This window comes from Mercenaria mercenaria, chromosome 11, assembly GCF_021730395.1.
Source record: "Mercenaria mercenaria strain notata chromosome 11, MADL_Memer_1, whole genome shotgun sequence".
In the NCBI taxonomy this organism is placed as follows: domain Eukaryota; kingdom Metazoa; phylum Mollusca; class Bivalvia; order Venerida; family Veneridae; genus Mercenaria; species Mercenaria mercenaria.
Window position 1 is genome coordinate 6,035,822 of NC_069371.1, and position 104,219 is coordinate 6,140,040.

The 104,219-nt window shown below is 34.5% G+C and overlaps 6 protein-coding genes across 6 annotated transcripts; 1 reads left to right on the top strand and 5 right to left on the bottom strand.

The window, feature by feature from the left end:
* Positions 1–2,108: 2,108 nt before the first annotated feature.
* LOC123532289 (uncharacterized) lies at positions 2,109–24,853 on the bottom strand. The gene is made up of 7 exons (XM_045313696.2): positions 24,656–24,853; positions 19,900–19,999; positions 18,145–18,588; positions 11,266–11,408; positions 7,093–7,285; positions 6,105–6,445; positions 2,109–2,673 (listed from the first exon to the last, which is right to left on the bottom strand). Exons 1-7 carry the CDS (start codon positions 24,683–24,685, stop codon positions 2,644–2,646), a joined length of 1,281 nt encoding a protein of 426 aa, XP_045169631.2. The 5' UTR covers positions 24,686–24,853; the 3' UTR covers positions 2,109–2,643.
* Positions 24,854–30,615: 5,762 nt separating this feature from the next.
* On the bottom strand, positions 30,616–34,712 carry LOC123532288 (uncharacterized). The gene is made up of 3 exons (XM_053518373.1): positions 34,547–34,712; positions 33,549–33,847; positions 30,616–31,101 (listed from the first exon to the last, which is right to left on the bottom strand). The coding sequence occupies exons 1-3, from the start codon at positions 34,710–34,712 to the stop codon at positions 30,616–30,618; spliced, it is 951 nt and encodes a 316-aa protein (XP_053374348.1).
* A 3,038-nt stretch (positions 34,713–37,750) lies between these two features.
* On the bottom strand, positions 37,751–45,142 carry LOC128546991 (uncharacterized). The gene is made up of 8 exons (XM_053518464.1): positions 45,040–45,142; positions 44,582–44,778; positions 43,740–43,908; positions 42,409–42,580; positions 41,640–41,737; positions 40,567–40,711; positions 38,371–38,619; positions 37,751–37,986 (listed from the first exon to the last, which is right to left on the bottom strand). The coding sequence occupies exons 2-8, from the start codon at positions 44,662–44,664 to the stop codon at positions 37,859–37,861; spliced, it is 1,044 nt and encodes a 347-aa protein (XP_053374439.1). The 5' UTR covers positions 44,665–44,778; positions 45,040–45,142; the 3' UTR covers positions 37,751–37,858.
* A 203-nt stretch (positions 45,143–45,345) lies between these two features.
* LOC128546945 (uncharacterized) lies at positions 45,346–46,325 on the bottom strand. Its single transcript, XM_053518374.1, has 2 exons — positions 46,000–46,325; positions 45,346–45,594 (listed from the first exon to the last, which is right to left on the bottom strand). The coding sequence occupies exons 1-2, from the start codon at positions 46,102–46,104 to the stop codon at positions 45,346–45,348; spliced, it is 354 nt and encodes a 117-aa protein (XP_053374349.1). The 5' UTR covers positions 46,105–46,325.
* An 865-nt stretch (positions 46,326–47,190) lies between these two features.
* LOC123524796 (uncharacterized protein K02A2.6-like) lies at positions 47,191–50,622 on the top strand. Its single transcript, XM_045303273.2, has one exon. It carries the CDS (start codon positions 47,191–47,193, stop codon positions 50,620–50,622), a length of 3,432 nt encoding a protein of 1,143 aa, XP_045159208.2.
* A 24,310-nt stretch (positions 50,623–74,932) lies between these two features.
* Positions 74,933–76,272, bottom strand: LOC128546946 (luciferin 4-monooxygenase-like). Its single transcript, XM_053518375.1, has 3 exons — positions 76,145–76,272; positions 75,808–76,013; positions 74,933–75,415 (listed from the first exon to the last, which is right to left on the bottom strand). The coding sequence occupies exons 1-3, from the start codon at positions 76,270–76,272 to the stop codon at positions 75,288–75,290; spliced, it is 462 nt and encodes a 153-aa protein (XP_053374350.1). The 3' UTR covers positions 74,933–75,287.
* Between the last annotated feature and the right edge of the window lie 27,947 nt (positions 76,273–104,219).

Genomic DNA, 104,219 nt, shown 5'->3' on the forward strand with positions numbered 1-104,219 from the left:
TTCTGTCTAAGAATGTTTGATTTTATGCGCCGTTTTAATTTTTATAAAATTTATAAGCATTGCAATTAATAGAACACCAGGCTTGTATGATATTTGATTAGCAGGCCTACACAATTACCTTTTGTCTAATGTCGTCCAGAAAATTATTTACTGCGAACTCGGCGTGTTTGACAATATCGTATAGTAAAAAGAGCTTATCTGGGGAAGCTATAGTCCAGCTCGCTTTTGTTTTATTTCAGGCAGAGAAAGTAACTATAGGTCAAAGATTGGGACTAAGAAATCTAGAACTATTACTGGAGTGAGTATTATACCCAAATACTGCTTTTCACAGGAAAGAAAACTTTTCAAGTGTGGAGTTTCTGAATGGACATGTTTTCCAACCCAAACTGTCATATAGATCAACACTTCACGGACCTTGTCATAAAAGACGTGGGTGATCATTTTGAACAACTACAGTAACTGTAATTTTGAATCAAATCATTTAGTAATAACAGAGATAGAATGAAAGTGCATCAAGAAATTAACCTGATATTCTAAGTTAATAGGCGGCATAATTCATGGAAAGTTTGAGCCAGAGATATGGACCTTGTGTCATATGGCAGAAGTGGCGATGTGGAACAATTGTTTTAAGTATGAGTCAATCCATTTGTAGCAGATATAGAGTGAATGTACATCGAATTCTGAGCATAAAGGACTCGCCTGCTAAAGAAAATATAGGTGCCTTCAAAAGTACGCTTTCATTTTGTTTTATGATACAATTTTCTGAATTGACAGATCAGACTGTGCATGGAGCTTTATTTAAAGTTTACACTGTATAAAGTGCTAACTGCAACTAGCAATCTTTTTTTCTAAACATTTGTCATGTTTTACATATAACGCCGTGATCTGGGTGAATAATTTTCAATATGGAACGTTACCTTGCGCTTCATTACATTAAATGCTATCAAAGTATGAGAATAAATACATCTTATGTTCCACGAGTCTTAATAAATCATACCCTTGTCTTTTTACCCCTGTTTATAGACACACACTTCTTCCAGTGGACTTCGTGAATTCCATTTCTTCTGAACCGAGAGGCAACCGCGGTCTGTACTCCGGGCCTAGGTAAAATGCGCTACGAGGTATTCTTTATAGATTGACACCTATTCATACAATGTTAGTTAAAAGAACAGTTGATTAAAGTAAAGAAGTAGTTACAGAACTAGAAACAAACTGGTCACTATCAATAGATATACATTTAATAAGAGCTGTCACTATTAGTGATTAGTGACAAAGGTCCCCGAAGTGTGCCCAAGAATGCCGAAGTTGTCTGTGCAATTATGCCAGAATAGTTTAGGTATCAATCATTTTGTGGCCTTGACCTTGACTGAGAGACACCAGTCATCAGCGCGACACACCTTCTCAATAATGGTTAACATTTGTGTCAAATTATTTTCAAACCCCTTGATAAATGGCAGAGTTATAGACCAGACAAGAAACAGACCATGTTAATCTTTGACTTCTAAGTGTGACCTTGAAGCTTGGGGTCTAGGTCTTGCGCATGGCACGACGTCATATCATTATAGGGAACATTTATGCCGTTATTTCAAAATTCCTTTATCGATGGCAGCGTTATGGACATGACATGAAACAGACCCGGTTAACCTTTGACCTCTAAGTGTGACTTTGACCTTGGAGATAGGGGTCTGGGTCTTCTTGCACATGACACATTGTCTCATTATGGTGAACACAGTTATAGCCCGCAAAAGAATTTACACGGACGCATACAAGGACGGATGCACGCACGGACGGACAGTGCGATTTAAATATGCCCACCTTCGGGGGCATGAAAATGGAATTTAATAGGTCATATGACGACTCTTTCAGTTTTTACGGTGTAGAAGATCCAATGTGTCCCTTAGGGCATTATTTCAGGGACGTGCTAACACCCAAGTAGAACCCCCAACCTTCCATAAGCCAGCGAGATGACTTCCTCGCATCATTTCTACACCCAAAGAGGATTTGAGCCCACAGCGGTGAGAGGCAAGTGACTTAAATCAGCAATCTTAACCACTCGCCCACAGAGTCCAAGTAAACATAGATTTATGAAAGAATTAATGACATTAAGGCACTGGTTGCACTATATATTGAATGACCTTCACATAAATATCTGCACTACTAAAATCCGAACACAAACTTATTTTCTGAAACAAGAGTTCTCAATAAGACAGCATGCTCAACTATTCAACAGCTTCTGAGCCAAACAAGGGCTATAACTTTGCAAGACACGTAACTTAGCCATTTTATTACCATTTATTATTATAAATAACAATTAAAACTTGCATGTGAAACTGCAACCAAAATTTCTTAGTCGGATAAGGACTACAGTTTAATTATATTTAATCAAGACTTTTCTAACTTGGTTATTTCAGTAGGTTTAATAGAAGCCTATCCAGTAAATACAATAGTTACTGAACTATGATCTTTAACCAAGGTGTGACGCTGACGCCGATGCTGGTGCCAAGATGAGTACAACAGTTCTCACTATTCTTTGCATAGTCCAGCTAAAAATCTTCCTGATTTAATTCAACAGTCCCATATTCATTATGTTTATGGTTGTATCAAGAGTTTCTAGCAGTTTCCCAAGAAGTCTCGATCCTTCCTTTAGAAATCATTCTCTGTAAAAAGCTTAACCTGAAAATATAAAAAGAAAACTAGTGTTGAAAATGTAGGTGTTGCATTTCCTAAACCCTATTCTGTGTCTCTGTACGGCTTATATAGATGTAACAACAGCGTTAATGAAAAAGTTTAAAACAACAATAATTTTTAAAACGTCACAATGATACAATTATATGTCATATGGAAACTGTCCAGCTTTTCTGTGGGAAGTGAGACTGGACTGTATGTTTGAGTGGAATATATTGTATGTGTAACTACAAGTGGACTGTATTGTATGTGTAACTGTAAGTGAGACTGGACTGTATATTTGAGTGAACTGTATTGAATGTGTAACTGTAAGTGAGACGGGACTGTATGTTTGAGTGGACTGTATTGTATGTGTAACTGTAAGTAAGACTGAACTGTATGTTTGAGTGAACTGTATTGAATGTGTAACTGTAGGTGAGACTGGACTGTATGTTTGAGTGGACTGTATTGTATGTGTAGCTGTAAGTGAGACTGGACTGTATGTTTGAGTGGACTGTATTGAATGTGTAACTGTAAGTGAGACTGGACTGTATGTTTGAGTGAACTTTATTGTATGTGAAGCTGTGAGACTGAACTGTATGTTTGAATGGACTGTATTGTATGTGTAGCTGTAAGTGAGACTGGACTGTATGTTTGAGTGAACTGTATTGAAGGTGTAACTGTAGGTGTGACAGGACTGTATGTTTGAGTGAACTGTATTGAATGTGTAACTGTAGGTGTGACGGGACTGTATGTTTGAGTGGACTGTACTGTATGTGTTACTGTAAGTGTGACTGGACTGTATGTTTGAGTGGACTGTATTGAATGTGTAACTGTAGGTGTGACGGGACTGTATGTTTGAGTGGACAGTATTGTACACTGACGAAATATGAAAACACAACACACATAATTTTTCTGTTAATTTTATGGTCTGTTGTGATGATTAAATTTGAACACAATTGGTATAGAGTATCGAGATGTGTATTTGTTGAACATTTCAAGGTGGTTCTCTTTGTAGCAAAAAATATATTCAAGCATAAAGTCCCTCACAGTCACACATACAGTACAACCAACTCACACTTACACCCCAGTCACACTTACAGTTACACAAACAATGTTGCGTTTTCATATCTTGTCAGTGTATGTGTAACTGTAAGTGAGACTGGGCTGTATGTTTGAGTGGACTGTACTATTTGTGGAACTGTAAGTGTGACTGGGATGTAAGTGTAAGTAGGTTATACTGTATGTGTGACTGTAAGGGACTTTAAGGGTGACTGTGCTGTATGCGTGATCAACTGTACTGTATGTGTGACTGGGCTGTTTGTGTGAGTGGACTGTATTGTATGTGTGACTGTTAGTGTGGTTCGGCTGCATGTGTCAGTGAGCTGTACTGTATGTGCGACTGTAAGTGACTTAAAGTGTGACTGGGCTGTATGCATGAGTGGACTGTACTGTATGTGTGACTGTGAGACTTTGCTGTATATGTGAGTGGAATGTACTGTATATATGACTGTAAGTGAGACCTGACTGTATGAGTGAGCGGACTGTACTGTATATGTGACTGTAAGTTAGACCTGGATGTATGAGTGGGTGGACTGTACTGTATATGTGACTGTAAGTTAGAGCTGGATGTATGAGTGAGTGGACTGTACTGTACATGTGACTGTAAGTTAGACCTGGATGTATGAGTGAGTGGACTGTACTGTACATGTGACTGTAAGTTAGACCTGGATGTATGAGTGAGTGGACTGTACTGTACATGTGACTGTAAATGAGACCTGCCTGTATGAGTTAGTGGACTGTACTGTATATGTGACTGTAAGTTAGACCTGGATGTATGAGTGAGTGGACTGTACTGTATATGTGACTGTAAGTTAGACCTGGATGTATGAGTGAGTGGACTGTACTGTATGTGTGACTGTAAGTTAGACCTGGATGTATGAGTGAGTGGACTGTACTGTATGTGTGACTGTAAGTTAGACCTGGATGTATGAGTGAGTGAACTGTACTGTATGTGTGACTGTAAGTTAGACCTGGATGTATGAGTGAGTGGACTGTACTGTATGTGTGACTTTAAGCGAGACCTGGCTGTATGAGTGAGTGGACTGTACTGTATATGCGACTGTAAGTTAGACCTGGATGTATGAGTGACTGGACTGTACTGTATATGTGACTGTAAGTTAGACCTGGATGTATGAGTGGACTGTACTGTATGTGTGACTTTAAGTGAGACCTGATTTTATGTGTGAGTGGAATGTACTGTATGTGTGACCGTATGTATGACTGGACTGTATGTGTGACTGAAAGTGTGACTGGACATATCTGCGGCTCTCTGTTTGACTGGACAGTATGTACGACTGGATTATATGTGTGACTGGACTATCTGTGACTGGACGGTATGTGTGTCTGGAGTGTATGTGTGACTGTATGCATGACTGTTATGTGTGACTGTATGTGTAACTTAAAGGTATGTGGCTATAAGTGTCACTGTATGAGTGACTGGATTGTACTGACTATGCTGTATGTGTGGCTCGCTGTAATTGTGATTGTATGTGAATCACAGAAATGTTCAATGTAAAATGTAACATCAATACTTCTTAACAATATGTTACATGTTTTTTACTCACATACTGCTAGATTTTACATTTACAGAATTAGTCTGCACTGCTAGTCAGTAGTCACTTCCTTTTATAAATTGTGAGCACTATGCAAGAATATAAATTAGCAGGGGCCCAGTAGCCCACGGCCCCTAGATTTTGGGCTGGGCCCCTAAATTGTTGGAGAAAATGCCCATATACCTAATGTTAAACATTTATTTTTGACAGTCTGGGCCCCTAAATAAAAATAGCTAGTTTATATCTCTGCTATGAAATCATTTCATGACATTTTATGACTGTAGCTCTGATGCAACTGAAGTTTTGACCTACTGACCCACAAGCATTAAGCATTTTCATTCTCTTTTTACCAAATCAAGGAGAAAAACTCTGCTTTTACTGAGTTAGGGGGGAATAACATAAGCTAATTAATAATTATGTGAGGTTTTGTTATTCTAGCAGAAATATTTTAGAATTATAAGCAAATTTTCAATTTTCTTCAATTTTTTGAAAGAAATCATAAGGAAAAACTCAGCTTTTACTGGGTCAAGGGAGATTATACTACATGTGGGCAAAATGCATGTTCATTTGATAATAATGAAAGGTTTGGTGATTCTAGCTTAAATACTTTTTGAATTATAAACACTTTTCAATTTCAGAGGGATGGATGCACAGATGGACGGATGCATGGATGAATGGACAACACCAAAACTATATCCCTCTGCCAATAATAAGGAAATATGACTTACATTAATACCATAAATTCAGGTTTCCAGTTTATTGCTAAAAAGTAATATAATTCAATGTAGGAATGAAAATGGATATTAGTAATGGAATGATTTATACCTTTTCAATTTGTTGCTCAACAGATGTTAGAGAATCTTGCACAAGTACCAGCCTATTCTTCTCCTGTTTAACCTCAATTTCAAGTGTGTAACAATTTTTCTCATATTCCACTCTGTGCTCAGTTAATTCCTTTAGCTTCCTTTGTAACTCTTCAATTTCCAATTCTACTTCCTCCTCTTTCTTCTGTATGTTAGAGACTTGGTGCTGGTCTTGGTTCAGTTTTCTGGTAAGTTTGTGAACACTTTTGGAAATATTTCTAGATTCCTCTTGTAAGATCTCCTGCCTGGTTAACAGATTCTGGTACTCTTCTTGATAATTATTTTTGTGAACTGAATTCGAAACTGAAAAAAAATTGTTTTGCATTAGGAAATGAGGAAAATAGTCAGGAAAAGCCACAATCAAAAAATGAAATCAACCACACATAGGCTTGCCAACAGATATAATATCTGTCAAAATATTGAAAAGAACAAATGAATAGGTATATAACATGTAAGGAATACATGAACTTTGCGAACAAAAGTCTAGTTATATGTTTAAATTATAAAAGTTATGGCATAATCATTTTAGACAGCATTTTTTCAACAACTTTATATAAGTTAAATCAAGAATTCATATTCATTTCAAAATATACTTTTACTGTTTTTGTATATGGGTTTCAAACCAAACCCCATGCAAAGTTCACATGGTAACATTTCAGCCACAATGAAGGATTATCCTAGATGCTACTCCAACATTACTTCAGCAAGACTGCCTGAAAGTTTTATCAGAGGAAAGGAATGATGCTGGCAGATTTCTATCCAACAACGAAATGTTGACGCAAGATGATGGATGACAGACCATCCACCTATACTAATAACTCACCCTGAACAAAGTTTAGGTGAGCTGAAAAAGTGATTGGCCAAAAATCTGAAGACATGACACATCACTGGTGAAATAAAAAATGCATCTATTAGCTGAATTCTTTTTCTAGAAAATATCTTCTACATACTTGATTTCTGTACTGCCTGTCTATGTGTTTGTTTTGTATGAAAGTTTGTAATAATCTGCTGCAACATGATATTCAATGTACTTGACTGGACAACACAACCACACATTGCACAATACTTGGTTTTCTTGCTGCACGTGTTACAGAGGGTGTGACCACATGGAATTAACAACATAGGACTTGCATTTGGTGGCATCTGAAAGAAAAGCACTTATAGTCACAATAAAATGGTGAATCTTTGTCAATTTGTATAAATACTTGTACACATTACCTGTGTTCTACTCACTATAATGTTTATGACACCTAAGTTAGATATAAGAGGGCTATAATGGCACCAATTCTCTCCCTGGAGTACAAAGACAGGAAACTTTTCATAAAGATCAGAAAAAATGAGATTTCTAGAGTGCTAATCATGATTTTCTATGGTTTGATGCAGTGACATGCAGTGACATAGTTTTATACCTACTAATGTACTAACCCAGTTTTAAAAACTGAAATAAATTTCATAAAGATACTTATTTTGACCACATCTCATAAAGATAAAAAATTTAAGTGACCTCTAGAGCATAAATGAGGCTTTTCTATTACTTGGCATAGTGACCTACTTTTTAATCCTAGATGAATCAGTTTGCCATGGTCTAGCTTAAAAGAAAAAACAACCATTCTGATAAGGTTTCATGAAGATCAGATAGAAAATGCTGCCTCTTGAGTGTTAAAATGGTTTATCTACCATTTGACCAGTGACAAAGGTTTTTCATTCAAGGCAATCCAGTTTTGGAATTAGCCTAGCTTACATAAAAACTTTCTGAGCAGGTTTCATGCATTTCTGGTTGAGCATGTGGCCTTTGCCTGGAATGTTAAGTTTTTTCTATGCCTGGGCCTAGTGACCTTGCTTTTCACCCTAGATAACTCAGCTTTGGACATGATATAGATTCTATATTGAAGTTAAACATTCTGAGCAGGTGTCATGCAGTTGAGACAGAACACTTTGCCTCTGGAGTGTGAATAATGTTTTTATGATGCAACCTGGTAACCAAGGTTTTGATTCCAGATGACCCTATAGCAAATCTGTCCGAGATTTTAGTGATGTTATCTTTCTTACCAAATTTTGTAAGACTGTGCAAAAATTGTGACATCAAATGTGTTAACAGTATAACTGTGGACAACTTTACAATGAATGAAGGAACTCCACCTGTAGTTATGACTCATTCTGAACAAGTAAGTTAAAACACTAAGCAACATACTAACATCAACATTTTGGTCACGTGAGTATGTTATGTCAATGGATAGCTAAGTAAAATGTTCTCAATAACAATATATATTTTGGCATTTAACCCTTACCACCATCCTCTCCTATCTACTTGCCATAAACAAGATTGAAGTCAATATTAGTAAGGAAACAGACAACATAAACAAGGCAGTCTGAAATACAGCTAAATCCCCCACCACTGGTATGGATAGTGAAAGGGAAAACCTTTGACCTTGAGCTGTGACCTTGACCTTGAACTGACATGGTTGACCCATGAATTCTGCATAACGTCTAGATGAGGTGATCATCTGACCAAAGTTTCATGAAAATCCTAAAAGGGGTTTAGCAGATACAGAGCTCAAACCTTTGACCTTGAGTTGTGACCTTGACCTTGAGTTGACATGGCTGACTCATGAGTTCTTGTTGAGGTGATCATTTGACCCAAGTTTAATGTAAATCCTTCAAGGGGTTTAGGTGATACAGAATGAACACAAAATGGAAGGCTCAAACCTTTGACTCTAAGTTGTGACCTTGACCTTGAGCCAGCACGGCTGACACATCAATTCTGCACATCATCTTGATGAGGCATTCATTTGACCCAAGTTTAATGAAAATCCTTCAAGGGGTTTAAGAGATACACAGCGGACACAAAATGGAAGGCTCAAACCTTTGACCTTGAGTTGTGACCTTGACCTTGAGCCGACATGGCTGACTCATGGGTTCTGCAAATTGTCTTAATGAGGTGATCATTTAATCCAAGTTTCATAATCATCCTTCAAGAGGTTTAAGAGATACAGAGCGGACACAAAATGGTAGCCTCAAACCTTTGACCTTGAGTTGTGATCTTGACCTTGACCTTGAGCCAACATGGCTAACTCATGGGTTCTGCACATCGTCTTGATGAGGTGATCATTTGATTCAAGTTTCATGATTATCCTTCAAGGGGTTTAGGAGATACAGAGCGGACACGAAATGGGAGGCTCAAACCTTTGACCTTGAGTTATGACCTTGACATTGAACCAACATGGCTGACTCATGGGTTCTGCACATCGTCTTGATGAGGTGATCATTTGACCCAAGTTTCATGAAAATCCTTCAAAGGGTTTAGGAGATACAGAGCGGACACAAAATGTTACGGAAGGACAGAAGGACAGACAGAGACCATTCCTATAACCCGCCACCACTTGTGGCGGGGGATTAATAACAAGAGCTGTCTGATGACAGCGCGCTCGACTATTCGAAGAATTGATTGAAGAATGGGGTCAAAATATTAACATAGATATTCAGACAAAAGAAAAAAATAGATTAGAATAACAATTTTCCAGTATTTGTGGATTTTAATAAGTCTTGCACTAAATGGCAAAGTGTGAACCAATTTCAAAGTCCAAAAAGGGCCATAATTCAGCCAAAATAGTTGTCAGAGTTATGTACTGTTGCCTACAGATGGAAATCATAATGATAAACAAGTGTTCAAAGTTTAAAAGCTATATGTCAAGTAGTTTTGACAAAACATAGACTTATATGAAAAGAGAACAGATTTCCAAGTCCAAAAAGGGCCGTAATTCAGCCAAAATAGATGATAGAGTTATGTACTCTTTCCTACAGATAAAGACTATTATAATAAATAAGTGATAAAAGTTTCAAAGCCATATGTCAAACACTACACAAAATATGAACTGGTACGAAGAACTTAACCAAGATTTCTAAGTAGAAAGAGGCCATAATTCAGCCAAAATCCTTGATGGAGTTATGTACTCTTGCCTATAACTGGTCATAGTGATGGTAAACAATTGATGAAGTTTCAAAGCTTATTCAAAGACTTGCCAAAATATGAACTGGTACGAAAAACTTAACCAAGATTTCTAAGTCAAAAAGGGCCATAATTCAGCCAAAATCCTTGATGGAGTTATGTACTCTTGCCTATAACTGGACATGGTGATGGTAAACAAGTGATGAAAGTTTCAAAGCTTTATCTCAAAAGACTTTGCCAAAATATGAACTGGTACGAAAAACTTAACCAAGATTTCTAAGTCAAAAAGGGCCATAATTCAGCCAAAATTCTTGATGGAGTTATGTGCTCTTGCCTATAACTTGACATGGTGATGGTAAACAAGTGCTGAAAGTTTCAAAGCTTTATCTCAAAAGACTTTGTCAAAATATGAACTGGTACGAAAAACTTAACCAAGATTTCAAAGTCAAAAGGGGCCATAATTCAGCCAAAATCCTTGATCGTGTTATATACTCTTGCCTATAACTAGACACGGTGATGATAAACAAGTGTTGAAAGTTTCAAAGCTTTATCTCAAAAGACTTTGCCAAAATATGAACTGGTACAAAAAACTTAACCATGATTTCTAAGTCAAATGGGGCCATAATTCAGCCAAAATCCTTGATAGAGTTATGTGCTCTTGCCTACAACTGGCCATGGTGATGGTAAACAAGTGTTGAAAGTTTCAATGCTTTATCTCAAAAGACTTTGTCAAAAAGTGGACTGGTACGAAAAACTTAACCAAGGTGTGACGCCGACGCCGTGGCGAGTAGGATAACTCTACTTATTCTTCGAATAGTCGAGCTAAAAATCTGATAAAAACTGTGGAAAATCACATTGATATAACTCCAACCATAGAAACAAGAGGATTTATAACGATGGCTCTAAGTTGCTCACTAGATGCAAAATACATGTCTTAAAATCACTGTATCACGAAAAGTGCACCATCAAGCAATTCATAAGTTGTTTCATATATATTCCATTTTTTTGCTCTGTGTTTGATCAAGCAAAACCATTTGAACAAACTTGAAAGAAAAAAGTCCTTCAAGTGATGCTACGAGGTTTGGTTGAGGATCCTTCAAGTGATTCATGAAAAGAAGTTGTTTAATGATTTTTTTATCATAATTATGTTCCATACAAGAGAGTCTGTTTACATTACCATTAATTTTTCACATGTTGGACAGACATGACTTGACAATTCTTGTTCCTCGGGTTTGGCAGTGGTGCTTGTATAACTGTACTCTGCATGTGGTTTCATGCTGTAGTCATTGCTTGGTTTTACCAAATCACCTTTCACTCTTGCTGGAAAGATAAATATTAGCTACAAACATTAACTAGAGCTATGCTTGACTTTTTTTAAGGGCTTCCTCCTAATACTAGCTTACATAACAAAGCTTTAGCAACATTTTCTAGGTTGAAAATTTTAGGGGCATAATTTTTGTGATTATGAAACTTGCCAAGTGAGGTCATCCAATGATGCCAAAAGACGTATGGAGAATCTGAAAACATCTGGTCTAGTAATTCCTCAGAAACATGCTTACATGCAAAACTTCAAGTAAAATTTCTATGATAAAAAGGGGCATAATTTTCTCAAAATAAAAGCTAGAGTTGTGTAACTTGTCCCATGAAATAAACTTGTGAGGCAAAAGATATGTAGAGAATCTGAAAACATTTGGTCATGTAATTCCAAAGGAACATGTTTGCATGCAAAACTGTCACAACATTTCTATGTTTAAAAGGGGTATAATTTTATGAGGTCATCTCATGATACCAAAGGCATGTGTGAAGTTTAAAAGCAGTTGGCCCAGTAGTTTCTGAGAACTCTGCTTACATATGCAAAACTTTAAGCTGAAATTCATAGTTAATAAAGGGGCATAATTTTGACAAAATAAAAGCTATAGTTACCGGTATGTAAATTGTCCTGGGAGGTCATTATCATATGATGCCAAAGACATGTGTGAAGTTTCAATGCATTTGAACTTGTAGTTTCTGAGAAACCTGCCTTCATACAAAGCTTTAACCTTTTGTGACACATTCGCGGATGCCAATGTCAACACCAACAGACGAGTGATTACAAAAGCTCTACTATTTGAAAAACTTTAAAAAGTAGAGCTAAAATTGTTCAGGACATATCAAACTGGATCTATGCCTAGCATCCTCATCATTTTTCAAAACTTACCTACCAGGTAAGAAACAAGAGCTGTCACAACAGACAGCATGCTCGACTATTTCGATGCTGGATATTGACACTGGGCACATCTGAGGAAGCTGGAGCTGTCACTGGATATTGGACATTACTTTGGGTCTGTGTCAAAAGTATTAAGTAATAAAAGGGATAAAGATAAAGTTATCAAAATATTAAATAAGTATAAAAGGGACATCAATTGTGACATAGTGAAAAAGCATCAAAATTAAACTGAAATTCGTAGCATAAGGGGGCATAATTTATGAAATATAAGTGCAAGAGCGATGGTCCTTGTGTCAAATGATGTGGGTGAGAATTAGTTTAAGTATAAATTATTTTTATTATTATACCCGATTTATATAGCACCCTTTTCATGATAAACACATTCAAATGCGCTTTACATATAGCAAATGCAGCCACACAGGGTGCAAATTTCATCTACTAGTTCATACACAGAGCGATCTGACCAGAGAGACAGAGTGAGATAAAGCCCCCAGAACAGATAGAGAAATACTTTCTAGAAACAGACTTGTTCAGTCTACATGTAGCTTGTTTGCGAATAGACAGTCTGGTTCTTTAACGTGCCCGGTGTATGGTAGCAATACACGTGAAGCCGTCTTTCCTGGGAAGAACCAGCACAGGCCTCTTAGTCAGGTGGGAGACACTCAAGACCATCTCAAAATTTCCAGTGCCTGCACCGGCATTCGAACCCCGGACCTCTGGATTGACAATCAAGTGTGTTACCACTAGACCACCTGCCCACCTTAAAATCAATCCATTTACCAATAACTGAGATAGAGTAAAAGTGCACCAAAACTTGAACCTGAGTGTGTGTTCGGGTTTAACATGTTTTTCAACAATTTTTCAGTCATATAAATGACGGTGTCTACTTGTAGCAATGAGCACAATGCCCAACTTTATAGTGCTGCCTCACTGGAATATCACGCCGTAGACACGTGGCATGATACCCCACCCAGTCACATTATACTGACACCGGGCTGACCAGTCCTAGCACTATCCTCTTAATGCTGAGCGGCAAGCGAGGAAGCTACTAGTACCATTTTTTTACATCTTTGGTATGACGCTGTCGGGGATTGAACCCATGACCTCCCGCACTCGAAGCGGATGCTCTACCACCAGGCTACCGAGGCGGTTAAACTTGAACCTGAAATTCTAAGTAGAAAGGGGGGACAATTCAAGAAATACTGGTGCAAGAGTTATGGTCCCTTTGTCATACGATATTAGTGATGATGCTGAACAACTATTTTAAGTTTGAATAAAATCCTCTCAGTAATAACAGAGATATAGTGAAAATGAATCGAATTAACCTTAAATTCTAAGTAAAAGGGGACATAATTCATGTAAAATTGGTGCCAGAGTTATGGACCTTGTGTCATATGATGTGGTTGATGATGTGGAACAAGTATTTTAAGTTTGAATCAAATCCATTTAGTAAAAACTGAGATAACCTGAAATTTTAAGTAAAAAGGGGGGGGATAATTCTTGAAATACTGGTGTGAGAGTTATGGCCTTTGTGCCATATGATGTGGGTGATGATGGGTAATAACTATGTTTGAAACAAATCCATCAAGTGATTACAAAGATAAAGAGAAAGTGCATCAAAACTTTAATAACGGTGCGGACGCGGAAGGACGCAGACGCAGGGTCGGGTAGGACAGCTCTCAATATTTCATATAATCAAGCTAAAAACAAATGAAGTGTTATGAAAATCAAAATAAATCCTTACTCCTTGACAGCTTTTACAGTCATGAAAGATATACCAACTAATATAATGTATCAGATTTCAGATTTATTTATAATCCATGGCATATAATATGCATGTGGATAAAACAAAGTGAAATAATGAAACAGTCACAAATCAATATTGTACAAGATATTGTGCAAAATGTTGGTCAAAATGCGGTACAATGTCTGACTAAGAAAAAATTAATTGGACGAACCACACTAAAATAGCCCAAAAGATGAAAGGGAGACAACTCAAAAACTACTTATGCAGAAATAATGACAGAGTATATTCCCCCAAATATTGCCTATTAATTGACCTGAATACTTAATGTTCTCCCTTATACTATATATAAACCTCAATAATGGGGGATCCAAAACATTTACACCAGAGATCGAAAAAGCATATTTTACATTAAGTAATTATAAAGCTGACATAACAAAAAGATCTTTACAAAAAAAAAGTTTCTAAATTAACAAAATTATTAAACATTAGAACAGTACTCTTAGTTTAAAACACTGCACCTTGTTTTCAAGGCATTACTATCATATCTACAGAAAATCCTTCAAAAGCAAAGGGCACAACGAAGCAAAATGTTAGCAGACTTAGTCTGACCGAGTCTGTTCATGAGAGGTAATAAAATGCGCAACCTAAAATGCTCACTACATCCTAGTTTTACTGTCAAAAGGCAGCACACCTATATTTTTGTTTAGTTTATAAATTTTTTATATTATTTTTAATTTCTTCTTGAGTTTAGAGTCACACTGACATAACTTACCAGGGTAGTTAGTTATAGCGATGTTTCCAGTTTTTGATGGTGGAGGAAGATCCCAGGTGCCCCTTAAGGCATTGTTTCAGGTATGGGAGGACACATGGGTAGAGCCAAAACCATTCTGTAAGTCAGCTGGATAACTTCCTCACATGGAGAATTCTACACCCCAAGCTAGGTTTAATGTGTCATGTTAGATAATTCAACATACAGCATTTCCACTTGGAATCAGTAAACCAAGATTCAATTGAACACCACTGGTTTAAGCTATTGCACAGATCAAATGCTGATGCATGGTTCAAATTTAGCTGACTAGTTCCTAACACGAGTTGTCAGAGTGGACAGTCTGCTTGAATGTTTCAATGCCTGATAGAGAAATATGGCATAATTGAGGAAACTTGAGCTATCACTTGAGTGATTAATACCCATGGTGTTGATGGCAATGCTGCGCAACAGTTGAAGTTTGAGTCAAACCTAATTAGTAATAATAGAGATAGAGTGAAAGTAAATAAAAATATTAACCAGAATTCTTTTGGATGAAAGGTAGATAAATCATGTAATATTTCTGCCCTAGCACCTTTTGTCATATGATATGGGTGGTGATGCAAAACAAGTATTTTTTATCTCAATCAAATCCATAACAGTGATAATCGAAATAAAGTTAAAGTGCATGAAAATTAAACCTGAATTTCAAAGTAAAAATAGCCTTATTTCATAAAAATTTGTTTGTTTGTTTATTTGTTTGGGTTTAACTCCATTTTTCAACAGTATTTCAGTCATGTAACGGTGGACAGTAACCTAACCAGTGTTCCTAGATTCTGTACCAGTACAAACCTGTTCTCTGCAAGTAACTGCCAACTTCCCCACATGATTCAGAGGTGGAGGACGAATGATTTCAGACACAATGTCTTTTATCAAATTGTCACGGAGAACATACACCCCGCCCAGGGATCGAACTCACGACCCTGCGATCTGTAGACCAACGCTCTCCCTAATGAGCTAAGCGGGTGGGCTTTTTTCATAAAAATATCAGTGATGATATATCATAACTATTTAAGTTTAAATGAAAGCCATTTAGTAATATCAGAGACATAGTGAAATTGCACCAAAACTTTAACCTATTGTTCTAAGTAAAAAGAGGGCATAACTCATAATATATTGTTGCCAAAATTATGGACCTTGTGTCATGTGATGTGGGTGATGACTCAGGTACAACTATATTCAGTTAGAATCAAATCTGTTCAGTAATTGCAGAGTGAAAATGCACCAAAAGTTTAACCTGTAATTCTAAGTAAAAAGACAAGGAGTGGGGAGATAATTCATGAAATATTAATGCGAGTGATATGACCCTGTGTCATATGATGTGGGTAATGAGGAGCAACTATTTTATGTTTGAAGCAAATCCATCAAGTAATAATAAAGATAAAGTGAAAGTGCATCAAAACTTTAAACAAGCTGTCTTCTTAAGTACATCAAAATATGATCCTTGTATTGGATGAAGAAAATCCTCAACTGTCAAAAATGTGAGATTTATTTTTGTTATTTGCACACACATTGACACGCAAGATTCCTCAACCTTTCCTTTAACCAGTTTGCTTCAGCGATGTGTTTTAATATGGTTAAATGACAATTTATACATATTAATGAATGATAAGATGGAGAGTAAATTATCCGGATTTCAGTCTATTAGCATGTTAATCAAAATGCGAAGATTAATTTAGAAATTGACAGTTTCATATCGGGATTTTTATTTCAATCAGATGTAATAGATATAAATAATTAATTGTTGAGTAAGCTCTAACAGATACTTAATTAGATAGCCCCTTGCTTGTTACTTTTATTACCTTTTCACTGTAATAAAATTTTAACACCATGCATGGATAATTATGGGGGTGATAGTGGATATTTCGCACTTTTATAGCACATGTCTCTTTGAAAAAAGGAGGCATTTAATAACGGCAATAAAATGGGAATTAATAAAAAGACAATGCTTATGTTTTATTCTTTATTAAAGTAAACAAGACATTACGAATGATTATGTTTTTTTTTCGACTGTTTCATTGTATTGCTTGTTCAAGATCATTATCTGTTCTGTTTATTGCTTATTCAAGCGACACTTAAAAACATTTGATTTTTAAATGTAATGTTACAAATTCTGAAGTGTGCAGGCTTCTGTCCATGAAAACAGGGTACATCGCTCCGTGGGCATCAGTCTCTGAATAACTTTGTCACCTTCTCTCAAGTACATATTTCGCACGTGCAACTTGGGTGTTAGGTGCATAGGAAACTACAAATTTTGCCGTAAGGCCAGTAAAGAAATGGACAAATTACACAGTGTTACATTTCCTTTTTAGTTAAATTTCTTCAGTTAGTTCCCGAGTTTAGTATACTTAACAAGTTATAAATTATAACTAACATTTGACTTGACTGTCATTAAGCGATTCAATTTCATACCAATATATAGAAAAGAGAAAAGTTGTTAACATGCGACAATTTATATTTGCATATTAGGTTTTCAGTATTCTACGGTGATACATGAAACTGAAGTTATTCATGTGGTTATTATATACGTACAGTGTTATAGTTTGTGTTGATGTAAACACGTTTATTGCTAAACAAATTTTGAAATATTACAATGCTGACTTACACACTTAAATGATAAAATGCTTTCACGTGTAAAAAGACATTTAAGTACTACCTGGAACGACTACAGACCTTTCTGGTACTACCAGCTAAATATGTAAATAAAGATGCAAGGAAAAGATATGATATGCCCTTTAAGTACTTATTTTCTTTATTATTTTACTTAAATTTTATTATATCTCGAACTTCACTCTTCCTTCGCTCATGTCACATCACTCTCTACAAGTGTCTTTAATCCGCTTAAAACATAAATGCTAGGTAGAGTAAAGACTAAGTTACTTATTACCTGAAGGCAATAAATATCGATTTTGTAGATAAGGTGATTTATGACCCCCGCTTAATCTCGGAAGTTTACGTAAAATTCACGGACGATAACAATCATACCTGTCGCATTATCGATTTTTCTCCAGCTAGGCTTAAGCTGTCCCGCATAGTACAGAAAGTTCGATATGTGTGGCAGATACAGATGCAGTGTTGAGTAGGATAGCTCTCCATATAGTTTATATAGACCAGCTAAAAACCAATGAAATGTACGAACACAGTTAAGTAGTAATAATCACTGGTGGATTTGATTGGATATCTAGCTTAATGTTTTTAATCTGCACATTCAGCCTCACCCAAATATACATTTTTGTACTCCAACTATAGATCCAAGTGAAAAATCCCCATACACATTATATATATAATTATATTATACCTATAATATCATCAGCTCTTGCATCAAAGTCATCAGGGGAAAGAAGTTGTGCTGCACTTATTTCTCCAGTTTCATCATCACTGTTCCAACTAGGGTCAGGGGTCGCGAATTCTGGTGACCTTGTACTCGGTACCCGTAACACATTCACACTGCCCGATCCTTTGTGGTCCCTGTATGGTTCATCATTGTAATAATTATCTGCATATCGTTCACTATTATAAACATCGTTATTCTGATTTCTGTCCCTTTGTGAAGCATCTTGTACCCCAGTGTCTTCATTTGTTTCTTTAGTCTTTAACCAGCTTTGAAACTTTGCCTTTGATCTGTTGGAAGAGATCAAGCTTTGGGCCAGAGACTGTGAGCTGGTTCCCAATGGTTTATGATAATCAGGAGTGCTTTGTGCATTTGTAACCTTCCTTGGTTGTGTCCGGGATCCAGCATTTCCTGACAAATATGAGAAAATTTCAACATACAATTTCTATGAATAAAATTACAGTAAACCTGACTATGATGAAATCAAACTAATGTTTAACAATAAAAGAAAGCTCTATAGATATTTTAAAGAAATTGACCTTTAAAATTATTGGCTGTTCTGCAAAATGTTTGCATAAGGAAAAGAAAATAGTACCAAAGCTTAAAACAACATGAAACAAAGAGTCTAAATGAACCTGATCTAAATCAGCAACAATATAACATATCATGTATACACACTTTATATGGTTTAAACTTATCTAACTTCTGAAAACTTTGCACTGATCACTTGTGTGAGGTTTCATTAAATTGTGTACAAGATGCAATATGCAGAATGTATGTATATAGTATATTAACAAAAATCAAAGTCCCATAATTGTGCAGATTTTTTTTTCTGAAAGAACCTTACATGAACCATGCACAACTAGGGTTACTACTGATCACTTGTGTGAAGTTTCATTAAATTGTGTGCATGGGTTCTGTAGATTAAGCAAGCACAAGATTGCATATGCAGACTCTATGTACTTTATAGTCTAGTAACAAAAAACAAAGTCCCGTAACTCTGCAAAATGTTTTACTGAAAGAACCTAACATGCACAATTAGGGTTATTTAACTGATCACTTGTGTGAAGTTCCATTAAATTGTGTCAAGGGGATGAGGAGAGTTGGTGTGCACAAGATTGTGTCTACAGCCAGACGGACAGACAACCTGAAACCTGTATACTCCATTTACAACTTCATTGTTTGGGGGGTATAAATACACTTTGTTTCATATACAGGGGACACAAGGTATTTTATTTTCAAAGATGGACTTCTGGAGTCCTATGGATAGAATTTCAGACACATGTCTTTAAAGAGTGAACACCCTTTTCATGTTCTCACTTGTATACATAAGCTCTAAAGCATTATACTACAGGGCCTCCATCACAGCAGATTGGATAATATCACTGACTTCAAATCTCTTGCCCCTCACAACTGTGAACTCAAAAACCAACACTGGTGGTTCAAGCAAAATGTCTATCAATGCCAGAAATAATGACTGGAGTGACACCCCCTCCACCATTAGAAGCTGGAAAGTCACCGTAAGATTTAATATATATGATACATACTGGTACCTGCAGCCTTTTTTTTCATCAAGTAAGTGCAATAAAGGATCGATTCCCTATTGCCAAAACCTACTGTGTCCCAATTTGTATGTTTTCTTGAATAATTTTTATTTCTAAAACTGCATTTTTATCAAGTTTACAATATTACCTTTAAAGCCCATAAGCTTAAAATACTGACCTAATTTATTTGTGTGTAATGTATCTTTGTCTGGGCTTGGCTGCTGACTCTCAGCTCTCTGTTTCATCCAATTATGTTGACGTTGTTTTATTTCCTTCACCTTGAACAAATAAGGCATAGAGCTTATGAGTACAATAAGCAACATTACAACCCTGATTCCTTAATTTCTGTAACTTCAGCACAGAGATATTGGAAGTGTAATGACAGCTTGAGGAATTTCTAAGTTTTATCAGTTGCTTTCTGTGTACAAGATCTATATATCAATACCATTAAATATCATTGAAATTTCATTTTTTTAAAGAGAGCTCATTTGCATATTACGACCCATTTCAATGGTAATTCAATGGCCGGTGTTTCGATGGTTTTTCAATGATTGCACTATAATGTATATGTGAATAAAAATGGTATTTCAATGGTCCCCAAAAAATAAATGGTTATTCAATGATGTTTCAATATCCTTTACAGAACAAGCCTTCTCCGGTGAATGAAAAGTTAACAGAAAGTTAATAGAAAGTTAATAGAGCTATTCACCACAGCAGTTCGCTGTTCATTCACCGCATCCGGTTAATGATTGGCGATCAAACTTCATTTTAACATTCTATTCGCCGCAGACTCCAGTGTTCACTTCTTATTCACCGCAGGACTTGGTATTTTAAATATTGTATCATTAATTCACTTTCTATTCACTGGAGAAAGTTGAATTTCATGATTTGTGAATAAAGTAGCTGCACCCGTTTTGGTGGCAAAATGGTTTGTAGAGTTTGAAATTCTGGACCATACAGAGCACAGCAGATTTATGTGAATAGCATGGTATCAGCTACAGTAAGTGCTTTTTGTCTATGATATACACAAGGCATGTCAAAAGTAAAATGTGATATTTTTTCAATTTATTTGATTCATATAATTCTAAACAGATGTAGACTTATTTTTGTCACCAGTTTCCATGACTTTGATTTTTTGTGCATGTAAATGTATAGAGGTTTCCAGCTAATTCCCTAGCTTATTGTTGGCCCATTTGCATTGAGCTCGATATAGTTGCCACTTTTGACAGTTCGGTGTATGTGCTTCCGTGCGTCTGTCCGTCCGATTTTGTCCGGACCATAACTTTGACATGCGTGGACCAATCTTGTTTATATTTTGCATGAATTTTTACCTCAATGAGAAGGTGTGTCATGTGCAGACCCCATGTTCCTATCTCAAAGGTCAAGGTCACAGTTGGAGGTCAAAGGTCAAATTGAAGTTTGTCCGGAGCATTTCTTCTTCATGCATGGTGGGATTTTGATGTATTTTGGAATGAATGTTCACCATTATGAGACGGAGTATCATGCGAAAGAATTAGGCCCTTAGGTTCAAGGTCAAGGTCACACCTGACAGTCTGCTGGCGGACTCGACATTCTGCCCTACAAGATGAAAGCTAGCTTTCTGCAGACATGCAGCTCACAGCTCATTCACCACAGACTGTTCACAGTTCATTCACCGCAGACTTCGCAGTTCATTCACTTCAGACTGTTCGCAGCTCATTCACCGCAGACAGATTGCAGATCATTCACCACAGAATTTCGCAGCTCATTCACCGCAGACTGTTTGCAGCTCATTCACTGCAGTCATTCACCACAGACCTCATTTGCATATGAAAAGTTAATGATCCCAACTTCATTCACTTTCTATTAACCGATCATTCGCCACATCCATTCACCACAGACCATTTTTTCCTGTAACCTTGATGCATTTGCATTTCGCTAAGGGTCATGCTGTCCCGAAATGTCCTATTATTTGGACTAACACAAGACCAATAACTTAACATGACTGTGAAGTGTCATTTAGCCTCCATTATTTTCGTCTTTCAAAGTTTTGACAATTATATTACCTGTCACAAATAAACAATCTGACTGTCAAATTATATTGACTAATTTTCATAAACAAACTGATTACTATGATAGTCCAAATAATAGGACGTTTCAGGACAGCATGATAACTTTGACTGTCGCTGTCTCGTCACGTCCAAACTTATTCTGCATAACTTCTGTTAGGAAATCCCCAATAGAAATCGGTTCGGAACATTTTCTGGTACATGTACAAAGTATGTATTTGTAATGATTACATCCCTGATAATGAATCTATGTTAACATTAAAGCATAAACTAACCTTGCTGACAATATATGAATGTATATTTTGTGTTTTGTTTCTGCAATTTAGTGTTATCGGCAGTCTGATGTGTACTGAAATCGGTGTCAAAGTAGATATCTCCTCACACCTAGCAGTCACTTCATATTTTTGAAGATTTAAGTCTCTTATTTCAAATTATAAGTTATATTGAACTCATTTGAAGTTTCTACATGTATATTAATGTTTAATTTATGAGAGCAAGTAAGTCTGACCAGTATAATTATGACTTTTTTGGACTTTTTTTAATGTCTTCGTTTTCCTAACAGTAAAATGCAGATACAGGTAAGGCTTAGAGGGATGACAACTAAAAAAATCAGATCATAAAATAAGTCATCCCTGATAAGCCAAATGAGTAAGGCTAACTGATAACCAGACACCTAGAAGAAGAAAAAGGAAGTAGTATTTCTTACGGTCCCGTAGGAATAGCCTCGCAGGCTAGCTATTCTTACGGCTCTCGCGTAAGAATAGTGAAAAGCCCGCAGGTGGCTATTCCTATGGCTCTACCATACGAATTATGAAAAGCCCGCACTGGTGGTTATTCCTAAGGCAGTTTTGTGTTACACATCGTACTGAATTCATTTGACTGATATAATTTCAATCACCCAACTTCTTTACTTTCAGTTGAATGACTTCAGTACAATGTATTGTAATACAAAACTGCCGTAGGAATAACCAGCTGTGGGCTTTTCACTATTCTTACGGTACGGGACCGTAAGAATATAGCCACTTCCAAAAAAAAAAAAAGAAAAAAAGTATCTTGGCTAGATCTACAGTTACCGGACAGCTAGAATGCTGAATAGGCATCTGGTTACCAATGGGCTAAACACATAATTCCCTTGATTTATGGAAGGAAGTAACTTCAAAGTCCGACCAGTATTTTGACTTTTTTTTATTTTTGAATGTCTTCGTTTTCCTTATAATATTTAAATACTGTTAAGACTTACAGGAACGGCATCATGCTATAAAATATCATATCATAAAATAAGCCATCCTATAACAGTATATGCCGAACGAGTAAGACCTGAAGACAGCCAAGTTTAGGGTAAACCAATCAGTCCAATGACTATGTCAACTGAACCTCCTATCTGAGTTTCTGCCCAAGGCATCAACTGAACCGCCTATCAGTTTCTAGCCCGAGGCATCAACTGAACCTCCTCTCAGTTTCTCAGCCAGAACCTATACTCAACATCACTTATCTCGCGTCATCACTAATTTTGCGGTATTTGAGTTACGCCACCTACATGGTGTTTACCGGTGAAGTTCGTGACCTATTTTACTCATGCTGGTAAAAAATGTTCCTACCTGCAGTTACATTGCTAAATATCTGTCAATATTTATTAAAATCGTATTTTTCACATATCTATTGCAAAAATCCATGAATTAAGCAAATATTTGCAATGTTTATAAGTTCGTCTACCAGCTGATCGGCATTTGTCCTCATTAATTATGCAAATTTAGTCCTGCCTATAGGTTAGAGGACACAAAGTTTTACGTAACATCCCCTAGCTACACCAAAATGAATGAAATATCAGTATCAGGCGAAACATCAAAACGTCTTAACTGAAGTTAACTCGACGGATTTTAAGGGGGAGGAAGGGATGGGGGCCCCGTGACCATCTCCTCAAAATACACCCATTATACTGAGCAGTGAATTTGAACATGTTAGATAACTATCAAATAGAAAAGATGATGTAATAATACGATTCTTAGGCTCCGCTACATTATGACCACGCCTGCGACCTTGTGATTTACTTGCAAAATATCTGGTGTGTCCGCTGCCCAGAGGAGAATATTTTTGATAGTGCCAATGTGAACAGATAATATAAAACGTTTAAATTGGCGTTTAATGACTTTTGAGTGTTCCTGTTAGTTTGACTTAGATGGCTTAATTTTCAATGTTTGAATTATATTTAGTGTTTTTTAACCTGTGATAGTTTGACTGACACAATTGTTGACCTATACCGCCACATAGTGATGTGACGTCACATGATAACAATGGCTGACTATTGTTGTTGGAAGTTCACATGGATGTTTCTTGAATGATATCTTATTCATTTTCACACAGTTATTGATGCATATGACATGAAATATTGTGGTAAAGACAAGAAATACACTGCTGTGTTGTTTCTTGTTTAATGTCGTTACGTCGAATGTCAAGTACCGCGACATTACAGATGAACGGTATACTATCAATTTCTATCCTTATCCAAATGCATGAATCCGTCAAACATCTTCGACGCCATTGTAGTAAAGTACCACAGACTCTACCGAGGATCGAACCCCGGACCTCATGATCTGAAGGGGGACACTAACCACGTCGCTAAAGGGTTATCCCAACAGCAAAGCTGTTGGAAGTGGCCTTATATGCCTACAACCACTACACTACCTTAGTCCTAAATATAAGACCTGACATAACTTCTATCACTTTATAGGTTCATTTAATTGATTTTTTTTCCATTTTTTATTTTCCATGTTATAAGCTTGATCCTATAGTCTTTGATAGCAAAAATGAAAAATATCACAAAACATGAATTGTTGAAGGTAGAATAACTTTTTTCACGTCTAAAGATTTGGACTAGAGTAATGATACCTTTTCTCTCAATTCCTGCTTTTTGTTCATTGTTTAGATTATTGCTTGAAACAATGAGATAAAACGTTCTTTTCCCTCTCTTTTAAATCAGATTATGTTTATACGAAGCTTTAACTGCTTTGGGATAATAAATATTAATGTAAATTTTAAAAATGTGGAATGTGTCACTAATGTAAATAAAAGGTAGACAACTCTGTTGGTATTTCCTATCTTTGTTCTGTACTGACCGTACTTCTAGTAATACGGTAACGGAACTTCCAGAGGACGTTATGTGGAAATTCATAAATTACTGATCTAATCCTTCCACCATAAAAAAGAGAGACTTGTCCCGCGAGCCGGGCAGATTAAATAGCCCTATATTATCTGTCATCTCTAATTTAGACATTTTCATCAGTAAAGTTAGGCCCGGATCCAGAAATACTTGATTTGGGGTGGAGGCGCCAGTTATGAACGAAGGCGTCACCTGCGGGGCGCATAGCACCTAGTGGGGCAAGGTACGGGATAGGGCATCCCCTTGCATTATGTGGGTAGCGGGTCTCCCCTGGAAATTTTTTTAAATATAGGTATGAAATGGTGGTTTCTGCTGATTTTTTTGGTCTAAATTTTGAGGTAAGAGAAGGGGTACGCATTGGTCGAGAGGGCTAAGGCGCTTTCCTACGGAGGTGAAGGCCACTCAGACCTGTACGAAATTTTACAGCTGTAAAAGACCTGTTGTTTTGTTCAAAATTACAGTCATGATTATTTCAAATTTACACCTGTAGATTTTATAGAACAACATTGATTTTACAGCTGTAGATTTCAATGTACAGCTGTAAAACGACTGTAAAATAGGTCGAAATATGCAACCTCATCAGCTTCAAGTATAGTGTAAATAGTTAATACATGTCCTTTTACAACTATATTAGATAATTAAACATTTGCACTTACTCCATAACGGTTAAAATTCCAATATTTTAGATGATGTGATGTCTTTTTGAATTTCAGTTATATCCCGCCAAAATGCATTAAAGATGGCTGACAATACTCATGTTTCCCTCCAAAAAAGTTACAGCTGTATTTTTTTAGACATGACCATTTTAAAGCTTTAACTTTCAAGTATTTTTTACAGCTGTATTTTTAAGACCTGCATGTTTTACACCTGTAAATTTCAACTGTATTTCTGGTCATAATTTCAACTTACATGTCTTTTACAGCTGTACTTCAAAATACAGGTCTTTTACAGACGTTTTACAGCTGTAAAACAGGACTGCACCTGGCTACTCCCACTGCTGTGTGTCCTTGGGCAAGGCACTTTAGCACGATATTGCCTCAGTCGACCCAGTTTTAAATGGGTACCAGCAAATTGCTGGGGGTAAGGTATAAATGGTTTTAACTGTTCTTAAAATAGGGTTGCTCAAAAGCTCTACAGAGCTTATGTTAATTGTTTCACAAAGCGACGGTAAATAAAATTTACCTTTACCTTTACTCTTTTTATTAAGGAAAATTTCCACTGAAAACGAATGGTAACCTTGTTACGGATTCCAAAAGTAAAGCAAATACTGATGTAGAACAGTTTCAGTCAGTTTTTGTAAAATAGCCAAAAAAATATTCCTGTATTCTGCGGATAATTACCTTCAGGTTGGAGAAATGCAGAAAAGTACCTACCTAACAGCAGTTTTGTGTAAATCATTAGAACAAATTATTACATGTGGTCATAAACTAAACCACATTACTCACAGATAGAAATCATGGACTTAGATCAGGATATTCAAAAGAAACACAGTTATTAGTAACTATGAACGACGTATTAGAATCCTATGATAAAAAGAGCTGTCCGTAAGACAGCGCGCTCCACTATTCGGGGATTTGACAGTAAAATGAATATATGTCTGAATAAGAGACCTCTACTTTAAAAGGAAGATACACCAAGGGGCATAATTCCATCAAATACACAAATCTGAGTTATTAGGATTGCTACAACACATGCAGATGATGATAATAAAGATATGTTTTGAGTTTCAAGTCATTATCTTATATAGTACCAAAGTTATGTCCAGAAAACGAAGTTTGTAAAAAATTTAAGTATAAAAGGGGCATAATTCGGTCAAAAATACAAATCAGAGTTATGGGGATTGTTACCACACATGCAGATGATGATGATAAAGATACATTTTAAGTTTCAAGTCTTTATCTTATATTGCATTAAAGTAATATCCAGAAAGCGAAGATTGCAAAAAAAAAGTTTAAGTACAAAAAGAGCATAATTCTGTCAAAAATACAATTAGAGTTATGGGGTATGTAGCCACACATCCAGATGATTATAAACAAATACTTTTAATTTCAAGTCATTAGCTTTTTAAGTACCAAAGATATGTCTATAAACGAAGCTTTCGAAAAAATTTAACATGAAAATAATTCCAAGTATAACTCCTTGGTGACCTTGACCTTGAGTATAATGGGCCCAGCCCCTGCACATACTTTGTTTGTATGCTGGACAATGTTTATATGAACTTACAGTGTGATATAAGCAAAAGTAACAAAGATATGACAGAAAAACAAAGGTTGCCGAAAACTTTAACCTTAAAAATAACCTAAGTATAACAGCTTGGTGACCCTGACCTTGGGTATAATAGGCTCAGCCCCTAAACATACATTGTTTGCATACTGGACAATGTTTATGTGAATTTGCGAAGGTACAGTAAGATATAAGCAATAGTAACACAGATATGACAGAAGGGTCACGCCGACGCCGACGCCGGGGCGAGTAGTATAGCCCCCCCCCCCCACCCCATTCTCCGAATAGTGGAGCTAAAAATGTCAAATTGACATAGCAATACTAAATTTTTCGAAGGCATCCGGATCCGACACCGTCCCACATGATAAATTACTACAAAATCTAGAAAACAACGGTGTCCGAGGAAATTTACTTCATTGGCTATCATCCTTTCTCAAAGATAGAGACATGAACGTTGTTGTGGAAGGTAAACTTTTGATCAGTATTGAAGTTGAATCTGGTGTACCTCAAGGAACAGGCCTAGATCCTCTCATGTTTTTATGTCATAAACGATCTTCCGGATTCGGTAAAATCTTCAGTACGTTTGTTTGCTGATGACTGTTTAATATACAGATCCATTCGTTCAAATGTAGACCGTCTTCTACTACAGAAAGATCTACATGAACTCGAAAAGTGGAATAATTTATGAGGCATGAAATTCAATGCCAAGAAAAGTTTTATATATTTCAAGTGTTCGCCAGAAGTCAAATTTCTTCTATGAACTAGACAAAATCATTTACAACAAGAGGGCTCAAACCCTTACCTTGGTTTAACATTATTAGAGGATCTTACATGGGAAACACACATTACCAATATTTGTAAAAAAGCTAAAACAAAATCTTTTTTTAGTGGAATCTTGGGAATAGTACCCAAGACTATAGGAAACTTGCATATATTTCACTTAGTCATTCTTCACGTGAATATGTATCAGTATTTCTGGGATCCCTATTATGTTACTTACTTATCTTACTTTCAAACATTATGACACAATATTGTAATAATGACATGCTAATACTGTACCAGCATGGCTTTCGAACTAAATAGCTGTGAAGCTCAACACATCAGCAACACACAAGAGGTCATTGACAAATTTGAAAATGGTAAGTAAACAGATATTATTTTAATGGAATCTATTAAGACTTTGACAAGAAAAGATCGCAATAAACTAATACACAACCTTGAACAGCTTACAGCCCACCCTATGGAATCATGATGTATCAAGTCATTCTTAAAAGGCACTCAGGACGGCTGCGCATCAGATACTGTAACTGTCCTATCTCGTGTTCCACTAGGCTCCGTTCTCGGCCTTTGTCTCTTTATTTCCTAATAAAAGATCTTCCTGAATCCATAAAAAGTAAAGCAAGACTATTTGCAGACAATATAACAGTATATCTGATGGTAAAATACTCATCAGACTACCAAACCTAACAAAATGATTTTCATGCTCTTGAACAGTGGAAACAGGACTGGTCCATAGAATTCAAGTGTGAGGTGTTGCAAATAACTAGGAAAAAGAACTTTTATGTTTCATGTTTTTCCCTATATTGTACATGACACTGAATTAGAGCATCTGCAATGGTCAGCCCATATCAACAATATTATATCCAAAGCAAATAACACTCTCCGTTTCATTAGGAGAAATGCCAAGACAAACAATCAGTGAATTAAAATAAAGGCTTATAACACCTATGTCCACCTATCTGAATATTTTAACTAACAAAATTGAAATGATTAACAGGGCAACATCACCCCATGTCTCTTACAACTATGACTATACAAGCAGTGTTTCCAACAAGATAAATACCGTAAACTCGCAAACCCTAGAACAAATCCGTGATCAAACCTCTCTGATTGTATTTTACTCATCAAACTACCTAATTCCACATTCACGCACATAATACTACTTAAGTTATTCCTTTCAAAGAATAGTTTGTCTATGGAATTCTCTCCCAAGAAATGTACAGTCCAGCTCCAACACCTCAATCTATTTGCTGATAGGGCGGCAACTGTACCCCTTATTTAAGGCATTTCTAAATTGCTTTAACTATAGCACGATAGTCCTTTACGCTTTTAATCTTGCACTTCGGGAGATCTTTCTCACTTTTAACATATTTCACATGACTTGCGCCTCTGCCATATTGTATTAGTGTTGATTGTGCAGAGTATTCTGTAGATGTAAATGTAGATACAACGTGCGATTAGTTCTCAATCTTGGACATGCTCGCAAAGAGAAAAAAATCACCTTTTTAAGTTATGAACGTTATAATCAAATACTTACATGTTTGTCGTTGTTCTTGTTCTTCTTTTCCCTATTTAGTTTATCACTTAATATTTTGAATATTAACACACAAACATGAAGGCTAGAGACTAATGATAGGTCTCATTATGTTGCTAAACAATAGTAGATTCTATAAATTGTCTGTCTTTGTTGTCTCTTGGCCTGATTTATTGTCGCATGCAAGGGCTCAAACTAGGACGTTCGATCTTTTTACAGATTTTATTCCTTAACAGTATATATCATTAGAATGAGCTCACATATTTCACTATATATTTTTCATTTTTGGCAAGTGTTTGGGATAACAACAGGGTTTGTCCTGTAGACACTAGCGGAATATAAATATAAGACGTTGAGTAATTTCTTACAGTTCACTTCTGTTGCTTTTGTTTGACTGCCGAAGTACATCATATAAACAAGTGACGTCAAAGACGTCATACATTATTTAACAAATAATCAAGGCCTTCGAGTTGTTTATCGTCTGATTTACCACGGTTCAGAGTTCAGATGCGTAGGAATTGAACCACGAGGGCGTTAGCCCGAGTGGTTAAATACTGAAGCATCTGAACTCTGAACCGTGGTAAATTAGACGATAAATAACAAGAAGGCCTTGATTGTTTTCATTCTGACATGCTCATTGATATATTTTAATAGATATTATACTGGACTTCGTTTACCTGAGGAGTCATGTATCGAACGTCATGCGGCAATATGACGTCATAATTGACGTCATAATGCTCTCTTACCGGTCCGCGCGTCAACCGTTGTTTATCGCAGAATATATAGAGCTTGATTTTCTTCTTTGTTTAACTGGAAAACAAATCGAACCATGTTAGAATATACAATAAACCGCACCACATAAAAGTGACTCCAAGATTGGCGCGTCAACATGATAACATGTATACTTACATGATACTCCGGGGCCGGAAAGAAAAATATCAGTGTGAATAACAAGTACATGTAATACATTATGTAACAAATTGCACACTTGAATGAAAATTACTAAATCTTGTAAAATGAATCACGCGTTTAAAACCATTCTACTGAATGACATTATAATGTATCTCTTTTGAAAACTGATAGTATTAAATTGTCTCTATTATCATTTAATTCTAAACACAGACTCTCTTATCACTGAAATCTGAACACAGTCTATTCAATCAGCTCAAGCGGATAAAGTTTTGCTATAGGTCTGGTAATGATGCCCTTTCTAGATTTGACTCGTGCTGCACGTGTTCGTCCGTCTGCTCCAATAACAACGTCATCAATAACACCTAAGGACCACCTGCTTCTGGGTAATGTATCATCGTGAATCTGGACTACGTCGCCAATTCGAATCGGATCGCCTTCGCCTCCCAAACGTTTGTGGAACTCTCTTAACAACGTAAGGTACTCGTGCTTCCACCGGGACCAAAAATGCTCAATTGTAGCAGACTTAAAACGGTATAGCTTGTCTGCTTTATCACGTGACATGTCGTCTGCTTCCGGTTCTTCTCGGTCATCTGGATAGATAGGTGAGGTGATTCTTCGCCCGTATAGTAAGTGTGAAGGCGTCAGGGGTTCGTCGTCTGCTGGATTTGTTGATGAATGTGTCAGCGGTCGATCGTTAATTATACACTCGACTTCGGTTATGAGCGTCTGAAGTTGATTAAGGATTTTCCAAGGACTTTCTTCAGACTGGTCTTGGTGACTCCAATGAGTCTCTCCCACTAACCGCCATACCACGGAGCGCGTTGAGGGATGAACTTACAGGTAATGCCATGTGGGGTCAAAACTTCTTCTTTCATAATTTTGGCCGTAGCTATAAATGTCAATGCGTTGTCGGACATGAACACTTTTGGTGTGGATTGCCTGCTGATAAATCTGCAAACAGCTAGTATTAAAGATTCTGTCCTCATATCCGCGACTATTTCCAGGTGCACGGCTCGAATGTTTGCGCAGGTAAACAGGGAGATGTATACTTTCAGCAAACTTCCGTCTGTAGCTTTCACGGTAGGTGCTCCGGTGAAATCAATACCGGTTACGGTAAACGGGGGGTGCGTGTCTGAGTCTGTCACTGGGTAGAGGTGGTGGATCTGGTACTCGGTAAGGCTGTGCCGTCACTTTACGGCACGTGACGCACGTGCGGATGATGGTTCTCATACGTTGACGTATACTGGGGATCCAAAAACGTTGACGTAAGTATGCGACTGTACTCTCTAAGCCTGTGTGAAATTGTGTTTCGTGAGCGTCAGCAACGATCCCCACAGAACTTGGTGTATAATCCTTATGACCATCAATTTCTAACAGGATTCAGTTGAAATTATACAAGTGCAATAAATAAAGAGCAACCAGTATGGCCGAACTTGGAGACGTCCTTTGTTTATTACAGCAACAAAACGTTCTGCTTGACTACTTCTTTTCTACCAGGGCCGTGGCTGTCATATTTCTTATACATAACATATATATACTTAGGCTATACGTGTCATACTAGATAGAATTACTGCATTTCATGATACAGTGTGCTGCGACCAAAATATATTTAAGGTCGGAAGGTCATGGTCATGTGAGCATATTTAGTGACATCCTAACCCTCTTGTTCTTTTCTTGGTTGATTTTGTCACGTTAGATGTTTCAATTGAATATAGTTTGTTCCATTCAATACTCATCTCTATATAATATACAGCAAGAGACCTGGACTTTGTGTTTTAACTTCTTTTGGTCGTTCTACACGTTTTATAAACCGAAAGTAATAACGTAACGCCATTTACCCAGATAACGTACATTCTAACATGACTCGATTTGATTTCAAGTTAAACAAAGAAGAAAATCAAGCTCTGTATATTCTGCGATAAACAAAGGTTGACGCGCGGACCGGTAAGAGAGCATTATGACGTCAATTATGACGTCAAATTGCCGCATGACGTCCGATACATTACTCCCCGCGTAAATGAAGTCCGGCATAATATTTATGAAAATATATCAATGAGCATGTCAGAATGAAAACAATCAATGCCTTCTTGTGATTTATCGTCTAATTTACCACGGTTCATCGTTCAGATGCTTCAGTATTTAACCACTCGGGCTAACGCCCTCGTGGTTCAATTCCTATGCATATGAACTCTGAACCGTGGTAAATTAGACGATAAACCACTCGAAGACCTTGATTATTTGTTAATTAAAGCCTGGACTCGGTCATGATACGAAAATGAAAATCGTTTTATGAATGAATGGCAACGCGTGAGTAAATTTATTAAAACCGCAACTTTACTATCTTTCTAAAGATAAAATGTGATATAAAAACTTTCACCCATTAAATAATTCCAAATAATCTCTTGAAATAAGCGTTTACTGTGCGGATGTCTCTAATCATGAGCAAATATCTCATTTTATTACAGCATATGTTTATTTAAGACTGTGAGAAGTTTCATTGAAATCTACATTGTAGAAAAAAATTATGTTAGCGAAACTTTTATGATTTCCCTATTCCTATTATAAAAACCTATGCAAGGTCAAAATATTTCAAATCAGTCTACCAAATAATCAAATTCACGACCCTATCTTTTTCATTTACCGAATTTTCTAAATATATTCTGAAGTTTTAAACAATCAGGGTTTAATCAAATTCTACATTGTAGAAAATATTTGGTGTACACATATTTCCTAACCCATAAGGCGAATTGTTGTATAAAAAATCTTTTTCGACATACTTATCTGCTTCACGTTACCATGGTAACGTTGATATTAAAAATAAAAAGTAACTTAGGCTCTGTGCAATACTGTGTCATGCAAATGGTATAAATTTACATTATAACTTCGAAATAAATAACACAATTATTATACATGTAAAACATTATTCTTTGTATTCAGATTTCACACGAAATGTAAGGATTTTATTTTGCGAGAATGTCACATAATTTAAAACTACTGTTTACAGTTTTATGTTCAAAAACATTTAAATTAAGGTGTTAATTATTTTAAACATCCTGAACTGGTTGAATACAGACACCAGAGAAAATGTTCCAGTAATATGAAGGACTCTCAGATAAGACATTGCCAGAACGTGGCGACCTTATCTTTATCTTTACACTGTCGTTCTTACTTACAGTGGTCAGGGCATCAAAATTATCACATACAACACCAACTTTACGATAAGCAGACGACTTTTTGAAGGGAACTTCATTTGCTACGAAGTCAAAATTAAATCCTTTATTGCTAGGTATACACCACTGCACAGTGAACATGTAGATGCCAGTATAAGGAACTGTAAACACCCCGTCCTCTTTGTTGTAACCATCGCCCTTGTTCAAGATGATCTCGGTGAAAACCATTGTTTGGCCATTTGTCAGTGAGGTTTCTCTTGAATTTCTTGCAGAAAAAACAACCTCTGGTCTTTTCAATGACTCTGTGAATATGGAATTACATTAACCATCTAATATGCAATAGATACTGTTTAAAGATGATAAACAAATCATATTAAAGAAATGTTTACAAATGAATACGAATTCTATAACGGGCAGTTTATTTATTTATTTTTTTTTTTATTTGCTTTCTCTGCAAATAATACGATTGAATATAATTCAAACTATCCTCGACACTTATAATAATCGGAATATAATAATCTTAAAGCATGAACACGTCTGTGATGTTTACGATAATAAACAGTGATCTGATAAAACCTGCCTCTAAGTCTTACAGATAAATTGCCGGGCGCTTCTAAGTTGGTCTACTGGATCTGGACATTTCACATTTTGGACTAGAGGCAAGCCAGGATTTGGTCGGAAGTTTGATTGTTTCCCAGGTAATTCTGCAGCCTGTTCAAGTATTAATTATAAAAAATAATAACCTATTTCTGCGTATACGGGAACAGTGGTTAATCATATGCCTAAGTGTCATATACGAAAATATATTTTCTGCAGCAGTTCAATATAATTTAAAGTGTTTTTTGAAGTTTTAGCTCTGTTGTTTTGGTCACCCATCCAAATGTTCTGGTGCTACACGCATTTTAAAAACACTCGTGCAATCTGTTGCTTTGTTGCGCTGGATTCGCACTGACACAATACATGTCTATGGCGTCAAGCTTTTAATGATGTCGGAGAACCACCTCCCGGCATTATTTCACGCACTTGCGGGGACGTCATGTGGGTATAACCACCGAACATCCAAAGGCCAGCTGGATTGCTTACGCCAATGACGACAAGTGTAGAGTACAAACTAACAGAGTTCAGGGGCAAGTGATTCAAAGCCGACAACCTGAACCACTCGGCCATGAGGCGCCCCCACCACCGCGATCAGTTCTTTTCAATGTACTAATATATATATATATATATATCGGTATCACAACAAATTATTAATATCTGTCGGCACACACTTCGAACGTTTACATCTGAAAATAAGAAAAATGCATACGTAAATGAAATTCACATCTAACAATGACTTTGTAAAATATTATTATTTTCCTAGTTAACAAGTTTTAAGAAGAATGGTAATGTCACATTGTACGGTGCATACCCCCTCCACTCCCCACAGCCCACTCCCTTCTCTGGTAATGCTTGATAGACTATCATTAAACATTTAAAAAGGGGCATAGAAATAAACAAAATCGGCCTAGGGGTAGGGGTGGGGCTCTTGGGGGAAACTGTAGAAGTTGTGTGCACACGGTACAGTTGAAGTTGTAATATTGTAAAAGTATAACTAAGTAAATAATCGGACTAAAAAGCTCCGATAATATGCATGTTCGATTAATGTTGATGTATATCAAGTTTCATTTGTACTGGATGAAAACTGCAGGAAAAATTGAGTAGAGACGCTAATGTGATGGACCATTCACACACTATTATGCCTCACGGGTCGTCGGAACTTGGGACATAGGAGTATCGTATTAAAATGATCAGTCGGAAGCAAAACTAATTTTGGCCTCACTTTTAAAGTGTATTTTTAAATTTCATTATGCCATATATATTTTAATTTATTGCTTTTTGTATGGAAATTCTCAAAGTAGTCCTTGCCTTTGCAAACAGCTTTTGATGTCTGCATTTAATATTTCATTACAAAAGGTAGAACAAATTATCTTTCAAAGTTTATTTTTAGATTAATAGTCCTGTAAAAATTTCGCTGTCAAATCAATACTTTTAGGCATTACTGGATTTATTTCAGACTGTTATTACTTCTTTACTGAAACAAGGATCATGACAAGACCACAACTACCGTGACACCCAACAAATGATGGTTATTAATCTCTTTTAAATTCCTGTGATACTGATCATGAGCTTACCGTGCCAGCTCTCAAAATATTTTATTTAAAGTAAAAGCTTTCAGACGATCATTTGAAAGCATAGACAACAAAGCGAAATTAACGTTTTGTTTGATTGAGTATTTTCATGACGGTTAATGAGCGGACTAGAAAACATAAAATATGAAAACTGAGTATAATATTAGTACGGGCAGAACTTTTAAGTTTCAGTCCTGGACTGCGATTTCTACCTCTAGATAGGGAAGGTAATACTTAAAATATGATATTTGTCAGAGACAATGAATGTTTAAAGGAACTAAGGAAAATGTTTGAATTCATTTGAGAACCAATCACTAATTTACTGTTTAATAGAAAATATTAAGTATGCAGACAAAACAATTCATGACGACACAAACTCACTGTTTTCTCTAGCCCATACCGAAAAGTAGATAGGCAATACAAGTAACGACGGTGCTTTATCAATAAGCAAAAAAATATTGTTAAGAGATCCTTAAGAAGATTAGAACGCTAGCATGTAGACTCGGTTTGATTTAGTTTGTTTATTAGATGTAATGAAATGTGCAAAATTACTAACGTTCCCTAGCGTAACTCATTTACATAGATAGAAGATATCACATGAGTCTTTTCATATTGAATTTATTAAACGAATGTCGAGCATTCTGTCTTTTTATTCAACGGGTGTAATAAATTCAGTGTGGATCATGAGACATAAATGTAATATTCTTTTTATCAAAATGTTAGAATTTTCTGCTCAAGCATCAAAATTCCCTTTTTCATTACCTATTATAGATCGAGTCAGTTCGTTCGACGTCTTTTGTACATGAAACGACGTCAGTTGCACTACTGTAATACCAAATTTATGTAATGGCTTTATTTTACAAACGTGATAAATTGATGTACGTTGAATAAACTGTATGATCTCAAAAGAACAAGAAAAATAGCATTACCAAATCTGTATCTTTGTAGATTCATAAATCACAACGACTAAATGTTTTTGCAAGAATGGAATATTTCGAAGTTATATTCGAGGTAATCAAGATAGCAAGGGAATTTATGTTTCTGACGTGGGAGCCAAATGCGAGTACGGCAAACCACAGATGTCCTTAGAAAGTCCGCTGTTGACGTAGAGAAATGCTAAACAGTGTTGAAATGTATTAAAATGTTGTATATGCAATCGCGGCTGTAACAATAATTTAACTGGATTATGCAGTAAGTTATTTTTACAAAGGTTATCCGTGAAAACATGTTAGAATCGAAATAATATATCTCAAAAAGTCATTTGATCTTGAATAAAATTATTTGGGGCGTATCATTATATCACTTGGTCTGCGTCCCTTGCGCAATTATACACAAAACAATGATTTTAATCAACTACAATTCGCTGTTTGAGATATATTATTATTATTTCTTAAAAAATACTTATCAGAACCACAATGATTATTAATGTTACATTGTAACACAATATCAAGGATTATTGTGTAAAGCCTTTGCGGGACCCATCAATTATATTTGCCTGCTTTGTATGGTTTTCGTTTCCGGCGTCCCGCAATGACGTTTGACGATATGACGTAATAATTATGGCGTACAAACAATGATTTTGTTGCCGAATAACACTCAGTTTCAGTCTTCTTTGTTTAATGGAAAACAATCGGATCAGTGTATTCATTTTCAGCTTTTTACACGTTTTGTGCTAGAATAGCGTTAGGACATGTTCATTTCGTGTTATAACATCTGCAAAATCCCGAAGGATTGATTGCGTTCAGACAGGGAAACAAACATAAACAACACATTTTATCAAAATAACCTTTATTTCATTATATTATATAGAAGAAAAAAATGGACACGGCTTTGAACAGTTGGTCGTAAAATAAGTAAATGTATACAAAACATATCGTGTTGGAAGTAGTCCGATCCTTCATGTCACTCAATTCTCAAAACCTTCATAAAGTTTGGACGAATTTTATGCCGTCATTCTCAAAGCCTAACCAAAGCTTTAGCCAACATTTTCAAAGTTTTCACCAAACTTTAACCTACATTTTCAATGTTTTGATAAAGTTTTTTATTCATATTCGAAGTTTTATTAAAGATTTTAAATTTGTCTTAAAGTTTTGACCAAACTTCCGGTTTAATTTTCAAAGTTTTAACAAAACTTTCGCCTTAGTTTCAAAGTTTTGACAAAGCTTTTGCTTTCAGTCTCAAAGTTTTACGGAGAATTTTCCCCGATAGGGTTCTTGGTATTTCACTGACAAACTCTACACCACCTCTAAGCTTCATGTGAGGTGAAACCTTACCTGAAAGAAAAAGAATTAAATTAGTTGTTTCAAACAGATGAATAAGAAAAATGACGTCTCCATGTGCTATGGTCATGCTTATAGTAAATAATAAAATCAGAACGTTAATGGCATATGAAGTAGTCGGATTTCTTTTATCGGGCAATGTCTAAAATGTATACGTTAGAAAAATAAAAGAAAAAAATTATACGGAAAATCTGACGTGAATGTATTTGTACAAAAAAACTAAGGCTGAAAATTTTAATAAAAATTATGAAGCCTATCAACAAATTATTGTGGTGTGTAACTGCAATTTTAGACAATAATATAAAGCAACAAGCAATGTTATTATAAGACACAAAAGGTCTAATATGAACTTCTGTGACGTAAATAATATTAACATACTGTCAACATATCGAATAATTTCTGCTTCCGTTATTTTCTTTCCCGCCTTTTTCACGACATAAGCTCTTGGCAGTTCTCCCGCGTCTTCATCCGGAACTCCTATCACACCGACGTCGGCTATAGCGTCATGTGTTAGCAATATATCCTCTAGTGTAGCAGGGGCAACTTGAAGCCCCTTATATTTGATCAACTCTTTCAGCCTGTCAACAACGAACAAGTACCCATCATCATCTTCCTTACCAATGTCACCTACGAGAAATTGTACATGTACATCATTTTGTTCAAAAACAAAACAAGAGTACGTGTCCGCTGAAGAAAACATAGATCATTACAGGTATTGCCCCTTAAATTTTGTAACAAATGCAACCAATAGAACAACATTTGTAGGAGAATAGCAACGCTCGAAAATTCAAAATCCTTGTCAATAACTTTATAAATAAATGAACAAAACAAAACAAGTGGGAAAAAGCTCAGTTGTTCACAGCAAACATGTGGGTGAAGTTCCAATCCATTCCCAATAGTGGTTACCGATGATACAAGCTTACATATAAAATCTTAACCAAAAATTGCCTTGTCGTTTCAATCCATTGCCACCAGTGTTTACTGATATTTTAACATACAAACAAATACCCAAATCGGGACGCGGATGCAGACACCGGCGAACGGATTAGTGTACTACCTTTTCTTCGAATGGACAAACTGAAACTCTCTATGACGGCAATATGAAACACACACACTAACAATAGTTTTTACTTATTAGTATTGATCATTTAGGAGCATGTAACACATCCAAGAAAATACTGTAAAATCATTTAATTTCGTGGTCATGAAATTTCGTGGTTTTGGTCCAAATGGCAATTTCGTGGGGATAAGAATTCGTGGATTTTAACTTCTGAACAAAAAAAATGAATGGGAATTTTACTTGTTCGTTGGGATTAAATTTCGTGGATTGACTCAACCACGAAATCCACGAAAATTAGTCCACAACGATTATTAATGATTTCACAGTAATAATAGACTAGATTCTATTCATGGGAGGAAATAAAATGTGCACCCATCATTCATGCCTAAGCATAACTATTAACAAAATATAATTAAATGTACTCCATGATGCCAAAGGACCAAAAATAAAAAAACAACGTGTCCAAATACTGGAGACAGTCTTTGGGTGCCACACTGCGGCTGCGCATATTAATCAAAACGTTGCTTCTCCAAACAATCCTAATAGTTCTAATATTATCCTACATTATATTATATCAGACACACATTCATGATAAGCAAGTTAACAGGTGCTTTAATACAAACAAAAGCAGCCACTTGGGGTGCCAAATTCATACTCTGCCAGTACGGACACCAAGCACGATCTGACTAGAGGGACAGAGCGAGAAAAAGCCCACGGACAGAGAGAGAGGGAATGAGAGGCATGTACCGCTAACTTAGCTTAGCTCTTTTTGATAGACATACTGGTTTTTTAACGTCTGAATCTGCTAATTTCAATTTGTTCATGCCGGTTCGATAGCGGGAGTCATATGCAACATTGTTTAAAATCTAAGCATATCAAAAGCTTTATGAATGTGTCATGTCTATTTATGAAAGTTCCGTTTTTAGGTGAACAACGACGTTTTGGTGCTGTGAAATAAGCTCTAAGACCCTGCCGTTTAAATTCGGTTTAGATCAGACACTAATTGGCTCATAATCTGACTTGCTTTTGAAGTCGTTACAATTGCAATAAAATCTGTAAAAAAAGATCCTTTGGAAGCAAAGAATTCAACCAAGAAGAATAACAGCAGACTCGGTTTGATTGAGTCTGTTCATGAGAGGTAATGAAATGTGCAACACCTCTCACACCCCCTAGCACCGGCTTAAGTGGAACTCTATCACACATATGTTGAATGGACTTCACGATCTCAAAGGACCAGAAAATATAACAACACTGAATCCAAGTACGGGGAGACTTTTTACAGCCGCCACACGGCACTTAAAGATTGCTGTTGCGATAGTTAATAAAATCTGTAAAAAGACTTCTAGTAAAATAGAATGCAGAAGCTGTGTCGGAACACAAGTTACCAAAATAACAAAGACATTGAAACAACGGTTCAGGTTTTCAGTACATCCAATGTGTATACTTTTATCTTTTTAGCGTTGGTGTACTCTGATGAGCCCTTGTTATCTAAATTTATATTACCATTTACATACCTGTTCGAGCCCATCCATCATCAGTGAAAAACCTTTTGTTCTCCTCAGGTAAATTAAGGTAGCCAAGACTAATTTGAGGACCCTTGATCCAAATTTCACCCTCCTCGTTCAAGCCACATGTCTTTCCGGTTTCTACATCAACTATCTATTATCAGATGAAAGTTTCACAGTTAGAAGCAATGATCATGTAGTTTACTCGTATGTAAGAACTATCAATAGGAATCAAATATTACTAGGAAAATTAAAATCATCACAAGATGGGTTACACGAATATAGGACTCAGTTATTACAAACAAATAAAAAGTAAGGGTAGGCTTCCCGGAAGCACAGAGCTCCCCAAAACACACACAAAAACATAAGTTTATCCGAATTTACGAGATCTCAATAGATTCAATTATTACTTTACTCAAATATAAGAAATATCGATAGAAATCAATCGGCAAGGAATTCAATGTCAGTAGAACTGAATCTATTACAGGACATGGAAAGAACAGGTGAGAGTTTACTCGAGTGTAAAAAGTCTCTATAGGACTCGATTAAAACTAAAAACATAGCTTGCTCGAATGTAAGAAATGTCAACAGAACCCAGTTAAAAACCCAACAAGGCTTGCTTGAATGTAAGAAATGTCTCGATAGAAACACGACAGAATTTACTGAGATATAAGAAAGTCAGCAAAACAGAGTCTTCTCGAACGTACAAAATGTAAACAGGGCTCAGTTAAAAACAAAACAGAGCTTACAGTTAATGGGACTCAATTACTAGACTGGAATGAAGACAATTATGACTCGCTACATTTGACATTAATCCTTCCTAAATCAATCTCGCGGTCGAATTGGAGGATTAATGTTCTTGCTCTCATATTAAATAAATCAAAGCAATCATAATGCTTTTCCATAATTATAATCAATATTTACAATATTCTACATTTCAGTCAATTACACGGTCAGCTTTGTTTTCTAACATTTTTTCACTTATTAAGTACAAAAACCATCAATATCATGTATTCTATATATCGTTTGATACAGTTATAATTACTTTGAGATACTAAATGCAGACATTGTCCATTACAAACCTTCATTTCAACTAAGGGTAAAATTTTCCCCACAGATTTATATCTAAAGTCTTCCCTTCCATTCGCGTGTGTAACACCGACTTCAGTCATTCCATAACCTTCAAAGAAGCGGAAGATATTTAGTTTGGACCATGAAATAGCATAAGTCTGTCACACTTTGTGTAACCCTATCATTCTAATTTCTTACAAACAACGCGTCCTTTCAGTCAGCTTTCTTTTTATATTCTGCTCTCTCTTTCTTTTACTTTGGAAGTTTCTATATACAAGCTACTTTCAAAATTATTTATACAAGATCGTAACACACATTGAAATAGAGATCGCCTACAGTTTGAATAGATTTTTGTTAAATATTGTACAGTAACATTTTATTTTAAGGCATATCTCTTTGGCCGGTTATTGTTTTATTAACATTTTGAATGTAACTGTTTTCAATACAATAATACAATTTCATATTCAGTACATTAACCTTTTAGATCGTCTGAGAAAATTTCTAGATGTGTAGCATGGGTAATAATTTGTGTGAAAAAAGTATCTAGCATTACTTTTTCTTTACATACTAACCACATTGCTCTTTTTTTGGTCATAAAACAAAATACTTACTGCATGATGATATCGGTATATACCCAAGTCTAGGGACCTGACAAAGGTGATATTCGCCTTGTAGGCCGCTAATAAATTTGGGTATTCCACTTAACATCATACAAGCACTCTTTTAATAGAAACTGCTCATATACGTTTTAAAATGAAAAAAAAAAAATTATATTCTTACCTTGTATTACACAAGGAAGTTTAAGCTTTGTTTTTACAACCTCTTCAATTTCCTGACTTAGCGGTGCAGCTCCGCAAATAACAGTTTTAATGGACGACAAGTCGTATTCGGATACTCTCGGGTATTTGGAAAACATTACCATTACCGGCGGCACAACCTGAAGCATGTTCGGCTGCAAAGAGAGGTATAATAATCACATAAATAAAGAAATCTTCATTTCAAAAACCTTTCAAGAAAGTTAAAGGAAAGTAAACAGCATTTAAGGTAGAAGATCGGCAATTGTCGTATGTCTCCTGTCCTGTATACTTCCATCGTAAATGTTGTACGGCGAAGTTCAAACGGCAAGCGATTCGACCACCACCCCACTTGAGTCGTAAATATAGCTAATACCAACACCGTAACAGCCTTTCCGTTCTTTTCTACGCAAACATAATGAGAAATTGAGTGGAAACTGCACTGTCATTACGGATTCACTACATTGAAGGTCAATGCTGACTTTATTTTTCTTTTCCTTCTGGTTGCTACTTTCTGTCTAGATTTCCCTTCTTTATGTTAAAAGGAAATACTGTGCCGTTATTTAACAATGTTGAGTACAATACTACATTCTATTGGGAAAGTACACAGCAGTAATTAACCGTATTCGGACGAGGCGAATGCCAAACTCAAATACGAGTTATTACTACTGTGGACGAGTCGAATTGAATTCAGTATTGTACTCACCAGTGTTTATTTACCTCTTTATTTCATACCATAATAAAGACGATTTGACAAAAAAAATATTCAAACATTTCTAAATGACGATTGGAAACATTTCCAAATACTTTAGAACAAAGATTAGAAGTAAATATTCTTCTTTTAAATTCAACTTTAGATCCGCGTGTTATCATGTTTTACCAACAGCACCAAAACCACAGACATGCACTTGGGGTCAAGATCCCCTGCCTTCTATCCTGCCAACTGTTAGTCAGTACTTCTAGCATTATTACATTATTACACGTAATGAGCCTAGGAGACGATCATAAAACCTGTTTCATTACAATTTGTTACACGAGTTCTCACACTTACATGCAGACATGCAGATTTTTTAATTATACAGTGGAAGTAATCATGAATGGCTCTGCATTAAGGAATAGGAAGAGTTGTCCCATCCAATACGAAAAATATATTGATAGTAGTATGAAGAGATTGTGGTCTGTTTGGACTGTAGGTTTCGGATATTGTTATATACTTAAAAAGACCGTGCATATAGTACAATACTGTTTTTATTGTATTGTCCCGTCACAGAAAGAAAAGATTTCAATTCTGCATGTAATGAAATAAACGTAAATTACCTTATGTTTTTGTATAAGTCTTAAATACTCGTCCGGCTGGAATCGTGACATGATGACAATTTTTGCTCCAATCACGTGACAGAGTAACGTGACGAGGTACAACCCGTACACATGGAACAGTGGTAGAAACATGATGTAACAGTCTTCTGGTGTTGCTAAGCCTACGGATCTGCAAGATTAATGATTATTATATGAATTCTTATATTAACCAACGGCCCATAGTTTGTGCTATTGACGGACTATGGTTTAACAGTAAGTTTTACTGTGCTAAAGTCATAAATCTAAAGTTAAAATGTAATTACACACTTTTTAAATGACTTGACGGTCAGTTGTCAAAACTATTGACCACTGGTCCTACGGATTTCGGGCAACAGTTTTGACTACAGACCGGCAAGCCATCCTATGAATGTATAATATCAGGGTCAAATTCGTTAGTCTAATCAAAGCGTAATTCACCAACATGAAGTTCATTTCTTTTATTCCTTTTAAGTCAACAATTACTTGTTTTTTAAGATGTACCTAATGTCCAGATATTTCAATGATCACACGTAGATGGCGCATAGCTGGATAAAAACAATGTCAGAAAATTATGGCAACATAACTACTATAAGTATAAGAAATTTGGATGATAATTATGGTTGTGTCTTGGCTGTTGTAATTATTACAACAAAGTGGATGTAAAGGCCATTTTAGAATTTGGTTGAAGGCCATATCATTTTCGGACCTAGCCATGTTCCGTATTCAGTGTAAGAATAATGCTGGTTCAACTAATCATCCTAAATCGGTTATAGTGTCTAGTTATTTTACTTGCTCTTATGTTTCTATAGGAAATATGAAATTACAGTTGCTGCAGTGAGTTTGCTATAATAGCAAAGTGTGTGATCATGACGGCTTTTGGAAACCCAGTAGTACCAGAGGACGACATAAGGGCCACAATATCCTTTTTAGGGTCACCAGCCGGGGTTGTGTATCTTCCATCACTGGAGTCAATAAGGGACTGAAACGTCACATGGCCTTTAGCCTCTCCAAATACAATCACCTGAAAAAGGAAGTTGCGTTTTATCTTTATAAAAAAACTAAACTGAGAACCACAAATCGTCTGCAGTTAAGGTCGTCATTATTCAAAAGTTAAAATGTTGCAGATGGTTAAAATGGAAATGAAAAATGTGGTCTTTGTTCAAAGATGGTCTTTTGTTTGGTTGAACAGTTTATTCGATTCTATCACACTGTTGCTAAAATAATAGACGAAAAATTAATCCTTATTACACACTAGCAAAGTAATTATAAACTATAGGTCTACCTTTACACTAGTACCTGCCAGGGCCTCTTCCACTTTGGACAAATGCTCTGGGACCGTCAAAACAAATTTAGTTTTGCACTCTTTTACCACTCCTTTTATATTATCTAGAAAAAAGAAGAAACTCGTAAAACGGTTACAGATTGAAAATACAGTTTTCGAAACTCGGTATCTCGATTATAATGTCAGAGAATTACTTGCAGGTAGACAACGAAATTGATTAAACAACGTATTTTTAATATTCACGCCGACGCCGCTTCGAAAACTTCGATTTACATTATTTCGTGTATAGATAGATAAGTGTATTCTTCAATGCTGCAATACAGTTTGAAAATTTAAACTAGCAATACCTCGAGTATACAGTGGATTTACAGGTTGGAATGTAGCCGTTAAAAGTGCAGTAGCATAGAAAGCCACCATGTAGTCTGTATGGTTTGGTGAGACTACACATATGACGTCATCTTTTCGGACACCGAACGTCTGCAATCCCGACGCCGCGCGTTCTGTCCGATATATAAGGTCCTCATAAGTTATATTTCTGTCAGTATCAGCATCAACCTATACATAAACAAAGAGAACATTTATGTTGAAGGATTTTATATTTTTCCTCTTGATTGTTAAACCTCTAGTCCTTATGATAAACTCGAGATTATTTAGTATTGGTCTTAATCCCGGCTGTATACTGTGTCAAACGTTATCATATTGAATCAGCGGAAAACGTTATAGTATATGACATTTAAAAATCTCCAGAGAGAGAGAGAGAGAGGGGGAGAGAGAGAGAGAGAGAGAGAGAGAGAGAGAGAGAGATTATGGCGTCCTAGGGTGAGTTTGACGTCACGGAAGAGAGAATTTTCATTTTTGTATTATCCGCGTCGCTTTGTGCGGCACAACAGGTAAAGAATACAGCCCCGGATCGGGACCTGGTGTGAATATCTATAACAAACATAGATAGAAGTAACTTACCATTGCAATAGATTGCCTGTTGTGTCTCCTCATGTGATCTAACACAAATTGTCCTAGATTCATGCATGGTATGTCCTCTAACTTTAACTTTGAACGTTCACCCATGTTGGCCGCCTGTATCGTAAGTCTGTCCTTCGCTAGCAACTACAAACAATTTATCCGTTCAGTTTTTTTAATCCTCAATGAATCTCTGTTCACAAATAGACAATGTCAACCCGCTTAAACTGATGCATTGGGTTCAATATAACTAACGATATAAAGATACCTGACACAGTTTCTTGCATATCTAGACTACATACTTGCATGAGATAGACCTAATGTTTGCTTTAGCTGAACTCTTGTTCTAGTTTTAAGCCCGTTATATGTTACGTTTAATTTGCCTTTCATATCTTGTTCATCTTTGTTGTGTAACTGGATTACATACATACTAAGGGACACAACAACGCTGTATCAGCAACACTATTAGGACATTGAGTTATTGTTACTGTGTTATATAATAGGCATGTTTTATTGTCAAGTATTGAGTATTGTAGTTGCACTTGTATCATGCAGATTAAAATGTATTAACCTTTAAGAGTGTTATTCATATTGGGTCTCGAACCCTAACTTGGTTTATCCTGACAAGTAAATGACATAACATGGTGTCAGAAGTTAAAAACTGACACAAAGTGGACTTACATTAAATTGTAAATTAATATGGATTAACATTAAATTGTTTATAACAGAGTGCAACATTAAATTGTTGGAATAATGGCGAAATTATCACCTCCAGAAAATTTCGATTTTACGAATCCGAGCAAATGGAATGAGTGGAAACAAAGATTTTCATTCTATCGAACTGCATCAAAACTGCATAAGGATGATGGAGAGATCCAGGTGGCTACATTAATTTATACAATGGGTCAAAATGCAGACAATCTGTTGAAATCCTTCAATCTATCAGCTGATGATAGCAAGAAATTTGAAAAAGTCTTGGACGAATTTGATAAACATTTCAATCCAAAGAAAAATGTTATACATGAACGTGCAAAATTTCATTCAAGACGACAAAATCAAGGAGAGACCGTTGAGTCATTCATACGAACACTTTACGAATTGTCTGAAAATTGTGCATTTCCAGGAGACACCAAAAATGAGCAAATAAGGGACAAAATTGTGATTGGAATATTAGATACAAATTTATCTGAGAAAATGCAATTAGAATCAGAACTCACACTTGAAAAGGCAGTTCAAATGGCTAGACAAAGTGAAATCGTAAAACGACAGGTCAAAGATCAGCACGATAAAGAGCGAGGGTCAGCGGACGAGGTCAGCCGCGGAGCCAGACCAAAACAGTCTTTGGGAGAATATCGGGCGCCGAAGCAAAATCCAACAAAAAAGAAACAACATAGGACACCAATGCCTAAAGGACAAAAACAATGTACTAGGTGTAACCGGACGCATATTCAGGGAAACTGCCCCGCAAAAGGGAAAAACTGTCTCAAATGTGGAAAGATGGATCATTTCTCTGTGTGCTGCAGAACTAAAACACTAAATGAACTCGCAGAAAAAAGTGATTATCTGGGAACAATAGAAACAGGAGATGGTCAATGGAGAGCCAAACTAAAGGTGAGACATTTGTTAGTCTGTTTTAAGATAGACACTGGGGCTGATGTTACGGTGATACCTGAAACTGTATACTTATCTCTAGGAAGTCCAAAATTAAAGAAAACAAACAAAAACCTATTTGGCCCTGGAAATAAGAAATTGAATGTCTTAGGTTCTTTTACCGAAACGTTATCAAGCCAAAACAAGTACTCAGTAGAAGAAATATATGTCGTGCGTGGCATTGATCGTAGTCTATTGGGCAGACCTGCAATTATCGGTTTAAATTTGGTCAAGCTTAACATCGATGAAGTTACTTCGGTAGATTCTGTTAAGCGCACCCATCCTAGATTGTTTAGGGAGCTAGGACAGTTAGATGGAGAATACCGTATTTCCCTTAATGAAGGAGCGAAACCGTTTGCTCTAGCAGTACCGCGACGTGTACCTATTCCATTGCTTCCAAAAGTAAAAGCTGAACTTGAAAGAATGGAAAAGTCGGGCGTCATTTTCAAGGTCGATCAAAGCACTGACTGGTGTGCAGGCATAGTCTGTGTACCAAAAAGCGATTCTAACGTTAGAATATGTGTTGACCTTACACAGTTGAATAAAAATGTACGCCGTGAAAATTATCCCTTGCCCATTATTGATCAAAGTTTGGGGCGGATGGCGGGTGCAAAGTATTTCAGCAAGCTGGACGCCAATAGCGGGTTTTGGCAAATAAATCTTGCACCAGAGAGTCAGTTACTCACAACATTCATAACGCCGTTTGGTAGGTTCGCATTTAAACGACTGCCTATGGGGCTTAGCAGCAGTTCTGAATATTTTCAGAAGCGAATGTCGCAAATCCTTGAAGGCATAGACGGTGTTTTATGCCAGACTGACGATATTCTAGTTTATGGACGGACAAGTGAAGAGCATGACTCGAGACTAGAGACTGTCTTAACTAGGCTAGAAAAAGCAAACTTGACTCTTAACCAAGACAAATGTGTGTTCAAGAAAACTCAGGTAAAGTTTGTTGGACATATGGTTGGCCAAGATGGCATAGCTGTAGACCCTGACAAAGTCAAGGCTATTAGGGACTTGGCACCTCCTAAGGATGTGCACAGTGTTCGAAGTTTCATGGGCATGGTCACACAGCTAGGAAAGTTTTCCCCACTTCTAGCTGAGTATTCAAAGCCAATTAGAGATTTGCTGAGTAGTAAAAATCAATTTTACTGGGGTAGTGACCAACAGGAAGCATTTGATAAGATCAAGTGTATTTTGACAGAAACACCTGTTCTTGCACTGTATGACCCAAACAGAGAGACTACTCTTATGACGGACAGCTCCAATTATGCAATTGGTTGTGTAGTGCTCCAGAAACAAGACAATGGGGAATTCAAGCCAGTTTCATATGCTTCAAGGGCTTTAACTCCAACAGAACAAAGGTATTCAACCATAGAGAAAGAAGCTCTAGGGGTCACATATGGATGTGAAAAGCATAAGGACTTCTTAATAGGGAAATCCTTTACTATAGTTACTGACCATAAACCATTAGTACCACTTCTGGGACAAAAGGACTTGAGTGAATTACCAGTACGAATACAACGTTTCAGACTGAGACTCGTGCAATTTTCGTACACAATTTCACATATGCCTGGTAAAGAGTTAATCATACCTGACCTACTTAGTAGACATCCAACGTGTGACAGTTTGACATTTGAGGATAGGCAAAACTGCACTGAAACTCAAATGTATGTTGATTTAGTACTTAAAAGTTTGCCAGCCACAGACAAACGACTGCAGGAAATAAGGTCAAAGCAAATGTCAGACTATGTCTGTCAAAAATTAATTGAATTTACTCAAAATGGGTGGCCTGAATCAGAGTCATGTGAAGTTTCAAAATTATATTGGAAATTTCAAGGTGAAATTACTGTAAACAATGGGTTGTTAATGAGAAATGACAGGCTTATTATTCCATCTGAATTGAAAACAGATATTTTGGCTAGGTTACATGAGGCCCACCAAGGGATCAATAAATGTAGATCAAGGGCAAAAGAATCTGTTTGGTGGCTAGGAATAAGCAAAGACATTGAAAATCTTGTTAAAGGGTGTGATACTTGCGCTAAAATGCAAAACGAAAAAAGAGAGCCATTGATTGCTACACCTTTTCCAGACAGGTGTTGGTCTAAGTTAGGTTCAGATTTGTTTCAATGGCGCGGTTGCACATATTTGCTGGTGATAGATTATTATTCTCGCTACATTGAGATAGCTAAACTCAGTTCACTGTCGTCTGCGACTGTTGTTGCGCATCTTAAATCAATCTTGTCACGTCATGGACTATGCGACACTATAGTCACAGACGGAGGTCCGCAATATGTTTCGGATACTTTCAAACAGTTTTGTGCTGATTACGGTATTGAGCACATAACCTCAAGTCCGAGGTATCCTATGGGTAATTCAGAAGCTGAACGTGCCGTACAGACTGTCAAACGTCTGCTGAACGCGTGTGATGATCCGTATCTCGCTTTGTTGACATATCGGGCTACTCCGTTGCAAAATGGGCTTTCGCCAAGTCAGTTGTTATTCGGGCGTCAGATTAAAACTACACTCCCTCAAGCGCCACAAAAGCTTGATCCGAAACCGGTAAATTCTAGAGAGATACAGCAGAAAGAAAAGAATTACCGTAATTACTCCAAAGAAAATTACGACAGGTCTAGACGCGCTCAGTACCTTCCTCCACTGAAGCAAGGGGATGGGGTATTTGTGAAAGACATGAATATTGAGGGTAAAATAATAAAAGAAGATTCACGACCGAGATCATTTGTTGTAGAAACTCCTAAAAGTATTATTTCCAGAAATCGTAGACATTTAATTAAACTGAACAAAACAGTAAGCTTTGATAAAGAAATTGATATCCCATTCCAGTCACCAGTGTCTAACGAACAATCAGACTCGCAACTGTCTCCTAATCAAAACACATCAAATGCTGAAAGTTCAAACAGTGTTGTTACAAGGTCTGGGAGAATTTCCAAACCGCCAGATCGTTTAAACTTGTAATTGTTTTAGGCAGTTTACAATTATTGATTTAATTTAGCTTAGGTTAGCAATAACAGTGGAATGTACGATGTGACATTTCAATTATGTTTTTACATATTTTATTTCTATTAGTGCATAACACCACCATGATATTACAGACAAACCTCGAGTTAAAGATCAACAGTAACTTTCATACTTTGGAAAAGGGGTGTTGTGTAACTGGATTACATACATACTAAGGGACACAACAACGCTGTATCAGCAACACTATTAGGACATTGAGTTATTGTTACTGTGTTATATAATAGGCATGTTTTATTGTCAAGTATTGAGTATTGTAGTTGCACTTGTATCATGCAGATTAAAATGTATTAACCTTTAAGAGTGTTATTCATATTGGGTCTCGAACCCTAACTTGGTTTATCCTGACAAGTAAATGACATAACACTTTAAACGGAATAAGAAAAAGAACAAACGATTTATCACGTTAAAACTGAAAACAAAATCATAAACTATATTTCTTTCTAATAATATGACATTGCCCGTTATAATATACCTGAAGTGGGGATGATAAGGATCGACGGAATTAACCTCGCATTTGTACAGTTGATTTATCTATTTCCATTTACAAAAATAAATAATGATTTAAAAAGAAAAACTAAAACATGGAACATAAATCTGTAAAGACGTCTTAATGTGTGTGTTATATCATTGTTTTATTTTATCTGAGTAATTGTGTGAGGTTGAATGTTTACCGATGTTACCTGCATGATTTAAAGATATCAAAATTGAAGGTGTTGGTTTTCCTGTTACAAGTGTTAGCAATAATTTAATCTAGGCAAATTTAATCGGCGTTTTTTAATTTCAATACATTTACCTACTAGTATTTTACAAGTATTTTCGTTTTGTATCAATTTCGCCAGCTGATTGACGCTGTACTCATTGGTTTTACTTTTGCCAGTTCAGCCTTTTTTTTTTAAATGTGTACCAATTTTGCCAGCGTCTTTTTTTTTTAATTTGTAACAATTTTACCAGTGTGTTTTCTTAGTTCCGTTGACCGGGTTCGAACTCGTACCTTTCAATTACTACGACATGGGCTACGTATTTCATGCAGGCTATAGGTAAAGAAACATAATGATAATCCAGTATAATATAAGGTATACATTGGAATGTAAACACAATATGGTCACTGTCAGGTATCCCTGGTCGGATAGTAACGCTAAGAGTTATAATACTTCAAAAACCAGTTAAGATCAGGTAGAGAATACTATGAAGGCATTAACAATGATTTACAGTTTCATCTGCTGTCCTATTTCTTTTTATCTAATATGACCCACTTTCGAACCCATGTCTGAGCCCAAATAACCAAGCATTCAATTTCATTCAGATTTTTTTAAAAAATGTAAATCTCAATGTCACGTATCAGTCGTAAATTAAAAGATCAATATATGGTATGATTTTCAGTAAAACGCAGGGAGTCGCATTATGATGTCAATTTCGTACAGAATTTTCTAAAACTGACGAAAATGCTCAAACTGCTTGAGGAATCGTAGACTTACAAAGTCTGTTGAGATCAAATTATCTGTAATAATATTAATTTCTTCTCACTGACATTGATATTTCTCAGAAAAACATTTTCTCTCTAGGCTCATCTCGTTAGAGACAGAGGCAAGAGATATGGTAAATTTTTTCAGAAAGTGGTATCAGAGAGGATTGATTTTATGGGTAGTGCATTTATGACTCTAACGACTGATGCCAGTCTAGAGAAATCGTCTAGAGAAATCGCTGCATTCAGAATTTCCGGCGACAAAATTTTTCCAGTTCTTCCTATAAACCGAAAAGAGCTATTTACATTAAATTTGTTGGAATGTGCTACATAAAGAACAACGTACAAGTCCTACATATAAAGTAAGAAGGGAAAAGTCCAATATCTGACCTATCGTGACAGCTGATGATAAAAGTTGACAGGTAAAGAATACCTATGAACGATGGCAAAGAAAAGACATGGATTTTTTTTTCACATGCGCATGCGGTAGCCCGGTACCATTTACGTTCGCAGGTGGTAGTCTTTACGTTCGCCCGCGGTAGCTTTTACATGAGGTAGTCTAAAGTGCTCACGCGGTAGTCTTTACGTATACCCGGTACCATTTTACGTGCGCATCCGGTAGTCTTTACGTTCGCCCGCGGTAGCTTTTACATGAGGTAGTCTAAAGTGCTCATGCGGTAGTCTTTACGTATGTACCCGGTACCATTTACGTGCGCATCCGGTAGTCTTTATGTTCGCCCGCGATAGCTTTTACATGAGGTAGTCTAAAGTGCTCACGTGGTAGTCTTTACGTATGTACCTGGTACCACTTACAAGCGCATCCGGTAGTCTTTACATTCGCACATGGTAGTCTTTACGTTCGTACAAGGCCTAGTCTTTACGTCCGCATGCGGTAGCTTTGACGTGCACATGCGGTAGTCTAGATTTAGTAACTAAAATGGCGAAGGCGCGGGGCGAAAACACGATAATTAGCACTCTTCAAACGTCGAGTTTTCGCACCGCGCCCTCGCCATTGGAATTACTAACTGTCGACTTTTCGCCCAGCGGCCCCGCTTATTATCGTGATTTCGCTCCACTCCCCCGCTAAATAGCGAGTTTTCGCGCCGCGTCCCCGCCATTTTAACTTGTTAATTCTCGTCTTTATTCAAGACAATCTCTGGGAAAACTATGTTTGTCCATTTGTCAGTTCCGTTTCAAATGTACTTCTTGCAGAAAACACAATAGCTGGTGTCTTCAAAGACTCTGTAAACATGTAATTGCATGGACAACTAAAACAACAATACGAGACTAGCATTAGGAGTAATATAAAATACGAACAGGTATTGAAAATAAACATCAAAATCTAGAACGGCTGTACAAAGAAAAGGTGTACAGCTCGCAGTTAAAGCTTTTTCCTGTGCATGATTGTTTGCAGATTCTTAGTTTTTTTATGGCGTGTACTGTAAAAAATTCAAATGGTCACGACTGACATAAGTAATAATATTTCTTTTTGAAAACTGAAATATATAGACGTAAGTGAACATAAAATATTCTTTTCTTTCATGATCTCCAAGTAACTTGTTTTGTATCAACGAAAATAGAAATCAAAGACAAATACCTGTTATATCTTTGAATAAAGCTTCCTTTGTGTCAGCCAGTTTGTTCAGTTCATATTGAACGTCATTTTTTTGTCTCCTGTTAGCGTTGTTTAAGCGTTCTTCGTGGTCATCAACTCGTTTTCCTACGCTTTTCCTTTCTGATTTCAGATTTCCAAGAGCTGCCGTTGCTTCATTCTTTATAATCTTCATTTCTTTCTTTATATTTGCAACTATGAATTCAAGTCGATCCATTTTTTTTTCAAGTAGTTTCTCTTCGTAATGGAATTTAGAACAATGTGGTTCCGAATCTTAGCCATGCAATGACAACAAAATGAAAATTATCATTTTTATAATTTGTTTGAAAAACATTTTGACTTAGAAATATGTTATTTTTGTAACAGCCTATTTCTTCTGTCACGTGTCAATAAATGGGAGTTTTGCATTATGCTGTAGGGATAATACACGTTTTTGTGTATTAACGTCTGCAGAAGCCCGCGGGATTGTTTGTGACCGAGACCGAAGGTCTTCTGCAGACGTTAATATACAAAACAAACGTGTATTGTCGCTATTCTTGCATAAAAAAAATACACGATGACTTTATGTATTGTTTTCATATGCGATATCTTGACGATTCCGGTACATTTTTAGCTCGACTTTTCGAAGAAAAAGTAGAGCTATTGCACTCGCCCCGGCGTCGGCGTCGGCGTCGCCATTGGTTAAAGTTTTTGATAAAGTCAAATATCTCTGTTACTATCAAAGCTTTTGACTTGAAACTTAAAATAGTTATTCACTATCAAAGTCTACACCAGGAGAAACAATCCCCATAACTCTGATTTTGAATTTTGACAGAATTATGCCCCTTTTTAACTTAGAATTTTTGGTTAAAGTTTTTGATAAAGTCAAATTTCTCTGTTACTATCAAAACCTTTGATTTGAAACTTAAAATGCTTATTTATCATCAACATCTACACCAGGAGAAACAATCCCCATAACTCTGATTTGAATTTTGACAGAATTATGCCCCCTTTTAACTTAGAATTTTTTGTTAAAATTTTTGATAAAGTCAATTATCTCTGTTACTATTAAAGCTTTTGACTTGAAACTCAAAATAGGTATTTACTATCAAAGTCTACACCAGGAGATATAATTCCCATAACTCAGATTTGAATTTTGACAGAGTTATGCCCCTTTTTAACTTAGAATTTTGGTTAAAGTTTTTGATAAAGTCAAATATCTCTGTTACTATCAAAGCTTTTGACTTGAAACTTAAAATACTTATTTACCATCAAAGTCTACACCAGGAGAAACAATCCCCATAACTCTGATTTGAATTTTGACAGAATTATGTCCCTTTTTAACTCAGAATTTTTTGTTAATTTTTTTTAGAAAGTCAAATATCTCTGATACTGTTAAAGCTTTTGACTTGAAACTCAAAGTAGTTATTTGCTATCAAAGTCTACACCAGGAGACACAATTCTCATAACTCTGATTTGAATTTTGACAGAGTTATGTCCCTTTTTAAGTTGGATATTTTTAATTCAGAGTCAAGCACTGAGAAAAGTCGAGCGCGCTGTCGTACGGACAGCTCTTGTTCATTTACCATTCTGTTGTTCTTAGAAACGGTAAACATGTTTTAAATACCCGTATCCAGGGCCCAGAAATAAACAACACTATCAAAAGCATATCCTGAAGTTTTTTAAACGATTTTTTTATCTCTCGTTATTACAAACATAAAATTACCAATAATTGTTCATATCAATTCACAATTTGCTGCACTCGAGCACAATTTCAAGAATAATAACTTTACATTCGAGTTATATTGAGTACGGACACAGTTGGAGTACGGATGAGTACGAACGTAGTGTCAAGCTTCCAAGCTGTTTATATAAATTCTTCGAGAAATTAGATAAAAACATACCGACTGATACTTACCAAAATCATAAATATGATTCCTAAAAAAAAGAATCGCACAGGTTACACGCGATAGGTTACACGCGATTCTTTAACATTCACGGCTGTCTACAAAATCTGAGTCGACGCCGAGTTCTAAAAGGGGAGTAAACAAGGGAAGAAACGAGTACGAACATTGTTGGGGGCAGCGCATTTGGCGTTAGTTACTGATACAGCAAAACATTCTTTGGTTTAGATTGCATCTTTTTTTGCTTCGAGGAGAGGTTTTTGTGAAAGAAACAAAACGCAGATACCACATGTCAATCTGCGCAGAAATACATATACGTCCCTGGGAAAGCATTTCAAAAATAAAAATCGGGTATTAACAGCACTGGCACCAGAACAGAAAGAAAATACCTCTGTACATGTTACACCCTACCCCTAGGTATTCTATAAGAACCATGGTCATGAACGGGAAAATGCACTAACCCATTTCAATCGTACATTTCTCACCTAAAACGCACAGTTCGGTGAATGGATACCTGGCATATTAAACAAGCGGTAATTTATCTTCCATCGTGCACCAGTCACATTGTCTCAATATTTCATATTGCAGAGATAATCCAATATATTTTATGCTGTCGTCAGCGTTTCAGAAAAATCTTGCATGAACTCCCCTAATGAACATCCGGTCTAGAGGTCACAGCAGTGTGCACATATTAGGCGAAATGTAAACAAACATAAAAAGAATGCAAAATATTCACATTTTACATTCATATTTTACAGTAAAACTCGAAATGATGAAAGAAATTCGTCTCAGATATGATTTTGAATTTGAAGTCGTACATTGGTATATATATCTATACTGTTTATATAATTCATATTGCACATTTATGCTGCACATACATATTTTAGCGTACACGTGTAGTTAAACGACGACTGACATACATTTTCACTTCAGCCAATAAGAATGGTTTTGTAATCTAGACCGGAACTTCACTAGGGAAGTTCAACCAAGCTTTTTGCGCAACGCTGAAAAAACTATAAACTGTGCGTTGTTTCTCTAAGATAAGAAATATTGAAGAAACGTGACCGGTACACAATGGAAGATAAATTACCACTTGTTCAATATCCATAGTACACATTTACCGAACTGCGCGTTTAAGGTATGAAATGCGCGATTGAAATGGGTTAGTCTATTTTCCCGTTCATGACCATGGTTCTTATAGAATACCTAGGGGTCGGGTATAACATGTACAGAGGCATTTTCTTTCTGTTCTGATTAACAGCACGTGAATTGCCTTGTTTGCACACGATTTTTCTCCCGTTAATATATGGGCGGATCCAGTGAAAAAAGTAGTTTTTATGCAAAAATGTGTATATACACAAATACATCTTGCGAAAAAAGGCCCGTCGTACTTGTATTAGACAGTTTTTTAAAAGTTGAAACTTTTAAAACGTCAACACATTACTACATGTATTCGCATAATGCTGTTGTATTGAAAAAAAATGTAGAAAGGTCAATGATTTATTTTTATTGACTTCAAATTATTGCAATTAGTGAAAAATCAGTTTGTTCGGTGTTAAATACAATTGTAATTGTAAACGTACTTATGTTAGTCTATTAGATCTGGACATGTCACATTTTAGACTAGTGTCAAGCCATGTTTTGGTCGGAAGTTTGATTATTTCCCAAGTAATCTTGCGGCCCGTACAGGTAGTTTTAATGAAACATAATAATCTATTTCTACGTATACACTGCAGGAACAGTGGTTAATCATATGCCTAAGAGTCACATACGGAAATATATTTTCTGCCGCAGTAAAAACTGTTCGGTATAATTAAAAGTGGTTTTGAAGTTATAGCTCTTTATTCTGTTGTTGTGGTCACCCATTCAAATGCTCTGGTGCTATACGCATTTAAAATGCTCATGCAATCTGTTGCTTTGTTCCGCTGGATTTGCACTAACACAATACATGTCTATGGCGCCAAGCAAATGGTGCTGGATAACCATCTCCTGGCATTATTTCAGGCACTGGCAGGGACGTGGTGTGGATACAGCCACCGAATCTCCAAAGGCACGCTAGATAGCTTACTCCAATGACGACAAGTGTAGAGTACAAACTAACAGAGCTCATGGACAAGTGAATCAAAACCAACAATCTGAACCACTCGGCCGTGAGGCGCCCCATCCCCCACCCCCACCCCACTACGATCAGTAAATTTCAGTTTTCCAATTTATATCGGTATCACAACAAATTATTAATATCTGTCGGCACAAACTTCAAACTTCATCTGAAAATAAGAAAATGAATACGTAAATGAAATTCATATGGACTTTGTGAAATATTATTATTTTCTTAGGTTTTAAGAAGAATGGTAGTGTCACATTGTACCCCCCCCTACCCACTCCCCATCCCTCCTCTGGTAATGCTTGATAGAATATCATTAAAAATTTAAAGAGTGGCATAAAATCAAGTATGAAACTCTCGGCAATATGCTTATGTCCGCTTGATGTTGATGATGTACACCAAGTTTTATTTGAATTAGGTTACTGTTTTTTTGTGCTCACCTCCCACACACACACCCCATGAGTGGTGGAGGCATATAGATTTGCTCTTATCCGTCCGTCCGTCCGTCCTTCCGAGAATGTTGTGTAACGCCTAGCTCCAAAAGTATTTGACGTAGAGTCACAAAACTTTACAGGAATGTTGGTCAGCATATGCAGTTGTGCACCCGGGGTTTCGCGTCCGGACTCATTCAGTCTTGTAGGAGTTATGGCCCCTGACTTAGTTAAAAATTGGTCATTTTAATGTTGTGTCGCGCGTAGCTCCAAAAGTATTTGACCTAGAGTCACCAAAGTTTACAGGAATGTTGGTCAGCATATGCAGTTGTGCACATGGTGATTCGCGTCCGGATTAATTCAGTCGTGTAGGAGTTATGACCCCTGACTTGGTTAAAAATTGGTCATTTTAATGTTGTGTCGCGCGTAGCTCCAAAAGTATTTGACCTAGAGTCACCAAAGTTTACAGGAATGTTGGTCAGCATGTGCAGTTGTGCACCTGGGGTTTCGCGTCCGGATTCATTCAGTATTGTAGGAGTTATGGCCCCTGACCTAGGATTTTTTTTAATGTTTTGTCGTGCGTAGCTCCGAAAATATTTTACCTACAGTCATTATTTCACTACACAAGACCAGACTTCTTGTCCAGACTTACTCAAAAAAAAAGTTTGTGAAACATGTATGTTAAAATGTACTTGACCTAGAATCATAAAACATTAGAGGATTGTTTTATAGCCTATGAAGTGTTCTCTTTAGGAATTTACTCAGCCAGGCCAGAGTTATGGCCAACTAAGTGAAAAATACACATACGGTTCTTAAAAGTTTGTGTTGCAAACATCTTAAAAGTGTTTAACCTGAGTCATTAAACCATGTTACAGTGGCAGGAGTGGGGAGCACCTGTGTCTCATCTAGTTTATTTTGTTTTTGTCAGGTCAAGGAATACAATGACACACTTTAGGCCACGTGGCGACTTTTGCAACATTTTATGGTAGATGAAGATTTTGAGGCTGCCAAATTGTCAGCAGTATCTTTTTAAAAGCAACAAAATCAGTACAAATGTATATCATGTTGTGGTTTATCAAATTATATATACATATGATATATGTATAAGAATGGTGTGGCGGTGGGAATTTTGTGTCTATTACACCAGCTGATCTGGAATTTTGAAAGAAATGCTCTTGTTATAATATATTTTTACATCTTACAAAAATAAACGCATTATAAAAGATGTTAAAATTTTATTTACTATTCTTGTGTTTTATATTGTCTAAACGTTTTCCTAATAGTATCATCCTAAATCTGTCCAGAAGTAGCACCCCACAACTGTAACATATCCAGCTTTACTGTAACTCACAGTAAATTTGCTACCTCGTATTATAAGTACATGCCTGAGAGGGTTTTTTATCATGCAAATGAGCGAGCATAAAATATGGTTTGAAATATCTTTTAATCAATTCCTTTTTGATAATTTTATATCAAAATTTCGAATTCTGAATAAAACGCTTGATAGACTTCAATATACTGTGTTTCCCATGTTAAACCGTGTCCCAAATGACGGACATTGATCTAAAAATTCAATTTATATTTTTGCAAAAAAGAGATAAATCTTTACCATTTCTTTGGTCAGCAAACCTAATCCAGCGATTATTATCCTTCACGTTATCCGGGAAAACTGTAGCAGCAGCATTCTAAATCTGTATCATGATATCCTCCATAACCGAGTCTCGTGTAACAGTTCCTGCCCGGTGAATAAACACGATTTTATTTCTATACAGAAATAATCGATACTAAAGGATATAATTAAAGGGGTATATTTATTTCTGAAAAAAAAAAAGTTTGGCTCTGTGAGTGATATAGCGAAATATCTCGCTAATAATTTTCAGTATTTCACCAGTTAGCATAAAATAAATAACTTTACCAGGTCTGTTTCTGTGTAGATCCATAAGGTTATAATGCAGTAATTCGGTCAAAAATGTGCTTCCGTGGTGTAGTCGAAAGAAGTCCCTAATAAACAGATCCTAATTTTTCCATTTTTCGCGCATTTGCGCGTAAATCGGGGGCCAAATGGGCATTATTTCACTCGTGGAATGAATTTTACATGAAATAGGACACTTTTCATGCTAATATTCGCATGTCTTCGAGTTGTTTACTTGAAAACGAAAGCATGGTGTTTATTCTGCGGACCGCTTTCTGAAATGCGGCAATATGAGGGTACCTGACTTCAGTTGACTTGCATTTCACTGCATACTATTCAACACCCCTTTTTCATTTCGTTTTCTTGAAGCAAAGTTATGGATATCTTGTGAAAAATAGGTCAACGACGGAGTGAAAATCTAGAAACTGTAACAAAATTGTTCTGAAGTAGCTGAATTTTATATGAGTAGTATAAGAAAGGATGGTGCGAGGACATATCTGACCCCACTTGACATATGACCCTTGACCTAAACCGACCAATGCTGACCAATTTCAACAAATTTAAAACAAATTTTAACAAATTATTGTTAAAACCTATAGTAAAATATGATTAAACACTTCCACCAAATATTTGCCAAAATCCTGCCAAGTGGCAACAATGTGGCAGTCGCTGCCAACTTGACAAACTTTTGGCAGAACGTTGGCAAACACAAATTCAACCAATCAAAAGCCTGCCATTTTTCTGCCAAGTGGCAGCAATGTGACAATGTCTGCCAACTTGGCAAACTTTTGGCAAACTTTTGGCAGATTATTTTTATTGATAAAATGTAAAGGTATTTGATTTTATTTTCAATTAGTAAGTATATTATTAGGGTACACATAGTAATTAAAACTTTAATTAAACTTTTAATCCAAAAGTCTGTTTCCATCATAAGATACAGGTTCATCCGATATGTAGAATCTAATGTAACTACCCATCAAAAGCATAAATGTTACTTCTGTAGATGCTGAATCCTCATAAGGATGAATATCAAACATTGTTCCTTGTTTTAGATAAACTTTAATTTTTTTCTTATACATAGATATTAACTTATCAGTGTCAAAGTCCTCAGCTGCCTCAGCTGTTATATTTACATTATCAAATATATCAAAAAATAAAACATCATCCTGAGGTCTATAATTCCGCCACCTAAATATAAAATGTGATATTGGGCTTTTAGTCGGTTTATCCGGTTCACCTAAAGAGCTCGTACCCTTTAATAAAATCTTAATATCTATTATATAAGTTCCGGTTTTTCTGACTATAAACACACCACTCAAAAGCATATCTAGTACATCTATTTTATATTTTTGGTCTATGAGTATAAAATCTTTATAATCTACGATAATTCCAGGTCTTACTTCAAATTCATTTAAATAATTTAAACCGGCCATATTTTCATATGTTGAATGTATCCAGGCACCACGACGGTCAAAATACTTTTTCATTTGTATGTAATCAAAAGTATGATTATAATAGTATTCAAAGAGAAACACTTCATGTCTCACTTCCTCTACCCTTTTTTCTATTTTCCTGTCTTTCTTTTTAAGTTTAAGAATTATTTCAGCTAAATCATCAAGTCGTTTTGTTGTAGCAACTTTAGAAGCAGATAAACTATCAACAGTATTCTTTGTTCTAGCTAATTGTGTTTCTTGTTTTAAGAAAGCATCTTTTACTTCTATAATTTTTTCCCAATTATTAGAAATTTTTTCATCATTAGTAGCAATTTCTTCGACATTAGCGGTTATTGCTTTAGTATTAGCAGTAATTACTTGGGTATTAGCAGTGATTGATTCTCCTTGTTTAGCTGATATTTTAACTGCAGAGTTAAGATCATTTATTATTTTTTTAATTTTATCATTAAATTTATCATTAAATTCATTAATATCTTCTTGTAATAAACCTTTAAGTTTACTTAACTCTTTGTACTTGCTATTGTGACGTGCATCAACATTATTAATCAGATCTACAAGTTGTTTCTTCAAATTTTCTAGCTGATTATTAACTGTGTTAATTGCTTCAGTATTAGCAGTAATTGCTTCAGTATTAGCAGTAATTAACTCTCCTTGTTTAACTGATTTTTCAACTACAAAGTCCAGTTCATTTTTATGTTCTTCAACTTTAGCATTAAGCTGCGTCATATCTGCTTGTAATTTTTTTGTAATATTACTTAAGTCTGCATACTTTAAATTATGACGGTTGTCAACAATACTAATCCAATTTCGAATTTGTTTTTTAAAGTCATCTATTTTAGAATTGAGCTCTTTTTTAAAATCCTCTAATGCTGTATCATGATCATCCCCTCTTTGTGAAGCTGCCTTTTCCAATTCAGATTTATATTCTGCAAGTTTATTTGAAATTAATTCTAATAAATCTTTATGCTTATTTTCAGTTTCAGTATTTAGTTTATTTATTTCTGTTCTGATTTCTAACTGATACATATTTTGTAACTTTTTCTCAGCTTCAATAATCTTGTCTTTTAGTTCTTCATGTTTAATCATACTATCTTTTAATTCTTGAATTTGGGTGAATAAAATGTTTAAATTAACTCAAAATACTTCTTTTATGTTATCATCTGTCAAATCTGATTTCTCTTCAAGTTCTTTAATAGAATCAACCATAGCTTTCATTTCTTCTTCAATTTTACCTTGTAATTCAACTATTAATAATGAATTCTTTTTAAAATCTTTTGTTAGTTCTTCAATATTCTTTACTTCTGCTTCTAGTGTTTGTTTTATACTTTTGACATCTTCAAGTTTATAGTTATCTATTACACTTTGAACTTTTTTAAACATAAATCGTCTTGAAACTACATCGGTGGATTTATCTGGATTTCCTAAGTTGATTATTTTATTACCTCCCATATCTAATGCTCTGTTCATTGTGTTATCAAGTTCCTTATTTCTGTGAAGATATGATTCCATGTCCTTTCTAAGCTTTTTATATTGTTTTTTAGTAGCATAATCACTTAAATCAATATCAAATTTAACTTTACTTACACTTTCAGTTTCACTTATTTGTTTTGTATCATTAAAAACACCCATCTATATATTACCAGTAAAGTTTTTTCTTAAAAACTTCCTTGGTTTGTCAATATATAAGAAATCATATTTTTGATTTGTTGCATTAGCAAAAGTATCACGATCTATATTTTGTTCATCACAAATCATATTATTTTCTCGTTTACCTGGACTTTCAAATAAAATATAATGTGAACAGTTAATTCGAATATCTTTTGGTGTTTTATAGTAAGACTGACTTAAATAAATAACACAACAGTTTTTGTGACGTCCTTGAATAAAGTATTTTGTTATTTCATTTTGAACTTTTTTATCTTCACATACAAAATCATCAAATATTACTACTTTTTGTTTTTCTGATTCAAGATTCTCACAAGGTTCAATTTGGTTGGGATCAGCTGAATATTCAAGTATTTCATTTGGATCTACTTTAATTTTTTTTGCAATTTGACTTAAGTGGTTAATTAAATCTTGATATTTAGATTGTTCTAAGTTTTTAGCATATAAGTATAATTTATCATAATATATAAGAGGTTTTCGAAGTATATGCATTAATGTATTTGTTTTTCCAGATCCAGAAGATCCACATATTAACATTCTAAAACATGAATCTGGCATAAAAGGATAAAATTGTTTAAAGTTATTGGATTTATCACTTTTTGTATCATAATTTGGAATTTCCATTTATATAATATTACATTATTTTACATTATTTTACATTATTTTACAATATCTTACATTATTATATAAATGCAATCAAAACTTAATGAAATAAGAATAAGAAAAAAATTAGTCGGACAAAAGATGAGAGCTCTTAGAGAAGAAATAATGAGAGAAAAAATTAAGAAAGCTACAAATCGGGATATGTACACTGAAATTTATAAGCCAATTACTGAAAAAATAGAAAGTCAAAAAGAACAATTATCAAGTCAGTTAAAAGCATTACCTGGAATTAAGGAGCAATTAGCGTTACTTCCAAAAAGTTTTGTTGATAAAATAAAAGAAGTAGAACAACAACAAAAATTGGCAGAGATAACGGAAGAACAACCACCTCCGGGACTACAACAACCATTACAACCATTACCGCCGGAAGATACTATGGGTTTGGAAGAGCTATTCCGAGAACCAATGCGATTAATACCGCCGAAAGATCATATGGGTTTGGATGATGAAGATGATGTGTTTGAATACACTAGAGAATTTCCTGAAGAATCAGAAGAAGAATTTGTGGCAAATTTAGATGTAAATATTGATAAAGATATAATATCAAAATATGAATTGCCCACATTATCAGAGTTAGTAATAAACAAAAATAAAGATGATTGGATAAAAACAAAAAAAGAGGTTACCAAGAAATTAAAGGGCTTTACTTATGATATAAATAAATATAGTAAAGAAAACCCAGATGAAATAATTGAATTTACAAATGCAGAACCTACGACTGCAGGTGAGTATGTTTCGGAGTTAGAATTACATAGAGAAAATTTTAGAAGATATGGTAAACGCTTATCAAAAATGATTAATGACTCAGAGGTATTTAGTGGAAAAGGAATAAGATATCATAACCCATATAAAGTTTCACCGAATGGACAATATGGTAATTTAATTATTAACTTAAATAAACTTTATAGTCAAAACAAATTAATTGCTAAGGATAGAATAACTGGAAAAGAAGTCATTAACACTAAAGTAGATGATGATTTGATTGATTTGATTAATAAAAGATATAACAATAAGAAAAAGCATTCAATTCATTCAATAAAAATAATTAAAGAATTAACAGAAAAGTCAGGATTACCTATCAATAAAAGATCTATGAAATTTAAAAAAGTAATTAGGGGACAAGGTTATGACGTTTGTCCATGTAATCCAGAAGAATTGGTTAATGAGTTGGAGTTAATTTGTGGTTCAATTAATGCTGGAAATAATAATGAAGAACTAAAAAATGAAGGTATTAGAATAATTGATGAACTATTAAAAATGAAAACATTGTTACCAGAACAACATGAAATGTTATATAAAAATTATTTTTCTTGAATATATAAATGGAACAAAAAATAGTATTAAGTTCTGAAACAGTTAAAGATAATAAAAATAAACCGAGTGATTTTACAATCAGATTTAGTCGTTCTTTAATTTTAGATAAAAATAAAACTTATGTTGTTGGTTTGGATAGTATTAACACTATGACCTACTCTTGGCATAATATTAGTGATGAATATGACAATAAAATAATTCGTTATCATAATGGTAAGGATTGGAAAGATATTATATTTACAAATGGTTCTTACAGTTACACAGATATTAATAATTATATTAGGGAAACTTTATAAGTAATGATGATTTTGAATTTAATAAATCAGAAATTGCTCCAATAAGTTTGGAATTTGATTTAAGTAGTTTTAAGATTTTGATTTCAATTACAGATAATTTTGGATTGGATTTGGAAGTATCAAATTTTCATACATTGCTTGGATTTGAGAAAAAAAAATTGAGAAATACTGAATGGGGAACTACAACACCAAATATAACTAACTCTGTGGATACAATTTACATTCATTGTGATCTTATTGATAATTCACTTGTTGATGGTAATTTCAGTGATATTATCTATGCTTTAAGTACTGCAGATTTAACAAGAGCTTATCCTTTTACAAAAGAACCACAAAGAGTTGGATATTCTGAAATTAATAAATATATTATAAATTCAATAAGAATATATATTACAGATGTATTTGGTAGAATAATTAATTTTAATGAGGTTGAAACAAGTTTTACACTAATTTTAAAAGAAATTAATTAAAACTAAAGTTTTAAAACTTTAATTATGAAATTATAAATTTTAGTTTTATATAATGTACAAAAAAGTTTATGATAAAAATAAAGGAATATTTATTTATGTTGATGCTCACACAGGAAAAAAAATCATACATGGAACAGGTATCTTTGATACTTTAACGAAATTGTTTTCAAGCGGAGTTGCATCTTCAATTGGCACAGCTGGAAAAAAAGCTTTGGAAACAGCAGGAAAAGCAGCACTTGAAAGTGGAACAAAAAAGGTTGGCACAGAAGTTGGAAATTTAGCTGCTGATAAAATTGTTGAAAAACTTAAAAAGAAACCTGCTCCGGCAGTTGGTAATTTAATTGCTAAGGAATTACAAGAAAAGAATAACAGTAAAAATAGTAAGGAGGAGGAGGATATTAATATAAGATTAAATAGATTATTGTCAGGATCTGGGGCTTTAGCTCGACAAAAACGTATTAACAGATTAATTTATAAAAACTAAAGTTTTAACTTTAATAAAAACTAAAATAAAAAATAAAATAATATATAATATATACATGTTTAGAACGAAACAATATTGCGAAAGATATGAATTAACTCCTATTCAATTAGATACAGCTTTAATATCTGTCCTGGGAAATAATGTTAAGCAACAAAAAAACGGATATCACTTTACAATTAATGATAGAAGCTCATATTTTGATTGGTTTAATGGTTATTTTGAAGTAAGTTTTAAAGTAAATAAGCTTGCTAACGGTAATAATTATGGTGACGATGGAGATGCTAATCAAATTGCTCTAATTAATAATGCAGCTTCATTAATTGATCAGTTAGTGGTTAAACAAAATGGAAAAATTGTTTATGACTGTAATAATTTATACAAAGTAATAAATGTAAAGAGTTTGGTTGAATTGTCTAAGGATTATGCAAAATCAACTGGAACAAATGAATATATTTATTTAGATGAATCTGCTACTGCTGAAAGCAGGAATGATCAAGTTGGATATAATAAAGGTTTTGCTTTTAGAAAAGGATTAATCGAAGGTGGTAAAGAGGTAAATGCTAAAATTCCACTAAATAATTATTCATTTTTTCAGGGTTTAGAAACTAATATTATACCTCCAAGTCAAATTCAAATAACACTACAGCTGACAGATGATGATGAATTAATTTTTAGAGCTAATGCTGCTGATGATGGTAGGGTAATTGTAACAAAATTAATTCTATGGGTTCCACGTTTAATTTTTAATGAATTTGGGTTTGATCTAATTACTACTGAAAGATTTAAAAAAGCAAAACTGGAAAGTGTGATTACTTTGGGTTGAATTAAACAAAGTATCTTTGTAATTTTTATGAACTATTGTTTTCTTAACAACAAGTTTTTTAATTCCTTTACATTTTTTAACATTTACTTCGTTTTCTAATAAATATGAATACATTTTACTTCTTAATCCGACAAATTCAACAATGGGAATGCCAGCAGCTTCATCTTTAAATTTTCCAATTACTTTTTTATTATTATCAAAATAAAATTTTGAATTACTATCGTAATCACTATTATCAAATAAATCTTTGTCCTTATAAAAATCCTCATATGCATCTTTGGTTTTTATTTCATAACATAATGAATCAGTGTCAGTGAATAGTAATTTACAATTATCCTCGTACTTTTCCTTAATATAATTATAATGAAAATCATACATTAAATATTTTGATAAATCTAGAATGCACATTCCAACATAACAAGGTCTGTTTAATAACAAACTTTCTTTTATTCTATGAATACCAAACAAATTCTTGTTAAACATCGTTGAACTAACAAATGAAGTTTTGGCTATGTATTTTAATAAAATATTTTCATCATGAGTTAATTTAATATTAACCCTCTTGCGTAAATTCTCCATCGTTTTACCGAATACAGAATTGTTCATTAACTTAAAAAAAGTCCTTTTCAAATGAATTTTTTGCTTTAGATCTTTTTTGAGTATTAAAAATCAATATACTTTTTAAACCAAGGACTTTCGTCAAAAGTTAATACTTTATGTATTTTTGTTACTTTTAACCCTAATTGTGTATATAGTTCAAGATTTTTATAATGAACTACATAATTTTGTTTTTTCATTAAAGTTGGAACCAACTTCTTTACATTACTTTTTCCTATTTCAAATTCTGTTTAATATTTTTACTATAATCAGAAAGCCATTGATCTGGTATAATAATTTTTCAGGAGCTAAAGGATAATCATTATGTACAGTATGTAATTCTTTTGGATATTCAAGATCACATTCAACTATAAAGTTAGTTTTACCTTTTGCAATTAATTTCTTAAATTGTTTTTCGGATATAAATTTAAAGTTTCCAGAGGGTAAAGGTTGACACATAGCCCAACCGTAAAGGTTATTGGCGTCGAGGTACATAATGTATTTAGATTCTAATTTAGGATTATAATCTTTCATATATTTATTGTTTGCTTTACTGTATCTGTTTGAAATATAACTTATTCCTCCTCTCAGTCCCTTTTCAATAAAAAGATACATATCAATATCAGTTATTAAATCTAACTTAATTCCAGTCATTTTTAACATTGCATCCCAAGCTAAACCAGGACTACTAAAATAATGACAAGGATCTAATTTGTAGTACTCTAAACATAGTTTTCTAAAATTTTCAAATACATCAGCTAAAAGTAATATGTCAGTTTTTAAATATAAATCATGATATTCTCCCATTGTTTTAATTTTAAATTTTTTCCAGATATTTTTAGCATGTTCGTATTCATTATCAGATATGTGTGTTTCATTTAAAATTGAATAAAACTCTTCTTTAGAAGGTAATTCTGTTTCTTTGAATTTTTTAAATGAATCCATGTAATCATATGGATAAACACCTTTTGTCTTTAATAAATTAATGCTTTCACAATCAAATTCTTGAGATAAATATTTAAATTCTGGAATATTTTTTACTAAGTTATCCAATGATTGAGACATAAATTGGAATGAATCAATAAAGACCAAGTCGGAAATCATAAATGCCATATATCTTTCCATATTGTTAGGAATAACATTAATTTCTTTTTTAAATTTTCCTATTTGTTGCATAATAAAATGACCGTCATAACCTCTTAAATTATGAAAAATAACAGGAATTTTATGTGTTAGTTTAAAATTAATATTACATTCTGAGTGAGCACTTCCTCTAAATTTCCTGTTATATGACAGTGATCTCTTACTTTGATTGAATCTTCTATATATTCTTTTTCACAAATATGACAAAACTTTGTTTTTTAAATTCACTTCATCTTTTTTAGACATTCTTAGTTCTTTGTTAAAGTGCTCTTTAAATATCTTTAAAATATTCCTCTTCCTCAAGCAATTTTTTCAATAAACTTATAAACTGCATTAGGGCCTCTATAAATCTGGGTTGGTTTAGTATATTTATCGTCATAACAACAAACAACTTTATAGCCGTAACTACAATCTATATGATTTTGATATGGTTCAGTAAATGAAGATTCAGTTGATGGTAAAGCAGTTAAAACTTTCTTAGTTATTGATTCAAAATCAGCATAAATTACAAAAGGTATTGCTAAACCTTTATGATAATTTTTAAATTGTACTTTACTTCCCTCTTTTGGCATTTTAACACCTTGGATACCATTAATAGCTAAACAATTTGGTATGTGTTCATTTAATATTCTTTCTTGAGAAAAATGTTGCAGACAGCTTTTACAGAAGTGTTTTTTATTTGCATGTTTTGTTTTGTTAAACATTAATTTATTAAAGTCTTTTATCCAAACATAATGTTGGACTACAGTTCTTGAGGGCTTACAGTCATCATCAGTTATTTTATCATTTATTTTATCATTTATTTTATCATTATTAATTAGCAACATGTCACAGTGTTCTTGGTATTGATATTTTGATATGTACAATGGATAAATACTATTTTCTTCATAACCAAATATATTAAATGATATTTCATTTAAAACTTCAATTTTAGGTATTTGATTTAATGTAACAGGAAACTCTATTCCAGTATAATCAAGATCGTTTATATGTTTTTTATAATTTGAAACTCTTTCAGAATGTTTTGTTACGGGAAAAATTTGGGTAAGCTAAATGACACCATCTAAAACATTCGTTATCATCATTCTTTATATTTATTAATCCTTTCATTGAATTTTGTAATGGTTTTGGTAATTCTAAATAACTTGAAGCAGCCAATGGGCTATACTTATATCTGTTTATATAATGAGCATCAACTGACTCTATTCTCCAGCCACTTCCTTCAGAAATCCAATTACCAATTCTATTTATTATTTCATCAAAAGCTTGACGTAAAGTTTTTTTTATTTCGTTTGTGTTAATAATTTCTAAAGCCTTTGATTGTAAATAAGCTGATTTATATATTGTATCAGTTTTATCCATTTTTGCAAAAGTTATTTTTAAAACAACGTTTATTTTTATACCTTTTAAAGTTTTAAGTTCAGATTTAAGTATTTCATAAGAGTCGTTTATAGTTAAATATAATTGATTCTTTGGATCTTGTCTATATGTAATTTTAATTTCAAATTTCTTATAATATTGTTTTGAAGATCTCTCGATTTCCATCTATATATTATATTTAGAAAAAAAATCACTAAGGAAAAAAGGATTAAAAAATAATAAAATAAATAAAGTTTTAAATTATCTTTAAGAAGAATTAAAATATTTAAATTTATATCTTTTTCCGCTGGTTTTTGATATTCCACTTTTAACTTGGTTTTTTCCTTTGCAGCACATTGTTATTAACCCTGAATTAATATTAAGGTCTTTGGATGCTGCATAAGTGCTTTTATATGTTTTTTCTTCATTAGTGTCACAATCGGTTGCAATAACTTTTTTAGGATTGTTTCGAATATTATTTGGTCTGGGACAATCACATAACTTTTTAAAACTAGAGGTTTTAGTACTCGAGGGTACAGCATTTTCTTCTTCAGTTAATAGACAACCACAGTCCCATTCAAATAAAGTTCTTTTACGAAGATAAGGATCTATAACATTTTGTAATTTATCAATGACATGGTTTTTATATTCATCGCTAACTATTTGATCAAGTTTTGATTTAATAACATTCTTCTTTTAAGAACTTTCTTATATGAAATTTTTATCTGGATTCATTATTTCTCCTAAAGTGCTAGATAATTTTGACATAATCATTCTATCTACCTTTCTATTAACCATCTATATATAATATACTTATAGAAAAAAATCTCTAAAAAACGCACCTAAAGAACATTTAAAAAATAGGTAATATTATCTATATCTTTTGAATAAGATTTTAAAGTCATTTTTTCTAAATTGTTATCAACTGTTAAAATTTTAATACCTTCTTGAGACATTCTGTTTAACCATTCTTCGTGTAATTTGTGTAGTTTTCTAAATAATCTAAACCAACTTTGTTTTCTTCCGTTCTGTTTCTTTTTTTAAGTCTTTTAAAACATATTTGTGGTTGGTTTTAACAAAAAACAAATCCGTCAATTGGGTTTTTTTCCGTAGGGTTTTTTATAATATGATCAGTTAAAAAAATTGTATACTGCCCACTCGGGGTCATTTATAACACCATTGTCGTGATGTTGTTTTGTAAAAACGTTACTGTTAGTTAAATAACAACGTTCAAGGACAGAACACCATCAAACTGTTTAGCAGAAGATAACATTTTTATATGACTGTTTAAAGTTGTTAGTTTGAAAAGGAAATAAATATTTGGAAGGTTCTTGAGCAGCAAGTTCAAAAAGGTTATATGAATTATAACTTGGGTCCATAACATTTTGCCATTCGTGAATTGGTTCTGGAATTATATTAAAATTAGGATTATATTCTTTAATAATATCTAAAAACGTACTTTTTCCTGATGCAATATTACCTTCAACTGATATAATTTTTCTCATTTATATAAAATACTTATAAGAAAAAATCTTTTAAATTAAAGTTTAATATAACTCTCTTCTTTTTTACTTTTATATCCGTTAAGTTTAAATTCCTTCATATACGTTTCAAAGGCATTGAATATTTTTTTTCTTTCTGCATTTCTAATAGTATTGTAAAAATATCCTGAATAACTTTTTTCTCTTCTTCTTTATTTACTTTTCCAATCCGTGCTTTTGTTATTAGATGTTTTATTTTGTGATGATGTGCTTTTAAAATAAATTCTTGTCGTCAAGTTTTAGTCTGTTAGTAAATATGGTAATTACTGATGGAACAGCGCCAGCAACTGCTACAAATATAGGAATAGCTGGAATAAGTGCTAATGCAGCTGAGCAACCAAAAACACCTGCTGTAATATATAATCCGGTACTTACTCTCCCACAAAATTTATAACTTTTCTGTAAGCAGCAGCTAGTTTGGTTAAGTGAATGATTAACTGATCTAATGTTTCTATTCCATTATTAGAAATTAAATTTTTATGGACCATTTATATAATATATATTTTAAATTAAATTTCTTCAATTCACTAAATGGTACCCAACTATTAAATTTTTCATTGTAACCTTTCCATTTTACTAAAGCTTGTTTTTTCTTATAGTCTCGTCTAATAACTTTTTCTATTCTAAAAACTTCTTGTGTAGTAGGTAAAAGTTCTTGTTCATAAAATGAACCTTGAATTATTTCATTATTTAAATCTTTAATAGTGTACGTTCTGGATTTGTATTATTAATTTTATAAAATTATAAATATTTCCTCTGTCCAGTTTGGTGTATATCCTTTTCAAAATGTTTTTAAGTTTGCTTAAACGAACTCGATCACCAATTTTAAATTTTGTTTTACTTTTTGGTATTTTTAAATCACCATATAAATTAAAGTAAACAGTACCTTTATTTAAGTTTTTACTAGCTTCGGTTGGTGTCATTTTTATACTAGAATGTTTTGTTTTGTTATATTTATCAACCATATCCTGCAAAATATCTAAATAAGTATAAGTATTATTTGCTGTAAAATATTTCCACATTATTCTTTTTAAACTTCTATTAAATCTTTCAATAACTACAGCCTTTCCTTCATTAAATGTATGATACATATTAATTTTATTTTTATTCAAAAATAGATTCAAACTTTTTATTATAAAATTCTTTTCCTTCATCTACCCATAAATTTACTGGTAATCGTCCTTCTAAAATTATTTTTTCAAATGCTTCAGTAACAATTCTCCAGTTTTATTCTTTAATGGAATAACCCAAGCATATTTACTAAATATATCAATAACGGTTAACAAGTACTTTACTCCTTTATTATATTTTGAAAAAGCTTGCATGTCAACTAAATCAGCTGACCAAGTATCATCAATATCATTAACAATCACTCTTCGTTTCTTAAATTTTCTTTTAATTGGTTTGTGTAATTCTTCTGCTAATTCATCGCTCCATGTGATTCCGGGTATACTCTACCCCCTTTTCCCGTTTTTTGACTTTTGTTTTTGTCCCAACCCAAGTGTGTATTTCGTTTTAATTATAGTTTCACAACTAAATGTTTTGCAATCTTTTCTCCAAATGTTTTTGATTTAGTTTTATTTAAATTGGAAAGCATTTGCTTATCACATGTACCCTTTTTTACACCACTGTCATAGCAAAAGTCATGGTCCATACATACTGCATCCAGTTCATTGACAGGGGGTCCATTATCTAGGGGATTTCCTGGCCCACAATAATTATATCCTGGAAGTGTTAAACCTTTCTTAGGTAATAAAGGTAACATTGCTTTGTGAATATCTAAATTACCCCCTGTACTTTTAACAAACTTTGATTTCATTTTTCCACAAGATGAACAAGTAGCCTTTATCATTTTTTCCCGTTTTTTGTTATAACATAATGAGGATTTATATTATCAGTTAATCTTCTTTCTTTCAAACAATATATTTTATTTTGTAAACTCATCTATATCAAATGTATTTAAAATTATTTAAAGACTAATAATGTAGTTATTAATTGAAAATAAAATCAAATACCTTTACATTTTATCAATAAAAATAATCTGCCAAAGTTTGCCAAAAGTTTGCCAAGTTGGGAGACATTGTCACATTGCTGCCACTTGGCAGAAAAATGGCAGGCTTTTGATTGGTTGAATTTGTGTTTGCCAACGTTCTGCCAAAAGTTTGTCAAGTTGGCAGCGACTGCCACATTGTTGCCACTTGGCAGGATTTTGGCAAATATTTGGTGGAAGTGTTTAATCATATTTTACTATAGGTTTTAACAATAATTTGTTAAAATTTGTTTTAAATTTGTTGAAATTGGTCAGCATTGGTCGGTTTAGGTCAAGGGTCATATGTCAAGTGGGGTCAGATATGTCCTCGCACCATCCTTTCTTATACTACTTATATGAAACAAAGAACAATTTCTTTTATTGGGTTTATAGCCATAAATCACAATGAAGTACATCGACTAAATGTTGTTGGTTTTTTGTTGTTGTTGTTTTTTTTGTCCAGTTTTTTTGTGTTGTTGTTGTTGTTTGTTTTGCAAAAAAAATTGAATATTTCAAAGCTATATGCGCGGTAATCAAGATATCAGACTTATTCAGAGGAATCCATGCTTCTGACGAGGGGGCACATGGCAAACCACAGACGTCCTTACAAAGTAAGGACTAGGACGATGTAGCAGTTCCTGTACTCCATTGTTGGCGTACAGAAATGCTAAACAGGGTAAAAATGATTATTGAAATGTTGTATAATATATCGAACTTAATGTCCAATTGCTGTTAATGTAACTGGAGTGTGCAGTCAAGTATTATTTTAAAAAAACAACTCATGACCTCTCGTGACCGTTTGAGCCATTGTTTGGAGTCCAGATGCGAAGGAATTATATGATATATTCTAACACGTTCCGATTTATTTCCGTTCACTTCTAAACAAAGAAGACTGAAATTGGAAGTTATTATGCAACACATGTACTGTTTGTACATCACAATTATGACGTCATAGCGTCAAACGATAGGCTGGGCGCTGGAAAAGAAAGCCACACAAAACGGGGAAATATTTGGTGAATGTCTTCAAAGATATAGATAATAATTCGTGATAACATATTAGAATCGAAATAATATATCTCAAAAAGTGATTTGCTCTTGGACAAAATTAGTTGTTCAGACCCTTCATATCACTCAATTCTAAAAACTTTGATGAAGTTTTGACGAACTTTTTGCCGTCATTGTCAAAGTCTAAACAAAGCTTTTGTCAAAATTTTCACAGTTTTAACCAAGCTTTCACCTACATTTTCAACGTTTTAATAAAGTTTCTTTCTTCATATTCGAAGTTTTATTAAAGTTTTTACTTTCGTCTTAAAGTTTTAACCAAACTTCCGGTTTCATAATAAAACCTTCGCTTTAGTTTTCAAAGTTTTGACAAAGCTTTTGCCTTCAGTTTCAAAGTTTTACGAAGAATTTTCCCCGATAGGGTTCTTGGTATTTCACTGACAAACTCTACACCACCTCTAAGCTTCATGTGGGGTGAAACCTTACCTGAAAGAAAAAGAATTAATTTAGTTGTTTCAAACAGATGAATAAGAAAAATGATGTCTCCATGTGCTATGGTCATATTTATAGTAAATAATAAAATCAGAACGCTAACGGCATATGAAAGTAGTCGGGTTTCTTTTATCGGGCAATGTCTAAAATTAAACCTAATGAAGTACAAAAGTTAGGGAAAAAAATTTTACGGGAGAATCTGAGGTGGATGTATTTGTACAAAGAAACTCAAACTGAAAATTTTAATAAAAAATATATGAAGCCTATCAACAAATTATTGTGGTGTGTAACTGCAATTTTAGACAATAATATAAAGCAACACGCAATGTTATAAGACACAAAAGGTCTACACCTGAACTTCTGTGACATGTAAATGATTAACATACTGTCAACATATCTAATAATTTCTGCTTCCGTTATAGCCTTTCCCGCCTTTTTCACGACATAAGCTCTCGGCAGTTCTCCTGCTTCTTCATCCGGAACTCCTATCACACCGACGTCGGCTATATCGTCATGTGTTAGCAATATATCCTCTAGTGTAGCAGGGGCCACTTGAAACCCCTTATATAAGATCAACTCTTTCAGCCTGAGACTTTAACCTTGAAAAACAACAAAGGACCTAGAATAGAGCCCTGGGGTACACCGCATGAAAAAGTTGCACGAGAAGAGTGACTGCCACTGATATCCACCAACTAATGTCTGTCAGACAAATATGAAGTAAACCATTGAACAGCAACCTCTGAGAGAACAACTATTGCCTTCAGCTGTATCAACAGAATGCTATGATCCACTGTTTCAAAGGCTTTCTGTAAATCCAACAACACCATACCAACAAGATTACCTTTATCCATTTGGAACCTAGTTCAATCTGAAGATGGCTGAGACATGTGTCAGTGCAGAAGCCTTGCCTGAAGCAGGACTGGAAACCATACAGAAGATTATTAGAAGAAAGATATTCCTCAACCTGATCCTAAATAACCTTTTCCTAAGCTTTAGACAAACACTTAACACTGAAACAGGGCGGTAATTGTTAACTTCCGATACTACTGAGATACCAACCTACAAACAAATACCGCTGAACGGATTAGTGCACTACTTTTTCTTCGAATAGACGAACTAAAACTCTCTATGAAGGCAATATGAAACACGCGCACTAACAATAGTTTTTACCATTTAGGAGCATGTAACGCAACCAAGGAAATAACAAGAGACTTGAGTCTATTCATGGGAGGAAATGAAATGTGCGCCCATCATTCACGCCACATAGAACATGCTCAAGCATAACTATTAACAAAATAGAATTAAATGTATTCCACGATGCCAAAGGACCAAAAATAATAAAACACCGTGTCAAAATACTTGTTGACAGTCTTTTGGCGCCACACTGCTGCTGTGTATATTTATGTCTCCCCCAGGAGACATATTGTTTTTGCCCTGTCCGTCCGTCTGTCTGTCCGTCCGTCCTTCCGTCCGTCCGTCCGTACGTCACACTTCATTTCCGAGCAATAACTGGAGAACCATTTGACCTAGAACCTTCAAACTTCATAGAGTTGTAGGGCTGCTGGAGTAGACGACTCCTATTGTTTTTGGGGTCACTCCATCAAAGGTCAAGGTCACAGGGGCCTGAACATTGAAAACCATTTCCGATCAATAACTAGAGAACCACTTGACCCAGAATGTTGAAACTTCATAGGATGATTGGTCATAAAGAGTAGATGACCCCTATTGATTTTGGGGTCACTTTATCAAAGGTCAAGGTCACAGGGGCCTGAACATTGAAAACCATTTCCGATCAATAACTAGAAAACCACTTGACTCAGAATGTTGAAACTTCATAGGATGATTAGTCATGAAGAGTAGATGACCCTTATTGATTTTGGGATCGTTCCGTCAAAGGTCAAGGTCACAGGGGCCTGAACATTGAAAACCATTTTCAATCAATAACTAGAGAACCACCTGACCCAGAATGTTGAAACTTCACAGGATGATTGGTCATAAAGGGTAGACGACCCCTATTGTTTTTGGGGTCACTCCGTCGAAGGTCAAGGTCACAGGAGCCTGAACATTGAAAACCATTTCTGATCAATAACTAGAGAACCACTTGACCCAGAATGTTGAAACTTCATAGAATGATTGTACATGCAAAGTAGATGACCCCTATCGATTTTGGGGTTACTCCATTAAAAGTCAAGGTCAAAGGGGCCTGAACATTGAAAACCATTTCCGGTCAGTAACTTGAGAACCACTTGACCCAGAATGTTGAAACTTAATAGGATGATTGATCATAAAGAGTAGATGACCCCTAACGATTTTGGGGTCACTCTGTGAAAGGTCAAGGTCACAGGGGCCCGAACATTGAAAACCATTTCCGGTCAGTAACTTGAAAACCACTTGACCCAGAATGATGAAACTTCGTAGGATTATTGGTTATGCAGAGTAGATGAACCCCAACGATTTTAGGGTCACTCTGTTAAAGGTCAAGGCCACAGGGGCCTGAACATGGAAAACCATTTCCAATCAATAACTTGAGAACCTCTCGACCCAGAATGTTGAAACTTCATAGGATGATTGTTCATGCAGAGTAAATGACCCTTATTGTTTTTGGGGTCACTCCGTTAAAGGTCCAGGTCACAGGGGCCTGAACATTGATAACCAGTTCCGATCAATAACTTGAGAACCACTTGACCCAGAATGTTGAAACTTCATAGGATGATTGAACATGCAGGGTAGATAACCCCTATTGATTTTGGAGTCAGTCTAATAAAGGTCAAGGTCACAGTGGCCTGTTCATGTAAAATCATTTTTTGGAAATAACTTGAGAACCACTTGACCTACAATGTTGAAACTTAATAGGATGATTGGACATGCAGAGTAGATGACCCCTATTTATTTTGTGGTCATTTGATCAAAGGTCAAGGTCACAGGAGCCTGAACAGTGACTTGAGAACCACTAGGCCACTAGTGTTGAAATTTAGCATGATGACTGGACATGCCAAGTAGATGATCCCTATTGCAGCCAACCATCAGTGTCTCTTTGACTTTCGCTCCTGACCCCTATTGACTTCGTGCCTATAGGACTTTGCATTGGGGGAGACATGCGCTTTTTTACAAAAGCATTTTCTAGTATTCAAAACGTTGTTCTCCAAACAATCCTAATAGTTCTACTACATTATATTATATCAGATTTATATATCACACATTCATGGTAAACACGTTCACGCGTGCTTTCCATACAAAAGCAACCACTCGTGGTGCCAAATTCATACTCTGCCAGTACAGACACCAAACACGATCCGACAAGAGGGGCAGAGCGAGAGAAAAACCACGAACAGAGAGAGAGAGAGGGGGGGGGGAAACGAGAGGCATGTACTGCTAACTTAGCATAGCTCTTTTATTGATAGGCATACTGGTTTTTAACGTCAGCATCTGCTCTTTCCAATGTGTTTATGCTGGTTCAATGGCGGGGGGAAGGGGGGCGGGGGCAACATTTTTTAAAATCTAAGCATATAAATAGCTCTAACTGTGTCATATCTATTTATGAAAGCTCCGTTCTTAGATGGACAATGATGTTTTGGTGCTGTGAAATAAGCTCTAAAGACTTGCTGATATAAACTAAGACTCTGTCGTTTAAATTCGGTTTCGATCAGGTATTAACTGGCTCATAATTTGACTTGCTTTTGAACTCGTTACATTTGCAAGACTTTTAGTAAAAAAGAGTGCAGAAGCTGTGTCGGAACATATGTTATGAAAATACTAAAGAAATTGAAACAACTGTTCAGGTTTCCATTACATCTAATGTGTTACTATTGTATTTCAACTGTTCAGGTTTCCAGTACATCTAATGTGTATACAATTGTATTTTTAGCTTTGGGGCGTACTCGAACGACCCTTGTTATCTAAATTCATAAAACCAATTTACAACCTGTTTACCCCGCCCTTTCATCATAAATTTTTTTTAAACCATTTTAATACCTGTTCAAAGCCCATCCATCATCAGTAAAAAACCCTTTTTGTTTTCCTAGGAAAAAATTAAGGTAGCCAAGAAAATTTGGGAGGCCCTTGATAAAAATTTTTTACCCCCTCTTTTAAAAGCCACTTGTTTTTTTCCCGGGTTTCTACATCAACAAACTATTATCAGTTTAAAATTTTTCACATATAAAAAGGAAAAGATCATGTACCAGATTTTTATCGTATGTAAGAACACCCAATAGGAATCAAATTTACTGGGGAAAATTAAAATCAAAAAGGGGGGTTACACGAAAATGGGCCCACAGTTTTTTACAAAAAGGTAAGGGGGGGGCCTTTCCCGGGAAAAGCACGGGAGCCCCCCAAAACAGCACAAAAACATAAACGGGTTTATCCAAGTACAAGAAAACCGTTACTCAACTAAAAACAAAAAAATATTGATAGGAATAAATGGGCAAGAAATAAAAATTCCCTTTTGGAAAACCTACTTGTATGTAAAAATAATATAAAAATTTTCAGTAGGACTAAATTTTAATTACAGGACATTCAAAGAAAAATAAGATTTCATCAAATTGTAAAAAAAATCTTTTAAAGGGACTCAATCAAAATAAAACAGTTTGGGCTCGAAGGGTAAAAAATGTTTAAAGACCCCTTTTTTAAAAAAAAAAAACGGGAACTTGCTCGAATTTTAAAAAATTTTCTTTTTATAGAAACACAACAGAATTACCCCAAAATAAAAAAATTTATGTCGGTCCAGTTAAAATTTTTGGGCAGGGGCCTTCTCGAATGCACAAACAATGTCAACATGACTCAAACCAGAGCTTTCTCGAATGTTAGAAAATTTAATTGGACTCAATTACTAGACTGGAATGAAGACAACAATTCCACTAGCACTCAATAAATTGAGACTCGATACATTTGACATTAATTCCTCCTGTATTAATCTTGCGGTCAAACCCTTTGGCTTGACTGTCGATTTTTACTCATAAATAAACGAGATCATAATGTTTTTTTCGCTTTTCGTTGGATCTTTGGTATCTCGAATTTCAAGGGTTTCCCATTTTTTAAACTTCCGGGGAAAAATCGGGAATTCGATTTTAAAATTTTGTATTTTTCACGTTTTTTTTCGGGGAGGGAAACCTTAAAATGTTTTCGAGATGGGTGGAATGTTTTTTGATAACCCGAGTTCAGGATAAAAAATTTAAATTTGGGTACCCCAAATTTTTTCCGTTAATTACCCCTTTCATTTTTATTTTCTGTTTTTTTTCATTAATTTTTGTACAAAAAACCAAAAATTATATTTTTTGGGTTGTTGTCTTTTGTCTTCAATCTGGTTTGATAAAAGTTAAAATTAGTGTAAACATAAGTGCAAAAAATGTTCATTGAAAACCCCTTCATTTAAACCCAAAGGGGTAAAATTTTCCCCACAAAATTTAAAATCAAATTTTTCCCCTTCCCCCATGTTATGTTTTAATCCCGGGACTTCAGCCCATTCCATAACCTCATAGAAGTAAGTTATTTATTTTTGGAGCCAAAAAAAGATACTTTGCCGTCACAGTTTGGGGTTAAACTTATCTTTTTCTGTTTTTTTTTAGAAAATCATCCTTTCGGGAAAAGCTTTTTTTTTTATATTTTTGCTCTCTCTTTTTTATACTTTGGAAGTTTACTTTATACAAGCGGGTTTTCAAAATTACTTATACAAATCGAAAGGACACTTTGAAACAGAGACATTTTAAAAATTGATTATAGGGGCCCTGCCCAAATTGTTTTTCCCAGGGGGTTACTGGGCCAAAAATATATTTGTTTTGTACATTACAATTTTAAAATCCCCCCTTTTTTCAAATATCTACTTTAGGGTTTGTTTAAATTGGGAAATTGTTTCCTGAATTTTTTATAACTGTCTTTTCCTGGTTTTTTCCCGTTTGGGAAAAGGTGCAGATATATATTATAAAAGGCTCGGTATTAAATAAATTATAAAGTGAAACCCTCCCTAAAAAACCTCGTTTTTTTTGGCTTTTGGCCATTTAAAAAATGTGTTTTATATCCAAACCAAACCAGCATTCCCATGCCCTTGCATTACAAAAAAACAAAAAAATAGACCAAAATAAAACTCGGGACTTAAGGGCCTATTAAACCCGTTTTTAACATTCGGAAACATTTTCACCTTTTGGGCTTTACCGTTTGTTTAAAACATTGGTTTGGGTTAAAAACCCGCCCAAAACCCCAGAAAAAATTTTTTTTTTTTTTGTACCCGGGGGGGCCCAAATCCCTTTTAAATTTATTGAACGGTTTCCCCCGTGTTGCAAATAAACGTTAAACGTTTGGAAATAAAAAAAATTTAATATAGAATAATTTCAGTAACTCAGTTTTTTTTTATGGTTTTAAAAAATTCCGCTTTATCTTTTTGGGGGCGGTTTTTTGTTACATGGGGGTCCATAGAAAGGGGGATACTCATTGAAAAAAGTGATGTTATAGAAAAACAATTTTGTTTTCCTTTGTAAAAAAAATTTGTTAATTAAAAATTTTAAATGTAAAAATTTAAATACTGTTTTAAATTTTATATTCATTTACATTATATGTTTAGATGGGCTGAAAAAATTTTAAAGATTGTAGTAATTTTGATGGGTTTTATGTTTTAAAAAAAGTATCTAGCTTTACTTTTTCCATTTTAAACCACATTGCTTTTTTTTTCATTATAGAAAAAAATTTTACGATTATGATGACATCGGTAAACTAAACCCCTTTCAGACCAAACCCGGGGGTTTATATTCACCTCGTATGCCTCGATGAATATTTTCTTGAAAAGGTCCAAAAATTTTGAATTTCCCTTTTAGGGAACATACAAAAACCCCCGGGAAAACTGCACAAAAACTGAAATTAAATTCCCGGGCATGGGGGCCGGAAAAACGCCAAAAGACCCAAATAAAAATTGCGGATTTTGCTTAAATATGTAAAACAAAACATTTATATTCTTACCCTGTATTATATAAGGAAGTTTAAGTTTAGTTTTTACAACCCCTTAAATTTTTCCTTGCTTAGGGTTTGCGGCTCCACAAAAAAAACAGTTTTAAGGATGACAAGTCTTTATTCGGATCCTTTCAGATATTTGGAAAACTTAACCTTTTCCCGGCGGTAAAAAACGGAGCTTTGTTCGGCTGAAAAGAGGGGAAAAAAATTTTCGCATACATTTGAAATCCTAGAAAAAAAATTTTTAATAAAGGGAAAATAAAAAAAATTTAAAGTACAATACGGAAATAGCCGTAAAAAATTCTTTTCCTTTTAAAATTTTTCCGTCTTTAATGGGGACAAACGATTCGAACCCCCCAAACCCCGGGGTTTCTTTTAAAAATGTAGCTAAAACAACCCCAACGTATGACCCTTTATGTTCTGTTTTCCACAAAAGGAAAGAAAAAAAAAATTTGGTGGAAACGCATTGCCCCATTACAGATACTGAATTCTACCTTAAAGTTAAATTTGCCAAATTTTTTTTTAAATTTTTTCTTTCGTTGCTTTTTTCTGTTAGCTTTTTCTTCTTTATTTTAAAAAAAAATTTTTGAGGTTATTTAACATTTTTTTCCCCCTGCCCAAAAGGGGGGTATTACGTTTGGGGAACACCAAAAATTGAGGGGGCCCTACTTTTCTAAACCCCTTTTGTTTAATTACTTCTTTAGCCTACAATTTTTTCATTCATGAAAAAAAAAAGATTCGACAAAAAAAAAAAAAACATTAAAAAACATTTTTAAATGAAAATTGGAACATTTCAAAAATACTTTACAACAAACTTTTAGAAGTGGATATTTTTCTCTCATAATTTTCCTGTTAATGTTGGGTTGTGTTTATCATGCTTTACAAAACTGCGCCAAAACTTGATAACTTTTCTTTCCCTTTTTTAAAGCAAAAACCATGATAAATCAATGGGAAAATGATCAAAACTAAAAAACTGAGTGCTCACAATTTATTTTTTCATTCAGCATGTTCAAAATAAAAAATTTATCACAGTTTTTTTTTTTTTTTTTTTTTTTTTTTTGGTAATATGGTTTTAAAAAAACGAAATGCATTATCCCAAGGGGTGCAACCCGAACGACTCTTTGCATTAAAAGGAAACAAAAAAAAATTTTGCCCCTTTCATGGATTTTTTAACTTCGTCCAATAGGGAAAAATAGGGCCTTTTTTGGATGAAAGGTTTCGAAAATTTGTTATATTTTAAAAAGCCCCGTGAAAAACTTTTTAACACACAGTAAAATCTATTTTAAAAAGGGTTGGGTCACGTAAGAGAAAAAAAAGGTATCGCTTAGCGTAAAAAAGTTTAAACGTAAGATTTTGGGTCATATACAACGTTTCCGAAAAAAATACAAATTTCCCCCCTTTGGGCCGGGTTTTCTACTCCGTTTCGTATTTTCATTGTAAATTTTATTCCCAAACACGTATAATTTTTTTTTTTTAAATTTTTGTATCTTTTTATTTTTTTTCCCAATCGAATGAAGTTCCCCGTGATTTTCAAAGCACAATGGTTATTTTATAAAATTTATGTTATCCGTAAATTAAAAATACCCCAAGTTATTTTTTTTAAAAAGATACAGTGGGTTTTTTAAACGAAAATAAGAAAAAAACCCCCAAAATAAACAAGCTTTCCCCAATGTATTTTAAAGTAAAAAAAAAAACAGAACGGATAAAAGTTTTGAACCAAAAAAATTTATCATTATAAAATCCCGGATTAAAAATTGTTTTTTTTACATACTGCTAAAAATTAAAACCCCCCCAAAATTAATACTGTAAAATACATTTTTTAAAATTAAGGTACGAAATAAACGAAAATATCCCTTTTGTTTTTTGTATAAGTCGAAAGGGACTCTTCCGGTGGAATCGTGACTTTGAATGAAAAAAATTTTTGCCCCAAATCACGTGAAGAGAAACGTGCCGAGGTAAAAACCCGTAAATATGAAAAAATGGTAGAAAAAATAAATTGTAAAAGTCGTCTGGGTTGCAAACCCCACGGATCTGCAAGTTTTAATTATTATTAATGGCCCTTTTTTTTTAAACCCCACCAACCCAGGTAAATTTTGTGCTATCGAGGGGGACTATGGTTTAACATTTAAATTTTTTAGGGGCTTAATTCAAACTAAAAATTTCCAAAAATTCATTACACACTTTTGGGGAATAACTTGTGGGGGTTAGTTGTAAAAAAACTTTTTGCCTACTGGCCCCTAGGGATTTCGGGCAACAGTTCTGACTACTGACCGGAAACCATCCAAAGGTTGTTTAATATCACACAAATTCTTTGGGTCTGATAAAAGGGTTTAATTTCACCAAAAAGGAAGAAAGGACTGACCGATGGGGGCCCGTTAAAAATTTTTTTTTAAATTAATTTAAATACGTATATTTTTAAAAAAAATATCAATATTTTTAGTTTTATAGCCAAAAATTTTATCGAGAATATCTTGCAGATGATTTCTGAAAAAGCTTAAAAAGGAATGTTCTTGACTTCGGGTTGTGTCATATTCTTTTTAATTGTGGGAAGGGCTCAAAAATTTTGCCCCATTTCTTTATTCCTTTTTAGTCAAAAATTTAAACTTTTTTTTTTAAGTTGTACTAATGTCCAGAAAATTTCAAAAATTTAAACACGTAGAGGGGCGCATAGCTGGTTTAAAAAAAAGTCTAAAAATTTATGGAAATAGCAATTTTAATAAAAAAAGGATGAAATTATGAAGGGTGTTTGTCTGTTTAATTATTACAAAAAAAGGGGTTTTCAAAAAGGAAAATTTTTAAATTTTTGGTTGGAGGTCATATTGTTATCGGACCTGGCCATGTGCCGTGCACCTGTGTACAATGTAAAAAAAATGCTGGTTCAACCAATCATAAATCGGTTATATTGTCTAGTTATTCTACTTTGCTCTTGTTTTCCCTGTAGGAAATAAAAAATTACTTTTTCCCTGCAGTTTTTTTTGTTTAATGCAAAGTGGGGGATCAAAAGGCTTTTTGGAAACCCCAAGTCCCGGGAGGAAAAAAAATTTTGGGCCCAAAAACCCAAATTTAGGGTCACCCCCGGGGTTGTGTATCTTCCACACTTGGAGTCAATAAGGGCCCTGAAACGCCCACGGGGCCTTTAGCCCTCCCAAATACAATCACCTAAAAACAAAAAGAGTTTGCTATCCTTTTTAAAAAAAAGACCATAGTGAAAAACCAAAAAAAAAGGTCGGGCATTTAAAGGGGGTTTCTTTATTAAAAAAATAAAATGTTGCAGAGGGAAAAATTGGGAAATTGGCCCTTTATCAGGGGTTTTTTTTGGGTTTGAGTAGTTTATTCGATTCTGTCACATTGGTGCTCAAAAATAAAAGGAAAAAGCAACCCTTTTTAAAAACCCCAAAAGCAAGGAAAATTTTAAAATTTATTTATAAACTATAGGTCAAACCTTCAAAACCGGGCCCCAGTAGGGCCTTTTCCCCTTTGGAAAAATTTGTCTGGGACCGTCAAAACAAATTTTTTTGGGCACTTTTTTAAACCACCCCTTTTATATTATCTAAAAAAAAGAAGAAATCGGGGAAATGGCGACTATTAAAAAAATACAGTACTCAAAACCCCTTTTCCGTTTAAAAGTACCGAAAATTTACTTGAAACTTTGAAATGTAGATTCATAAAATTTGAGAAAAAAGCCCCTTTTTATATTCCGAAGACGTCCCCGGGGGGAAAATTTTGGGGAATTCCCTTTAAAATTCTTTAATGTGTTAGATTGAAAAGGGGGCCTGGAAATTTTAAACCGGGAAATTTTACTAACCTCGAGTTACAATTTTAACAGTTGGGAATGTCGCCTTTTTATGATTGCAGTAGCAAGAAAGCCCCCTTTTTAATTGAAATGGTTTGGTGAGACCACCATATGACGTCATTTTTAAAAAACCCCGAACTTCGCAATCCCGACCCCGGCGCTTTGGGGCCCGATATAAAATTTCCTCATAAGTTTTTTTCGGGCGTATCACTTTAACCTAAAACATAAAAAAAAGGATAACTTTTATTTTTAAACCCTTTTTTTAGAGTTTTTTTCTCTTGATTTTTAAAAACCTCTAGTGGGTTATGATAAATTTAAGTTTTATTTACTTTTGGGCCCGTAATAAAATCCCGGTGTTACTGTGCAAACTTAAAAAATTTTTTTATCTTTGGGAAAAGGGAAAGTAAATGCATTTAAAAGTGTCCAGGGGAGAGAGAGAGAGAGATAAAACAGACAGACAGAGACAGACAAGACAGAGCTCGGAGATCTTGCCCCTGGAATGAGGGGGGGGTTTTGAAATTTGGGTTCCCCCCGGGTCTTTATCCCTTGTTAGCCCTATGGAAAGAAAGTGCAGTCGCCCCCTTTTTGGGACAGCACAAGGGGTTAGAATAGTTTTTGATAGATAGATAAAATGTTAGATGGGATAGATAAAATTTTATTCGTAAAAAGTATATGTCAAAAATTTACAAACATTAAAAATTTCCACATTATGAACGGCCCCAATTACAAGAAAAACCTTCACAAAATAGCTACTTGTTATACTCGGATTTTTTTTAAAATAAAAAAAAACTAACACTTTTTACAAAATTAAAAATTTTTAAGGGACATATATATCACGGGAAAAAAAAAACCCATAAAGTATTTCTATTTTTTTTCCCAAGGGGGTCCTTGTAAAAAATTATCAAGGTACAAAATATGGCTTTTTATATGGGGAACCCCAAAAAAGAAAACTCTTATAGATCTGAAAGAAAAAACCTATACAAGATTAATGTAATTGTGACAATACATCCCCGATTTTGCACACCAATAATAAAATGAAATTATACAAATAAAAAATAAAATTGATTGTTTAGGGCCCATGTCAAACGTTGCTAAATTATATATTAGGTTATTTTATTGTTTTTTTGGGGTTATTGTTATTCAATGTCTTTGCCCATTCATATCAGGGGGAAAACGCGCAACCCATTTCCCCGCTGGGAATACGCAAAAAATTTGGTTGCGCAACGCCCCGGTGCGGTGCTGCGCGTAAAAAAGGACAAAAATTTGGGCATGTAATTTTCTGTTTTTTGCTTAGTTTTTGAGCCCAAATTTAAATTTTTTCTCGAAAAAGCAAAATGCTATTCGACACAAATATGAAAAAATACATCATAATAAAAATATCGGGTTGGGGAATTTTATGATTGGGCCCCCATTATCACAAAAAACCTGGCACATAAAAACTTTGAAAAAAGTATAAAAACCCAAAATATGGAAGTTTTGCCCTCATACCCAAATCTGGGACATTTATTTTTTTTTATGAAAAACCCCAACTTTACAAACTAACGAATACCCAAAATTTTTTGCTTCAAATCCTGCTTACGGGGTCATAATTGAAAAAAAAAAAATGGGGAAGGGGGTTGCGCAACCGGGAATGGATTTTTGCCGTATACATCATAATGAAAATATAATGTATACGCGAAAACCCCAAATTGGGGGGGCGAAACCCCATTCCCGATTTTTTTTTTCCCAATTTTTCCCCCCAAAACAACTTTCATTAAAGGGGTTGTAATATTCAGGGATTTGTTTTAACGTTTTTTGTCATTACAAGCGTCACTTTCCGAAAGAAGGGACAAGAGTTTTTGAATAATTGCATTTTTCATGATTCCAGCTTTTTTGACAGTTCGAGCCAGCAAAGGTTTTTGTGAAACAAGTTTATTCTTAAAATTTAAAAAGTTGGTTTTTACACAAAATGATCGTTATTCATTTTTTTTGTGAAAACGCATTTTTTCTTTTTTTCGAAAGCACCGTAAATGTTCATTTTTTACAAAAACAAAAAACCCCCCTTCCTCGATTTTGTATTATTGATGCCAAAAACCAGCCCCGGAAGTTGCGCAAAAAATTTTTAGCTTTTTCCCCCCTGGGAAATTTGGGTTGCGCGTTTACCACCCGTGCCCTTTTTCTAAAATCGCTAATTTTTATTGTATATGTCCCTTAATTTTTATTGTATGTTCGATAAACTTATGGTAAAAGCCATTTTTGTTATTTATATTTCTTTATTGTTATGTAAAAAAATTTATATTGTTTTTTCAATGTCGTGTCATTCATATTCTAAGGGCTTACCATTGTTATTGTAAAATGTCGTTATTCTTATTTTATGGGTTTGTTATTCTTTTGGGAAAAGTCATTATTGTTTTTCAAAATTTCGTTTTGTTAAATTTTATCTTTGATATTTTTATTCAATGTCTTGTCATTTAAAATTCTAATGGTTCCATTGTTATTTTTATAGTCGTTTTTCTTTTTGTAAAAATTCGATATTCTTTTTGTAAAAAACGTTATTGTTGTTTTTAATTTTTTATTATTGTTTTTTTAAGCTTGATATTTTTTTATGTGCGATTTCCCCCCGATATAAATAGCACAGGGCGCTATACAAATACAATTTTAATGCCCTAGAAAAGAATGGGCACGTTTTTTTTTAAAAAGAATCGTCAGATAATTTAACAACAATGATGCTTTTACCCTAAGAATATATTCGAACATACCAAAAAAAAATAAAGAATAAAACAACATCAAAGGTTTAAAACTTAGAAGAATTAATGACACGACATTGAAAACAATTCAAAAATACAAAAAATAAAAAAACAAAAACGAAAAATAGAAAAAACAATTTAAAGACCCTTTTTTCCCCTAAGAATATCGAAATACAATAAGAATTCGAAAATAAAAAAAACAATAGCAAATTTTAGAATAGAAAGACAAAGGGGCATTTAATTAAAAATAAAAAAACTACAAAAATAATTTAAAGAAATATAGAATAACAAAAATGACTTTTAGAATATGAATGCAAAAAATTTAATAACAATAAAAACATCAAAATAAAAAACATACCCAAAAAATAATTTTTGCAACGTTTGATATGCCATTTTTTGTTCAACCCTTTTCATACAATTTAAGAGCTCCATTTTTAAATGTTTTTGTTTAAAAATATCCTTGTTTTAATTTTTTGTTTATGTTAAAAAAAAGGCTTTTCCAAACCATTAATAAACTAAGTAATAAAAATATAGACATGGAAACTGTCAACCTGAGGTACATGGGAAATTCTTAAAACTAAGTCCCAAACTAAAGAATGTTTCTTGGAAAGAAGGGGAAAATTTTTATGCAAATAAACTGGGAAAAAAATGATTAAAAATTTTTTTGAAATAATTTTAGTCTTAATTTTTTAACTCCCGTTTTAATAAAAGGCCAGCCAATAATTTCAAAAAAAATGGGCAATTCAAAAAACCTCTTATAACATAAACCCCAGATAAACTTGGGCAAATTTGTTTTAATTTACTTTTATTGGGAAATTTTTTAAAATGTTTTTTAAAAACTACTGTACCAAAATGAGCAAGCATAGTCAAAAAAACATTGTAATTTAAAAAATTAAAATAAATTTTTTTCTCATATTCATGTTTGAATAATTGTTTTTGGGCCTAACAAAAAAAAATCTTTTTGAATTGACTTTTTTTAAAAATAATTTTTAATTTTGGGGGTAACCGGGAAAAATCGTTAATTAAAAACACTTCCAAGAAATTTAACAGACTTTTTTAGATTCTTTTTGGTATGATTAAAATACGGACCCGGATCGGGGCCTTAGTGGATATCTATAAAAAAACTTTAATAAAGTAAAATTACCCCTTTCAAAAGATTTGGCCCGTTTGTCTTCCCCATGTTTATCTAACACAAAATTTTCCTTAAATTTATGCATGGTATGTCCTCTAAATTTTTAAATTTGAAAAGTTCCCCATTTTGGGGCCCCCCTGTATCGGGAAGTCTTTCCTTCGCTACAACTACAAACAATTTTTTCCGTTCATTTTTTAAATCCATAAAGAATCCCCCTTTTTTACAAAAAAACAATTTTCAACCCGCTCATTATAATAGGTTTTTTTTTAAAAAGTAGCCCGATTTTGGATGCTGTATTTGGTCGAGTGGAAATTTTTTCTAGATAGGATATCAGGGGGCGCGCATGCGCCAATTTTGTTTCCCCCCCTTGCCAAAAACCACGAAAAGCCGAATACAAAAATCCAAGATCTATAACCAAATGTTGTAAAAACCCTTTTTTTTTTTATACCTTCCCCCTTTTTTTTTTGTTTATTTGGGAAATAAAGAAAACTTAATTTTTGTTGAAGTTTTAAAAAGAAATGATGATGTTTTTGTGTGCACAAATTTTTATATCTTTTCGCTCATGCATATTTTAGTGAAAGTAATCCGGGAAAAACAAAACGGGGTTTTTTTTAGCCTGTTCCCTATTTTCCTTTTGAAATGCAAGCGTACTTTTTACAAAAATATATTTTAAATTTTCCCAAAAAGTCATTACACTTTATTTATCTGTTTCGGTTTAAACAAAAAAATTATAATTTAAATTCAAGTTGGTTATCAGAAAAACAAAAAATGCAAAATAAATCTGTGATGACCCTTAATTTTTCATGTTTAAAGTCTTGTTTTATTTTATTTAGTTAAAAGGGGAGGTTGAAAGTTTTTCCGAAGTTTTCCAGAATTTTTTAAAAAAAAATCAAAAAGAAGGTGTTTGGGGGTTTTCCCGTTTTCCAGTGTTTGTAATATTTAATCTGTGCAAAATTTTAAAGGGGTTTTTTTAAATTTGGGGAAAACATTTTAAATTTTTTATAAAGCACTTTTGTTTTCCCGCCCAAAATTATTTTTCACCCCCTTTTTAACTTGTAACATTGATGGGTTTCTTTTTTCAATCAGCGTTTTTTAAAAAGTTTTACCAATTTTCCACCCCCTTTTTTTTTTTTAAATTTTTAAATTTTTACTTCATTTTGATAAGTACTGTTAAAAATAACAAAGGGCGTAATGAAACTTTAAAGCACGGTTTAGAAAACACGTAGTGAATACTATTAAAGCATTTAACTTTATCTGCTGTCCTAGTTTTTAATGTAATAATATTCACTTTCGAACTTGAATGCCTTGTCTGGTTCACCTGACCTACCTACTCATTAGCCCAAATAACCTAGCATTCAATTCCATGCAAAGTTAAAACAAAAAACAAAAAATAAAAATATTCTGACGATGTTCTATGTAAATCTTGACCTATATCTAAGAAAGACAAGCATCATGGCAAAGTTACATGAAAATCAGGTATAATATATGACCTAGTAAGAAAACAATGTTCTTCTGATTTGACCCAATGATCAAGTTGTTTTTTTTTTTTTTTACCTCAAATGACCCCCTTTAGAACATTACCTCCATTTTTTAAAAACAAAATTTCAGGAAGGTTAAATACCAGCAAAAAAAGACGTCTTTTTTTTGGGTTGGGTTTTGATCTTTTGAGAAGTCCCCTTTTAAATTTTGACGTTTTTTTTGGGGGCGTTTTTGAAGGTGCCCTTTAGTCTTTTTGAGACTTTTTAAGGGGTGTTTCGAGCGAATTTTTTTTTAAAGTTTAAAAAATTTTTTTTTACCCGTGAGCGGGAAAAACCCCTTTTGTTTTTAAGACAAACAAGGGGCAGGAAAAAAAAATAGGTCACCGGGAATCGTTTTTAAATTTTTTTACGGGGATTTTCTTCACCCACGGTTTTCGCTTTTTGAAAAATTTTTTAAAAATTTAAAAAATGTTGGGACTTTTAAAACAAAAAATATCCTACCTTTAAACTTATAGGGGTTTAAAGGGCTTAAAAGGTTTTAAAATGAATATATAGTTTATGTCCCGTTTTAATAAGCATAAACGTCACTTTAACAAATCTCTTTAATTTTTTCATGTTGGGCTTTAAATTTCCCCCCCCACTTTTTTTTCAATTTGGAAAAAAAGTTTTTTTAGATTACAAAAAAAAAACTGACGTTTAAAATTTTCAAAATATTTTGCAGTATTAATGCACCCAAAAAATTTTAAAAAAAATTATAAAATTTTTAAAGTATTGCAATCAAAAATTTTCTGCATAACCCCTTTTTTTACATGATATAAAAACTTATTGGTTTGTTAAAAGGTAAATTTTAATGAATAAGTGTAGATACAGAGGTGCTAAAAAAAAAAAACATGTGAAAAGAGGGGACGATCCCTTTTTTACCATGGTTTTTCAAAAAATGTGTTATAAATGTTCCCCAAAGGAAAACTCACTTTTTAAAACATTATACTTCGCTTTCCAATATTTTAAAATATTTTAAAAGTTTTTATTAAAAGTAAATTTCACTATTTTTTAAAATTTTGAAAACAACAAAGGGCCCAAATTTTTATAATTAATAGGGAAAATTTTCAGAAGTGCAAAAATTTATCATTTTCAAGTCCAAATTTTCATGAATTTTGGGGCCTTAGTAAATACATTGTAATTTGAAAAAAAAAAATTTAAAAAGCTAAATACGTCAGTTCTATTAGGCCCGAAAGGGAAAATTTTTGAACTTTCGATCCAAAAATATATCTAGCCTCAAAAGAATTTTCCCAAAAGTTTAAAAATATAGATGGTTTTTGCCCTCTTAAGGGGAACAAAAACTTGCACTTTTACATAGATAAAACGTTTTTATGACGGCTTTTTAAAAATCCTTTTTTAAAAACGGTTAATTTTTAGTTAAAACTACCTAAAAAGACGTTTGACGTCGGACCCAAAGAAAACCGCCACATGAAAAACGTTTGTTTGGGTGGGAATGCAACAAATAAGCCTCAACAAGGGTTTCCTTTCAATTTGACCCCGAAAACCCAGGAATTTGGGCCCCTTTGATGACCCGCTTTGAAAAAATTTGCCCCAAAATTTTTTTTACATTTGTTACCCTGAAAAATCAGGGGAAAATGTGGGGAAACTAGACTGTTAAAAAAAGGATTTTCTTACAAAAGGTTAAAAATTTAAAACCCATAGTAAAATTTTTTTAGCATAGGATGCCCCAGCACGATAAATTTTTTAAACTTTACCCCAGAGAAAATTTTTTGACATTTTTTTGGGAAAATTTGGGATAAAATGGGTCTCAAGTGTGAAGAAGGCTGTCCTTTTATTTGACATAGTTACCTAATGCTTGGCCTCTGGTAACAAAGTTTCACAGAGAACTGGATTTCAAAGAAGCAAAAAATTCTAAAAAGGTTTTAAAAAAGATCAGGGTGGGGAAACCCAAATTTTTTTTTTAAAATTAAAACCTAGTTACCTATTTTAAGACCCAAGGGGGGGCAAATTTTTAAAAAATTACCTAGATTTTATCATGGCGACAGGGAGGGAAAGTGGCTTCTATAAAAGTTTTGTTTTTTAGGTTTACCTTTTTTATGTCAAATAACCCATTTTGAGTATTTCACCCACACATACTAACAAACGTTCATGAGGATCACATAACATAAGTGGCCTTCAGAACAAGCTTTCTTCCCTAATATTTGACCTTGTTAAACCCAGTTCTAGGGTTTGAGATAACCCGTATCGAAATTGTCCCAAAATTTTTTTTAAGGGGAAAAAATTCGACCAAGTTTTATAAGGTTTGGGCCCGGTGACCGCAGAAGGTGGTTTAAAACCCAAAAAAAAGAAATTCAAGGGAATCATAAAGGCCCCCCCCCATTTTTTAAAGCACTTTTTGGGGGGGTTTTTTTCCCCCAAAAGAGGTTTTTTAATTTATAAAACCATATCATAAAAGACTGACAAAAGTTTTTTTTAAATTTAAACCCGGGGAAAAATATGGACCCCCATGAGTGTTAAAAAAAGTGTTTTTTTAAGGTTTTTGGGCCTTGTTTCTGACATCAGAAAACCAAGATTCAAAAATTTTAATTTGGGGGTTTTTTAAAAACAAATTATTCTGACCAGGTTTCAAGAAAATTATTTTAAAAAAATTTTATTATTTTACCTAGTTTTTGACCCGAGGGTGATCCAGCATTCAATTCATCCCAAAATTTTATTTGGGGATGCCCTTCAGACCCAAATTTCAAAACTTCTGACCCCGTAGTGTTTTTTTTAAAAGAAAAAATTTTTTGACGTCGGAAACCCACCACAGGGAAAACCTCTTCCTGACCCTTTGGTTCAGGGGAGCTAAAGCAGTATTTCAATAAGATTAGTGTTCGAGAAGAATTAACATGGATAAAGAACATTGCAGTTTACAAGACGACTGGCACATTTACTAAAGGATCTAATTTCAATCTTTTGAAAACATTCAATTTTTTCTGTTTGAACGGCAAAAATACCCGAAAAATACTTTATGTCAATAAAAAGTTTTTTTTGTTTTTTGTTGTTGTTGTTGTATTTTTTCAAATTTATTATTATTTTTAAATTTTTTTATTTAAGTATTTTTATTTTTTTTGGCCCCAACGATTGTTTTTTAAATGATTTGTTTACATTAAAAACTCAATGTCAGTATCTTCCCCAAATTTAAAAAAATCAATAAAATGATTTGATTTTCAGTAAAACGCAGGGAAAACGCATTTTTGGGCAAATTTTAGAATTTTCTAAAACTGACGAAAATGCCCAAAATGTTTGAGGAATCGTGCATCGAATTTTCCAAAAAAAAAATTTTCCCGTTATTCCTAAATCCGCTAAATTTCATTAAATTTGTTGGAATGTGATACAATTAAAAAAAAATTTTTACAAGCGTAAATATGAAGAAAGGAGGAAAAAGTCAAATTTCGACAAATCGTGACCACCAAGATTAAAAATTTTACAGGTAATACTTTTTGAACGGGTGGGGACAGAAAAGGGCATGGGGGAAATTTTTTCACGTGCCTTTCGGTAGCCTTTACAAGTGGGGCTCGGTACCCTTTACGGGACGAAACCCGGGGTCTTTTTCGTGCGCACGCGGGTCTTTACGTAAGCACATGGGGATTTTTTATGGCGCGGTAGTAGCTTTTCCCCCGCAAAGCAGTAGTCAACTTTCAAAGCTGTAGTCTTTTCGTTCGCACGCGATATCTTTTCTGACACACGGTATCTTTTTTTGAGCACCCGGGAGTTTTTTTACGTTTGCACGTTTATTTTTTACATGAGCACACGGTTTGTCTTTACTTTGAAAAGTGGTAGTCTTTTTCGTTTGCACGTTAGTCTTTTCGTTCGCACGTGGTAGTCTTTACGTTCGCACGCGGTAGTCTTTACGTTCGCACGTGGAGGTCTTTACGTGAGCCCCGGAAAACTTTAAATTTTACGGGTAGTTGAGCTCTTTTTTAAATTGATACATAAAATTTGGGAAATTTAAAAAAAACATTGTAAATACACCAAAAAACACAAAGAATTAATCGGCAGAAACCCAAAAAATTAGTGACATTTTGTTTAATTTTTAAAATAGTTTTTTTTTTTAATTTGTGGCCCCACTAGGCTTTTAAAATAGAAATATCTTTAAAATGCCCTTACCCCCTGAAAACCCCGGTTTTAACTTATCAAATTTTTGGGCTATAGCTTTATTTTACCTTTTTTCCAAAAGAAGCATTGGCTTTTTTTTCAGTGGATGTAGAGGTGAAAATAAACCAAAAAAAGGAGACCTTCCAAAAACACCATTAAACTTGCTCCAATAGTCTGTTGGTGTTTTTTCCCTTCCATTTTAAAGACAAATAAAAAACATATAGTTTTGGACTGTTTTTTATTTTTCAAACTTAAATTTTTGTAACTCGGAACTTTTCCCCACCGGGGCCATAATTTTAAGGCCCTTTTTAAGCTGCACAATTGTAGATGTTAAAGGGTCTGAAAAATCAGGGGAGCGATCTGACCCCCTCATTTTTATAATTAAGATGCCCTGTTACTGAATTTAGTCAAATACATAGTAAAAAAAGAAAAAATTTGGATTTTTAAAACATTTCCCAATTTTTTTCTGCATGTACAATATTTTTTACATAAAACCCCCCTTTTCCTGCAACGAACTATTTTTGCCCTTTCGATTCCCAGAAATAGTAGAGGGCGGAATTTCTCCCTTTTGTATTTTTAAAATAATACTTTTGTATATCCCCCCCCTTTAAAAAGGGGCAAGTTTCCCGGGATTCTGTTCCGGGCCATACAGTTTTATTGTAAAGGGTTTTTGTACAGTGCACATTAAAATGTATGGTTAAGGGTGACTATTTAAATATAGGTGGGGGGGTAAACATCCGTTTTTCCCGTTTTTTTTTAAAACATTTTTTTTCCCTGGAAACCCCCCAACCCCGGTAAAAATTAAAACCCCCAAATTGGGTCACTAGAAAGTTAAAAAATATAAGAAAAAAAAAAAATTTTAAAAAAACCCTTTACTTATGAACCCCCTTGGAAAGTTTTCTTTAAAAATGGGCCCGTAGCATTGTGAAGTTCTCTCTCCAATTGTTCAAAAGCAAATCAATTTTTTGAATGCAGGAGAAAAAAAAAAATACCTTTAAATGACTTCTAATGAACTGGTTGATTGATATTCAATAAGCTTTGTCTGTAGAATCATTGTAGGGACCTCTCTGAAATTTATTAAAATTTGGGCATCTAGAGGTAAACATAGAAAAAACATCAACATTCTTTTCATGAACCGTTCGTTGGATCCTCATCAAACTTGGTCTGTAGCATCATTATAAGGTCCTCTATTACGGTTGATCAAGTGGGGGCACTTGACTCCTTTAATTGCCGCTAGAGCTTAAAAGCAAAATACCTTTAATGACTTTTGCTTATGAACTGTTTGCTAGATCTTCTTCAAACTTGGTCTGTAATATCATTGCATGGCCCTCTCTCAATTCTGTTCAAATTGGGGCACCCAGTCCCTTTTAGGGGTCACAAGAGCTACAAATAGAAATACCTTTCAACATATTCTTTTTGGCTTGATGGATAATAACAAATTTGGTCTGTAGCATCATTGTAAGGTCCTTTCCTACATTTGTTCAAATGGGGGCGCTGACCCCTAGAGCTTAAATAGAAATACCTTTAAATGTCTTTTTAGCACTAAACGTTTGATGGATCCTTTTCAAACATTGTCTTTAGCATCAATATAACGTTCTCTCCAAATGTTTATCAACTGAGGGTGCTTGGTCCGTTTGGGGAATGCTAGAGCTAACAAGGGAATATCTTTTAACGACTTCTTCTTATGAACTGCTTGATGGATCTTCACTATAGTTGATCTGGAGCATCATAGTAAGGTCTGCTTCCAAATTTAGAAATATCTTTTAACAACTTCTCGTTAAGAACTGCTGGATGCCGATAATCATTAAGAAGAGACCTTCCAATACATATTCGGACTGCTCCAGTTGTCTGTGTGTATTTTTTCCTCCCAGACTATAAGGCCTAAGAAGCATATAGTGTTTGAACTGTTTGTCATCAGTAACACTAATTTATGTTATCAACTAATACTGCCTCTGGAACATTGAACACTTGGAGACCAGATTTTGTTCCTGTTTTAACGGTGCACACTCTCTTATTATTATTATTATTATTATACCAGATTTATATAGCGCCCTTTTCACGATAAACACGTTCAAAGGCGCTTTACATATAGCAAACGCAGCCACACAGGGCGCGAAATTCATCCTCTACTAGTACAAACACAGAGCGATCTGACCAGAGGGACAGAGTGAGATAAAGCCCGCAGAACAGACAGAGAGAACGTTTTAGATACAGACGTGTCCGGCTAACTTAGCCTAGCTCTTTGCGAATAGACAGTCTGGTTCTTTAACATGCCCGGTGTATAGTACCGATACACGAGAAGCCGTCTTTCCTGGGAAGAACCAGTACAGGCCTTTAGTTAGGTGGGAGACACTCAAGAGTATCTCAGAAATTTCCAGTGCCTGGACCGGGATTCAAACCCCGGACCTCTGGATTGACAGTCAAGCGTGTTACCACTAGACCACCGGCCCACCTTTAATGTCTTGTCTGTTTAAGCTCTGAAACGAAGGTGAACGAATTCAAGGGGGCACTTGGCCCCCTTTTAGGGGCCATTATAGCTATAGCTAAAATATACAAAATCCTTTAAACTACTTCTACTCATGAACTGTAAAATCATTTTGAGGCCCTTCCTCGATTTGTTCTAATTGGGACACATATTAACATTCATAATTCAGTATGTCATATATATATCATATATATCGATGGGCAAATAGTCAAGGTCAGGTGAGCGACTTAGGCCGCTATGGGCCTCTTGTTGCATGACATGTTGGCGGAAGGCACTGTATGTGTGTTTAACAGAGTTCGTCCATCGTTTTATACTGGAAGTTTACAACCTAAACCGGATATACCTCAGCATTAACTAACACATCTTCTGGAGTGCCGGGTGTAATGAAGTATTTCGACCCCCATAGAATAACGACCCCCCCCCCCCCGGTCATTATTCTATAGAAAATGTGACTCCTTTCCTGTAAAATATTGACTCCCCTTATAAAAAACTGACTCCCTTTGAAAACTCTATAGAATAACGACCCCCGGTCATTATTCTATAGAAAAACTGACCCCTCCAAGTAAAATACTGACTCCCTAAAGATGACTCTCTTCGAATCTCATAGAATAACGACCCCGGTTATTATTCTATAGAAAAAGTGACTCCTTCCATGTAAAATACTCACTGCCGAAATTACTACATTCGAACTCTCATACAATATCGATTCCCGGACATTATTCTATCTAAAAAAGTTACTCTTTCCGTGTAAAACACCGGCTCCTAAAAAGACTTTCGACGGTAATATCTATTAAAAAGTGATCCCCACTAAACCTAACGGACAATTTTACTAGATCTACAACTCTAATACCCTCCATTGCCAATAGTTAACATTTTGATTGTACTACTACTACTGGTGCCGCTACTTCTATTGCTATTACTACATGTACTTCTTCTTCTTCTACTACTACTACTACTACTACTACTTCTACTACTACTACTACTACTACAACTGCTACTACTGATACTACTATACCTGCTTCCACTAATACGTCTTGTACATCTACCTCTTCTTCTCCTGATGCTGTTGTTGCTGTCACTTATTCCTCTGCTGCTGCTGCTGCTGCTGCTGCTGCTGCTACTGCCACTGCCACTACCACTGCCACTACTACTACTACTACTACTACTACTACTACTTTCTATTGTTGCCGCTACCGTACTTTACTGCCACTGCTAAGTATTGCAACTTCTATTAATACCAAGTTCTATGCTAGCAGTTTCTTGTGCAGTTTTCTTCTGAAGAATTACTATATACCGAAGTTTGCAGGGATTATTGACACTGGTGTGTTTTGTGAACGTATTGTGAATTGTTATTTTCCTGAAAAAAATGTATACACCAAGATACAGCGTCTAGAAATAGAATCCTTTTCCCGTTGAGGAATGCTCTGATTTCTGTGTCAAGTGATGGTAATGGGGCTAATGGTCAAACGGAAGGACGGACGGACGGACAAGGGCAAATCTATATGCCCCCCTCCCCCGAGTGTGTGCATAAAATGCAGCTATTAGGCCTTAGATACATGAGTTATCACATAATTTGACCAAATGACCGGGGGTCGTTTTTTTTTATGGGAGTCAATATTCTTCGTGAGGTTCAGTTTACTTCACGTGGGGGAGTCATAGTACTATGATCTGGAGGTCATAATACTATGACCGGGGGGTCACTTTTTCTATAGAATAATGACCGGGGGTCATTATTCTATGGGGGTCGAAATACTTCATTACACGGTTAATGTCTGGTCAAACATAGTCAAGAATTCACCTTTAAGTCCAGTTTTGCTTGTATTGTCACATCCAGTAAAATGTTTGCTGCAGGCAATACTTTGCAAAGTGATGGGTTTGTCTCTACAATATAATGAAGTGGAATGTAGCGAAATGTGTCTCCCAGTCCGGTCCTCATGTATAACTCATCAATACCATTTTTTGACAATAAAACATCACATTTGCATCACCAGAGAGCAGCACAATTCTTTTATTACTTGATTTGCACAAGGCACGATACAAACATCAGCTTCTTCAAGCTGTAGCTTCAGTGGTGTTACTATGAACATTGTGTTTTAACATCTGTATACATGTTGAACATGTATGGACATGAACCTCGAGGCCTCTTGACTTTGTCTTAGTCCATGAGTCGTAAATACATTAATATAAATGCTTATACATTTAGTGCAATCTAATGTGTCTAAACATGTAGTATGTAATCCTGATACGACATAACTATACTCTTAATTTTTCTAGTGGTGTCACATTATTATTTCTCAACTATTAAATGCATGATCATGAAATACATTTTGTTGATAACAGTAGTTACAAAACACATTTTGAAAACATTTGGCTTAAATTGCGCAATAAAAAAATGTTAAAATATAAATAGAGTAAAATACGTTTTTAGGGGATTATTTAACATTTTGACCTTTAAATTTCCACGAACTTGACCGTTGGTGATCTTGATGAGCAGTAAATAGAGAGCTCAATATCTTTAGATAAATTACGAAACACATTGAGGTCAATATATATGTGCACATAATTGTTATGATAAATACAGTTTTGCAAGTCATGGGCTCATGAAATGTAGACATATAGGGGGCCATCCTGATTTCCATGGAAACTGACGGGATTTCAACTGTCCACCCTACCTAAAATTAAACTTCAAGCACCGTTCTACACAATTATACCAAGAAATGCTCTGGACAAAAAATTCACACAAAGTGCTCCCGGGACTAGTCTAGACTAAAAAGTCGTTTCAATTAATTTGAGGCATTTGTACTAGAGTAACAATCATACCGGTTTATATATGTTTTCCAAATAGATTTTAAATAATTCATTCATCCCAAAAGAAAGGATATGAATACAAGTACTATGATTTTTCTGTGGAATATGCGAGGTAAATGATGAGCATTCAAAGTGTACGAAAATTAATCACATTTTGAGGAATGCGGCCAGATTTATCTACATCGTTCTAATATAAATCAAAGTCCTTTAAACAGAACTGGGCCTTATGTTAATATACCAGCACTGAAAGATGAATCCGACTGAAGACAGATCATGGGTTCTTAGCTGGTAGCGACTTTACTCAGAGTTTAAAATAACCAAACCCATTTGATAAAAATTCCGTCCACAATATATGTATTTAAAGTAGACCGTCCGTGATATTTCCTAAATGTTTGATATAAGTTGATCTTTTATCATTTCATAAATGTCTATTCGTACGGAATTAATTTTAAAGACCAACCACAACCTAGTGACCTACCTTTTATCCCAAAATCATTTTGATAGCTTTATGGTGGAATTTAATATCCTTGTTTTGCTTTTTATTCAGTCAATATTTTTTTCAGTATATTTTTAAGTTTTAAAACCAAGCTAAATAAATGTCGTACACTTTAGAAACAAAGTGTGGTTTAAACTTAACTTAATTCCTTCTGGTACATTAACTGAATAAACGTTTAGATGTAGTAAAACCATGACCGCCCGTTTAGCTCTGTCAACCCTATTATGGCTCCTTTCAGATAGTGCTGCTCTGGGAGCTGACTGCGGAGCTACATTCTCCGTATACAGCTCCCGTGCTAAAAATGGAGCTATGAAATACCTGTAGCTCTGTTGCGCATATAGCTCTTCTTTATATAGGAGAAAACGAATGCCGAGGAGCTGCAATGCAGCATCCGATTTTATATAGCTAAACAAAAAGAATACAGAGCTGAAATGCCGAGCTCGGCAATCGACATTTAATGTTTCATAGTAGTAAACGAATGTCGAGCTAGAATGCAGAGTCCGGCTATTGGCATTTGATTGTCTAACCTGGCGGTCATGCTCTAAGACATATTTTATTCACATTTACGCAGAATGACACACCGATTAGACAGTCACGTGTTCGGCATCTGGGCAGTTCTTTTAAAGAAGATAACCGCGTCATTAGGGACTTCCACATGTACACATACAAAACTAGAACTGTGTCCGTTGAAAACGGACGTCCCCACTTTTCCTCTTTTTCACAAAACAAAATCATTAATATTTTCTTCTCCTTTGAAATTTGGTGACTGTTTTGTTTTGAAAGACCAGTTTGTGTTGCGTTTGAACTGATATCCTTAACATTAAGGTATAATGCGAACAATGTTCGGAGAAAGAAAAAAAACTAGAAAAGAAACGCAATTACCATAGCAGAATCGAACCCTGATCGCCTGATTCGTAGGCGAGAATGCTAACCACCCGGCCATGAAGCCCATTCTATTTATAGATCTCGCCTGGACAAAATTTCCAATAAATATGTAGTTAAACGGTGGGCATTTACCCAGTTGTCAAAGTTTCAATATATAAACCGGTCACCGTGGCCCAGTGGTTAAGGCGTCCGCCTCGGGATCGGGAGGTCGAAGGTTCGAGCCCCATGAGGAGCGTTCGTCCGGGGGTTGTTTGCCATGGGACTCGTTCCGAAAAGGCCGGTTCGTGAGCCGCGAGCTAGTTAAATGAATGGTTACCGACTTCTATCCGCCTGGCGCCTGGCATAGTGGTAGGAGTTGGGAGGTAATTGGTACGCACAATAAAGGTGTCTCATAAGCCAAATTGGCTGGCCCTTTCAATAGGGGTGACACTATAATAAACAAGACCTTTACCTTCACCTTTATAAAGGATAGCGAATAATCCCCTACTTAGGACCAAAATTGTTGCAGTGGATAGACCACTTACTTTAGATTTGATCATTATATAAAATGAAAAGGCATGCTATGGTTCGAGTCCAGCTTGTGACTTTATTAGAAATATTTTTTATTTACATTTTTGTTTGCTTTTCCCTTTTATAACTAAATGCTCAGTTGAGAGTGTAAATGGGAGAATCTTTACATAATGGAATTTTTTTTTCAATCAGATGCCAAATGATTTTATTTACTGCTGGATCTGAAAATGGATGCTAATGTGTGCTGCTAGCTGGGCAGATTAATTCATTTATTCGGGAAAATACTGCATTTGGTGATGCAAGCATGAAATTTGGCCTGTTTACTCGTCTGAGCCTACTTTTTTCAAAAAAAAAAAAAAAACCGTTAGCCACTTGAAAATTCAAAGTTGATTTTTTACTTGAACAGACCTTCACCGAGTTCTTTTTGTCAATTTTGAGGGAAAGGTATCTTTTAAGATGTTTTGAGTTCCTAGTTAAATTAATATTAATATTAGTGTCTAATTTAGAGTGTTGAAGGACAGTTTTTGTCTCGCCTGCGACTTTAGGAACTGACGGCGGACTAAAGCGTAGCTTTTCCGGCGGCGACGGCGATGACGACGGCAGTGGTGGCGTCAAAGTTAAGTTTATATGTTAAGTCTCTTTTTTCTGAAACTACTATGTTTATTGGGTTGAAACTTCACACATGCCTTTGTGGTCATTAGATGCTGTACCAGGCCAGGTTCCATTAATCTGAGATACATTTTAACAAAATTATCCCATCATGGGTTCTAGAGTAACTGCCTTTGAAATGGCCAAAATGTCTATTAAACACCCTAGAGGCTACATTTATGACCCTATCTTCATAAAACTTGGTCAGAATGTTTATCTTGTTGATTCCTGTGCCAGGTTCAAAACTGGGTCATGTGTGGTTTAAAACTAGGTCACCCTGTCAAATCAAAGGAAAAGCTTGTTAACACTCCAGAGGTCATATTTATGTCCCTACCTTTATGAAACTTGGTCAGAATGTTTATCTTGATGATTCCTAGGCCATGTTCGAAGCTGGGTCATGTGGAGTCAAAAACTAGCTAGGTCACCACTCAGATCAAAGGAAAACCTTGTTAACACTGTCGATGCCATATTTATGACCCTGTCGTCATTAAACTTGGTCAGAATGTTTATACTGACGATTCCTAGGCCAAGTTTGAAACTGGGTCATGTGGGATCAAAAATTGAAATCAAAGGAAAGGCTTGTTAACGCTGTAAAGGCCAAATTTATGACCCTATCTTCAAGAAACTTGGTCAGAATGTTTACTTTGATTCCAAGGCCAAGTTTAACAGGTGAGCGATATAGGTTCATCATTGCCCTCTTGTTTCATTTTAGCTTGGTCAAGGTCATTGTTACCAAATAATGAAAAATGGTTTTCAATCAGTAATTT

Coding starts and splice junctions, on each gene's coding strand:
- LOC123524796 (XM_045303273.2), top strand. CDS start 47,191: ATGCAATTAGAATCAGAACTCACACTTGAAAAGGCAGTTCAAATGGCT.
- LOC128546945 (XM_053518374.1), bottom strand. CDS start 46,104: ATGGGTGAACGTTCAAAGTTAAAGTTAGAGGACATACCATGCATGAAT. Junction 45,595..45,999: donor ACAGGCAATCTATTGCAATG/GTAAGTTACTTC, acceptor GTTTATGTATAG/GTTGATGCTGATACTGACAG.
- LOC128546946 (XM_053518375.1), bottom strand. CDS start 76,272: ATGGATAAAGGTAATCTTGTTGGTATGGTGTTGTTGGATTTACAGAAA. Junction 76,014..76,144: donor TCAGAGGTTGCTGTTCAATG/GTTTACTTCATA, acceptor TCAAGGTTAAAG/TCTCAGGCTGAAAGAGTTGA. Junction 75,416..75,807: donor AATTATTAGATATGTTGACA/GTATGTTAATCA, acceptor TTTTTCTTTCAG/GTAAGGTTTCACCCCACATG.
- LOC128546991 (XM_053518464.1), bottom strand. CDS start 44,664: ATGTCGTCCTCTGGTACTACTGGGTTTCCAAAAGCCGTCATGATCACA. Junction 43,909..44,581: donor GCAAACTCACTGCAGCAACT/GTAATTTCATAT, acceptor TTAATCTTGCAG/ATCCGTAGGCTTAGCAACAC. Junction 38,620..40,566: donor TGATGGATGGGCTCGAACAG/GTATGTAAATGG, acceptor AATTTCTCGTAG/GTGACATTGGTAAGGAAGAT.
- LOC123532288 (XM_053518373.1), bottom strand. CDS start 34,712: ATGGCCGAGTGGTTCAGGTTGTCGGCTTTGAATCACTTGCCCCTGAAC. Junction 33,848..34,546: donor GCGTGAAATAATGCCGGGAG/GTGGTTCTCCGA, acceptor CCATATTCACAG/AGTCATTGAAAAGACCAGAG. Junction 31,102..33,548: donor ATTTTGATGCCCTGACCACT/GTAAGTAAGAAC, acceptor AATCAACTTCAG/ACGCTCATAACCGAAGTCGA.
- LOC123532289 (XM_045313696.2), bottom strand. CDS start 24,685: ATGAACAAAAAGCAGGAATTGAGAGAAAAG. Junction 20,000..24,655: donor AGCAGGAATTGAGAGAAAAG/GTATCATTACTC, acceptor TATTTGTTCAAG/GTGAAGGAAATAAAACAACG. Junction 6,446..7,092: donor ACAGGCAGTACAGAAATCAA/GTATGTAGAAGA, acceptor ATTTTTTTTCAG/TTTCGAATTCAGTTCACAAA.